Raw genomic sequence first — 144,179 nt, 5'->3', positions numbered from 1 at the left:
TGGAGAAAACAGAATTCACAAGCTCTGGGGAAAGTAGTCAGTGTTCCCCTGAGGAGGGCCCAGCTTGAAGGATAATGTATTAGGTACTTTTCTGATTGCTGTGACAAGAACCCCCACAAAAGCAACTTACTGAAGAGAAAGGTTTATTTGGTTCCTAGGTCAAGGGTTCAATCTCCAGCGACTGGGTAGGCATGGTGGCAGGAATATGATGTGACTGGTCACATTACATCCACAATCAGGAAGCAGAGAGAGAGACGGGGATCCCAGTGGGCCCACGGGATAGTGCTGCCTACATTTGGAGTGGCTCTTCCCACTGCAGTTAACCCAGAGGTGTGTGTTCTACGTAACGCTAGATAAGTGGTTCTCAAACTGTGGGTCGTGACCCACTCAGACACACATCAGACATTTACATTATAATTCATGGCAGTAGGAAAATTACAGTCATAAAGTAGAAAAAAATAATTTCATGATTGAGATCATCGCAACATGTGAAACTGTATTAAACGGTGGTATCATTAAAGAGGTTGAGAAGCACTTCTCTAAATCCTGTCACGCTGATAGTATTGACCAGCACAAGAGGCCTTGGATAAAGAGACCAAGCAGCCATAAGTAACCACATAGTCTTAGGAGCAAAGGCAGGAAAGTGGGAGGAGCCACCTAGAAAGTGCTTCATAGCTGGTGTTGGCTGGAGAGTCTGATCATGCGTGAGGGACCATCTGAAAGCCTTGCTTTGTGCCCTGGACTGTGCTAACCTCAGACTGCATTTCACACGCTGGCAGCCCTTCGCTTATCATTTGCTTGGAAGCACACAACGACAGAATTAGGTTCCAGTCTACAGAGCTGACCAGGACCAAAGAAATGAGTGTCCTGGGCCACCCCTGCATTTGGTGGCACGCTATTAGCCCTGCACTTAGGGCTGACAGCAAGAGCATATGGATTGTGTGCACAGAGATGGCTGTGGGGAGCTAGGGAATCTGTCACCAGCAGCATTCCACCAGAGTCCTGGAACAGCAGCAGCACACCACCCCAGACTAAACAGAGCATGGGGAAACGCTGCTTCCAAAGAATTGTTATTTTTACATCCTCTTTTCCAGAATTGTATACAATATACCAAGATATGAATTCCAATCAAAAGAAGGGGTCAAAAGGAAACAGAGGGCAGGGAAGCCACCCACGAGTGAAAAGGATTCTTTCCTTCCTTCCTCCCATTGGCAGGGTGTTCTTTCACCTGGGTGGCTGTGCCTTAAAAGAAGGCAGGTTTTAGGACCCCCCCCCCCATCCTACACTGACATATTCCAGAAGCGGGGATGATCGAGGACTGTGTGTCTCCTGTCAAAAGTTCCCATGATTCTCCGCACCACTGCTCAGAGTCTGGGACCCAGAGAGATATTCAGACGCTTAAACGCAAAACAATCAACGGCATTATAAAAACACTCAAAAGTGGCTGGAGAAATGTCACAGGCAATCACACAAAAGTGTTAGGGCTTCCTGTCATCATTATCCTACCTAAGAGTGCCCAATGTAGCAGTAGTGGAAGGAGGGGCCAAACAGGAGGTTTTCTGTAGTGCTTCACCCCATGGATGGATTGATGCTAGCAATTAAAAGGCCAATCATAAAAACAGATAGATAGATAGATAGATAGATGATAGATAGATAGATAGATAGATAGATAGATAGATAGATAGATAGTTGCACTTTAAATTTGATTTTCTTATTTTGTGTACATGGATTACCTACAAGCATGTCTGTGCACCATGTGTATGTAGAGCCCCTGGAAGCCAGAAGAAAGTATTACAAACTCTGGGACTGGAGGTTGTAAGCCATTATGTGGATGCTGGAAATTGAGCCCAGGCCCTCTGCAAGTGCTCTTAACCACTGAGCATCACTGAGACATTTTTAAAAGCACTTTTTTAAAAAATGAAAGCTGTTGGTCTAAGTTACAAACTTGCTCATCAGCAGGGAAGGGTGGAGGTGCCCAAACAAAGCCACCTAGAGTTATTGTATTGTTGGCTTGTTATGGTTGTTGCGAGGAATGGGCAGAGTGTGTCTCTGGAGCGCTGTTCTGCTCTGAATATTTTTTTTTCCTTTACCAAAATTCAGTCACATTCCCACCGCTATTTCCAACCCCTTCAACTTAACCTCTGGGGCAAAATTTCTGGTCTATAACTGATGCCATCTCCAACCACCATCCTCCAACACAGACTCCAAAGGAAGGCTTTTCTCAGCTCACAAACCAGGAGTGCACTTCCCTCCTATTCCCTAAGAAATACCCTGGGACAGGATGATGTTGCCCTGATAGAACAGAGTTAGCCGTAGACAAAGGTAGGAATTGAGATGGCAAGTGACTTACCTAAGGTCACACAGGCAAGGAAAAGGCCAAACCAACAGGTGTCAGAAGCTGGAGGTGCTACAAAACAGAAACTCAATCTTGACATATTTCCTACAGAACTGAAATGTGAAATAAAGGCTCGGCAGTTCAGCGAGCATGCTGCTCTTTCAGAGGACCTGAGTTAGGGTTCCAGCACTCATATCAGACAACTCAGAAGCACCTGTAACTTCAGCTCCAGGGAATCCGATGCTTCTGTCCTCCGCTTGTGCCTGCAGTCCCATGCTCATGCCTACACACAGACACACATATGTAAGTTATGCATACAAAGATCAGCTTTTTTTAATCTGGCCATATTAACACACATGTATGATTCCAACACTGGAAAGGCAGAGACAGAAAGATTCCTGGGGCTCACTGGCCAGACAGCCTATCCCAATTGGAGAACTTCGGAATCCGTGAGAGACGCTGTATCAAAAACTAAGTTAGATGAGCTGGAGAGATGGCTCAGAGGTTAAGAGCACTTGCTCTTCTTCAGAGAACCCAGATTCAATTCCCACTGCCCACACAGCAGCTCACAACCTCTGTAACTCCAGTTCCAAGGGATCTAATGCCATTTCTGACCTCCTCAGGCTTCTGCACATACATGGTGCACATATATACACACAAACACACACATATGCATAAAATTAAATTAAAACCATAAAGAGTGATCAAGGAACAACACTTGAGGCTGAACTTTTTTTTGCCTCTGCATGTGTTCAAACGTGCATGTGCATGCACACATGCACACACACATATACATTCGCACACACACACACATGCACATACTGAATTAGCCAAAGTGTGAAAGAGTTCCATTACACTGGAACAACAAGTCAAAGTGCTAACACACAACCTAGCAAACTCTAGCTGACAATCCTGTATTGTGCACTTAAAGTTGTCTGAGTTTGCCTGAACGGTTCCCACTACACAGAGAAACCATACCAGACACAGTAACTACTTTGACTGTGGTGATCATTTCACAATAGACACATATCACAATACTACATTGTTCCCCTTAAGCTTACATAGTTAAAGCTGTAAGGGATTACATTCTACAAAGCTGGGGAGAAAACTCAAAATTTCAATTTCAATTTAAAAAAATGAAAAAAAAAAAACCTAAGGACAGAAAGTTTCCTTAGGATTGAGTCTTGTCCAAACCCTGAGCGTTACAAGTAAATAGTCTGAGGACCACGGAGGTAACATTCATCTCAAAGAGATTAACTCATTTGTGACGTGTGAGGTATCAGTCCAGCTTCAACTCCTAGGACTGAATTGCATTCGGTGGCCCCAGAGTCACAGAGGTTACTAAATACTGGAAAGCAGTGAGCGGTCTTCTCAAGGACACCCTTTCAGGCCCAAGCCTCTGCAGCTTGGAGAACGCAGCTAGCCTTCCCCATCAGTTAACACAGACAGGCGGGAAAGCGCTTGACAGCTCCAGGCTGGTGCTTTGGTGCCCCCATGTGGCCAAACGTCAGGACAGAAAACTGGCTACAAATTAGCCTGCCCTTCAGAGCATGGCCAAAGCTATTAAGAAAATCTGTGCATATTGACAACTCAACGCCATAAATTTATGCTTAACTCTTGGCTGACAATATTGTAGGATGATTCCTTGGCTCACCCGTACCACAGCCAACTCTGTCCCTTTTCCAGATGCACACTTCTGGTTTGATTTTGTGACCCATTTAGTTTAGCCATCTTGTGACTATTATATTGGGACTGTCTACTAGAGCCTGGTGGGATACTATCGGGTACATAACTAAAGGCAATGACTCCCAGTTCCCTGAATCTATGATAGGGAGACGTTCAACACCTCCTTCCTCGTGTCTGGCTACGGATGGGCACATTCTTTCGCAAACCCAGCACAATCACACGTGGTTGTTGAGAGACACAGTTATGAGCCCTCTTTTTTCTTTTTTCTTTTTTTCTTATCATTTCTTTGGTAGACGCTGAACCATGAGGAGCCATGGGAAGAAACCTGCACAGGCACAAAGCAAGCAGGTGAAGATCTGCAGAAGAAACAAGGGAGCGAGGTGGCCAGATTCTGTTCTAAATGTTGCTCTCTCTGTTTCTAGCTTTGCTGACCCTGGGTTGAGATGGGAAGATATTAACCTGTATGACCCTGTCCTACAGTTATGCTAGGCTCATAAAGGCCAGGGCTCTCTGCCAGACATCCTTATTACCCTGGGTTTCAACCAACTCAAAACAGTTTCTTATTCACCCCTCAACTCCATAATGTGGCTAAAATTTAGAGACTTCAAATACTGCTGAAACCTTTACCCATTGACCCAAAAAACCCTCTCTGTGTAGGACCCACCAGCCACCCATATCAAAGCTAGATCTACCTGGAGGATAAGAGCAAAGGGCAGCTGAGATGCTGAGGGCCCTTTGCTGTATGGAGAGCACGTGCAGGATCCAGGAAAGGCAGAGGTCTGGTGGGGATAAGCAGATTCCCTCCCACAGGGCAAGAGGTAGCTAAGGACCCAGAGGACCACTGTTCTGCTGTTCTCCTCCCCAGTAGAGCTCATTCTCTGAGCCGGGCCATGGATAGGATTCAGGGATGATGGTACCCAGAACCTGGTTCCTATCCTCAAAGTACTTTGTGTGTGAATACATATTAAGGCTCATTGGGAAATTGTTAGAATCATGTATAATTGTGACTGCTGTCAAACTCAAGACCAGGTGTTTGGGTCCGGTTACAAGCTGTGCCCATGGAGACCCAGAAAGGGAATCATTCTTCGGTGCTGTGGAGTAACCCTTCTATACACTGGGAAAATGTGTTGCTCTCATCGTTAATAAAAAGCTGATTGGCTGATAGCTAGACAGGGTTTTCAGGGCAGAGAGAATGCTGGGAAGAGGCAGATGCAGAAAAAGCAACATGGAAAGTTCACAGATGAGGTAAACTAGCCTCGGAACAACACATAGATGAACAGAAATGGGTTAATTTAAGTCGTAAGAACTGAGTGGAGACAAGCCTGAGCTACCGGTCAAGCATGTATAATTAATAACAAGTCTCTGAATGGTTATTTGGGAGCAGCTGCCAAGACACAGAAACTCCACCTGTACTTCAGGGATCCTCGAAGGAGGAGCACCAGGGCTGTCAATCAGCTGAGCCATGAAAAAGGAAAGGGATTGCCCTATCACTAAGAAGATTTTCGCGCCCACTGAAAACCTTTCAGGGTGAGATGCAGGCTAGGGGGCCTGTTGTTTTCTTATGCCTATATACCTCTTGCTTCTGTCAGTTTCTTTGTGTCACTGCAACCTGAAAGGAAGAGTTATTTTGGCTCACAGTCTGAGGGGATCAAGCCATCGTAGCGGAAAAGGCATGGCGCAGGAATTTGAGGGAGTAGGTCACGAAGCAAGAAGCTCAGCTCAGCCTGCTTCAGCCTGGGACCCCAGGCTATGGGCTGGCGCCATCTACATAAAGGGAGAGTGTTTCTCCTGGATCACGCTACATCCACTCAAGTTGGCAACCAAAATTACCCCCCTCACTATGTTCTCATGACTATCTGAGGATAGTGTTCAGATTACATCAGCATTTGCAAATATTAGCAATTACGAAATTTACAAATTAGAGTCTCGATATCTGGACCCTACATTTAAACCCACTCTTTTCAGGACTTCTGGATTATCAGCTTCATCCATTAAAAGTACCATAAATTGAACATAGACGTTTGTTTTCTTGCAGTTCTGAGAGCTAAGAGTCCCAAAATCAAGGGCATAGTGGAAGTCCACTTCCTGCCTGTGTATGACTGTCTTCTTGCTGTATCATCACGTGGATCTGGCACTAAGGAACAGATCCTCTTCTTGTATGGAGTAGTCCTATCAGACCAGAGTCCACTGTTGGGACTGCATTTAAGCTCAGTCTTCTCCTTCTAGGTTTCTCCTACAACATCTGAGAAGGAAGTGCTTCCAAGTACGAGTTTTGGAGAGAGACAAAGTTCAATCCACACCAGGCCTGCCAAGCAAGGGATCACAAAAACATGCAGAGCTGGGACAGGCATGATGGTGCCAGCACTTGGGAGGTTAAGATAGAAGGATCTCAAGTTCAAGGTCAGCCTGGGCTACATAGTAAGACCCTATCTATAATAATAATAATAATAATAATAATAATAATAATAATAATAAATAAAAATATAAAAGTATAAAAGAATAAATAAATCACACAAGATTGAAGAGACAAGGTCAGAGGGGTACTGGAAAGGAAGAGACCGTGACCAATTTGGGTGTCAGAGAGAGCTACTGAATTTGTGTAATAACTGGGAATATTCACCCAAGTCACAGGGGAAAGCTTGAGGGGACTACCCTGTCCTTTTTTGTCAGCTCTATTTGACTCAGTGCTGACTTAGGCATTTTTTTCTCATCCTATCCTGTTTTCACTAAAGAGACGCATTCTGGGAAATTGGGAAGGAGTGAGGAGAAAGAGCAAATCTAGAGAAGCTGTTAGATTGGAGGACCCTGAGTCTGAAAGGTGACGACGAGCTTTCCCACTACACCAGGTGGCCTAAAAGATTGATAGAGGGCTGGGTGTGTAGCTCAGTGGTTGAGTGCTTGCTTAGCATGCACAAGGCCCTGGGTTCAATGCCCAACACGGGGACGGGGAGGGAGTCATGGTCTCTTCTCATCTGTGTTGGAAAGACAGTGGAAAATGTTCTAATGCCTGGGTTTTGAGCAGAAGCCCTGTCTTTGCATAACATGCTTTGGCATAGCATTGGAGTCAGTGATCAGGTGTTGTGAAGCCTCTGAACGAGCAGGGCAGGTCATTCCTGGTACCCATTACACACCATCAATCACAGCCTGTGGTGCTCTGAGCGCACCTCTCCAGTCTCCTAAAGCTGCTAACCATTACTGCAGCCTGAGCAACACTTAATGTTCCCTTTCCTGCCTTGCCTGCCTCTTCCGGGCTTTTGTTCTCCACCTGAAACTCCAAGACACATGAAAGGGGTTGCTGAAGAGGCTGGAGTGGTTTGCGCTTTTTTTCAACAAGGCTTGGAAATTTTTAAGTCGCCTTTTTGTAAATTGGATGGGGAGGTTGTCCTTTTTTCTCTGACAGCTGAATAATGGAGTGAAGTTAGGTAAGACCAGAGACAAGAAGCTAAGGAGTCTTTAGCGACTGAGCAAAGACTTTTACAGAGTACTGTTCTAAGACTGGGAAGATTTGAAAGAGGGAGGGCGCTGTGCTGGCAGCTGCTGGGGCTTTGATCTGCTTGCCTTCTTGTCTTTCCTAATGAGAGAACCTTATGTTTTGTGAATGTCAATGTACCAAACAAGCAAACAACAATAAAGCAATGCTGTAAATAAGTTCTCCCCAACAGGCAAACACCCCTTTAGTCCAGCTTTCCCTTGCTCTTCCTGTCTAGAACATGGGTGATGCTGACTGGTGCCATAGCAACCATTAGACGCTAGGAAAGAAAAGTTAAGAAAATAATAAAAATGTTTTCCTTGGTATCTTTAAGCTTATATGCCAAGGATTGTCCGACTATGTCCATGAACTAAATCTAGATTCACCACTGTTTTTGTAAATAAAGTTTTATTGAAACACAGCCTCATGCATTCTTGTCTAAGACTGATTTTGTCTCAAATGATAGAGAGAGATTATGTGGACTACAGTGCTAAAAATATTTACTGTCTGAGCCGTGACAGAAAAAAAGTTGCCAGCCTCTGTAGTAAGCAACATGTGCATGGCCTGCTACCATGGGGGGAAAAAATCTTTTGACTTAAGGTGGGAGATTCCTTGTGATTAGCATCTGTTGTTACCCTTAGTCAGATTAGTATAATATTTACTCTTTTGTTTGTTTGTTTTTTCTGACAGGGTTTCTCTGTAGCTTTGGAGCCTATCCTGGAAGTAGCTCTTCTAGACTAGGCTGGCCTCGAACTCATGGAGATCCACCTGCCTCTGCTACCTGAGTGCTGGGATTGAAGGCTTGTGCCAGCACCGCCCAACTAATATTTACTCTTCATAGTTTACACAGCAGCTGTAGGAGAGGAAGGAAATGAGAAAAACACAAAGGCCAAATTCCCTCCATTATGACGAGGATCACAGCCAACTACATAACCCGGAAGGCTCTGTTCACACCACAGTCCTTTCTTCTTTTCTTTGCCCTCCCTTTTTCTCCTCTCGTTCTTCCCCCTTCCCTCTCCTCCTCGCCCTCTTTGACCTTGACAGAGTGGTAAGTAGTCCAAGTTGACAAGGACCTCAATGAGATGACTTGGAGCTTCTGATCCTCCTCCCTTCACCTCCTGAATGCTGGGGTAAAAGATGTGAGTTTCCACACCTGGTTTATTGGGGATTGAGTGTATGCGAGGAAAAAAAAATCTTTACTTCTTTTTCTGTAGCCTTCCTCAGAGTCGCCAGAAGGTCTGCTAAAATGCAGGTAGATTCCGAGCTGGGCAGTGGTAGCACAAGCACTTAACCCCAGCACTTGGGAGGCAGAGGCAGGCAGATCTCTGAGTTCAAGGACAACCTGGTCTACTGGTCAAGTTCCAGGACAGTTAGGGCTACACAGAGAAACCACACCTCAAAAAAATTTAAAAGATGCTTGGGATATAGGAAGGGTGGATATGAGAGCAGGGAAGCATATATCTGAATTTAAGGAGCTACCTGAGGGTTGTCAAGAGACTTGACCCTAGAGGGGTTCCCAGGTTTCCAGGGAGACGCCCCCAGTTAGTTCCTTGGGCAGCTGAGGAGAGGGAGCCTGAAAAGGCCAGTTCCTATAGCCATACTGATGAATTTCTTGCATATCACCATAGAACCTCCACCTGACGATAGATGAAGAAAATGACAGAGCCCCACCTTGGAGCACCGGACTGAGCTCCCAAGGTCCTGATGAGGAGCAGAAGGAGAGAGAACATGAGAAAGAAAGTCAGGACCGTGAGGGAACCTCCAGCTGGCGACAGATGGGGAAGGTGACTGAGCCCCACATTGGAGCACTGGACTGAGCTCCCAAGGTCCCGATGAGGAGCAGAAGGAGCGAGAACATGAGGGAGAAAGTCAGGAACGAGAGGGGTGCGTTCACTCATGGAGACGGTGGGACAGAACTAATGGGAGATCACCAACTCCAGTTGGAATGGGACTGATGGATCATGCGACCAAACCCGTCTCTCTGAGTGTGGCCAACAGCGGGGGCTGACTGAGAAGCAAAGGACAATGGCTCTGGGCTCTGATTGTTCTTCATGGACGGGCTCTGTGGGAGCCTTCTCAGCTTGGTCGATCACCTTCCTGGACCTGGGGGAGTTGGGAGGACCTTGGTCTTAGCATAGAGTGGGGAACCCTGATGGCTCCTTGGCCTTGAGAGGGAGGGAGGGGAGGTATGGGTGGAGGGGAGGGGAGGGAAGGGGGAGAAGGAGGGGAGAGAAAGGGGAGAAGGAGGGGAGGGAGGGGGGAGGAGGAGGGAAGGAGATGGAAATTTTTAAATATAAAAAAAAATAAACCATGAGAAAAAAAAAAGAATAAAATTAAAGCATAAAAAATTATTTTCAATCTGAAAAAAAAAAATTTAAAAGAAAAACCAAAAGCAAAAAAACCTTCAAAATCCAGATTCCAGGACACACCATTTGAGTTTCAAGTAAGTCTCGGATGGGCCCAGGAGTTAGCTTTGAGCTAGTTTCCAGAGTACTGATGGGGTGTGTACGTGGGGGAGCTACCCCTTGAGAAGCGCTGTTCTGACCATTTGCGTTCTCCTCCATTCCATCCTCCTTCACTGTAGCGCCTAGCTTCAATTTAACTGGCGGTCTGCACAGCCTGGTGCTTTGGAGCTCCTGCTGCTCCAACCTGATGGGCTTAGATTACTAGGGCACAGCCAAGGGCCCTTTTTAACTGTGATCTCTACTTTCTGCTGCCTGGAGAAATATCCCCTAACTAGGAAAGACGCTTTGCGGACCTTAAATCTGTGTTTCTCTTTGCCATCTGCTGCCCTTGGTTAGATTTCCGTTAGATTTCCAGAGTCAGGCAGGCATTTGAGATTGAATAAGTGAACACAGTAACTGTATGCACTTTGTGCCCGTGAACAACTGAGGGTTGCCTCAGACCAGGTGTGACTCATTACTTTCTTCCTCGTGTTCTGAACGTTGTAGTAAATGATTGATGAATGGAAGAGATCCAAAAGTGTTCACAAAATCTCTACCATGTGGATGAATAAGGACAAGCAACCTTGAACTGGACTTCTTTTGTGTATTGTATTTTTCCAAGTGGATCAAAGCCCTCTGTAAAGTTTTCCCTTTGAGCAGCCTCATGAGGAGGGAGCTACTTCTATTTTCCACATGGAAACAGTAACTCAAAGCAAGTGTCCTACCCAGCAGATGGTCACCTGCAGACAGAGCCTCACATGTCACTGCTAACCCCACAATGGAATGGCTCTGTGTGTCAGGAAGCCACTGCTTCCAGACAAGTGACAGAGTGGGGACAGTTTCTTTCTTCATTAAAACAAACAAAAAAACCCACCACTCTGGGTAAGCTTTTGGCTGCAAACTATTTTCTTAGGAATTTTTTTTTTTTTACAGAAACTGGAACCTCTGAACCTCCAGGGAAATGAGGATGTCTGTAGTCTAGTGGCATGTTCCCAGGGGAATACACTGAGGAAAGTATCTAGTGTCAGGTGTTTTCTCAACATGCTCAGAAGGGTATAGGAAGAGGATGAACCCAGGAATTCACCTCTTTCTACCTCCCCATTACTGAGATTACAAGCACACACTATCACATATAGCTCTTCTTCTTCTTCTTCTTCTTCTTCTTCTTCTTCTTCTTCTTCTTCTTCTTCTTCTTCTCCTTCTCCTTCTCCTCCTCCTCCTCCTCCTCTTCCTCCTCCTCCTCCTTCCTCTTCCTCTTCCTCATCTTCCCCCTCCTCCTCTTCCTTTTCCTTCTCCTCTTCTTCCTCCTTCTCTTCCTCCTCCTCTCCTTCCTCCTCCTCTTCCTCCTCCTCCTCCTCCTTCTTCTTAGTGGATTCTAGGGATTAAACTTATGTCCTTGTGTTTACAGACATTTTATTAACCAAGCTATCTCCTTAACATAAGAAACGTCTTTATTTGGAAAAAATTCAAGATACAATCCATATCAGGTGAACTCGTCTCAGAAATACTTTCAAAAATTAGATAAAACTTTCTCCTCTCTTCTTCACACTTGTCTTTCAAACTGTACTTTGTATGGTCACGTTAGGTTTCTAGTGTTTGTTCACTCTTTCAGTCTTTCAGACACATCATAATCCCTTGCCGCAACGAGACACACTCCCATGATGTCTTCCCCACAGCCTGGGCAGGACAGCGCCTTTAGTGACTTGGCAGTTCTCCTTCATTACCTGGACAGGATGTGGCCAAATCTAAGCTCTGTCATAGTCAGTCAATGATATTCATTAATTGTTAACTGAATGTGAAAACATGCATTGTTATGGGCTGACTGAGGAGACAGGAATCACTTAATAGCTGCTAAAGACACAGTAAAGAACTGTGTCCTGGTTCGTGTGTGGCACTTCTCACTGCATCCTCATGTGATAGGAAGGGACAAAGCAACTCTCCAGGGACTCTCTTCATAAGGCCACTACTATAGCTTGGATGCAAAAATGCCCCCCAACCCAAACAGGCTCATTTGCTTGAATTCCTGGTGCCCAGCTACTGGCACTGCTTTTGGGAAGTTGTGAAACTTTAGGAGACTGGGCCTCACTGGAGGAAATGCATCACCAGGGAATGGCCAGCCTTGAGAACTGTGATCCAGTCCAGCTTCTGATCTGCGCTCTCTGCTTTCTGATGGCCCCAGATATGGAGCCATATCACAAGCTTCACTCCAGCCTCTCTTCCATGAATGGACTGGATTCCCACAAACTGAGAGCCAAAATAAACACCCTCACTTCTGTCAGGTGTTTTGCAACAGGAAGGAAGTGGCTTTCTCATGAAGGCCCTAATCATAAAGGCTCCACCCTCCAACCTCATTCCTCCTGGCGGCTTCATATCCTAACACCACCCCACTGGGAGAGAAGATCCAGCCTGTGAAACTAGACCATTGCCGGCCACATGCTGCTCACTCCTGTGTCTCTTCCCTGGAAAAAAGGACTCTGAAATCTAGGATGAGATCTGTTTCTAGGTTTCTTCCCGCATCATTGGTGCTCAGTGGAGAATGTGAAACAAAACCTGGTAACGGGGAATAAAAGGAAAACTAAAGGGAGAAGGATGGAAAAGGGGGAGGGGCAAGCGATGAACGAATGTTCCTTCCTGTCCTGCCTCATTGCTCTTCCCTCGTGGAGCACGATGAGCCTCAGGACTCAGGTTAATACCAAAAGGCAGGGGGAGTTGCCTTTGCTGAGCCCTTGGCATGCAGACTCATAAACAAGGGAAATGTCCTGGCTTGGAGCTCAGGAGCAAATTCTCCCCAGCTTCAAAGGCTGTGATCCCAAGAAGCGCACACCTGGAGACCAGCTGCAAGGGAGTAAAATCTTCTTTAAACAAATAAATGAGAGCAAGAGTGAATATGAATCTCTCCATTTATTCATCGTTTGGAAACTTTAGGCTTTTCAGAGACACTGTTTAGACTGGACCAACGGAAAACACGATTTCTTTCAAATTGCCAGAATAAGATGACTTCCCTGATGGTGTAACTGAAGCCTAGCTCTCAAGGCCATGTGCTACCAGTGTAGGAAAAAGAAAGAAAGCAAAGACTCTAGGGACTGGGGATAGTTTCTAGGCCCTTCCACAAAGCATGAGGCTGTGCAAATGGCAGACACAGTCCACAGCTTGCCAACGCTTTTGTGTTACAGCCCTAGCCTGTGGGCAGCTCAGCTGCTTGCAATATGAGTGAGCTGGAGGGCTTTGTTCTCAGACCAATTTTTATGTCCTCTTTGGTGAATAAGGAACGTCACTGCTCAGAAGGGAAGAGTGTCTCCCCGAAGAAAGGCTGCTTTCTAATCAAGCAACTTGGGGAAGAACCAAGCGTGCCGAGGTGTTCTTTTTGTCACATATGATTTCTCAACTCTCTGAAGACTTACCTACAAGTTGGGCGGATTATTGTAGGTAGTATTTCAGGAGCACGGGAAAAGATAAGGCTCAATTCCTTACCTGGAAGACTATAAGTCACCCAGATAGAAATATAAATAAATAAATATAAAGTTTCTTGGATTCATCAGCACCCCTTCTTCTTTAATGCCTTAACCCTACGGAGGCCAGGAGGCACTCAGGAATGGGGTTGTCCAGCCCCCTGCACAGCACAAGCTGGGGTAACTGATGCAACTACAGAATGATCCCTTAGGCAGGGCTTGAAGCTGGGGACTTTGTCCATGGCACCTCTAAAATAGAAGGCTTGTACTCATCTAAGGGGTGAGTCAGTGTAGGATCAGTAGGACTGAACCCTGAATGGTGTTTTATCCAGCATTTTCCTTTAGAGGAGATGAGAGCAAATCTGTAAGCCAAGCAGCATAGCCAGGGCCGTCAGACTTAGTTTATCTAATAATAGGTCCAAAATAAGTCAATGCCTATAGAGGAATGGAGAGCACATAACTCAAACCTCTGTTTCATAACACAGAGTCCAGTTTATAATAATCATGCAGTTCTCTTTATCCCCTTTGTATTTCTTTTTTAAAAAGGTATTTTGAATGTTGATGATGCTTCTCTATGCATTAGCTTTTTCTAAAGAGCTAGAGATTTTGGCTCAGCAGTTAAAAGCACTGGATGCTGTTTCAGAGGACCTGAGTTTGATTCCCAGCATCCATATGGTTACTCAAAATGATCTGTAACTACAGTTCCAAGACATTTGATACCCTCTTCTAGCCTCCACTGGCACAAGGCACACATGCAATACACAGATATATATGCAGGCAAAGCATTCATACATGTACAATAAAAATAAAAATTAAAAATAAATAAAAAACACTGGGACTCCTTGGTAACCTCTCTCCCCATTGTCTCTCTCTTTCTCCCTCTCTCCCTCCCCCCTCTCGTGTGTGCGTGTGCCAAGACAAGATATATATATATATATATATATATATATATATATATATATATATATCCTTGGCTGTCCTGGAACTTGCTATGTAGGCTAGCTTCAAACTTAGGGAGTTCCTCCTGCTTATGAGTGTTGGGATTAAAAGTGTGTACCACTGTTGTGGAATATTAGTTTAAAATGAGTTACATTCATTTATGCTATGGAATATTTGTTTAATGATGCAAAGGTGTGTTGCATTCTTTTATGTTGCATTTATTTAATTCTGTAAAGCTTTGTTACTTTGCCTGCCTAAAACATCTGATTGGTCTAATAAAGAGCTAAACAGCCAATAGCTATGCAGGAGAAAGAATAGGCAGGGCTGGCAGGCAGAGAGAATAAACAGGAGGTGAAATCTAGAGAAGAGCAGGGGAGGAGTGAGAAAAGGAGGAGGGAGCCAGGGGCCTGCCACCCAGCCACACAGCCAGCCACAGAGTAAAATGGAAAGAAAGATATATAGAATAAAAATAAAAGCCCAGAGGCAAAATGTAGTTAAAGAGAAACAGGATAATTTAAGTTAGAAAAGCTGGCTAGAAACAAGCCAAGCTAAGGCCGGGCATTCATAAGTAAGAATAAATCTCTGTGTATTTATTTGGGAGCTGGGTGGTTGGCCCCCAAAGAGTTAAGAAAAATTTAAAAAGCCAACTACAGACCACCATACCCAGCTAGTTTTATATTTTTTACTATGTTGCTTATTTTATATATTGTAAATACCTTCTTCAAACTTTCTACTGCACATAGAGTTTCAAGATGTCAATAGTACCCCCTGAAATTATGGCACCTCCCAAAGGCACAAGAGAATGACTTAGACAGGTGTAGGATCTACAAACATCAACAAAACCAGAGATCAATCATAACCATATACCTTTGACACTCGAGGAGAACTTCAGGTTTATTTAAGCACCCTTTAGTCACCTAGGTTCAGCCCCACAAAAACCAACAAAAATAAAGGGTCTCCTTCCCTCACTTGTAGGGTAAAAAGATCAGTCGGTGGTTAATCAAGATCATCTTTGTGATCAGAGCTTGAACTGTTACCCCAGCTTTATAGCTGACACAATTCGGGCCCACCCACAGAAGCAAAGAAACTTTTTATCATCACAGCCCTGCTTAATAGTGAACAAGGAGCCAGGTGTAGTGACACATGCCTTTGACCCCAGCACGTGGGAGGCAGAGGCAGGTCAATCTCTGTGAGTTTGAGGCCAGCCTGGTCTATATATTGAGTTCCAGGACAGCGAGAGCTACATAGTGAGGCATGAATTCTAATTGGTTTTAATAATAAAAACTCACAGTCAGCTATTGGGGTGAAAGCTGAAGGATCAGAGCAGCAGAGTAGCCAGCCACTAGGGCTCTTACCTCTACCAATGCTCAGACCGAAGGGGCAATCCTGTCCTCAGACTGCCGTTCAGACGGCATCCTCAGTCTGCTCCTCAACATGCACTGAGTTCCTGTCTTTTCCTGCCTTATATTCCTCTCTCTACCCAGCCGTATCCCTCCTGTCTCCACCTTTCTGGTGCTGGAATTAAAGAAGTGTGATCCGAAATGCTAGGATCACCTTTGCGTGAGCTCTGTCTCGTAGAGAAAAATTTTAGATCAATTTTGTGTAGCCCAGGATGGCCTTGAACCAACAGAGATCCCTCTGCTTCTGTCTCCCAAGTGCTGGGATTAAATGTGTGTGCCACCACTGCCTGGCCTCTATGGCTAACTAGTGTGGCTAGCTCTGCACGCTGATCCTCAGGAGAGCTTTATTTGTTAGATCATAAACAAAATGTCACCACAGCCCTGTCTTGAAAAAAGAAAGTGAACAAGGAGCCAAAATGCTAGTCGTCAGGTCTCCACGACAGGGAGTGACCCTACTCTGCTTTCACAGGATGAAGCCCATCTTGGCATGTGTCCTTGAAAATAAGACACAAGGACAAACTTCATTCAACCACTTTTATTGGGCAATAATGGTGAAGGAATCTATTCTATACTAAAAGATAAACTGGATGCAGCTGCTATTGGGCTTTATTGCTAGAGGCAAGACTCTTACAAAAAGGAAAGAGGCAGAATCCAATGCCCTTTTTAAGTAATTGTTATTAGTATTACATGCAGAAACATGGATTTGTTTAGAACTTGTATATAACTGAAAGAAGGTGGCCTTTCTTGGTATAGAATGACTAGTGGAAAATTCTCTAGTTTTGCCTGTTGTATGTGGGGTTTTATCAGTATTATTAAGATACAGAATGTTGCCAGGTGGTGGTGGCGCACGCCTTTAATCCTAGCACTTCGGAAGGCAGAGGCAGGCAGATCTCTGTGAGTTCGAGGTCAGCCTGGTCTAAAGAGCAAGTCTCAGACAGGCTCCAAAGCAACACAAAAAAAGAAACCCTGTCTTGAAACCGCCCCCCCCCCAAAAAAAAGATATAGAATGTTAATCAGGAAAATTCAGTCCAAATGCAAGACTTGATGTTTCATCCACAATGTAGGGCTCATTCTTATTACTATAGGAAGGGATTGTGCCCACTTTTTCCTGCCTTGGCTGATGAATCTCATTCCCATATGACTCGAGTCTTGCACTAATATCTTATGCATGACAGACATTCCAGAAGCAAGAAAAATGAACTCATGGGCGCTGGGGTGCTGCAACTCAGTTTTACTAGTTTTGCAGCTTCAAGGAATTATCTTTAAAGGGTGGGTGAAGACTCCGTCTGGCAAATAGAGAAACAAATGAACAACAATCCTGAAAGTCTTCAAACAGCGGTGGTACACACCTTTAATCACAGCACTCAAGGGGCAGAGGCAGGTGGATTTCTATGAGTTCAAGGCCAGCCTGATCTATATAGCAAGTTTCAGGGCAGGCGGAGTCACATGGTGAGACCCTGTCTCAAAAAGTCTTCTAACAGCCCTTTACATTGGAAATGACTACCCAAGGGAATACACGCTTTCAAATTACCTATTGTTTATATTGTTTACATGGCTCATTATAAATCTTGTTATAGCATACATATATGCATAGAGACATATATATACATATATGTGTTTATAGATATTCTAAAGGCTTTCCAACATAAACTTTTAAATCTTTTAAAAAGATTTTACTACTATTTATGTATACTTCTCTATCTGTGTGTGTCTGTGTGTGTGCGTGTGTATGTGTATATACATATATATGTGTGAATATTTGAGGAGGCCAGAAGAGGGTGTCGGATCCCCTGGAGCTGAAGTAATAGACCATTGTAAGCTGCCTGGTGTGGGTGCTGGGAACTGAACTCTGGTCCTGAGCTATCTCTCTAGACCCAACATAAACTTTTTAAAAATAATTGAGTCCTATGAAACACTGCTAGATGTCAGGGTACAATGGCTGAGCCATCTCCACTCTGATCTGTAAGCCCCTGAGAGATATACCTGGGTGCAGGGAGACCTTGGAAAGTGCCAGCTGCTACCCCAGAAAGACCGTCTGAGTGGCAAAATGCCAGCAGAATGGTCTCCCAGGTTACTGGGTCAGGTGCTTAGAACCTGATGCTTCTTCTGTGGCATGGCACCCAGATATAGGAAAATCAACATCAGTGTCCTGAGTTCCCAGCATTCCCTGTGCACCTTGAACTATCTGGCTTGAGTGCCTTAGAGGGAGGCCAGTGACAAGAGGAAAGCTGGAAAACTGAGCCCAGCCTAGAGTGACAGCATTAGTTCCAGAAGACTAGCAACTGTGACGTCAGACACAGGCCACCTGGTGCTTCAGAGATCTTCTCGAGGGTTCAGAGGAAGACATCAAAAGGACAGCCAAAGAGAACACAGCGCAGCGTCAATCTATCTATAGCAACGACAGTGTTTCAGAGAAACAGGCAGAACTCCTTAGGGCCCAAGGCTAGGCACAGCAAGTCACCAGCCTATCCAGCCCCTGCTTGCAGCTCAGTTATAGGAAAGGTAGTCGATGAGCCGTGGAGGGATGTTTAACTTGGCGACTTTCTCTAGCCCTCGAACACCAGTGGCCTTCCTCAAGCTCACCCTGCAGAGCTGGGAGAGCGTAAGAGGTGTCTCTGGAGAAAAAAAAAAAAAAAGACAAGGAAATGTAAGAGGATAATTTCTAGAAGAAGTACATCCTGTGACTTAACAAGTGCTAAGGCAGAACTGGAAGAGCCTCCCTTCCCCCTAGAATTTGGACGGATCACATGTCATCCCTGGAAAGTGGGATAGCCAGGGACCAGAGAATGAAGTCAGGCAACAAGGTTCAGGTGGTGTCCACAGGGATTCATCCTGTGGGGTTGGGTCCTTCGAGACAGGGGTCTTTTGTTTTGATGGAGGGGATGGGATTGTTGCTTTGTTTTTGACAGTATTTGGCAAATAGATTTATCAGCAAAGAACTAATTTGTGGCTAAGAGGCTCATTTGTCATACATCCAGCCAAATGAGACATGAGTGAAGGGTTTACGCAAGGAAAGGTGCTAGCAGCCTGCTCATGTTACTGTAGGCTTCTTTCCTCAGTGGGGCCACAGGCCAAGGACTACAGCAAGAGCTGGTGTTTCAGTACAAAACCGTCCCCAGAGACAGAAGTATTCCCAGTACGTCCTAGTGGGCAAGGACAGGTGCGCAGGACTCAACTCAAAGTGGTCAGCATAAATTCAAGGAGAGATAGCAAACTGGGGACCCAAGGTGATTGGTGGGGGTTCCTGGCAACCGGGGTGTACTGACTGGTTTTGGGTCAACTTGTCTCAAGTTAGAGTCAACAGAGAGGAAGGAGCCTCAGTTGAGGGAATGCCTTCACGAGATCCAGCTGTAAGGCATTTTCTCAATTACTAGGCAGTGAGGGAAGGCTAAGCCTATGGTAGGTGGGACCATCACTAAGCTGGTGGATGAGCAAACCCGGGGAAGCAAACCAGTAAGCAGCTCCGCTCCATGACCTTTGCATCAGCTCCTGCCTCTGGGATCCTGCCCTGTCGGAGTTCCTGTCCTGACTTCCATTGATGATGAACAATATGGAAATGTAAGCCAAATAAAGCTTTTTCTCCCCAACTTGCTATTTGGTCATGATGTTCCGTCACAGCAACAGAAACCCTAACTAAGACACTGGGATATGGGGACATTTGCACAACAGAGCCTGGCTCACTTTCGTAGTACTCAAAGCACTTGGCCGGGGCGCTGCTGCTCCACGTGTAGTCCGAGGGCTTCTTTCCCCGGTTGTCCCGGGCGTAGATGTTGCCTCCAAACTCTATGAGCATCTCAATGAGGTCGACATTCTTTACTTTGGCCGCATGATGAAGGGCGGTCTCGTGCAGTTTCGCTGCGTTCACATTGGCCCCTAGGGGGGATGGACAGAGCAGAAAATATCTGTCACCAAAGGGAGGATGCGGAACCAAGAAGAAAACTGACCTACAAATCATCCTTTGGCAGAGCACAAAAGCAATCCCCGTCCAGAAAACAAAATCAAAACGCACCCTTCTGTGCCTTCTCAAAATCCAAGAGGAATAACTATTTTTTCCTTATGAAAGTGAGGGCGGCAATAAGTATATATAAAGCAAAATAAAAGGCTTCTTATGTGTCAAATGTCTGTTCTGATGTGCCCAGGAGTCTGTCCTCATAGGTCCCTAGATTTCTAGAGGATCATCCCCAGTCGCCCAAATGTTGCAGCCTTATAAAGACACACCACGTGACATAGCGGCTCTACCACAGGAAACAGACTTTGTGTTGGAGGTTAGCTGTGAACTCAGCTCCACCCTCCTTATCTTTCTGGGGGCATACAGAAAGAGCCAAAGAATTAGTAACTAAATACACCATTTTAAAATGCATTAAAAAAAAATAAAGACTTAGCCTGGCAAGATGGCTCAGCACAAGCCTGGTGAACTGAACCCAATCCCCAGAACCCACAAAAAGAGGGAAGGAAAGAACCAACTCCACAAAACTGTCCTCTGATAACACAAATGCACCAAGGCATGCACACCTGAGCTCACATGCTTACAATCACGATGAATAAAAGTTTAAGATAAATGTCTGAAAGTTCAAAATTATGATTACAAAGTGGTCTCTGTGAAATGACCTTCTTGACCCACTGGTTCTATATAATGGATTTTTCTAAGGCCTCAGAATTTGTTTGGTAGAAGAAGTTAACTTCTTTGAAGTTTCCTGAACCAGTAAAGAAAAATAGCTAACAATTAATTGGAAAAGATTAAAGTATTTTAGAGAAACTAAGCAAATTTCTTAGCGTTGATAAATTCCCTAAATTATAGTTTCAAACCAATATTTAAATTCATAGCTTTGTCAGCAACATGCCACTGGTTAGTGCTGTTTCTACTTGAAACACTGTTGGAAAAGCCCTTCTTTCTGCTTTAAAATCTGTTTAATCCTCTGGAATTAAGGGCTGTATTTATCACAATGGCCACAGTGTAATCCTGAGAGTACTCTTTCCATTCCTCCTTACAAAATCCAGAAAGCTCGGGTCAGGAGGACTGCTGACTCCTCAAAGGAGAGGGTTGAGTCACACATATAAATTACAAAACGGCATGAAATTGTAATTGCCCCACAAACCAATCACTCTCTTACCTCAGATGGTTTTCTTTCAATATTTCCTTATAGGAGTAAATAATTTTTAGACTGTTGTAACCATTGTGCAAAAATAAATTTTAATGCTAGATACACAATTTGTAATGATCTAAATTGTAAAGAACACAGAGTCTAAAGTCCAAGTGGCTTTCTCTTATTGATTCTTGCAATAGTCTTGCCAACCAGGAAGGAATGTGATTATCTCGATTTTAACAATGCAGAAAAAGACGTCAGGAAGCAAAATACCCTCAAGGTCGGAGAGAAAAGGGAAGCAGGAAAGATCTGGAACAGACACCCCTCCTTCCTTGCTGTTAGCTACCTTGGCTCCTGAGATAAGGCCTTGGACCCTGAGTGACTCTTTCAAAGTGGCCTTCCCAAAGTAAACAATGAGATTTTTCCATAATGTGTATTATTTGATTGGGTAGAAAGGAAGGAGGGTAAACGAAGGAAGCCGACTGGAAACACCAGACCAAGCGTGTGCACAGCAATCTGTATGGGCTCAAGTCAGTGCTCAGTGAAAGCAGAAACACTGAGAGATTATGAACACCGGCAGATTTTTGTTAGAAAGCTGGAGCAGGAACAAAAGGAGAGGGGGGAAGAATGTCAGAAGGGAGAGACTTGGTGGCACAATGAGCCTGTCATGTCTTGGCCATGTGGGGGAGGTGGTAAAGCACCTTCTAGGCCCTAAGAACTGTCAATTTCAGGCTTTGGAGAAAGGGGTCAAAGCTGGCTCCCTAGCAAAATCCTAACTTCAAAACAACAAAGGACTAATGTGATTTGGAGCAAAACAGAGAGCGGTGAGGTGAGGGCTGCCCAACATCCTGGCGCACAGCTGCGATCAGCCCCAGCCCTGGACAGCGGCACAAATGACAGCACACAGTAACACGGACTCTGCCAAGGAGATGGAAGCGCAAATAATCCTTAACTACCCACTTCTGGGCGTTTCCATTAGAGTTAAATATTTACTGTTAATGATCAGATGAAACGTTACTTAACCGTAGTAACTGGACTCTGACCCTCACCAGTTCTCGTCCTCTGCAAACAGAACCTAGTTCCTTAACTCAGCCTCTCTCCCTACAAGAGAAAAGGCGCAAATGTCTCTTGGTTCACGGTGGAGTGCAGTATGAGCACTCCGTCCGTGGCTCAGCTCCTCCACCGGAGTCAGGACCTTTGCTGTCACTGCAGAAGCACCTCCTGCACATTTTCTGGAGATGTGGCATGTGGCTCTCCTTAGGTCCACAACAGGCCTGTGACTCGGCCTCCGCAGTACAGAAATGCATTGCTTTTGTAAGACTCCATGTGTGAGTACCTAGGGCTATGCCACCTCACTCTGCTCCCATGAGGGTTGGGAAGACTTCATGAGGAAAAAGCAGCTCAAAGGAAAATAAAGTGGAAAAAACAATCCTGTTGAGGGAGCCCATGAGAAATTGAAGTGGTATCTGGTCTGCCTCTTCCTGGCTCCTCCCGTCTTCAGTTCCTGTTTGGATCAAGGCTCGGGACCCTCTTTTCTGCTTTCCTGGTACAATCTGCCCCAGACTGCATCTGCCCTTAAGGCTTAATTGCCTCCATGGAGAAAGGAGATGCCCCCTACCCCAAATTCTACTCATCCTCGATGTATAGAAATTTCCCTTTAAAAACGTGTTGGGACTTGGGGTGGAGTGAGCAGACAGACCTCCCCTCAACTCCAGGGTGTGCTCTAACTGCTCCAATGCCTTTTCCTGTGTCATAATAATTGGTTCAAGTCACCCAATCCGAAGCTGACAAAGCTGGACTCCAGGGATCAGGTTTGGACACAAGACCTCGTTTAAGCCAATGAAGCATTGGGGGAGGTAAGCTAGTGACACCAGGAAAGGAGAAGCTCCACTCTTCTGAAAAAGCTACAAGAGAACCTTAGGATATAAAGTGCTGAAGGGCTGAGAGATGCTGTTCTCACGACTGCCTGGAACTCCAGCTCCAGGGATACCTCTCTCTCTCTTTCTCTCTCTCTCTCTCTCGCTCTCGCTCTCGCTCTCTCCCTCTCGCTCTCGCTCTCTCTCGCTCTCTGGCTCGCTCGCTCTCACTCTCTCTTTCTCATACATACACACACATGCATGCGCACACTCACACACACGCACACACACACACACACACACACACACAGAGCTTGTATCAGCTGCATCCATTTATCCGCTATCACAGTAGCCAGCTAACCCTAAGAAAAGCAGATTTTGAAATTCAAAGGCAAAGCGACAGTCTGGAACCATGACCTTAGAATGACTATACTTCTGCTATACTTCTCAAGTTTTGTCACATGAATCAAGAAATGACTTCATTGTTAACCCAGTAGTAATTGGTTTCTTCATTCCAGCGGCCATCCAGGGACTGTTGGGTTCTGTATTCATGGAGTCAATTAGCCAAAGACTTAAGTATTCCGAAAGGCAAAAAAGATTTCACCTATCCCAAACATGTGCAGATTTTCTGTTCACTTCGGGAGTCTCTCTGCAGAGAGCCTTTTTCACACACCCGCTGTGAGCCAGATTACACGTGCTCCCTTTTCCTATTTGCTGCCAACACCATTTCCCAGTACACCTCTGACTCAGATTCAGATAGCAAACCTCATCAGGCAGACATGATAGACTGCTGCCTATATTTGCTAAAAATAACCATCCATGGATCTGAGATGGCTCATCAAGTTGGGCCACTTGCTGTACAAACAAGAGGACCTGAGTTCAGACCTCCAGGACCCACATAGAAACCATGGCTCTGTGGACCGTAACCATATTCTGTGAGGGGCAGAGAGAGGATGATCACTGAGGTTTGCTGGTTGCCAGCCTAGCTCACAGTTCAGTGAGAGAGCCTGCCTGAAGGGAATAAGGCAGAACAGAGAGTGGTAAAGCAGGACATCTAACACGTCCCTCTGATATGTGTACAACACACACACACACACACACACACACACATGCACGCATGCACGCACACACACACAAATGTTGACTTTATACCAGGCATTATAGAAACATTATTGAGAATATTTCCAACACCTGGGAAAATAGGTGTTATTTTTCTAGTCCTATAAATGCAGAGGCTAAGGCACAAGTTCTCTCTGAGTGATGGGAGAACCGATTTCAAACCGTTTTCTGTCTGTTTCCACTACCCAGACCTCTGCTAGCGCAGCGCAGGTAACTCATCCACTCAGGTAAGTACTAGCTTGGATAAGCAGCAGCATACCTGCATTGAGCAACACTTTGACACAGTCCAAATGCTCTCGTGCACAGGCAACATGTAGGGGGGTCCCGAAATGGCAATCGTGAGCTTCCAGATTGGCCCCAACATCAATAAGAAGTCGCACACATTCAGAACTCCCTTAAAACAAATGGGGAAAGATGGAGATGTTCGTGAACACGTAACCGGAAACGGTAACCATAATAAGCAGCAGCTGAAAAGGTGGCACTGCCACGAACAGAGGGTAAGCAGCCTATATCTCAGCATACAAAGCAGCTGGTACCTCGGCAAGGCCCTGGAAGAATACAAAGACTCCCCCTCAGGAGTTCTTAGCACACTTGGTAGTAAAAGGAGAGGGTCAGGGCCACCTTCCTGCTGAGGACAGAAGTTGTGGGAAACCACTTGGACACAGGGATCAGAAACCATCCTGATCCTCATCTCCCAAGTTTCTCCGCACCGAGTCTGGAGAGCATCCAAGTTACAGAAAGCACACGTAGCTGCTGTCACCCCGCCAGTCTCTGGGAAGAAAGAACCTTTCTTTGACTTTCTCACTAAGCAAGTTGCCCTCCGGCGCCTCCTTGTCTTCAGGGCAGATTTGGATTGGGATCCCCACTTCCCTCCTTTCCAGGAAGATTCTGCTACAGACTCCATCTTCTCTTTCTTTTCTTTCTTTCCTTCTTTCTTTTTTTCTTTTGTTTTGTTTTTTGGTGTTGTTGTTGTTTGTGTTTTGGGTTTTTGTTGTGGTTCTTTTGAGGCAGGGTTTCTCTGTGTAACAGCTCTGACTGTCTTGGAACTCACTCTGTAGACCAGGCTGACCTTGAACTCAGAGATCCGCCTGCCTCTGCCTTGGAGTGCAGGGATTAAAGGCATGCGCCACCGCGGCCAATCACCCTTCTTCTCACATCACTTAATTACCACCTCATTGTTGATAGCTACCTAGTAATCATCCCCATCCCTAAAACTTAACCCCACATCCACTGCTGGCGAACCTCATTAACATTACAACTACCAACATAGTCTCCCCCCACCCCAAAGGTCCCTGCTCCTAGATAAATTCTTTTCAGGCAGTTCCATTGCTCCCAGCAGACTCTTGAGTCACTTTTACCTCAGTTTCATACCTTTCCCTCAGACCAAATCCTCCTTGATGCTGGGTGGGCAAGGAGTTAGATGTAAAGAAACCAAGGAAACCTGTAGCTATATCTTAGCAACCATGTCTCCTGATGGTCAAATAGCCATTATGGATGGACATCATTGAAGCTTCAATTAGGTTGTTCCCAGTGTATCAGAGACCAAGGCACCAAGGCCTTTCCCAACACATGCATGTTGCTGAAGGCTCCACATCCCCAAACAACCTGACTTCATTATAATATCACTGGCATTGAGGGTTTTGACACACATCTCCTTTGATGGGTTTTGTTTTCTTAGAAGAAATACCTTAAAATGGAAAGTCTGGTCCACCATAATTTAGGAGAAGAATATGCATCCTACCTCACAAATATTCATAAAAACTTCTTTATGATCCACAACGCAGAATTCTCTGGGCTGTACACACCATGGGATGGCCAACATTCCAATCTTTCTGTGGAGTCTTTGTTTTAGAAAAACTTCTGCTTAAACCATGTCTCCTGACTGAATTCTTTTCTTCAAGAAGAATTGGGTCCCTCCCCCATGTACACAGGCCACTATCCTCCTCTGGGCTCTAAGTGCTTTATACTGGGCCATTCCAGTGGTCCCTGACACACAGACTCACCACTCATGCAGGCCTCGTGTAGCGGGGATGCTGTGTACAGAGGAGGGTTGACCTTCGCCCCATAGGATAGCAAGAGCTTCACACACTCGATGCTGCCTGAGGCACAAGCGTCACAAAGAGGGGTGCTGCCATCAATGTTGCGCGCATCCACCTCCAACAACAGAAGAAACAAACGTCAAAGGGTGAGGTAAATGAATGGGATGACGCTTGTAATCTTTATGCAGATCCATCTTTGGAAAGACCGCGTCTTAAAATTACCAGTTTGCTGCTGTGCACCAAGCCAGGCGAGGGAGTTCAAAGAGAAAAGACGTGTGGTTTTGAGGTAGGAATGCACGCGAGTCTCGTAAGTATAGACGTCCGTCCCTCAGCCTCCCTTCCCTCCCAGGGCAGGCTGAAACTCGGCCTCACCCCTACTACCACCCTGGGCAAATAATAAACATAGGGCAGAAAGGGAGAGTCTGAGGTTGCAAGCTGAGGAAATGGGAATCAAGATGACTTTTAACTCAGCTTTGACTTTAAAAAAAAAAAAAAGTGCTCCATACTGTTTAGCATGCCTCATCTTGTATGGAAAAATCACCATCCAGGAAGAGGGCAACTCCCTAGACAGGGAAAACAAACTCAGAGTTGACCGAAATTTAGCTTCTCCACACTGAAAACCGCGGGACTTGTTCCATTCCACGCTTTGGGGAAGAGTAAATGGTGCATTGCCTTCGCTCTGCTCTCACCTGGTGAGCTCCGAGACCAGAGCGTGGTATTCGTTATAAGCACCAGCGTAGGGGCTGGCGCAGATCCTGACAGCTCTGCTAAGCAGGCCGATAGTCTGCAGAAACCACTGGCCGCTGAAACTAACCGTGCCGTGAATATGCACGCTAGCGAAGGCAACCAGGTCAGAAGTTTGTTCTGTTACTTTCATTCCCCCACCCCAGGCCACCCCAGTTGTTTTGCCAGCACCTCACTTGTATGACCTGGAACCAAGAACTCTGTTGGATAAACCTACACAGCAACTGTTCAGCCCAAGACCAACTGCACCCTGAGAGGCTGCGTCTAGTCCATAGCTGCCCTGCTCTGCCCTGACCAGCAGAGTTACGCTAAACCACTTCGCTAAAGTGCCCCATCCAAAAACACTTCCCTGCTCTGATCCACAGCAACCACCCCACCTGACCCATGGCTTCCAGCACCCTAAGCAGTTTCACTGGAACACCCTGTCTAGTCACGTGTTTGCATGACCTTACAGTCATACTTCTCTCGAGTATGCTCCCGAGCCCGTCCCATCCACTGCTACAGCCGCAGCTAGGTAGCCATCAGCCCCACAAGGTCACCCACCTGGGCACCAGCTGCCAGCAGCAGCTGCACGCACTGGGCCTGGCCCTGCAGACTGGCAGCATGAAGGGGCGTGATGGAGTCCACGGTGACCTGATTAACACATGCTCCACTCTCAATCAGCTGCTGAAGTTGAAGGCTTTCGCCCCGCTGAGCTGCCTCATGCACAGGGGTGCGCTCCACCCAGAAACCTGCAGAGGAAGCAGAGCCCTTACTAAAACAACCCTCCTACTGCCATCAGGACAAATGAAGACATGTGAGACTCCAGGACCCAGTGGCAGCCAATACACCATATGTGGCTATGCAATTGATCCCTATGGTCCGATTAAAATCCATAAGCAGGGCTGGAGAGATAGCTCAGCGGTTAAAAGCACATACTGCACCTGGCCACCGGTGATGGCCCACGCCTTTAATCCCGGCACTCAGGAGACAGAGAGGCAGGCATACCTTTGTGAGTTCGAGGCCAGCCTGATCTACAGAGCAAGTTCCAGGACAGCCAGGGCTACACAGAGAACTCCTGTCTCAAAAAACAAAACGAAACAAAAAAAACCACATACTGCTCTTCCAGAGGAACCAAGTTCAATTTCCAGCACCCATATGGCAGCTCACAGCTGTCTGTAACTCTAGTTCCAGGGGATCCAACACCCTCACACAGATAGATAGATATAGATATAGGTATAGGTATAGAGATAGAGATATACACACATTCAGGCAAAACACCAATGCACATGAAATAAAATAATAAATTTTTTTTAAAAAAGAAGCCCAACTAGGTAGGGGGTAGAGTTCAAAGTCCTCGCCAGGGCATATAAGGATGTCTGTGCTATGTATCTGGTTCACACTATGATCCCCTCTCCCACCCCTGGCCCTTATAGACACAGCTATAGCTCACCACTGTGCTTAGGAGTTGCACAGTTTTACCTCTGTATACTGTGCCTTACCAAGAAGGAAGTAACACTTAAGTAGCAATATACAGTTTGAGGGGATAGTGTTCTATAGTGTAGCTAACAATTTAAAGTCAATGTGGGAGAGGAAAACCCCAAAGAGAAGTTCCATGCAACTTTAAAAGGAAAAGAACAACAAAGTAAGCCTTACGTTTGTGTTGGGGTGACAGATATCAGAAAGCAGAAGCAGCAAATGTGATAAGCAAAAGTGGAGGTGGACGGAGCAGAGGAAGAGCAGGAGGAGGAGGAAAGGGAAGAGAGATTTCAGATCATCAAAGGGCACAATCAATAGAGTTAAAGACAATGCATAGAATGGAAAAAATATTTGCAAATTATACATCTGATAAGAGATTAATATTAAGAATATATAAATGACTTCCACAATTCAACAACTTAAAAACCAAATAATTCAAGTTTAAAATGGGCAAAGGGTTTTAACAGATATTTATCCAAAGAAGACATACAAATGGCCAATAAACATATGAAAAGATTGTCAACATCACTAATCATAAAGAAATGCAAGCCCAAATTACAATGAGATGCTACTTCTTTTTTAAAAATATTTATTTATTATGTGTACAATATTCTGTCTGTATGTCTGCAGGCCAGAAGAGGACACCAGACCTCATTACAGATGGTTGTGAGCCACCATGTGGTTGCTGGGAATTGAACTCAGGACATTTGGGAGAGCAGGCAGTGCTCTTAACCACTGAGCCATCTCTCCAGCCCCGAGATGCTACTTCTTACTCATTTGTTGCATAACAGTTTTTTTTTCTGAGACAAAACATTCAACCCTGGAGGAAAACTCATTAAGATTCTTGATATTCTGGATGTTCTAAGGAGAGGTGAAATAATCCATTCTACAAGAAAACATCTTAAAACCCAGGAAGCAAACAACTCAGTAGCATCAGGAAGTTATTGAAAATGACCAAATTCACAAAGTCTCTCACTCTCCAGATATGCATAAATAGTAAGAACTGAAAAGAGACCCTCTCAAATACGTGAAGCCTAGAAGACACTAAGACCAACTGAGCTGCCTGGAAAGGGCACTCTCCAATGTGGAGCTGCTTACAAGTGAACTCCAGGTTTCCAGCTTTCATGCACTGTCATCCATGATGCATTCAGTGGTGCAATTGTCTTTGAGTTATCCCTGATCTTGTACATAACCCCTCATCCATACTCCTGTAAGTAAACCCAACAAACACTCACCGGTACTCTTGTAAGTAAACACAACAAAGATAGAAACAATTCAAGTGTTGATCAAGAGATGAGTGCACAAGTAAAATGTGGTATACACAACATTCATTAGCTCTACATAGGAAGAAAATATGAACACGTGTATAGGCCTTAAAAATGCTACACTAAGTGCAAAAGTGACTCACAAAAGGACATATGCTATATGATTCCACTCACATGGGGTACCTAAAGTAAACACAATTGCAGGGACAGAAAGCAGCCTAATGAGACTAGGGACGGTAGAGAGTTATTGTCTAAAAGGAGTATGAAGTCAATTTTTCAGGATAAAAAAAGTTCTGTGGGTGAAGGATGGTGATTGTTGTGCTTAATGTGCAACGTAATTAACGCCACTGAACTCTGCATCTTTTGTTATATGCTCTTTACCGCAATTCAAATGTTTAGAAGGGGGCTGAAGGGATGGATCAGCTGTTAAGAGCTCTGACTGTTCTTTCAGGGGACCAGAGCTCATTCCCTAGCACCTATATGATGGTTCATAACCATTTATAACTCCAGTCCTGGAGGATCCAACACCCTCTTCTGGCCTCTGAGGGCACTGAATACATGTGTTACATCAACACATATGAGGGCCAAACATCCACAGTCATAAAATAAAAATAAAAATTTTCTGCATTGCTGGTGGGAATGCAAGCTGGTATAACCCCTTTGGATGTCAGTGTGGCGATTTCTCAGAAAATTAGGAAACAACCTTCCTCAAGACCCAGTAATCCCACTTTGGGATATATATCCAAAGGATGCTCAATCATGTCACAAGGACATGTGCTCACCTATGTTCATAGCAGCTTTGTTTGTCATAGCCAGAACCTGGAAACCACCTAAATGTCCCTCAACGGAAGAACGGATAAGGAAAATGTGGTACATTTACACAATGGAGTACTACACGGCAGAAAAAAAAAATGATAGCTTGAATTTTGCAGGCAAATGGATGGAACTAGAAAAACATCATTTTGAGTGAGGTAACCCAGACACAGAAAGACAATTTCACATGTACTCACTCATAGGTGGTTTTTAAACATAAAACAAAGAAAGCCAGCCTACAAACCATAATCCCAGAGAATATAGACAACAATGAGGACACTAAGAGAGACTTACATAGATCTAATCTACATGGGAAGTAGAAAGTAGAAAAAGATAAGATCTCCTGAGTAAATTGGGAGCATGGGGACCTTGGGGAAGGGCTGAAGGGGGGGGAAGAGGCAGGGAGGGGAGCAGAGAAAAATGAGAGCTCAATAAACAGCAATTAAAAAATAAAATAAAAAATTTAAGTGTAACTATATTAGTTACTTTTCTCATTACTATTGGAAAACACCTTGACAAATGCAACTTAAGGCAGGAAGAGTTTATTTTGGCTCAGGGTAAGAGATAAAACCCATCACAGCGGGCAGGATATAGGTGCAGGGGCATCAGGCAGCTCACATTGTGTGCACAGTCAGGAAGCCGGAAGAGACGAAAGCTAGTGCTCAGCTCACGTTCTTCTTTTCTCTGTTTTAGTCCATCTAGAACCCCGGTCCATGGATTGGAGACAGCCACATTCCTCTGGGTCGTAGCTGTACCTCTCTGGAAAGGCTCTCATAGAAATATACCCAGAGGTTTATCTCCCAGGTTATTCCATGCCCAATTAAGCGGCCAAGAAACATTAGCCGTTACAGAAACAAAAAGCTAGAGCATGGAATCTGAGCATGGAAAGAGCTGCCACCTGCTCACTGACATCAGCTTTAGAGCAGGGAGGGGCATTAGTCATCTAGGGTGCATCCGACACTCCTGGCCACTCGATGGCTCCTCTAGGGTTACAAATTAGGGAGGAAAAAAGGCATTCTCTTCATAAAGATCAGTAGTGAGCACCAGGAAGGACAACAAAAAAGTAAGGGGAAGGATAGCTTGTGTGTGAGAACTTAATTATATTCTAAGAGGAAGTGCAGAAAATACAGCCAGTCAGGGCACTGGCTCGTCAGGCTTCATCACCTGCTGGTCCAACCCAGTGCCAAGACCCCAGTTCTGATGGAGTGCCCCATTCCTGAATCTCAGAATTCTCTCCTGGGGGAAGTGTTACATTGGAAATCTGAGACCCTGCACTGTTTTGGTAAGCTCCCTCTGGGGCTGGAGCCCGATCTTCAATCCTTGCTATGTAACTGGTCTCCCATTACCATCTTGCTCCCATCTCCCTTCCTCCTCATCTAGCCAAATAGTAAGTTGGTCATGTGGGACCTGATCACAGTCTCCCAGTGGCTATTTCCTATTGGAAGTCAAGGTGCCTGTCTCTTTACGTGTAGAAATCTTTACTTTAACATTTGATCTGCAGGGCTGTGGAGATAACTCAGTGTTAAAAGCACTGGCTGCTCTTCCAGAGAATCCTGGTTCAATTCCCAGGACCCACATGGCAGCACACAACTGTCTTTAACTCCCATTCCAGCTGATCTGGCACCCTCACACAGACATACATAAAATAACACATAAAATAAAATAAATAATATTTTTTTAAAAAAAAATTAGAGCTGTTTTTGTGTTTAAAGTATTTCTCAACCAAGTTTTTTTAAATGTTTTAATTATGAATCTCCAAAATATTCTTTGACAAAAAATATATAAATGACATGCTATGTGACTTTAAAATGCACTCAGTGTTTTTTAAAAAAGAAAAGAATCCCAATCTATACATTTTTTTAAAACACACAACGAGGTTAAAGAAAAAGTTTGCCTAGGTGGAGGGACTAGGGAGGAGCAGCTCTAAAGACAGAGGAAAAGAAAGAGAAAGAAAGAAAGCGAAAGTGAAAACATTGCCTGGGAGGAGAAAGAACCAGGAAGTTGCTGCACCATGAGCGTCAGGAGTCCCCTTCCACAGCCCTGCTGAACACACTTGCCTAGAATGATTGATCTTCATCTTTTCCTTCCCCTCCACATCACTCACCCAGTAATTTGCTGCCTGCCTTCCCTGTTGTTAGCCACCCTAAGCTACTTACACATGAGAGTGCTCTCCCTTCTCTCACAAGCCTCAGTCACAAAACACAGCAAGCTGGGGCTTCATTTCACACAGCCCTGCACTCTCGTTTGGTCTTTTCTTGCTCTTATTTTTTTTTTTTTTTTTTTTTTTTTGGAAGTAGTCTGAGCTGGCCTTGAACTCATCATCATCCTCCTGTCTGAGCAGCTGAGATGACAAGTGCATACCTCCACACCTGGCTTATCCTCTTCATTTCTGTTGAACTTTAGGAAAGGTTTTCATTTGAAGTGGCAGCCTTAGTTTTCTTGTGAAGGACCTAGCTTTTCGCGGGGCCACATTACGGAGAAAAGATAAGCATGTGTACTGTTTTGCTCATCAAAAGTGGGTTTACTAGTTATTATTTTCTTTGAGATCTTTTTTAGCCTCAGGTATGCTTGTCTTGCTTGTTTGTCAACAACTTCTCTTTGAATTCCTATTTCAGGGTAAGTTTTCCATTCTGACCCTTCAAAGTATGAATCTAAACTTTGGAAAGCATCCTGGATTCTTGCTAAGAGTAGGTGGTCACATTAAAAAAAAGAATAATGAAGCTGAGGGTTCCCAATGACACATGAACAATCTTTTCTGGCCCTTCTCCAAAGGCCTCATTAAATTGAGAGGGAAATATAGCTACATAAGCAAACAAAAACGATCTAAAAAGTGGTATGCATAAATATTTTGTTTACAATACAACAGGAATGCAGAATTACATGTCAGAATGTCACACAGGTAAAATCCCTATGACGGGCTCCACTTTTGCTGGAACAGTGATGCTGTTTTGGCTCTAACACATTCAGCTTATTCACTTAGGCCAGAAATACAGATACCCCCAAGACAGATTTTTGGAGAAACATACTATTTTTTAAATGACAATGCCAAAAAAAAAAATCCAGTGTAGTGGCACAAGCCAGGTACTCGGGAAGCAGGGGCAGGTGGCCAGTTCAAGGCCAGCCTAGGCTACAAAGTGAGTTCTACGACAACCAGGGCCACACAGAAAAGCTGTCTCAAAAACAAATAAATAAATAAATAAAAATAAAAAAATCCAAGAACCTCAACATGTGTTCATCCACTAATTGAGAATGTGATTTTCTTCTCTACAAGCTGTGCAGAAAATATACTTGGGAGTGATGTTTTTAAAATATTTATTTAGAGACAAGATCTTGCCATATAGCCTAGGTTGGCCAGGAACTCTACTTTCCAAGGGCTAGGGTTTCAGGTGACTTCCACCAGGCCTGGCTCTGGTGCTGTGCTATCCTCTACCTGAGCAAAATAAAACGTGTGCTTTACAGGCTTCCGTAGTTAGCCACCCACTGCATATTCACTTATCAAATACCACGCTATGAGGGTCAAAGTCTTGGGCCAGCCGGGGTGCCAAGAAAAACAGATACTCATTAAACGGTCTTTGATCATTCTGAAGGTGTTTGTTTTGCAAAAGTCAATTTAAAAAATTATCTGCCGTGTTATGACTGCAATTTTATACTTGGCTAAATGAACTTTTAGGGTTTTTTATTTTCCTTACATTACTGTTTTTAATTTATGTAAAAATGCTGCGGCAGGGAGGGCATTTTGGTTTGTTTAACTTTGTTTTTGCTTTGTTTGTTTTCTTTCCAATCTTTCAAAATATATTTTCATTTATTTATCATGCTATTACTTTGTAAGCAATAAAAAAAAATTTACTTCTCCAAAGAATGCCCCTTCGCCTTCGAATCCATTTCATCCTAAGGCTGCCCTAAAGGTTCAGAGAACACTTTTTTAGCGCCAGAAATGCCACAGGTTTGGGCCGTGTCCTCATTCTGGGGCCTATTCCCTAGTAGGGCCTGGCCATGGCAAGCTCAAGAGAGGTCTGGGTTTCAGTTTACCCTAAGGCAATACCTGGTTCCAAGAAAGACCACCCAGGCACCACCCAGGAACCGGTTCAACCATTGCAGATAGGATCACCTGCCAGCACACACCCATCGCTTTTCACCAGGACACCCCTAGACAAATGTCAGTCAATCAGGGGTCCTGAACCTTCGAAATCCCTCAGCCCAACCTCTGGTTTTATAAAAATCCCCACCCTAACTGAGCCTGCGGCTCTCCTATCATGCCAATGCGCTGGACACAGGGAGAATCCGAATTTGAACTTGAATAAGAATAAAGGTTCTTTGCTTTTACAGACAGGACTAGGTCTCCTAGTTCGTTTTGAGGGGGACAAAGTGATCTGGACATAACAGTAGCAGCTGAAGTATGGGTAGGATGCTGGGAACCACCACCCGATACACTGCACCAAACGCCCGGAAAGTGGTGCAGAAGCCGCAGTGGGCTCCTGCTGAGCCTGCCAACCAGTGTGCCCAGTGCACAGAAGCTTCCCAGGATCTGTCACTGAACCAGGCAACGACCCCGCATGATCCCCAAAGTGTGCGGTTCTCAGGTGAACTGGCGGTTCTGAATCCCACACCTGGTGCAACACAGGGATGACCAGCCCCGCAGTGCACCGGTCTGGAACAAGGTGACAAAATTAAACGCCGATCCGAGATGCTCAGAATCACTCGGATCCTGCTCGAATCTCTACATCCCACTCCACCAACTGGGCGCGCTGCCCATCTCCGGGATAAAGGCCACCCATAAGCTTACTCTATCCCTAAGAGCTGATATCCTGGTCTTGGCTCCAGCCCCTGTGTGGTGCCCTTGGCCTCTGCGGCGCGAAGCACGTACCCACGTCTCCCAAAAAGCTGCCGTCCCCGGCGCGCGGCTCCATGGGGCTCGCCGGCTCTGGGGCCCTACCTACCGGCCTTGTGACTCCGGGCACTGGGACCTGAGCCCGGACCCAAGCCGGGACGTGAGCCGGCATCTACCCGGGAGCACAGGCCGCTGGGCGGGGCCTGACTGCTTCCGTGGCCACCTCTGGGAGTTGTAGTTTCTGTTGATTCGCAGCTTGCAGCTTGTCACCTACACCCGTGTCACCACCAAAAGGTGTGCGTGCTTGCGCATGCAAACTGAAGTGTGCAAAATGTGCTCCCGTGTGACACGTTGCACGTGTGAATACGTGTCCGTAAACAAGTCCTGTGTTTAGACGAAAAGCCTGGATACCTGTGTCCGTATGTAAAAGATGTGTCCGCATGCAAAATGTTTGGTTCCTAAAATGCGAGTCCATGTGCAAAATGTACCTAGCTGCCGAAACTGGCCTCCTGTAGTTTACACTGTTCCAGCTGAGCAAAGTATTCAGGCCCTTCATGCCTTAAAGAGGAGCTTTCCAGTGAAAATGGTGATCAAAAGGCCTGACTCTTCCACTTTTTAAAATAAATAACTTTCAAATAGTTGAAATTCATTGACAAAAATTACGTTTCTTAGTGGACAGTTTTAATTTGGCGTCTTGATAACCGTTTTAGCAGAAGGAAGCTGGAGTGCCATGAGCAGCCTGGCAGAAATGAGAAACCAGTCAGTCTTCCCCGGGAATTCAGACAACCAGACAACCAGTATTTCTTCTTTTCTCTTCTCTTCTCTTCTCTTCTCTTCTCTTCTCTTCTCTTCTCTTCTCTTCTCTTCTCTTCTCTTCTCTTCTCTTCTCTTCTCTTCTCTTCTCTTCTCCTGCTCTCTCTTCTCCGTCTCCTCCTCCTCTCCTCTCCTCTCCTCTTCCTCTCTCTCCAGTCTCGTCTTCTCTCCTCTCTACTCCGCCCTCTACGTCTCTCAGCCCGTCTCTCGCTCTTCTCTTCTCTCGCTACTGACTCTTGCGTCTTCTCCTTCTCTCTTCTCTCGGCCTTCTTCTGCTTCTCTTACCTTCTTCTCTTCTCTTTCTTCCGTGTGACATCTGTCATCTTCTGCCTCCTCTCTCCGTCTCTCCTCCTCCATCTCACCCATCCTCTCTTCTACTCCTAAAACGACGTTTCTACCGCCTCTTCCCAGTGTTTCCGTTCTCCATCATCCATCTTTGCCTACAAATCACTCTCCATCCTCCTCAATTCCTCTCCGTCTCCCCTCTCCCGGAGTGCCCCTTCCCCGTCTCCCTCCCCAGCCCCTCTGGTACCTCTCTTCACCTGTGCTCCTTCTCACCGCTCCCCTCGCCACTCCGACCCTTCGGCCCCTCTTCCTCTAGCACCTCTCTTCCCCCCTTCCCTTCCCCACTCACCCCTCCCCTCCACACTCCCCTCTAAGGGCGCGGACCCGATCCACAATCCGTCCCCTCCGCCTCGCACCTCCCCTCCCTTCTCTTCTCTTCTCTTCTCTTCTCACGTTTGGTGTTTGGGGGGATTATTGCTCTATTTTATTCTGCTTTGATGCAGTATATCACTATGTTGTGCCAGGCCAAAATCAAACACACATTTCTCTTTCCTTGCCTCACAAGGATCAAGGACTACACAGGTATGTCCTGGCCTGCCCAGATTTGAGGTATCTTGGAAGGATAGTTTACCTATTAAAGCACAAAACTGTCCATGAAATGCAGAAACTGAAACAGTATGACAATATGAAATATTAGAGATAGGGTCCAAGAAGCAGGTTAACTTACATGGAAGAACTTTTTGTTTAACAGAAAACATTTAACAAGTAAATAGGAAAGGAGGACTCAGTCAGTAAACTCTAATGAACTTGTGCTGTTCTATATGAAAAAAGATAAAAAATATTTTACATCACAAAATTAGTTCCAGATGAGTGAAACCAAGTGTGAAAAAAAAGAGGAGCTTGGGAAATGGCTCAGTGGTTAAGAGCACTGAATGATCTTTCAGAGGTCCTGGGTTCAAATCCCTGTGCCCATTTGGTGGCCCACAACCATCTATAACTGCACCGCCATGGGATCTGATGCCCTCTTCTTATATACAAATGTGCATGTAGACAAAACACCTATCTACAGAAAGAACATAAATAAATCAATCTTTAAAATAAAAGAAAAATGTGACTATAAGAAAATTGCTTTGGCATTATAATAATTTCTTACACAAGGCACAAACGCAGAAAGGCAGAAAGGGAATTATTGGTAAATTTGACGACACTAAAATCAAAAGGTCTTGAAGGACAAAAGACACCTGTAAATGAAATAAGAGCATAAACCACAGAAAGAAGGCAGCTGCAGTCTTGAAGGCAGCAGCAGATGGATCCCTGGTACAACCTAAGTTCTCCAGAACAGCGAGAAAAAGACAAAACCACAGGGGAAAGCTGCTCATCAAAGCATATACATGGGAAATTCACAGAGAAAGAAATGAGGTTTGGTTTGCCAATGAAACGCCTTTTTATGCCTATTTATTTGGCACAAATGTTAAAGTTTGACAATAAGAAGATATAACAAAGACATTAAGAATTAATTGTTTTTCTTTTTTGTTCTTGTTCTGTTTGGCTTTGCTTTTTTGTTTTGTTTGGTTTGCTTTGGTTTTCTGAGACAGGGTTTCTCTGCGAAACAGCCCTGGCAGTCCTGGGCTTTGTAGACCACGCTGGCCTCAAACTCACAGACATCCACCTGCCTCTGCCTTCCAAGTGCTGAGTTTAAAGGTGTGTGCCAATATACTCATCGAAGAACCAATCCTTACATATGACCAGTGGAAGGTAACATTGGCATAACCGCTTTGACAAAGCTGAGTCAGATTGGTTCCCAGAGTGGTCACCAGGATGCCATTCTGGAAAAGCTCCCAGGATCCAGTTTCTCTTTCAGTCCATAGCTTCAAGTCCTTTCTTTATCAGCATTATGGCTGACTTCCTGCTGTCAGAAAGGAAAATCTAATTGATCATTGACTCAACAAGTTCTTTCAGAAGGGCCACTTAGAATGGGAGAGTTCTCAAGTCTAATGTACCGGTAAATCCCTGTCAGTCACCGCCATGGACAGGAACATTTCTCAGAGGTACAGGTAAGAAATGTGGTTTTAAAAGAAGTATCTCATCCCACCTCCCTTGAAGGGAAGTGTTAGCAGGTTTTAGGCAAATGAGAGTGTATTGTATCTTTTTAATGATCTGAGAATTATCACTTTGAACTTTCCTCTATAAAATGGAAATACTAATCACTCAGGCATTAATGTAAGATTATTAAGTCTCTGAAATCTGTAAAATGTTCAAAATTGCTATACTAAGTTCAGGGGCTTCTTTTTGCATTCAACAATATCAAGGTCAAAAAGTTGTATAAACCCGAACCATCCCCACCCCTTGTAAACTAATATAGAATCATATCTTTCTCCTCACTGGTCGCACCTTTATGAAACTCTGAAAATCTTTTATGGAATTCCATGTTTGAACTTTAGACTTTAACAATGCAACAATCCTTGCTCTAGTTCCCTCTCTGCTTCACTCATTTTCTATCTTCCCTCTCTCTACCCCTCCATCCCTTCTTCTGTCTTTCCTTTCTTAATTCTTTCTCTACAAAACTTTGTAATAAATTCAGAAATCAGAAAATGTGAGTCAACTTTGTCCTTGCGTAATGTTTTTACAGCTGTATTAGAAGTGTTGTGTTCACCTGAACTATATGATCAGATTGCTTATTTCTGCCAGCAGGAAAATCAGTTGGGATTTTGATTGAGGAATGTATTTTACCTATAAGTCAGTAGGGAGGCACTGTCTTCTTAACAGTGTTCAATGTTTTGACTCAAAATATGAAGTAACTGCCCATTTATTTCTATCTTACTTTGTTTCAAAATTGTTTCTCTAGCTTTCATTATACATGGCTTCCAATTCTTTTGTGAGATCTATTTCTAAATATCTTATTGGGATTTGTAGTATTGGAAGTTACTTTCTTAATAGTCTTTATTATAAATGTAGAAAACATGATTGATAATGGATTTGTTTTCTATTGATATTTATTGAGCTCTACATTTTTCTCTGCTCCCCTCTCTGCCTCTCCCCTCTCCCCTTCAATCCTCCCCCAAGGTCCCCATGCTCCCAATTTACTCAGGAGATCTTGTCTTTTTTTACTTTCTACTTCCCATGCAGATTAGATCTATGTAAGTCTCTCTTAATGTCTTCATTGTTGTCTTAAGTTCTCTGAAATTGTGGTTTGTAGGCTGGCTTTCTTTGCTTATGTTTAAAAACCACCTATGAGTGAGTACATGTGATAATTGTCTTTCTGGGACTGGGTTACCTCACTCGAAGTGATGATTTCTAGCTCCATCCATTTGCCTGCAAACTTCAAGCTGTATTATTTATTATTATTATTATTATTATTATTATTATTATTATTGCTGTGTAGTACTCCATTGTGTAAATGTACCACATTTTCCTTATCCATTCTTCGATCAAGGGGCATTTAGGTGGTTTCCAGGTTCTGGCTATGACAAACAAAGCTGCTATGAACATAGTTGAGCACATGTCCTTGTGGCATGATTGAGCATCCTTTGGATATATACCCAAAAGTGGGATTACTGGGTCTTGAGGAAGGTTGTTTCCTAATTTTCTGAGAAATCACCACACTGACATCCAAAGGGGTTGTACCAGCTTGCATTCCCACTAGCAAGACAGAAGTGTTCCCTTTTCCCCACAGCCTCTCCAGCATAAGATGTCATCAGTGTGTTTGATTTTGGCCAGTCTTACAGGTGTAAGATGGAATCTCAGAGTTGTTTGGATTTGCATTTCTCTGATGACTAAGGATGTTGAACCTTTCCTTATGTGTCTTTCAGCCATTTTAGATTCCTCTGTTGAGAGTTCTCTGTTTAGGTCTGTACTCCATTTTTTTATTGGATTATGTGATTTTTTTTGGTGTCCAATTTCTTGAGTTCTTTGTATATTCTGGAGATCAGACCTCTGTCTGATGTGGGGTTAGTGAAGATCTTTTCCCATTCTGTAGGTTGTCGTTTTGTCTTGTTGACCGTGTCCTTTGCTTTACAGAAGCTTTTCAGTTTCAGGAGGTCCCATTTAATAATTGTTTCTCTCAGTGTCTGTGCTGCTGGAGTTATATTTAGGAAGTGGTTCCCTGTGCCAATGCATTCAAGTGTACTTCCCACTTTCTCTTCTATGAGGTTCAGTGTGGCTGGCTTTATGTTGAGGTCTTTGATCCAGTTGGACTTGAGTTTTGTGCATGGTGATAGATATGGGTCTATTTTCATTCTTATACATGTTGATATCCAGTTATGCCAGCACGACTTGTTAAATATGCCTTCTCTTTTCCATTTGATATTTTTTGCTTCTTTATCAAAGATCAGGTGTTTGAAGATGTGTGGATTGATATCCGGGTCTTCTGTTCAGTTCCATTGGTCCTCCTGTCTGTTCTTATGCCAATACCGTGTGTAAACTTTTAAATTACTAACTTAAACCTACTTCAAATAGGTTTGTTCACATTTTCTATTGCTTTTTCAATTATTTTAAATTACATTTCTCTATTTGTCATAAGCATGTGTGTAGACATCAGAGGGCAGCTTGCAAGAGTCAATTCTCACCTTCCATAATATGGACTCTGAGGTGTGAACTCGGGTTCTTAGATTTAGAGGCAAGTGCCTTAGCTCACTGAGTCATCTTGCTAGCCTAGATTTCTATTCCTTCTTGGCTCAGTTTTATCAATCTGTTCCTTTCTCAAAATGTGTCTATACAATTTACCTAATTTGTTGCCTTGAGTTGTTTATAGTAGTTCCTTAGAATAATTTTTATTCCTGTGTTTCCATCACTGTTCTGTTGTGAAGAAACACCATGACCAAGGCAATTTTTTTTGTTGGTTTTTTTTGGTTTGGTTTGGTTTGGTTTGGTTTTTTGAGACAGGGTTTCTTTGTAGACTGTCCTGGAAGTCACTTTGTAGACCAGACTGGTCTAGAACTCAGAGAGATCTACCTGCCTCTGCCTCTCAAGTGCTAGGATTAAAGGCATGTGCCACCACCACCCAGGTCCAAGGCAATTCCTACAAGAGAAACTATTTAGTTCAGGCTTGCTTATAGTTTCAGAGGTTTAGTCCATCATCATTATGTCAGGAAGCATGGTGGCATGGAGGCAGGTGTTGGAGCAGTAGCTGAGATCTATATCAAAAGCATTAGGCAAAAAGTTCCAGTCCCTAGTAACTAAACACTCAAATATATAAACCTCTGGGGCCATTATTATTCAAACCTCCACATTCTACTTCCTGGCCTCAATAGGCTGCAAGCCTTATCAAAATGCAAAAACACATTCGGTCTGACTTCAAAAGTTCCCAAGTCTACCACAATCTCAAGTGTTTAAAAGTTCAAAGTCTCTTCTGAAACTCATGGCAATTGGTTAACTGTAACCCCCTGTAAAATCTAAACCAAAAAGCAGATCACAAACTTCCAACATACAATGACACAAAATATACATTACTATTCAAAAATGAAGGTAAGGAAATATAGTGAGGAAATACTAGACCAAAGCAACTCTAAAACTCATCAGGGTAAACTCCAAATGCTGTATTTCCATGTCTGATGTCAAAGGACACTTCAGATCTCCAACCCCTTTCAGCTTTGTTGACTGCAACATATTTCTTTCTCTTATGCCTGGAGGAGATGCCAGAGTCATGGGACACCCGTCAAGCAAAACTGCAGACAGGCTATGTGCAATTTTCCTTGACAGGTGTCCCATGACTCTGGCATCTCTACCATCTTGGGATCTCCAACATTATCCAGAATTCACCTTGACAGTTTTATATGATAGCCTCTCTAAGCCTCCTTGCAGGGACTTCCCTGACCTGTCCTGGCCTGAGCAGCTTTCCTTAGCTACAAAGGGAAACTCCACGACCAATTTCTTTTGTCCTTGACTATAAAGTCAGAACCACCTAACTGCTCCCCCATTCCAGTCTCTCCCGGAAGCTCCCAAGTTCTACTGCTTGCCAGCACTGGAACTTGGACCCCTCCTTCAGTCACATTTGCATGAGCTTTCTGTTTTTAATGATGTCCTTCACCACTTAAGCTTTCCTTTAATTACTTTCACAAGTTGGAAGATTAGCCGGGTGGGGTCTCGCCCTGAGGTCAACACTCCTTTTAGTCCCTCTAGAATCAGGCTTTTCTTTAAACCTTTTCCCTACAGGACTTGACTCCAACTAAACACTGCCAGGTGCTTTTTCTCCTCCAACTGCACTTTAAACTTTGCTTTGTCCATCTCGCTCCTTTTCATTATAGATCTGCATAAAAGTGATTACTAATAACCCCATGACTAAGTCAATACTCCACTGTTTTTATGAGAAAAATGAGCAACCCATTCCCAAGCTGGAAAAACCGAGTCTTACACTGTAGTTTGTCTGTCTACTTTACCAATAATGTGATAATCACACACCAGCCACCTTTTTGCACTGAGCTAATTTTTTGTGGTTATGCTTTATTTTATTGTAGGCACTTCTTGGGATTATGCCATGTGTAATAATAGGAGGCCTTAATTTTTTTTAACTTCATGTGTATGTTTTGTCAGCACATATGGCCGTGCATCTCTTGCCTGTCTGGTGCCCTTGGAAACCAGAAGAGAATGTCAGAACTGGGATTACAAAAGGCTGTGATTTACCATGAAGATGCTTGAAATAGAACCTGAGTCCTCCAGACCCCCCCCAGGAGGCCTTCTTTTTAAAAACTGTTTCTTTTATATTTTGGAGATTAATGATTAGATAATCCTTCCCTTTCCTCTTTCAAAACCCTTCTCTATACTTCTCCTTGCTCTTTTTCAGATTCATTGCCTATCTTCAGTGTTGCTACATACATATATAAACACATATAAACTCACTCTTAAATGCATAAATACAACCTTCCCAGTTTGTATAATGTTACTTGTATGTTTTCAAGGATGGCCATTTTTAGTATTGGGTAACAAATTAGTGTGCTCTTTCCAGGGGAAAAAGAGTTTCTCCAGGTTACAGTCTTATTTAGCTGTCTATAGTTCTTTCTCTAGGGCTGAGACCTCCTGGGATTCCCTCGCTTTTATGTTAGTTTTACAATCTTTCCACCCACTCTTCCACAGTGTTTTCTGAGTTTTAGGTGATGGAGTTGTATTGTAGATGTATCCATTGAGATTGGACCTTCTGCATTTTGATTGGTTGTAGTTTTCTGTAATTGTCTCCATTAGTTGCAAAAAGAAGTTTCCCTGATGTGGTACAAGGACTACAATTATATGTGAGTTTAAGAATAAATGTTTAGCATATAATTAGGGACTGGACTGGTAAAGTGGTGGTTATAGTTCTCCAAGATCCATGACATCACCGCCCTGAGTAACTGGCCTAGGTTCCAGTACCAAGGCATGATGTCTCTCTTATTGAGTATGATGTCTTAAATCAAATTAGAGAGATGTTAGCTGTAATGGTTAAAAAATAAAATGGTGCCGTTCCCCAAGGGGTAGCAGCAGGAAGCGAGCAGTGAGCAGCAGGCCATGAGGGGCAATGGGTCCCAGGCAGGTGAGAGACCTCAGGGGATCAGCAGGTCCCAGGAGGAGCAAGGAGTGGGTAAGAGACAGAGAGGATAGGCACACCATGCAGAGAAAGTGGCTATTTATTTAGTGGGTTCTAGAAGGGAAAGGGGGAAAGGGAGAGGGAGGGAGAAGGGAGGAGAGAGAGAGAGAGAAAGAGAGAGAGAGAGAGAGAGAGAGAGAGAGAGAGAGAGAGAGAGAGAGAGAGGAGAGAGAGGAGAAGCTACCTTTTCAGGAGAGAGACAGAAAAGAGAGAGTGTGTGCAGGTTGGAAGCAGAGGGACAGAGGAGGGAGTGGGGAGGAGTTTGTTTTGTAAAGGGACAAGACAGATCAGTACATTAGCTACTATCAAGGTATGTGTGCCATATTGTACTCTAAGGATTATGGTGTCATGTAAGTCATTGTTGTGGTTCATTGGTGTCAGAGCTATGTAGGACTGTTGGTTGACTCATTTGGAAGCCTACATGGTGCCTTCTGGTAGCTTTCAGGTTAGTTCCAGTTCAGGGGCCTTTGGGTCCTGTGTCTGAAGGGCATGGTGTCTTCAGTAATAGGGACTTACTTTCCACCCCCAGGAGGTCTTCTTAAACTAAGAAGTCATTCTCTTTCTAATTTCCCCCTTTTTTATGAATTGTTTACCTATTTTATAAAATAATGGGTATATGTGGTTTGAGTAAGAATGGCCCCATAAGGTCATATATTTGAATGTTTAGTCTCTAGGGAGTGGCATTATTTGAAAGGATTAAAAGGAATAGGAGCTGTGACATTGTTGGAGGAAGTATGTCTTTAGAAGTAGGTTTTGAGGTTTCAACAAGCCCACACTCTCTCTAATGATTATCATATGATGTAGCTCTCAACTACTGCTCTAGAACCTGCCTGCATGCCACCATGCTCCCTGCCATAACGATAATGAATTAAACCTCTGAAACTCTAATGAAGCCCCAACTAAATGATTTCTCTTATAAGAGTTGCCTTGGCGATGGATGGAGATAGAGATAGAGAGCCACATTGGAGCACTGGACTGAGCTTCCAAGGTCCAAATGAGGAGCAGAAGGAGGAAGTCAGGACCGCGAGGGGTGCGCCCACCCACTGAGACGGTGGGGCTGATCTAATGGGAGCTCACCATGGCCAGCTGGACTGGGACTGATGGAGCATGTGATCAAACTGGACTCTCTGAACATGGCTGACAAGGAGGGCTGACTGAGAAGCCAAAGACAATGGCACTGGGTTTTGAATCTACTGCATGTACTGGCTTTGTGGGAGCCTAGTCTGTTTGGATACTCACCTTCCTAGACCTGGATGGAGAGGGGAGGACTTTGGACTTCCCACAGGGCAGAGAACCTTGACTGCTCTTTGGACTGGAGAGGGAGGAGGAGGGGAAATGGGGGGGAAGGGGAGGGAAATGGGAGGAGGTGGAAATTTTTAATATTAATAATAAAAAAAAGAATTGCCTTGGTCATGGTGTCTCTTCACAGCAATAGAACAGTGACTAAGACAAGGTTTATGATGTATGTGTTTATGCATATATATTCCTTGTACTTTGCACATATTCACATCTGAGATTGATGCTATTATTCAAATGAGAAAGTAAAATTGGCAGCTAACTTAAGAGCAAATTTGGAACAAGAAGATTTCAAATAACAAATTATTGGACCAATTTTACAGGGCTTTTCCCCCAAAGCAGTGGAATCAACAAACTCAGTATGCTGTGGCTCTTTGAATGCATTGTTCTTTGTCTTCTCCCAACACTAGTTCTTTCTTCTTTCTCCTTTAATGGAACATACTTTGTCAGTATTTAACTACTGAGATTGTGTTTAAGTAAAATTTTGTACAAGGTACTGTGGGGGATGGAAAAGAAAAGGAAACTATGATGCTCAAACTAAATCTCCTCTACTTTCTTCCTCTGCTCCACACTTTCAAACACAGTATTTTATGTGACCATTAGAGTATTTCCAAAACCGTTCTCATCAGACCCCAGCATACCTCTGACACACTAGAAACCTGGCAATGGGATATTTCTTGACCTGGCTGGTTTAAGACAAACCATTAAGGTGTAGTCTGTGTAGTTTTTGATAGGTTCTCTTGTGGTTCAGCCTAGATTCAAATGTGCTATGCAGCTGGATGACTTTGAATCCCTGATCTTCTTACTTACTCCTTCTGAGATTATGCACCTGCTTTACCATACCCAATCTGTGCATTTCTGGGGATCAAACCCTGGTGTAGGAGGTCCTTCTGTCGATGTGTTGCTTTCATTGGTTGAATAAAGAAACTGCCTTGGACTTTTGATAGGGCAGAACTTAGGTAGGTGGCATAGACAGAACAGAATGCTAGGAAGAAGGGCAGTGTGGCAGACGGCATGAAACTCCTGCTTGAGACTGATGCTGGTTAGAATCTTTCCCAGTAACCCACAACCTTGTGGTGTTACACAGATTGGTAGAAATGGGTTAGATCAGGATGTGAGAAAGAAATTGAAGAAGACATCAGAAAGTGAAAAGACCTCCCATACTCTTGGGTAGGAAGAATTAACATAGTAAAAATGTCAGTCTTACCAAAAGCAATGTACAGATTCAACACAATGCCCAGCAAAATCCCAGCAAAATTCTTCAAAGACCTCGAAAGAACAGTACTCAACTTCATTTGGAAAAGCAAAAAACCCAGGATAGCCAAAAACAATCCTGTACAATAAAAGAACTTCTGGAGGCATCACAATCCCTGACTTCAAACTCTACTACAGAGCTACAGTACTGAAAACAGCCTGGTATTGGCATAAAAACAGACAGGAGGACCAATAGAACCGAATAGAAGACCCAGATATCAATCCACACATCTTCAAACACCTGATCTTTGATAAAGAAGCAAAAAATATCAAATGGAAAAAAGAAAGCATATTAACAAATGTTGCTGGCATAACTGGATATCAACATGTAGAAGAATGAAAATAGACCCATATCTATCACCATGCACAAAACTCAAGTCCAACTGGATCAAAGACCTCAACATAAAGCCAGCCACACTGAACCTCATAGAAAAGAAAGTGGGAAGTACACTTGAATGCATTGGCACAGGGAACCACTATCTAAATATAACTCTAGCAGCACAGACACTGAGAGAAACTGAAACTCTTAAAACTGAAAATCTTGAAACTGAAAATCTTCTGTAAAGCAAAGGACAAGATCAACAAGATAAAACAACAGCCTACAGAATGGGAAAAGATCTTCACTAACCCCACATCAGACAGAGGTCTGATCTCCAGAATATACAAAGAACTCAAGAAATTGGACACCAAAAAAAAATATCACATAATCCAATAAAAAAATGGAGTACAGACCTAAACAGAGAACTCTCAACAGAGGAATCTAAAATGGCTGAGAGACACTTAAGGAAATGTTCAACATCCTTAGTCATCAGAGAAATGCAAATCCAAACAACTCTGAGATTCCATCTTACACCTGTAAGACTGGCCAAAATCAAACACACTGATGACATCTTATGCTGGAGAGGCTGTGGGGAAAAGGGAACACTTCTGTCTTGCTAGTGGGAATGCAAGCTGGTACAACCCCTTTGGATGTCAGTGTGGTGATTTCTCAGAAAATTAGGAAACAACCTTCCTCAAGACCCAGTAATCCCACTTTTGGGTATATATCCAAAGGATGCTCAATCATGCCACAAGGACATGTGCTCAACTATGTTCATAGCAGCTTTGTTTGTCATAGCCAGAACCTGGAAACCACCTAAATGCCCCTTGATCGAAGAATGGATAAGGAAAATGTGGTACATTTACACAATGGAGTACTGCACAGCAGAAAAAAAAAGACAGCTTGAATTTTGCAGGCAAATGGATAGAACTAGAACATTAATTTGAGTGAGGTAACCCAGTCCCAGAAAGACAATTATCACATGTACTCACTCATAGGTGGTTTTTAAACATGAAGCAAAGAAAGCCAGCCTACAAACCACAATCCCAGAGAACTTAGACAACAATGAGAACACTAAGAGAGACTTACGTAGATCTTATCTACAAGGGAAATAGAAAGTAGAAAAAAGACAAGATCTCCTGAGTAAATTGGGAGCATGGGGACCTTGGAGGAGGATTGAAGGGGGGAGGTGGTGGGCAGAGAAAAATATAGAGCTCAATAAATATCAATAAAAAATATACCAAAAAAGTAACAACCAGGCCAAGAAGATGGCTCAGGGAGAAAAAAAAAGACTTAAAAGCTTTAACTATGGCAAATTAAAAAAAAAAAGTAAAACTACATCCCAGTATCTCACTCAGCAGCTGAAGGGGATTGGTTTGGACTAACAAGCAGTTAAATAGAAGTTAAGTCAGCTGGGGCTTCTTGGCCCACGGTCTTGGAACAGAATTGGGTCATTTTTTACAGGATCCTCCATTAAGGAGATCAGATTCTAATTAAACCTGAAATGACCTCAGCAAGAATACAAGACGGAAGTCTCTGTGCCATCTAGTCCTGTCACAACAGCACCTGGTACACGAAGCACAGGAAGTCGCGCAAAAGCGACCCACGAGACACTAGAGGAGGCCCTGACTGAGGAACTTCACTTCCTGTGCACGACTCCATATCCGGCTGCCTACATCCGGTGAGAAGCAGCGGAACTGGGTTGGCCGTCCAATCCGAAGCAAGCTCTGTCCGCCCTGCGCCTGCGCAGAGAGAAAAAGCAAGCGCAACGTGGACGCCGCTGGCGGTCGCGCCTGCGCCTTGGCGTCCTCCTTGTGATTGGCTCCCGTCTGTTACGCGACCAGGGCGCTTCAGTTTTCACTTTCTGTCTTTCTAGCCCCCTCCCTATTTCCTAGGGCCACGAGGTTTCACTTCCGGTTGCGGGTGCCCGGGGCCACAAACGGGACCCGTTCCCAGCGCCGGGGTTGAGCCGAGGCTGCTACCCGCCTGTGTGCCTGAGCGACTGGAGCGCACGCGGCCCGCGTCTGAGGAGAGGTCGGGAGTCGCCTCAGGGCGAGGGGCCCGGAGGAGACAGGGACGGGCAGGAAAAGCATGGGAAGGACGCTGAGCGGTGAGCTCGACTCCTCAGGGAAGGCGGCCGCGCCGGGGACAGGTAACGTTCCCTTGAGTGTTGGGGCGTCTCGGGCGAGGATTTCCACAGACACCCGTAGGGAAGGCTGAGCGCTGCTTCCGCTCGCGCGTCGGGGGCACCCGCGGTGGTTGAGGGTTGGCGGGCGGGGTGGGCGTCCCTCGGTGAGGGGGGGCCACTGGACAGATGGCTGGGTCGCCCCGGACGGGCAGCCACGGTCATTGGCTCCAACTTGGAGAAGGTAGTCATGGTGCGAGCCCGTGGACGGCTTCGGAATTCGTCTCTGCACTTAGAGGGGCAGAAAGACTCTTGAGAGCGTTTTGTTTGTGTCGCCTGTCACAGGTCAGCTCCATTCCCAAGGGATGCGATCCGTTCTGCACTGAAGTTTTCCCTTTATTCGGGTCAGACTGGCTCATTCCCTGAGGTTTCTTAGGGAAACCCTCAACTCAAGTTTGAATGCTGTAGGCGCCGAGGCAACACGTGGCATTACTTACTTATTACGTACAAATGGGCCTACCCATATGGCAGTCAGCAGCCGGCTGGAGTGACGTTGAAGGAATATTGCAGTAGGTAGGGTCCCGCAGTTGGTCAGAAGACAGTTCCAACCAGCACTTGGTAGGAAAAGGGGCTTAGCGTCAGAATCGGAAGCTTTTGAGTTTCTCTTCATCGCGATTTAGCAATTCGAAACGCCCAACTTTTAAGCAGCTTGAACCTGTATTCTCTCTCGGAAGGTCAAATTAGGCTGGGGAAGTTAATGAAAAATCTTTCTCACACTTGTACAATGACCCGAGGACTCACAGTGTTTCCTCCCCCCTAAGAAAGCAGAAAGAAGACGGGAGCGCATATGTGGTAGTATAGAATGTGAGATTGTTGGAAATCCTACCTAAGAGGTTTAGTACGGAGCACATATACTTGGTAGTGTAAGAGGGTGCTTTTCTGCTGGAAAATTGTCTTGTAGTACAGGAGCGCTCTATTATCACTAGTATACTAATACTCAGTGAGCCCATGTTAGAAGAAAATAATACAAGATAGCCAATTTATTTCTCTGCAATTATTATTTTAAGGAAGATGATGTTTGAAATGTGTTGCCAGTGTCTTTTCTAACTATCACATTCTTTTACATTATTCTTTTAAGTAAGAAAGATAAATTGGCAGGCATCTCTTGTAGCCCAAACATTTGTTTAAATAAATTGAAATTAGAAAATTGCCAGAAAACTTGCCTGGTACTTGTTTCCCATAGCATATGTATTTAATACAAGTATCTTAGACATGTTTATTCTTTGTGTCTCATCGGTGGATTTTAAGATTTTTCTCACAGCAATACTGTAGAGCTGAGTTTTGTTTTGTTTTGCACTGCAGATATTATAAACAGGTTTGGGTGCTGCTGATAATGTTTCTGTAGACTCAAATTCTTAGGAGAACGCTAGGCAGTCTGTTAAATGCCCTGGGGTGATTGTATTTTTACATTTTCATTTCCTCTTAGGTATGGTTTTCATTACTGCTAGGCAGCACTGAAGGGCAACAATGTTTTCTAAACATCTAAATCCATCTAATAGTTGAAAAAGATCTTGTTTTAATTTTTAATCGTCCCTAGTGAGTAAGAAAGTCAAACATTTGGGACAGTCTGTTAGCCCTTGTTTATGACCTTGGATCTGAACACTGACCTATTTAGCAGCTACCATACTGTTTTACTTGTGGTAGCTTTATAATATATATTGGTACTTTCTTTTAGGAAACCAGAGAAAACTGTGGATTCTTTTTCTTCTTCTTTTTTTTTTTCCAGACGAATCATTTCAATTTCTGTAGAAACTCTCACTGGAATACAGTGAGTAGCTTATTCATTGCATTTATAAATTTATAGATTTGCTGGGAAGTGGTGGCGCACGCCTTTAATCCCAGCACTTGAGAGGCAGAGGCATGCAGATCTCTGTGAGTTTGAGGCCAGCCTGGTCTACAAGAGCTAGTTCCAGGACAGGCTCCAAAGCTACAGAGAAACCCTGCCTCAAAATAAATAAATAAATACATAAATTTATAGATTTAAGGAAAGACATTGTTTTGAATTTTTTTCCTTTCTAAAAGAAAAGATTTTATTGTATTGAAAATGTATTTACAAAGAAAAAGAAAGCAGGGTATCTGCACCTTGCTTAGTGGAGCACTGCAGGTACAATAGAAATGGATCTATTCTAGAGGGAAAGTATTCCTTGAACTGTCATCATGCATGGTCTTTAAAGAACTTAAAGAGAATCATACTTACATTTTATGTTCCAAGATCTATGTTACAGCAGTATCCATGCTCTTCTTTCACATTTTTTTAAACTAGCCCAGGCTAGCCTTGAACGTGATCTGTAGCAAAGGCTGGATTCGGACACTTGATTTTCTTGCTGCCTTCTCTTAAATGCTGGGATTATAGACACACTGCCATACTGGGTTTGTGCAGTGCTAGGGATTGAGGGGGGACTTTGTGTGTTCCAGACAGCACGCTTCTACATTCCCAGCCAACTCCTTTACAATTCAAAAATTATTGCATACTTCGGGTGTATCTGTGATAGATGTTAAGCTGTTTGCTTTCAAACATATTTATTGCTATCTTTAAAAAACAAACCAATTACATCTTGACTAAGTAGCATTTTAAGTGAAAAAGAGCTATTTCTCTTCCAGAAAATATTAGTGATAAGAGTGGCATTGTAATATGTTTTTGCAAATAGCCTGCCTGTCACTTTTATTGTTCAAGTATTGCTTCTGTGCTTAGTCTGTTGAAATAGATTGTTCTAGTTGAAGTATATGGCACAATAGTCTGGCATTGGCTAGCTAAGTATTTGGAAAAAGAGAGACATTTTAATAACATTTTCAGATGTGTTTTCTTTGGTATTCATCAATTTTGATAATAGTTTCTTAAAAGTTGCCTACAGCGTAAATTTGAGCCACCATGTGGTTGCCGGGAATTGAACTCAGGACCTTTGGAAGAGCAGGCAGTGCTCTTAACAGCTGAGCCATTTCTCCAGCCCCTACAGTGTAAATTTGAAATCTTATGAATGAACTTATTAAAATCAGTTCATCTAGTTTGCACTTCGGCTTTCATTCTTTCATTAGTCATTTGGGAAAATATTGGTCTTCCAAATGATGACGAGTGTTACTGTGTGTGTGCCTATGAGATCACATTAAGTAGCATAGTCAGCACCTCTTAGAGAGCCTTTGTTTATCATTCATTTCCTTCGAGATACAATTTATTGTAAGAATATATTCTGCTCCTCACCATATCTGTCATTGGACTGCTCCTAATCACTTGAGCCTACAGTTTTGTTTGTGGCAGTTGTTAGGTTAGTGGTTAGTGGTTTAATCTCTTTAGTGGTTAAAAGCTACCTTTTTTTTTTTTTTTTTTTTTTTTTTGGTTTTTCGAGACAGTTTCTCTGTGACTTTGGAGCCTGTCCTGGAACTAGTTCTTGTAGACCAGGCTGACCTCGAACTCACAGAGATCCACCTGCATCTGCCTCCCAAGTGCGGATTAAAGGTGTGCGCCACCACTGCCCAGCCTTAAGATTTTTTAAAATTAATTTAGGGTGCCACATGTGGTACCTAGGATTTGTTTTAATATTTGTCATTGGTTATTACAGGTATCCTCTTACTTTTGAAATGTCTATTTTACATACATCTTTTTAAATTTTAATTTTGATTATCTCTTCTTACTGCCCAACTTGCTTTGATTCATCTTACCTCTAAGCTTCTCATTTATATTACTCTTAACAATGAAAAATATGCTTATTTTAAATTTCTCACTAAACTATTTTGATATAACTAGATGGTATAGACACTTGTATGTTTTATTTATTCATTTATTTTGTCGTGCTAAGAATTGAATCTAAAGTTTAATACAAACTAAACTACAACTGAGCAATATCCCCAGCCCTATACTTTTATATTTCAAGTAAATACTAATGGAAGGGTCTAAATGTTGACATATGCCTAGCATGTGTGCCACCCTGGATTCAATTCCTAGTACCACTACTAAGTAAAAGAGTATCTGTTAGAATTTTCTTTTTTTCTTTCTTTGTTTTCCTGACATTATGTAGTTTAGGTTGCCCTTGTACCTATGATTTCCCTGCCAAGTCTCCCAAGTTCTGGGATTACAGGTATGTTCCATCATGCCTGGCTGGGATTTTTTTTTTAAGACTTCATTTTTATTTTAAGTTTTACATGTGTCTTTGTGAGGGTATGGACACTGGAGGGCAGGTATCTGTTAAGGCCACAAGAGGGTGTTGGATCCTGGATCTGGAACTACAGGATGCTAAGAACTTAATTTGGGGCCTCTTCAAGAGCAATATGTGCTCTTAACCACGTAACCATCACCTCTGTTGCCTGGAAATTTTTAAAAGCAATTTTAAATATCTTTAGGGGCAGAGCATTACAATTTATTTGCATTTAGTGTAATTCTTTTTTTGTTTGTTTGCCTTGTCCTATGTTTCTAGTCTTTTCATTTTTATATTGGTTTAAGATCTACTTGTTTGGAAATTACATATTTCCCTAGAATTCTGTGTTCTTGATTATTCAAAATTAAGTTTACAAGCATCTTTATCTTAGAATTGCTAACTTCAATCACCCTCCTCATGATTTATGCTATTTTTGTCATGTAATAGAACTCATTTTAAAATTGTTATCACATAGCTGGCTGGCAGCCTGTTGAGAGTTGTTGGGATTTAGAAAGCCAGTACTTAATATTTCTCAGATGTCTTCCGTGCTCTTATCCATCTGGAGCTATCTTCCTTGTGATTAAAGTAGAGGCTTTTATTAAAAGGTTTTTTTTTTGGATTTTTTTTGTTTTAGTTTTGATGATAAACTTTTTTGGTTCGCTTTCTTTCTTGGAAAATGTTTTTGCTGAATGTAAACATTGTACTTTGATGATTGTCTTTTAGCATGTTGGTTTTAAATACTCCTTACATGTCCTCAGATAGCCTCATTTCTGTCTTTGGCTTCCATTCTTGCTACCAATTCACCTGTTAAAATCTTTGGGTTTCTTTTTCTCTGACTGCAATTATATAAGTTTGTAAACTGAAAGTGTTTTTTAATGCTTATTGGCTATTAAATGGCTCTTGAAATGCGAATTTTCATTTTTTAAAATTCTGTCTTAATGTATTAGTATAAATCTTTTATTATTTGCATAGTGAATATTCTCTTCTAGTCTTTTTCTTTTTGTCTTTTTTAAATTGGTTTCTGTTTTAATTACTGCCTTTGTCATAAGAAATGTGCCTAGGGCATACTTTCTGTTTTTCCTTAATAAGATATAATAACATTTAATTGGAGAACTAAACCCCTTGCTAATAGTCAGTACACTGTTGCTTGATGAAATACGTCCTTTAATGTACAGCTGCTCTCTCATTAGGAGAAGAGATATTTGACCCCAGCTCATTTGGTATAGGACCTGTTTCGTTTCACCTCAGTGGAAATCCTCTGCTTTGTGCTCAGAGCATTTGGGGTGGAATATATCTAGTGGTGAAAGCAATTTTAAAAATTACTTTATTTTTGCCTCTTTCTAAGATATAATGATGGAGAGAATCAAAGATGGATTTTAAAATGTAATTGTCACAGAAAAATTAATTCAGCTTTTTCTTTTAGATTTTCTTTTAAGAGAAAAACTACTTAATATCTTTTTGGAAGGTACACAGCATACCAGTGAGTTTGGTGCAACCATTTCATTGAGAATTAATAGTTTAAATGCCATAGCACAAATTCATAAACCCAATTTGATGAGTCAGAACATTGTCACTGAGATTATATGGATATCATCATAAAGGACAGGGAGGGTGTGCCTAAGAGCATTGAGCATGTGGGATCCCCAGTATCACAAGAGAGAGATGCACATACCACAAACATGTTAAAATAATTTTAATAATAACAAAATGATATGATATCAAACAGTTTATTTACTTTTGTACATCATGCCAAAACAAAAAATAATACTTTCAAAATTGTAAGTATCAGCCTGGTGATCAGAAACTTTGTATATCAAATTTTAAGAATATTAAAAACAGTCTTCAGAAATTGAATGTTGCACTGAGGAGACTGAGACAGAAAGATTGTTACAAGTTCAAAGCCACTTTGGGCTACAGGATGAGAGGGACCCTGTATCAAAAATCATGGAGGAAGGGGCAAGGTAGCTCAATGGATGAAGGCACTTGCTGTCAAACCTGGTGGTCTGAGTTTGACCTCAAATCCACTTGGTAGACAGAGAACCAACTCCTTCCAGTTGCCCTCTGACCTCCACACATATACATGTTTAAAAAAATGTAACTTACATTTATTTTAAAGTTGAATATTGAATCCAAGTAAGCAATTTGCAGTCAGATGAAAACGTCATCATTTGTAAATATAACTTGTTTATTGTACATGAGCTTGTTTTGAGCTGTGAATATACAGTGATCAGATTGTATATTGCTTTATGGATTATATAAATTATATTTTAAGATTTATAATTTTCATCTTAACATTTGTAATAAGCAAAATAGTTCCATTGTTAAAAGGCAAAATTGGCATGTCAGTGTGCACTCTATGTGGGCCAAGTGCTGTTACCACTCTTAGCGGTCCAGCCAGATATAGGGCTGAGGAAAGTGAATTTCGTCTTCTACAAAATGAAGTGAGGCTTAGTTATTTCCCTGAGATGGCTATAATAAAAGCTAGATTCATTAGTGTTAAGCAGGTCATAATCTTCAATTAGAAGTTTAGACATAATTGAGTTTTGAATCTAAAACGATATTTTTCAGTGCCAAGAGATTGGTACTTTGGTAAGACTCCTATGCCATTGTAATGATAAAAGAATAGAGAACAAATAGATCTGAGCAAACTTGACAACTGTGGAATGTTAGGGGTGAGCGAGACTGTAATGCTGTCAACACACTGCAGTGGTGCCCTGAGTAGAAAGAAAGAAGAAAAGATTGACAGGGATGCTGATGAATTCAGGGCGATAAGTAGGTATTAGTTAAAAACATAATTAGCATGAAAGTTTTATGCTTTGTTTTCTCATTTGGAAAAATAGTTAACTTTGTAGGATTACTGTGAGGATTAAATGACATTTAAAGTCCTTTACCAAGGAAAAAGAACTTAATAATTTCTCAGTAAGTGGACAGGTACTATTTTTATGAATTAAAGACATACTCAGCCTTTCAAGATGTTTCTGAAACAGCCTTGTAGTAATAAAAGTAGTGTAGGAAGGATCCAGGGTTGGGGGTATTAGTTGAAGCCAAGACAGCAGTAGGTGGCTTGTATAGGAGTAGTAGAGAAGATGAATCTAGATAATGGGGAAGTGGAGGAACATATGCACCCCACAGCAGCAGGAACTCAAAAAGAGGGTGTTTAGAAGTGTTGGTAAAGCAAAATATAACTGAGGACTGAAAAAGATCATTATGCACACTGGCTGATTGCTGATGATTGTGGTTTTTAAGGTACTTCGCAGTATTTCTTGTGCAGTAGTATTCACCCATTTAAACTGTGTGGTCTATCATGTGTGTTCTCATGTATTCAGATTTGTGAAACCATCACTGTAATCAATCTGCGACCCTCTTGTCACCAACCCAGGCAACTAGTCTATTTCCCACCTTTTTAGATCTATTTTAGATATGTATGTAAATGGGACCATACAGTATACAGATTTGTTTTTATTTTGTATATGAATGTTTTGCTTAAACATCTGTCTGTATACAGTGTACATGCCTGGTGCCCGAGGAGGCCAGAAGAGGGTTTCAGATCCCCTGGAACTAGAAGTAACACTTAGTTAATAGTCATCATTTGGGTGCTGGGAATTAAACCCAAGTCCTCTAGAAGAGTAGCCAGTGTTTTTAATCATTTGAGCCAGCCTCTGGTCTTTTATTTACTGTAGTAGTTTTGTTAATTATTTGAGGGTTTCATATAATGTGTTTTGATATTTACTTCTTGTAACTTCTCAGATTCATCTCCCCCTTCCCTAACCCTTCTCAACTTCCTGTTCTTTTTTTCCCTAAGTAAACTATCTAGTCCCATTTGTGCTGCCCATATAACCATGAGTATGGTGTCACTCACTTGGGAGTGTGGAGGACATATTGGGACTATACCCTTAAAGAGAACTCTCCCTCCCCCAGAAGCCATCAACTGTCAGTAACTCCTCAGCTACTAGTAGAGGCTTATGAGCCCCTCCCCCCTTAGCACTTACTCATTCTATGCCGTTTCATCCTATGTTAAGACTTGACTTTTTTTTTTTCTATTGCTAGAAATCAAAACTAAGGCCTTTCCCCTCTTTGCCCACATTAGGCGAGCACTCTACTACTTAGTTATACTCCTAGCTTCAGGAAACCTGACTTTTAATCCTTCATCTAATCTATCACAGGAAATACTGTTGATCATTCAGTGGTCAGACATCTGCCTGTGATTCACTTTATTACATGTTCTCCCTTTGAGGACTTTCTGGGCACTGGCATAATTTACAATTCATCAATTCTTTGCTTTGGAAACTTACCTTGTTTTGTCTTTTGAGACAGGGTTTCTTTGTGTAACAGCTCTAGCTGTCCTGGAACTAGCTCTGCAGACCAAGCTGTCCTCGACCTCACAGAGATCCACCTGCCTCTGCCTCCCAAGTGCTGGGATTAAGGGTGTGTACCACCAGTGTCCGGAGGAAATTCATCTTTTGATAATGTAGGTTTTATTTGTTATATTTCTTATTACAACTTCTACATAGCCATTCAGTGAAGTTTCATTAAAGGTAATTGGTGTGATCAGGTATTCCTTTGATACTGTGATGGAAACTTTTGAGAGATACCCAAGTACAGCTATTTTTTCAAGTTTTAAAGTGCTTATGGGTGATTAAAAACATCAGTGACCATAAGATGATTATTTTTCTAAGAAGCATAACGTTTATTTTGGTTACCAGTGAAAAAAATACATCTATATCCCTATTTTAAAATGAGCCCTACTGGTAAGGCTATTGCTATTTGAAGACATCTGATGAGTCTTAATGTTTTAATTCTAGGGAAAAATCAAGTTTGTGTCTGAGAATTGTACAGGTAACTACACAGGCCATCTTGTGACAGTTGTCTGACATGTGGCTGCAGATACCTACATGTTTTACAAAAGAAGTCATTTTTGTGCCTTCCAACTAAGTCAGGTATAGTCACTATAAATAAATTATGCCTAAAAAAATATTTCTTAGCCTAATGTCCTAAATTTCAGGTTTGACTAGGGTTGGGATAAATTTAATCCATGGGTAATTCCATAGTACTAATAATACATTTTTTCTTCTTTCAGAATTACCTCTATGAACTTTCAGGCAACGCTGTTATTAAATGACCCAGACAGACCTTTCCTCTTATAATTGTAGCTTTTCAATCCTGGGAACCTAAAAGATGGCAATGCCCACTTACAAAAACATGTGAGTACTTTGCCTATGTACTTTGTTTGTTTGGTTTGTTTTTCTTCCTCTAATAAAAATATTTTTTGTTTCTTTCTAGACTTGAACACAATAAAAATGGTAAGGAATTAAATAATTCTTATAAAATTTGTTGTTTTAGTAAATGTTTCACAAAGTAATCAGCTTCTTTCTGTCCTCATTTCTTCAAGCTCTCACTTCTCCATGGAAAGGGCAGTTAATTATTCAGGGCTGTTTCCTGTGTGATATAACTCTTTGTTCTACTTATGGCACAGTAATTCCAGTACAACTGTAAGTATTATATTTGATGTTATCCTTAATGCATATTTTGTTTTTCCAGCCCTAGGTACTTGGTACTCATTTCAAGGTCTTAATGGTGTGAAATATGTTTTATATATTCTTGGTTTTGGGTTAGAATACATTTGATTAAGTGTGTAGAGTACAAGTACACAAGTGACCTGAATTTTAATCCTTAAGGAAAAATAGTATTTCTCTTGTTGTAGTTGAGATGGGATCTTGCTATATTGGCCAGGCTGGTTTGGAATTTATAGGTTCAAGTGATCCTCTCACTTCAGCTTCCTGAATAACTGGGACTCCATGAATCTGTTGCCATGCCTGACTGAATTACTTTATATTAAAAGCTTGCCTTTCCTCTAAAACAAATGAAATTTGTCCAGTGAGCAATACAGCTAATGATAGTCCCTATTGATTCTTCATTAAGATTTATGTTATCTGATGTTCTAATACTCAAATCACTCCCTTGCAAAAAATACTAAAAGTAACTCTTAAATTTGTTTGTAGTATGATGAATTATGATAATGAAGTTATTTCCTTTTTTTTTCTTTAATTTCTCTCTCTCCTGGGGAACTGTGAAGGATGTCTTAAGAAACCATTTTGCTTGTTCATACTTTGTACTCCATATCACTAAAGGATAGATATAGTTTAGTTGACTTGAGAACTTAATTCTGTCAGAATTCATTTTCTGTTGGCCATTTGTAAGAACAGAGAACAAGGATAGTATAGTCCATAAATAGTAAAGTAAGAATTTTGTGAAATATAATTTTAAAAGAAAGAAAAGCTCTTTCTTGCTATAGAATGTAGTTACTAAATGTAGGGAAAATGGTAGCACATAGTATTCAATTAGATGATAAAAAAGTGAAAATTTGGTTATTTGTGTATCTTTTAATATTTTCCTACAACCTGCATATTAATCACAAATGAAAAAAAAAAAGCAGACTCTCCACTGGAGACAACTGAAAATCTTTTTGGTTTTTCAAGACAGGGTTTCTTTGTGTAGTCCATTCTGGCCTCGAACTCAGAGATCCACCTCTCTCTGCCTCCCGAGTGCTGGGATTAAAGGTGCGCTATCTGTCTAGCAAAATCTATTTTTTTAAGTTTTTTGTTTTGTTTTTGAGACAGTTTCTCTGTGTAACTCTGGCTATCCTGGAACTTGCTTTGTAGACCAGGCTGGCCTCTGCCTCTCAGAGTGCTGGGATTAAAGACTTGAGCCACCACTGCCCAGCTTTTTAAAAGTTTTCAAATGTGCTTTTAACTGAAATAGATTTACATCACTTTATGCCTTCCCTTTCCTTTAGCCCCTTCCAGCTCCCTCCCCTCAAGCTTCTCTTATGTCCCCTCCTTAAATAGATAGCGCATAAATATATATATATATATATACAACTTTTTCAGTCTGTTTTTCTTAGTGATAGTTGGTTTTTGAAGAATAAGCAAATATAGTCCAGTCTAGAAAATTTTTGTGCTGTTTTTACAGCTTTTATATAGGTCTGATACCATTTCAAAATAAATTGTGAAGAAAGAAAAATTTGGGGGAGACAGTAGAATAAAGATCTGCACACGACTCATTCTGTAGTATAACCCAGTATTTCAGAGACTTCAATTTAGTAAGTTTTGAAAAGTCTCAGTTTTAGAACACAATTTTTAACATACCTGAGTAATTGGGCCCTGCCAGAAATACATGTATTCAGAAGATATAAACATGTTTATACATAATATCTGTGGGTCATTTGTGTGAGAATTTATATTGTTTATAGATATGTGAATTACCTAGCCTGGAATTTAAGGGCTTTAAAACATTGTATATGTATGCATGCTTTGTGTGGGGGTATGTATGTGTAGGTGCCAGTAAAGGCCAAAAGGAGGAGTCAAGCTGCCCATTGTGGGTGCTAGGAACCAAACTCAGCAAGAGTAGGACTTTTTAACAACTAGGCCATTTCTCCAGCCCTGAAGGACTGTTTTATGGTTATACTTTTGCTTGCTTTTGAATTATAAAGTGATAAGGTTATGTCAGTATTTTTTTACACTGATTGATAACATTTTTGTTTTTTAGGCCACGGGAACTAGATTTTAAGTATGTAATGAAAGTATCTTCTCTGAAAGAAAGCCTACCAGAAGCTGCCTTTAGAAGACAGAATTATTTGGAGCAGAAAGGTCTGTCAAAATGTAATAGCACAGTACATACCCTGGGCTTACTATAGTTACTGTCCACTCTGTCATCATTTGCACACATGTCTAAATTTCATCTTAAATGATTCATAAAATGGTCTCTTGAGAAAGCTGTAGAGTTACCTTGTTGTCTACTTCTTGTATGCCTGTTAGAAACTGACTGATTCATCTGAGATGACAAAGATTTTATCTTTAATTCAGAATGCTCAGAGAATTGAGCAAATGTACTTAAAAAAAAGCTGAAAACTCAGACCCATTCCTCTTATGCACAAAGTTTTTATTGTTTTTAATTTATGCACTGTTAAATTCAAAATAAATATGAAATCAGCATTTGGGAGGCAGAGGCAGATGGCTGGAGCTCTAGGAGTTCGAGGCCAGCCTGCTCTACAGAGCTAGTTCTAGGGCAGTTCTACAAAGAAACCCTGTTTCAACAAACAAACAAATGTTCTGAAGCATGGTATGGTGGCTCATGCCTTTAATCCCAATTCTAAGGAGGCAGAGGCAGATAGGTCTCTGGGTTCAAGGTCACCCTGGTTCATAAAGCAAGTTTCAGATCATCCAGGAAAACATAGTGACACACTATTGTGTCTGTGTGTACGTAATACGTACATACGTGTATGTCTTAAAGAGAGGGCATTGGGAGTTTATGTGATCAAAACACTTTATACACCTATATGGAATTGTCAAAGAATACTTTTAAATTAAAATTTAAAATGTTGTTGTGTATTTCTGATTTCCTCTACAGTGTGTTGCCAGGATTTATGCTTTGATTTATATGAAGTGGAACTATCAAACAAACAAGGGGAAAACATAGATAAGCTAATCGAGTACATTAAAAATCAGCAATTGGTAAGAATCACTAATGTCAAGTATAATTTTTTTTCCTTAAACTGGGAAATTAGCTGAATTACTTAGCTTGTTGGTAGGTGTTTCATTGTTGTGTGTACTGATATATTATAATTGGCATTTTCATTTTTCTTACATCTCAGCTTACCTTTTGTCTCATTCAGTTTATATTTCTGACTAAAAGAACAAGGTTTTTTTCTCTTAAGTCTTTGTTCTTTGATACATTGATAGTTATCTAGGTTTGCATTAGTCGCAGTGCCACTTCCGAGATGCTTCTTTGAAAGCTACGTTTACCATTATCCAGGGGTTTATGAAAGCTTTTCTGTGTTTTCATAGTAGAGGCAATAAGACTGAGGAATAGCTGCTGGTTTAAAGGGCTCTGTTATGTTAGCCAAAGTTGCTCAGTGTAAAGATAGAAATAGATGCTTGACCCACAGTTTGAACTAGCTTTTATGATAGGTTATTTCTAAATATTACAAAGGAAATGATGCAAATGTTGAACTACAGTAATGAAGCAAGCCAGGACTTGTCTGTCCCCATAATAGACATTAAGAAATCAATGAAGTAGGCTGGAGAGGTGGCTCAGCGGTCAAGTCCCAGCAACCACATGATGGCCCACAACCATCTATAATGAGATCTGGTGCCCTCTTCTGGCATACAGATGTATATGTAGGCAGAATACATTTCATAATACATTAATCTTAAAAGAAAGAAATCAAAGTAAAACAGACCGTGCATGCATGCACATGTGTTGTGGGACAGTGACTTGTCTTAATGATAGCGTTGGTTTAAACACTTTGACTTGCAAATAACATTTAGTTTCTGTGTGATAGTTTTGTCCTGTGACTGCCAGTCAGGGTTTCATGCTTCCTTTCCTCATGGGTGGGAAGAGACAGGTCCTTCTGACCACCACTGTAGTTTCATTAGAAAGGTTAGTATGATCTGCACACCTTTCAATAGCTCAAAATGGCATGAGTTACACTGATAAGTGGAAACTTTTATGGAGCCCACCTTTCAAAAATGTCAGTCCTGCTCAGTCTGTAGTAGTTCTTCCAGAAGTAGAGAGATTGAATAGACCTCTTTTATTTTGTTTTTTTTTTTTTTTTTAATTAGGCAATCATCAAATGCTTAGAAGATAGGGAGTTTTTCATATTACTTACGTCATCAGCCTTAACACCAGAACCAGGTAAGAGCAAGTTTTTGGGGGAAAATTTTTTTTAATGTTTTTACTTTTGTTTCATAAGATTAACAACCTACATTTTCTTCTCCTGATTCTTCCTCTTACAGGTTTTGGAGATGAGCAGATGGGTCTACACGGTTTACATTTATTCCACTCGCCTCAATCAACAGGTGAGATTACAGTGGTACCCAGTTTACTTAGCCTGTTGCATACTTTCCAGACCGTATCTTACTGGACTTTTCAGTAGCACAGAGCACTTGTTAACTGTGTTTTTTCTCCAAGTATCTGCTTGTCTTTTGTCTTCCTAGTTGACCTTTACAAGTAGATCTAAGCTTCAGACCTGTGTCTCCACCCACTGACAACATGAATTGAATTCATTTGTTGTTCAGTGGTAGCTAGGATATGCTTTTTCCTTGCCTGTCTAAAAACTGTGACTTGGAGTTTTCATGGCTATCGTTTATATCTAGACGGTGGGACTTTGTATTTGGACCATGCATTCCCAAGGTGATATTGACCCCAACGACAAATACTTGACTGTTAGAGACAAAAAATTTTTTTTCTCTTTTTGGTTTTGTGAGACAGGGTTTCTCTGTATAGATTTAGCTATCCTGGAACTTGCTCTGTAGACCAGGCTTACCTTGAACTCAAAGATATAGCTCCTGCTTTTGCTTCCCAAGAGCTGGGATTAAAGGCATGTGCTGCTATCACCTGACCTCAAAAGGTAATATTAATCATGTATTAGTGACTTTTCTATCGCAGTGATAAAACAGCGTGACTAAGACAGCATAAAGAAAGAAGCGTCTGTTTGGGCCCATGGTTCCAGAGGACTAGGATCTGTGATGGTGGATCGGAGACAGCAGACATGAGGGCTGGAGCAACAAGCCGAGAGAACATGCTAGCAATGGCAAGAGGCTCTGAAACCTCAAAGCTTGCCCCAGTGACATGCTTCTTTCAGGAAGGCCACACCTTCAGACCTCCCAAACAACTGCCATCCATTGGGAACATCTGAGCCCATGGGGGACATTCTCATTCAGACTCTCACAAGTCAAGTCATATAGTACCTGAACAGTTGCACAATATGTCACATGTATCATATTGCAGTTAAAACATTTCCGGGATGGGGGAGTAGCTCGGTTGGTAGAGTGTTAGTCTCATAGGCATAAAGCTCTGGATTTGATCTTCCAGAACTGCATCACCTGGGATTTTAGCTATTTGCCATCATACATGGCTGTGCTTATCATACAAATATATTAATGCGCTTTGTTTGGTTTTTGGTTCACGAAGCTGGGGTTCTGAGCATGCAGTTTACCACTGGGCTACCTTGGTTTTATTCTGTATTTTCAGAGCATAGGTGTGTCAGGCATCTAAAGAAATAAGTGTTTTAAAGAAATGTAACAGGATAATGCTAGATTTAATATTTCTAAATTTAAAGCCAATATAAAAATGTTCTTAAAAAATTATTAGACCAATGGTGGTGGTGTAGGCCTTTAATCCCAGCACTTGGGAGGCAGAGGCAGGTGGATCTCTGAGTTCAAGGCCAGCCTGTGAGTTCCAAGATAGCCAGGACCCTGTCTTGGAAAAAATTAAAATGATTGTACTTTATGTTTATGAGTATTTTGACTACATGTGTATGTGTACCACATGTGTGCAGTGACCTTGAAGGCTAGAAGAGGGTATTGGGTCCCCAGAAACTGGAGTTTGGAGTGGTTTTGAGCCTCTGTGTTTACTTGAACTGAATTTAGGTCCTGTGGAAGAGTGACCACTGCCATCTCTACAGCCCCTTAAAGTTGATTTTTAAGTATATATACACAGGTGGTCAAAGAAGAAAGAGCACAGTACTTTTTGATATTTTGGAACAAATAAAACAACCAGTTATACAAACAGATTGCCAAAGAATATTCACATTTATTGTGTTATGTATTTTTTCTAAGTATAATTAATTTTGCAATCCTTAAAGTATTTTTATAACCGTTTTAAAGATGAAGAAACAGACAGATTTTCCCTAAATCAACCTGATTCCAGGGCTGCCTCTCAGCTACCATACTGTGTTACTTTTTTTCTGTTAGGTTTTTTTGTTTTGGAGCTGTAGAGATGGTTCTTTGGTTAAGAACACTTGCTGTTCTTTTAGAGGATCCAGGTTTGGTTCCCAGCCCTACCTTAGCTCTATTCAACCTATAGCTCTATCTTCAAGGGGTTCGGTACCAGCATTTACAGATACATGTGTAGTCACATACACAAAAAGTACAATAACCTTAAAAAATAAAAGATTTATGGTTAAATTATTCACTTTTTGTCTCTCACTTCCCTTTCCCCTACTTCCTTTCCTTTCTGCTGGAGATTTGAATTCAAGGCCTCATCATGCTTCTTGATCCCTGTGCTACTGAACCACACATACCAGCCCTCATTTTTCCTCTTTAATTATAAACCGCCAGTTTGATAACTATAAACCGCTAGTCTGATAACTCTTATTTGAACCTAGGAAAAGCACAGGAATGCTATGTGAATGAATAAAACAGTGCTGGATTACTTTTTCATATCTTCCTCATTGAGACAGTTCTTAGGCTTATTCGGAGCTTTAGCTACTTTTCTTAAGTTGAAATTTTGCTTAACCAACTTAATCTTCATAGGTTTTGTGGTAAGTCTACTACAAAGCGTATTAACTCTTACTTTGCTTTTTGAGACAGGGTTTCTCTGTGTACCAGTTCTGGCTGTCCTAGAACTCACTTTGTAGACCGGTTTGGCCTTGAACTCATAGAGATTCTCCTGCCCCTGCTCCCAAGTGCTGGGATTAAAGACTGCATTACCACTTCTGTCTTTCTAAGTCGATTCTGGAAATAGTGAAGTTGCCTAGGGAATGTTCCTTATTCATGAAACTGTCTTTAGTAATACATACAGATCTTTTCTATATTTTCTTTTTCTTCCTTTTGGTACTCTGAATAATGAGCTTTGAAGAAAGAAATATTATTTTAATACTTAACTACATTTTCTTTTATTTGCCCTTTTTGCCTTTTCTAATATTTGCTACAGTGTTAGTGTATTTAAGATGATTTTGGTATTTCATAATTCTACAGATACTTTTTTTAATTCATAATTCCTGTTTCCATTTAGTAGGCACTGGAGTTGTTTCTGTAGATTTATATATAGTACTGGTAACAGATGTTTTTAGGATTTTGCTAAGTACATAGAAATCTGACATTCTCCTTTTTTCTCATTTTTGAGGTTATTGATTTGCTTTAAAAATAAAAAAGCAAAATTAATCGGAGAGTGGACCAGGAAGATGAGGCGCAATACAGATTAGACAGTACAGTTAATTATTAAAATATGTGTAAAATATAATTTCATAGAGAAGGCAAATAGCAGCTGTTAGTTCAGTTACATTTGAAGCTTAAGGCCTCCGTTCTGTCTGCACTGTAACTTCTTAGAAGAGTGTAAGTGGAGCTAGAAGCCAGCTGCTTGTCCGTAGGGCAGTAGTACTGCTGCTGTGAGGTCCCCTGGGCTCTCTAAATACCCTGTAGGTGAGGTGGAATTGGAGGCAGAGTTTTTACTCATTGCAACATAATATTCACATATCAAATCATTCTTTTTCAGTGTGTGTGTGTGTGTGAGAGAGAGAGAGAGAGAGAGAGGTATATGGAGATACATTTTTGTTATATTTACTCATTAAACTTTTACTAGTTGCCACTTTGGTTTTTATTTGCAGTATTGTAGCATATTTAACCTGGTAATAATTTTGAAATCTAATATTTTTCCTGTTTGTCTGAAACAGTGTCAAATTCTTAATGTATGTATATATGTGTTTTAGGGGCAAAGGACTTAAAAGTTGAAGATGACATCTCTCTGAAAGTGATACCTATTATACCTGCCCTTAGTTGTGCACTTCTAGAAGCAAAGAAATCACTTCCTGAAAAAGGAATCCCTCCAAACGCCTTAGTAAAGCATAGTTTCCAAGACCTGTATAAGGTAGACAAAAGCCTGTCATTGATGGCTCCTCAAGATGGAATGAGAAATACTGCATTCATTAGGAAACTGTCCTATAGTTTTGACTTGGGACCCCCAGATGAAAAGTGCCCTTCAGAGTCTCTGATTCAGTTGAAGAGTTATTTTTCAGACCCTAGTGGCTACACTCTGGATCTGTCTACTGCTGTAGACTTGTTAGCAGAGCATCCTCAGTGTCCTCGTATTTCAGATGGGATTTGTGATGCTGGATTTTCTTTAGTTATGGCTTCAGATCCTGAATTTCTTGACTCAGAGATGGAAGTAAGAAAAGAAACTGAAACAACAAAAAAATCTGGGAAGATGCTTAGAGTGAAGAAGAAAGCTGCGGCTCCAGTGACTCCACCTTCAAATCTGAGAGTTCAGCCAAAGAGAAAGGCCAGCACATCAGCTGTTACGCTTCCAAATAAACGAGTGAGCCTGGGCCGCCCCCTTTCCAAAAGAACTACTCCCAGGGCAGACAGCGGATCATGCATCCCAACTCTTAAGTTAGTTAAAGGGCAGTTTCCTCAGAAGATAAAAAGAGGTAAGAATTATATATGTGATTATTGTAGTTATGCTTCACCTCAAACCCTATTATTTGACTGGGTTCATGTGACCTAGAGCTTAACAGTTCGTTAGAAAAGCCATTTTTTTTTTCTGAGTGAGAAGACAGTGATTTATGTAAGGTATATACTTTCTGGTCAGGTGGGAGGCCAAGGTCAAGTTTGAGGAAGGATACAAGACAGGGAAGAACAAATGGTTTTTTCAGAAGCTTCACTTTTAAGTAAATATTTTTCCCATCATTAAAAGAAAAGATTTGCAGACATTTCCCACGAAGAACCAGAAAGCATATACTTTCAGCTTTGAAGGCTATATGATCTCTGTCTTAATTTTCCAACTCTACGTATATAAAGTGACAGAGCCAGAGATGATTGATGTATGAATGAATAGAAGAAACCTTGGTTATATAGTGTGTTGACCCCTTTGCTTATGGGCTGACCTTATGTTTCAGGGCTGGATCTCTAAAGACATCCTTGTTGACAACAGTTTTGTCCAAGGGGATGTCCACAGAGGACCTGTAGGTATGAGGCGATAGTACTTACAAACCTTCACAAAGGACGTGATCTTTGATCTCTTGGAGATTTTCTTCTTGCTTGTGGCAGCTGTCACTTTTTAGGGATAAGGTCAATTCTAGCCACCAGGGCATGGCTATAAGGGTGGTCTGAGGTGCCTTTATCAATATTCATCACAATGATGGCTTTATATCCAGAGTAGCATCCAGTCAGGACCAGCACCACGTTCCTGGGTTTCATAAACTTACCCATTTTGACAAGCAGCTGATCTTGTTTTTGTTTTTAACTTGGAAATGTTGGTGTCTAAGAAGCATAAAATATGCCAATTGCCAAGATCTGAATGTTAAGTTTGACTCTTGTAATTTAACCACTAGTTATTTTCCTACATTTTGCTTTAATTTTGCAATCTTTTACTGATACCCAGAACTTTCTAATGTATTTCCTATTATTAGTTAGCTCCCACTCCCCTGAAATAAAATACAAGAACTGGTTATGCTGCTTAATTTCTGGGTAACACACACACGTCCTTAAAACAGTCTTGTTTTTTTCTGCATAAGGTGCAGAAGTGCTGACTGCACAATTTGTACAGAAAACCAGACTGGATAGGAAAAAGCGTGAAGTTTCTGTGTCTAAAGATGCTCCAGTAGCTACAAATGCTAAAAGAGCAAAGAAACAAGAGAAATCTCCAGGTAGAGTTGTTTCCCGGCCTAAACCACCTGTGAAAAAGTGTCCCCCAAAACAAAAGGTAAATGTAACAAGAGGTCGTCGGAATTCCAAAACCAAAAAGCAGCTGCATCCTGGTAAGAAACCCTCTTCCTGTAACTATGAACACTAAAATAAATGTCTATATTGTAAATTTCTTACATATATTGTAAGAAAATATATTGCAATATATAACAGCAATTGAAACATACCAATAACACTATAGCCTTTAGTTCAGACATGAATGAAAATGATATGATTTCTTCTTTCTTAAGTTTAGATGTTTTATGTGTAAAGTGTGTTGTGTGCATTTATGTCTGTACACCATGTGCATCCAGTGCTCACGGAGGCCAGAAGAAGGGGTCTGGTCCCCTGGAACTGGAGTTAGAAATGTATGGGGGCTTCATTTGGGTACTAGGAACTGAACCCAGATCCTCTGCCAGAGCAAGAGTGCTCTGGATCCCTGAGCCATGCATAGCCCCTGGTTTCTTAATTGTGCTATATACTTCAAAGATAGAGAAGTAAAATAACTTAAATTGCTTCTTTTTAAACCTAATACATTATTTTAGATTATTGGCAGTTTTGAGCAAACTACATATGATTTTCTTTAAATAACTTAGAAAACCTGTAAGGTTAAAACAGTAGTTTCTACTTTAATTTTAAAGCCTGAACAAAGATTTTATTAGCATTAAAGGATAAACAATCCTTTTTTATGATTATTCTTGCAGGTAGTATCTGCTAGTGTTTGTCTGAACTGTAATCATTTAGAAAAGGCTGTAAAAGTTTTTAAAAATAATTACAAGCAGTAACCAAAAGTGTGTTTGCTTTAAAAGGTGATGTAATTTTAAGATACCTTACTTTTGATAAAACTTATATGCATAAACTAAAAGCTGTCTGTTATTAGTCTTATATTTCCACCTCTTGGACATTAATTCTTGATCAGAATTATAAGTCACCTCAGTCTTAACCTCAATACAACCAAACATACAATACCCTACCCTTAGGCCTATTTTTCTTCTTAATTTTAATCTTATTTATATGATGTGATTTTTCTTCCAAATGGGAAAGTCTTGATTGTTTTTACATTTTATTTATCTACCACCCCCATTATTATATTTTAATTGATTAAGAATCAGTAAGAACTCAGTAATTTTTTAATTAAATTATAATTAACACTACTTTTCTTGTCATTAGTAGTGATTATCATAGTAGCCATAACTTACAAGTGGTACTCGATATAAGAAATAGATGAGTATATGTAAACTAATGTTAACAAAAGTAGAGAAAAATCAGTGTCACTTACAGGGCATCGGGTCATAAAATAAATTCAATGTTTCCAGTGTGTCTAAGGCCAACAAGATAATTCTCTACTTTGGACCCTTTTCTGTCTGGCTCTCTTTAGGTTTTGCTATGTTAAACAGCTAAGCTGTGTTTCATTAATTTTTCCTTCCAGTACCCTTCTCTTTCCAAATGATATATCTTAGGCCTCTCCTTAAATATATTAGTGAATTAAATTTATGAACTGGCCTTTTACAGGCAGGTTATCGATTCATTTCAGACATCCTGTGATTGATCCAGCATCCATCTGGCTCTTCTCTGTATCCATTTATCTGCAAAGGGAATTGTTATATAGTACAGTTGTGAATTTTATTTTTTATAATAACAGCATTTAAGAAAGATTAGTGAGAATGCCTTGCAAACCACTAGAAAATGTAATTTTCCTGATAAGGGAAAATGGTTACATTCCATTATTACAGAAAGAAATTGCTAGGAGATTGCCTTTTTTTGCAGGAGGTAGTACTTTTATTGCTGAAAGTAAAATTTTTACTATAAAATTAAATTTAAAATTAATTGATGATAGTTGAACATTCGCCACTTTTATATAATGTTTTATGTGCCTGGTGGTGGCGGCGGCACACGTCTTTTAATCCCAGCACTTGGGAGGCAGAGATAGGTAGATCTCTGTGAGTTCAAGGCCAGCCTGGTCTAAAAGAGCTAGTTCCAGGACAGCTAGAGCTGTTAAACAGAGAAACTCTTGTCTCAAAAACAACAACAAAATAATGTTTTATGCATATCATTATAAAGCTAAACATCTTTATTTTGAACTTAATTGCTTCTTGGAAAATAGGTTCTTAGAAGTGTGTTAGCAAACTGCATAATACTTATTTCACATTTCTATATTACATTTTAACTAGAATGTAAGCACACTAAAGGCAGGACTCTGGATTTTTGTTTTCCCTACCCTCTTTTTGTAAATCTTTTGTATTGACTGTTAATTTTCAGTTAAGTATAGGAATATGTAAAATATTCTAAGAAAAGCAAATATTATATCTGGGTTTTTTTGTTTTTTATTATGAAGCTGAAAAAGACATTACTTTACATCTTCAATCAGAAATTTCATCAAATGGTCAGAAAGATGGAATTAACTTAAAACCTGCTCAACAAGAAAGTATTGCAATGATTCCTAAAGGTTTTCCTGAAAACTCGATTATCAGCTGTGACTCCCAGGCCTTAAATATGTTAGCTGATCTGGCATTAAGCTCTGCTGCTTCTTCCATACCACCTTGTGAGCTTAGGAACCTTCCCAGTGTCTCTGAATTGCCACAAAATAATGTTTTACTCTCTAAAGAAAATTCATTGCACAGTACCTCTGACCATGAATATCATAAGGGAGTTAAAAGTCAAAAAGGTGTTCTACTAACTAAACCATCTTCTGATGAGAAGCTTAATTCAGAGTCAGACTTACCTGTTAGCCAAGAAAACTTGGTACCTTCTGCTCAGTTTCTTACTATTGCCCAGTCAATACCCCCTGAGGAAGCCCAAGAATCCTCAGATGCAAGTCAAAACTCTGTTGCTGTGGAACATTCCTATGCCTTGCTTCTTGCTGAGCAGTCAAAGAAACATCTGCATCAAAGAAAGTTACCAAGCCCTGCTTTTGCAAAGAATGGGGCAAAAGGCCCCGAAGCTGGAACTCCTATAGGAAAGGTCATGCCATTTCGGCATCTTCAGAACACCTCTCCTCTACAAAAGCTTTCTGAAGATTCATTGACTAAGCGCAAAAGTCTATTTGTGTCTTCCAGTCTCAAAGATTTTTTTTGCTCTCATACGGTTCTTAGTTGTGATGGCTCCTTTAAGATCACTTTCAAATGTGAAGGAGACTATGCATTCAGCTTAGATAGCAAATACACCAGCAACCCTCTGGAAAAAACTGTTGTGAGAGCATTACATGGGTAAGTAAGAAGGGTACATCTGTTTGTCAAGATCTCTGTGGTAAGATGGAAGACTTGGGGAAGAAGAAAAAGTTATAAAGCCATAATATATATAATAATAGTAATAGTAATAATAATAATAATAATAATCCCGTGTTTATTGAGAGTTGAAAATGACAGATTTTGCCATTTTTGATGATCACATGGAGAACTTGTAAAGATAAATGAGTTTTATGAATGGATTTTCATTTGTTCATCAGATTGATGGGAGTGGCCAATGAGTGATTTTGTAAGTCTTCCTTAAGAATTGATGGAGCTTGGTGGTGGTGGTGCACACCTTTATTTCTAGCACTCAGGAGGCAGAGACAGGTGAATCTCTGTGAGTTTGAAGCCAGCCTAGTTCACAGATAAGAGTTTCAGGACAGCCAGGGCTACAAAGAGAAACCCTGTCTCAAAAAAACAAAACAAGGGGCCTGGAGAGATGGCTCAGCCATTAAGAGCACTCACTGACTGTTCTTCCAGAGGACTTGGAGCAGAGCACCCACATGGCAGGTAACTGTCTCTAACTTCAAGATTTTGACACCCTCACACAGACATACATGCAGGCAAAGTATCAATGCAAATGAAATGAAAGTAAATTAGTAAAGAAAAAACAATAACAAAAAGGAATCCCGGCAATAACAACAGAGTTATTAGTACTACAGGGTTTTGGAGCGTAAACTAATAACTTTCCTAGTTAAGCCTCTTGTGACCTGGAATAAGTATGTATTTCTAGGCAGTGATTTTCAAGTTTGTTGTGTAGATACAATTCACTTAGGAATCTTGTCGAGCTGCAGACTCTGGTACATTCTGGAGTCTACATCTCTTAAAAAAATTTCAGGTGTCAGTGGCAGATTACAGTCGTCTGGAGAGTAGTGTTTTTAAGTACAGGCTTAACAAAAGCAATATTCTGAGGGTCATTTATTTTTTGCACAATGACTGGCCCAATGTAATAAATGGTAGCCATTATTGTTTACAAGAAGAATTAACACCATGGAATGACATTCAACTATCTGTGGACCATTTCATATTTACTAAATGGCATTCCACATTACCAGATTTCTTTCCTTGCATGGGTTCACATACATAGAGATAGTTAACGTCCTAATTAGTCTGACTCCAGTGTGACAACTGTAGCCTAACTCTAGTTTATCCCATGTCAGCTGTCTGTCGTCTTTTTGCCTAAGTACAGAACTGTTTTGTGTCTGTCTAGAACTGTAACCTGAAAATAGTATAGTTTTTGCAATATTGCCAAGAATATTTTTTTCTTTTTTAATTTTCTATTTAATTTTTTTTAAAAAAATTTTTGAGCTATATATTTTTCGCCTCTACCTTCCCTCCTCCTTCCCTCCCTCTCCCAAGGTCCCCATGTTCCCAATTTACTCTGGAGATTTTTCTTTTCCCACTTCCCATGTAGATTATATCCATGTATGTCTCTCTTAGGGTCCTCTTTGTTGTCTAGGTTCTCTGAGGTTGTGAATTGTAGGCTGGTATTTTTTGTTTGTTTTTTTCGGGTTTTTTTGTTTGTTTGTTTTTGCTTTATGTCTAAAAGCCACTTATGAGTGAGTACATATATTTGTCTTTCTGAGTTACCTCACTCAATGTGATGTTTTCTAGATTCACCCCTTTGCCCACAAATTTCAATATGTCATTTTTTTTTCTTCTGTGTAGTACTCTATCATGTAAATGTACCACATTTTCCTTATCTATTCTTCAGTCAAGGGGCATTAAGGTTGTTTCCAGGTTGTGGCTGTGACAAACAATGCTGCTTTGAACATAGTTGAGCACATGTCCTTGTGGTTTGATTGGTATATACCCAGAGTGGTTTTGCTGGTTCTTGAGGTAGGTTGTTTCCTAATTTTCTGAGAAATAGCCACACTGATAACCAAAGTGGCTGTATCAGTTTGCACTCCCATCAGCAAGCCCAGAGAATATTCTTTTTTTTAAACAAGATTTTTTTTGAAAGTTTATTTGTTTATTAGGTATACAATATTCTGTCTGTGTGTATGCCTGAAGACCAGAAGAGGGCACCAGACCCCATTACAGATGGTTGTGAGCCACCATGTGGTTGCTGGGAATTGAACTCAGGACCTTTGGAAGAGCAGGCAATGCTCTTAACCTCTGAGCCATTTCTCCAGCCCCCCCCCCCCCGAGAATATTCTAATTATCATACTTTCCCAACTATTAAAAAGGATAAAAATGAAAGCTTATTACAAAGCTACTTCCAATATAGCCAGGACTGTTGCACAGAGAAATCCTGTCTTAAAAAAGAAAAAAAAAAAACTAAACTAATTAACAATCCTCAGCCAAACTAAAGTGATAAGAATTTGAGTAGTTGAAAAAACATTAATCTCACAATAAAAAGACTCTCCAGAGTGAGTGTGTGTGGTAGGAAAGATAAGTGCTGGGCCAGAAATCAGTAGACCCAGCTGTTCTTCCATCTAAATTTTGTGATTTGAAATAAGTCACTTAATGTTCTGATTGTTGGTTTACTTCTCTTTAAAACACTTTATAATCATTTGTTAAATTAACTCATACTGTACCACATTTGTAATATTTATAAGTAAACACAATTTATTATTGATAGAACTTGTTTATGATAATTAAGTAAAAATATTTCAATTATTTTTTGTGTTCCCTTTAACATCATAGACCCTGGAACACTGATTGGCCTGAAAATATGGAAGATGTGAAGCTTTTACTTCATATGTGGGTAGCTCTATTCTACAGCAAGCAGAACAAAGTGATGGGGTCACCTCGAAAGGTGGTAGAACACAGAAACCCAGCAAAATATGTATGCATAAATAGGTCTATAGAATCTTTTGACCAAAGTGAAATTGAGGAGTTTCCCAGTGTGGAACGATATTCTGAAGACCCTCTGTTGGAGAACAAGGAAGCGTGTGAAGGTCATGCCACCAATACAACCTTTCCTGGACCTAACTGCATGCTTCCTTTTGTTAATCCACCAACCACCAGAGACTTGGAACTCTGTGTACAGAATGAACAGAAAGAAATATTTACAGGAGAGTGTCACCTGGATACTTCAGGAAGCCAGAATTTCATCCATTCTTGTAATAATGAGGTGAGGTACTATTATAAATGCTGGGTTGTTTTTCTTTTTTTTTTTTTTATAGTACCTTTTCATTTTATTTGTGGACATATTCAAGAGGAAAAAAATGGATCTTCCAGCTATGTAAAGGATTTTAATTTTCCAAACAAAATTTTCATAAAGTGTTCCTCTGTATTGTCCATAGGTAGGTTTGTCTACCATCTTCATTGAACAAGATACAGGAATCAGTTATGTGGGACCCCAGCTTGATAATCATTTATTAATATTATAATTTGGGACAAAGTGTTTGTTCTAAACTTGTTTTAAAATAACTAGCTATACAGACTAGGGAGATACCTTCATGGATAAATTGCTTGCTGTGCAACCATATGGACCTAAGTCCGAATCTGGAGCATTCGTGTATAAGGTAGGTATGGGGGTGCACATCTCTAACCCTGCCACTAAGGGAATGGGCAGGACTAGACACAGATTAATCCCTGGAGCTTGGTTGACCCTAGCATAGTGCGCTCCAAGCCAACGAGAGAAAATACAAGGTGAGTGATACCAGAAGAACAACAACCAAAGTCAAAGCACACTCAAATAACTAAGTTCTGAGTTACATACACACCACAGGAGCACACACAAATAACTAACTGGGTATGGCTTACCTAGATACTAAGGATCTGTGAGTATCTACGTTTGGAAAGCATACTTTGTTTTACTCTTTCAACCAGGCCAAGTAATCCATATTTTATATAGAGTAAATGCTAAAGTGGTAACAAAAAAAACCTTCTAAAGCTCATGGCCCAGATTTAGTCTAGAAACTTGTGACAAAATGTGAATATCATCTGGTACTTTTCCCTACATTGGGTAGACTGTGTTGCTGCACATGAGGTATGAATAAGGATGCTTAAAAGAAATCCCACACTAGCTCAGAATTGAGAAATAGGCGGTTATTTATTTAGGGGTAGACTCACAAATCAGAATCCTCTGCTGGAACGGAGATCAGAAACCGAATCCTGCAGCTGGAAAAGAGGCTGGATGCATGCTCCACATCAGCATAAATAGTATAAAAGGCCACGCCCCAGTGGGGCAGGTAACTACTGGCTTGTAGGACTTCCTACAGCAGAAGTCAGTGGGGACTTGCAGGCCAAGAATGAGCCAAGGAAGGTGAGTATCTTCAAGTAAACCATTATTAGCAAATTTAACATATCTATCATTAGCACTACATACCAAATAGTGTTCCAAGTGCTTCCCTCATAACAACTCAGTTAATTCTGAAACAAAGCAAGCAAAGTAAGAACAATTAGCTTACTAAACTTTGATGAGGAAACTGAGACCAAGTCAGTTGTCTGAAGTCACATTGTAAATTGCAAAGCCAAGATTCATTTCCAAATAGTCTACTTGTTTCTGCATTATATTCTGTGGATGTAATTGTGTACACAAATCCAGATGAGTATTTTGTGCATAGTGATATTTTTTTTTCTAAAAATGAGGTTCAGAAATTTTCACCTATTCTCAAGGATATAAATAAAATTCAGTTAAGAGCAACTATACATTAGACTAAGAAAAATACTTAGCAAGGCAGACTTCAGTTACTACCTAAGTCCATACTAGTTTCTTTCTCTCATTCATTCGTTCATTCATATTTTTTTTTTTTCCTGAAAGAGGGTTTCTCTGTGCAGCCTTGGCTGTCCTGGAACTAGCTCTTGTAGACCAAACTGGCCTCGAACTCACATAGATCCACTTGCCTCTGCCTCCAAGTGCTGGGATTAAAGGCATGTGCCACCATACACAGTGAGGCATGGTTTCTAACAAACGTGAAATAGGATATAAAGAAGACTGAACCTGGCTTGGTAAGATGGCTCACCAAGTAAAAAGTCATGCAAGCCTAATGACCTAAGTTTGATTCTGGAACTCTCAGTGGAAGGAGAACCAGCTTGTAAACTTATCTTCTGACCTCCATACATGAGCTTTGGCATACTCTGCATGAATGTGAACACACACATGGAATAGTAATAAATACTTTTTTTTATTTATTTAAAAAGAAAAGGTAATCCAGGCATGGCACAAGCCTGTAATCCCTGCACTTGAGATGTGAAGACAATAGAATCAGGAGTTCAAGGCCAGCCTCAGCTACATAAGATCCTGTCTCAAAAAGGGGGGGGGGGGGCCTTATACATAGAAAATTAAAGAATAAAAATCGTACATATTTTTTAAAGGTTAAGCATTGAGTAAAATTGTACTAAATGTTTATGTGAAACATTCAGAATCTATTCATATTCATTAAATTTGCTAGTTGGAGAAAAAGATAATTACAATGAATGACTTTCAATTGATCTTTATAGTATATACTGGTTAAATATTTCTCGTTCAAAAATTTTAGGACCAGAAATTGAGATATGAGAAAACTTCCGAATTTAGAATTTTGCTTCTGGAACATCACTGTCTCAAAACTCATTAAAGTAGTCTATTCAAAGCTTAAGTATCATGTCACCAAGCAAAGGCTTTAGATATCAAAAAATGTGGGTTTCAGATTTTCAGATGTTCTAGCTTATGGTCCTAAGAGTATTTGAGGGTTTGGGGCGGGGGCTGGGGATTGAGTAGTGTGCCTGCACCTAAAAGCATGTGACCGCTATAACATCCTCTTGTTCCACAAGTGACACATGGAGTGTGAACAATATTTTAGCACAAAAGACTAGAGGCCAAACCATGTTGCTTGTGGTCACAGGTGTATTTGACCAATTCTTAAATAGACAATTTTTAAAATATCCCATTGTACCTTTAATTAAATATATATCTTAAGTATAAATATACCAAGATTGTCACAACTAGCATTTCACTAATCGTCATAGTGTGTTTTAGGAGTTTGGTTGGATGTTTGCAGACATGGTGTTGCTAGGAAGACTGCAGGAAAATTCTCAGGTTTCTTCTCATCGAGACTTTTCTTTAGCCGGATGGTGGTGGCATACATCTTTAATCCCAGCACACAGGAGGCAGAGGCACACGGATTTCTGTTGAGTTCCAGGCCAGCCTGGTCTACAGGAGAGCCAGGGCTTTTAACAGAAAAACTCTGTGGTCTAAGTGAAGAAAGAAAGAAAAGAAAGAATTTTCTTTCTCATTGTCCTTTTAAAACTGACATCTTGGTGTTCCCTGCCCTGACTACTAAAGTTAATATCTCTTTGGTTGGGACAGAAAGTTTTTAATGAGTTAAATCTTCACTTAGACCATATGCCTGTAGACATAGCACTGTGAGCATAGTGCTCCAAACATTGCCACATGTGGTAAATTGTATCCATTTGTTTTTCAACAAATTTAGACAAGATTATGTGGAGACTTAACAAAACAACCGTCTTATGAATTCATCAAAATTATCCTGTTGATAGTTTATCTAAATTCTATTTAATACTGTTTAACTCAGTCCTTTTATTATATGAATGGATGAAAAGTCATTGACGAATTTTCTATTGCTTTGTAGAATAAGAGGCAATAAAATGAATAGTTGTCTCCAGCTTTACACAAAGAAGTAGTTAAGGATTGAGGAAAGGACTCTTACTAACAGAATCAGTTATTTAGAGTTCATGGGATGTAATTATTACTGGTCTCATGGGAAAATTCCAGATGTCAGTGTTTGTATAGTGTAATTGGAAATTGCTGTTTAAGAATAAAAGATTATTTTTGTCCTTAAAAGTTATTTAATTTCATTAACAGCAAAGTTAAGTGCTGTTATTTCTCCAGCACTCCATTTCTGTATTGATAAATGACACATTTAAATTTGGGAGTAGCGTGTGTGTGTGGGTGGGTGGGTGGGTGGGTGGTGGTGGTGGTGTCTCTGAGTACAGGTCTATGCAGCCCTGGCTGGCCTCCAACTCAGAGATGTGCCTGCCTCTGCCTATCAACACCTCACATATTTAATATCTAGTAAACTGGTCAATTAATAAAGTATGGAACTCTGTGATACTTGTTTTTATTTTTTCTTTCTTTTTGAATGTTTGTTTGTTTGAGACAGGTCTTAACTTTATAGCCAGGGGCCTTGAACTCTTTATTTTCATGATTCAACCTTCTGAATACTGGAATTAACAGGGGTGTGCCACCACGTGCACCTCATCTGTGATTTTTTTGTTTAGGGTTTTTTTTGTTGTTGTTTTCTGTTTTTGTTTTGGGACAGGGTTTCTCTGTGTAACAGCCCTAGCTGTCCCAGAACTTGCTCTGTAGACCAAGCTGGACTTAAACTCACAGAGATCTGCCTGTCTCTGCCTCCTGAGTACTGGGATTAAAGGTGTGTGTCACCACCGCCCGATATCTGTGAATATTTTTAAAGGAGAAAAAACAGTGAGCTGGGGGTATAACTAAGAAGAATGCTCACTTAATGTAAACAAGGGCCTAAGTTCAATACTTTGCACCACAAAAAAGGAAAATGTTTGATGGGTTTGCTTATCTCTACTGTATAATAATTGCTTATAGATTAAGAGAATTCAAAAAACAAAGTACAATTATCCCATGCCTTTTTTCATAACTAATTTTTCTTAATCTGTTTATCTTTTATTGAAATTGCTTTTTTTAACCTTTTGTCATTTCAGGTAACTGGAGGTAAAGACAAACAAGAATTATCAGATATACCCGAGACTTCTAATTTTGGGCTCTCTGATGTCACACATGCCCAAAGTAATGGATCTTGTATTCCCAGTGAAGAGAAGACCTTCCTGAACACAAAGATGGCTTCTTGTAATGACTCTGTCACACAAGCCACCTTGACAACAGCTTATGATGGGGCCGGCAGTGAAGCAATGATGTGTCACAAGTCTGTGTTGAGCACCCTTGAGAACAAAGTTGATACTTTTCATCCATCGCTGCTGATAAAGACAGGTGCAGTACAGGATGCTATCCAGTATAGCAGCCCCATCAATAACAAATGTCCTCCTTCTGCAGAAAGGACAGATGATAACGTGGAATATATGATGATTAATCTGGAGCCGGTTACTCTTGCTCTCGAGAAAGCTGCCTGTGTACCAATACATACAGAAGTAAATACAGCTGACAAACCTTCAGGCTTTAATACTGAGCTGGTTAAACAAGTGTCTCCTGCCTTGAATATTCAGTATCCTGTGTCTCAATTGGAAGAGGCACAAACACAGTGCCCTAGGGACATTCCTTCTCTTGCCATTTCAGAGTATAGAGAGAGTAAGTGTCTTTCTGCCTCCTCTGTAGAAATGGAAACAGCTCCTGAAAGCCTGTGTCCAGTACAGAAAGAGATTCCTCCTCCAACATCAGCTAATGGATTGATAACTGAGGCACTGCCATTAGTTAAAAGTTCTAGCTATTCATTAGCCAGTAACAAAACAAAATGCCCACAAGATGCCTCTCTACAGACTCAGAATGGCTTCAGCATGTCTATAAATGAGGTTCTAGAACCATCACAAGTTAAAGTAGTATCATCATCAACCTCTGCTACCCTGGGAAACAAACCGTCCCTTAACTGTATTCCAGCAATAAGTAATATATCAGAAGTACGGTTTAATGACAAGAGTAGTCTAAACCAAGAAAAGACTTTGCAAATACTTAATTCAGTATTTTCCAAACAAGCTGATCTATCTATGAATAGGGAGGAGGTTAGCATGGAGTTGTCAGGGGAATATTCTGATACTAACCCAACTTTAATGGTATTACCACCAACAAGCCCCAGGGAGGAAATGTCAGCTGGTGAAATTGAACAATTGCAGAAGACCCCAGTGTCAAATTTAGGACTGCAGAGTAGAACTGAAGATGAGGTTGAACCAAAAGTACAGGTGAGCCTCATAAAAAACAAAACAATAAATTCAGCTAGCTATATCTCGGTGTATGCTGTGGACCCCAGAGAACCATTAAAAGAGACACAAAGCAATGATTTAAAGCCAGGTCCATTAATACTTTCTAAAGAAAATTGTGCCCCTAAGGTGGCAGAAGAAGTTAACTTTCCCTCAGACTTTCCCTTTGGTACTCTAATAGAAGAAGTATCACCAGCTTCTAGTCCTGATCCCATAGTACAAACTGAAGAAACACAACCCACTCCATGCTTAAAACTTCATGGTACACAGTCTGAGAAAAGTAGTGAGTTCTCCCAGATTAAGTCAGGAGATTTAACTGTAGCAGAAAAAGAAAATTCTTTTGTTGGTCCTAAGACTTCAGTGGGACAAGATAAGTTAATTCAAGTACAAGTGCAGCTCTCTGCAGAAATGCCACAGGTACTAACCAGTGCAGGAATAGAAGACAGAGTAACTGTACCAAGTGAGATAGCTGAGTTCAATGTCCCAAGTGAGCAGAATGAGAGTTTATCTTTTTCAGAAAAGGTACAATGCCATGATATAGAATTAAACAAGCCCACCTCACCCCCTAAATATGGAGGTAACTTCAAGCCTCTTGAAAAACTCTTAAAATCAGGGAACTCATTGCAGGCAATTTGTATAGAGAACAGAAATCTGGGCATAAAACGTTTTGCCTTGGAGTCCAGTGTACCCTTATGTAGTACTAGAAAAATTGTTGAAAATAAGTCTTTGGCAGACACATTGGTTTCTATCCCCAGTGTAAGTGAAATAGTGAATATGTCATTAAAACAGACTAGCTCTAAAAACAGTAAGAAAAATAGCTCTGACAGTGATTTAAGAACAGAGGCTGATATTCATATGCAGCCTGGGTCTGTGAACTCTGCCTCCATTGACAAAAATGAAGAGTTTGTTTCTTCCTGTGACAGTGCTCAGTGCGCCTATTACACAAAACCAGTAAGTGTAGAGCCGGGGTTTCAAACACAGGAAATACCAGTAGTTAGAATGGCCAGTTTACTTCAGATATTGGAACTGATTACATGAAGAAAGAATGGATCTCAGTGCTGTTGGCCTTCACTCATCACTCCACATCTACAAAAGGTGAACAAAAAACAATCCATGTGCTGCAGGACACATCAAAATGTGAAGAAAAAAAGCCCTTGAATGATGGAGTTTTCTCCCAAAATGTTCGTTCTTACCAAAATACAGCAGACATAAGTAAAAGTATCAATGAAGAGCCTTCTGCTTCCTTTGTCCCAGAATCCATTGACTCTGTTTGTGACATCTACAAGGAACATATTGTCAGTGAAAGCCCTAATATGGGACATAAACCCAAGGCAGATTCTAAGCACTGAGCAGGAGTACAGAGATAAGTGTGAATGCTTCCACATGCTATGGACCACTTTCTGGAGATACTGACCCGGATTCTCTAGATTGTAGAAACTGCAAATTAGATGTAGAGAATTTGTGTACTTTGGGAGGTGGTCATGCAAGCCACAAAGAGCTGTAAAAGATAGCAGTGAGTCTTTCACAGGCTTAAACAACATTGACACTTGGGTCAACTCCAGCAAAATTTCAGAGCTGGAGACACATGTTCTACCCAGAAGCTGGGACACAGAATCATGTCCTATCTCAACAAATGACAAGTGTATGCCACGCTACATCCAGATCCCAGATTCCAGTGGTATCTCCAGGACTTATGCTAACTTTACTATAACAAAAGAGTCCAAAGATACTACAAGAACATTGCATAGCCTGAAGAGGCATCGGAATTTCACTGCAAATTGCAATAGCCTTAGCTCCTGGACTAGCTCTTGGCATGTGACAGATGACCTCACGCAGAATACTTTAGACCTGGAGTACTTGCGTTTTGATTATAAGCTAAAAGAAATACTAAAAAAGGGGGATTCTCAGCCATCTTCCCTTTCCACCAACATCTTCCCTAAGGAGTCACTTATCCGAATCTCGGTTGAAACATGCCCTTCAACACAAACATCTGATGCCTCGCTTCTGCATCTACCACCTAAGAGCAGAAGCCCCATCCTAGTAACAGTTGTACATTCAGATACCAGGCCACAAAGTCATTGTAAAAGAGACCACTCGCCCAGCGATCTAGACAGTTCCTCTTGGAAGGAGAAACATAGCCAAAGTAGAAATCCTGAAAGAAATCAGACTATTCCAGTCCATCTCAATAAACTGAAATACAATAGTACTTTGAAAGAAGCTAGAAGTGATATTTCACTTATTCTAAATGAATATGCTGAATTTAATAAAGTTATGATGAATAGCAACCAAACTGTTTCCCAAGATAAAGAGTTAAATGTAGCTTCTTCAGAAGCTTGTCCACAGGAGACATGTCAGCCAAGACAGTCGGCATCCTACAAAGATGTGATCACAGACTTGTGTGCCACTCTGCATATCAAACTAAAAGGAGTTATGAGGGAGGCTTGTAAGAGCCCTTTCAGGTTCTACCTCGTTGAAACAGAAGATAAGTCATTCTTCTTAAGAACAAAGGTAAAGTACCAGCTTAATCTATACTTTGTTATATTCTAATTTTTAGTTTAATAGTAATAAAATTTTATGCTTAAAAAGATGGTACGGGATGTGATATTTAGGTTTTAATTTTCAGTTTTTGTATACTACATGCAGGTGTTGTTCAATAACTCAGATGGAACATAAATTCTAAGAGGACAGAAATGAAAAGCTAATGGTGAATCAAGACTAATGCTGCTCTTTCCCCCAAGTTAGGCTTTACTACGATTTCATCTAGTTTTCAATGACCACATTTCTATACATTCTTTTTTTTAAAAAAAAGAAAAATTATATTCCAGGTTTGGGGAGATGGCTAAGTTGTAAAGTACTGACCATACAAGCATTAAAGCCTAAACACAGCACTCATACAAAAAGCTGTGCACATGTCCGGAAATCTAAACAGTGGGGAGACAAAGACTGGCAGGTCCCTGGGGCTTGCTGTTCATCATTCTAAGCCGAATAGGTTAGCTCTAGCTTGATATAGGGTGAGAGACCCTATATCAAAGTGGTGGAGATCAATAGTAGACACTTGATGTCAGTTCTGGCCCCCATGTTCATAACATAAAAATCACACACCATAATGTCTTTTTCATTGGTGTATAGAATAGAGGAAGATGGGTAATGATAACTTCTAAATGAAGGCATGTCTACCTATAACATTTTGTGAAAAGTAATCTTTGTACTAATTCAGACACATAATACAAAGGGCTTAATGTTGCAAGAGATAAAGCATGAGGGATGGCAAAAAGACAAGGTATGTATGGGACACAGGGATCAGAAGGGACAAGAGCTAAGCAGGGGGGAAGACCTGATTAATACTACTGAGCATAGAGTATACTGCCAAGAGATGAATTGGGAGACATTATGAGCCATCCTAGGAAGGGGCCTCACTAAGATAACATATTTAGACTTCATCCTGAGGTTACTGGAAGAACTCATAATCTTAAAAATAAGTAGCAGGGATTGGAGAAGTGGCCCCAGCAGTTAATACCTCCCGTTCTTACAGAGGACCTGGAATGGGTTCCCAGCACTTACACAGTGTCTCATGACTATTCATGGGCAGCATTTTGTTTCTTTATTGAGTGTATTAAAAATATTGACAGTATTTACAATGTGGCCATTGTTTTAATGCAAAGTGCATGTTTGTACAAAGGTTACAACTTCTAATTGAACATTACTAAAATAAAACATGTAGCCGGGCGGTGGTGGCGCACGCCTTTAATCCCAGCACTCGGGAGGCAGAGGCAGGTGGATCTCTGAGTTCGAGGCCAGCCTGGTCTACAAGAGCTAGTTCCAGGACAGGCTCTAGAAACTACAGGGAAACCCTGTCTCAAAAAACCAAAAATAAATAAATAAATAATAAAATAAGTATGCATTCAAGAGCACAATGTTTGTTGGGTGTGGTGTCTGGCACCTGTAATCCCAGCACTTGGATGGCTGAGATAGGTGAATCCCAAAAGGTTTGAAGCCAGTGAAGTTACAGAGTGAGATCCTGTCTTAAAAAAAAAAAAAAAGTACATGTTTTTTAAGCCTTGGAAACATCCTGAATAATTCTGGCAAGCCCTGATCTATTCTTTAGTGATGGGATATAGACTTGTTTGTAAGATGAGAAGGATCTGCAAACAGTGACAGCTCAATCTTCAGTATTTCAGTTGATTCTTTCCTAAAAGAATTTCTTCAAAAATTATGCCGTCCTTTTGAGTGCTGGTGAGATAGTCAGAAGTTTATCTGTTTGGGTATTCAAGGCAGACAATGTAATACATTATAAAGACAATAAATGTTCTGAGTGGAGTATAATTGGGTGTGCAATGGCAAGCCATAATCCTTCATGAAGAAGGATCATATATGTGTGTCACAGGGACCAGTGGTAGTGCACACACACCTTTAGTCCCACACTTGGGGAGCAGAGGACAGGCAGATATCTGAGCCCCAGACCAACCTTGTCTACAGAGAGTTTCAGGAACAACCAGGGCAACACAGAGAAAACCTTTGGGGTGGGGGACAACAAAACCAAAGAGTCAAAGGGAGATTGGATTTTAGGAAAATCTTGTTGCACATTCACCTTCCCAATGAAGCTGCACAAGGAGGTGCTCTGAGGAAGGTCAGAACATGCAGTCCCTTATCAACATGCCGTTTATGTTATATAGGGGATAGCCAAGGAACAAATTCTTCAGATTGGTTCCGATTAGTGATAAAGAAATGCACTGGTATGTTGCTAAAGGTTCTAGCTACATATTACAAGTAATGACCATTATAGAAACACAGCCAGCAACCCTGTCCTGTCTCCCTTGAAAGTGAAACTTAATTTATGCGAATTAGTTTAGACTTTTTAAAACCAGCCTTTGATATTTTGTAGTCATAAACTGCTTCATCTTCAAATTAAAAACTTCTTGGGCTGTAGAGATGGCCTTAGTAAGAGAAGGCACCTGCCACCAAGCTCTGACAATCCTGATTTGATCCTCCCAGGACCACATGATAGGAAAAAAAACCAAATTCCTGAAAGTTATCCCCTGGCACGGCATGTGTGTGTACCTACTTACATATATATACACTAGTTTTATAGCTAAAAATAAAGCTTAAATCCAGTTTATAGTAATATGTGCATGTGTTTATTTTAGTAGTAAGACCAGTAGCTATGTTGCCTCATAAATAGGGCTCGCTGTTTTTGATGTAGTGTTAAATATTTTTGTTTGCTTCATTTGAGATGTGCTGCTAAGTAGCAGTTAAGTACAATGATCCTCAATCTCCCAAGGTGCTGAGATTGTATGCACTACCAGGCCTAGCTGGTGGCTTCTTGGGGCTGGAGAGATGGTTCAGTGGTTGAAGAGCATCGCCTGCTCTTCCAAAGGTCCTGAGTTTCAATTCCTGGCAACCACATAGTGGCCTCACAACCATCTGTAATGAGGTCTGGTGCCCTCTTCTGGCCTGCAGATGTTACACACAGACAGACTATTGTATACATAATAAATAAATAAATAAATATTTTTAAAACAAAATAGTTGTACCTTGGTAGGGCGTGGTGGCACATGCCTTAATCCCAGTACTTGAGAAGCATAGGCAGCCGGATCTTGTGAATTGAAGCCAACCTGGTCTATGTAGTGCATTCCAGGACATTCCAGCCAGGGGTTTACAGAGACCTTGTGTCAAAAAGTAATAGCTGTTTGTAAATCTTTCAGAGCATTCTCAAGAAAGGAGGCCATACAGAAGCGGAACTTCTAGATTTCTGTCAAGCTTTTCAAAGAGAGACTGAGACACTATTAGTTATCATCAAAAATGAAGACATAATATCACATTTGCATCAGGTAAGTTTGGAATCTCACAGTAAAAAAATAAATTCTAGGCACTGAAATTGTTCTGTATTGTGATTCATTGCTGCTATTCTGTACGTTCTGTGTAGGGGAGTAGCTGACATATACTTCCATTTGCTGGGAAGATAGTGGGGGAAGGTTCAGTGTGGCATACTCATTTAGAATCACCCAGGTGTCTGTAGGGCAGGTTGATGCCATGTTAACTGAGGGAGAACTATGAAAAAAATGTGAGCCAGTGCTAAGTTTTCTCACTTGAAGAAATCTTTGTTACTTGATGTCTGACTATTAAGAAATCATGCTTTAAAAGGACTTAGGATTGGCTAGTTGATAAGAAATAATTACTTGTCACAAGAAGCGACTTGTGGACACAGGATAGTGACAGGAGCTTGGTGGTATTGGCACCACCAGGTGAGCTGGAAACAGAATGAGTTTGTGTGACTTAACCCTTTATAGGTCCCCTAAACTTCAGACATGTTCTTTCATGAGCTATCTATAGCGCTCTTTTTAATTAATTTTGATGAGCTAATGGCTACTCAAATGGTGAGAACTGCTCTACGTGTGTGGCAGCATTGTCAGTGGTTCTGGCTGAAGTATTTACAGCTGCTCATTGTCCTTGAAATCTATGAGAATGTTAAATGTGCCTATATGTGTCTTTCTTCATGGAAATCCTTTATGTCTAACAGATTCCTTCTTTGCTGAAGCTGAAGCATTTCCCCAGTGTCATTTTTGCCGGGGTGGACACCCCTGAAGACATTCTGAATGATACCTACCAAGAGCTGTTTCGCTCAGGCGGCTTTGTGGTATCGGATGATGATATACTAGAAAATTTAACATTAGGTTGGTCTTTAATTTTGAAATCTAGGCATCTCAATTTCTCCTTACCCAGTGACATGAATACCGTTTCATCAAGAAATTATCAACTCTAAAGAAATCATTTACCATATAATTGAAGGCTTACTTTGTGTCAATTGCTGCACCAAATCCTTTTAATGTAGTTATTCTTAACACAGATCAGCACTATTTTAGGGCTTTGTGGGGTTTTTTGTTTGTTTTTTGATTATTTTTTAAAAATCAGTTCTCCATTTCTAATGGCACAAGGCCTCATATCTTAATATTAACAAAAATCTTTTTTTTTTTAAAAAAAAAAAATGGCTTCCTGACCAGGCAGTGGTGGTGCACACCTTTAATCCTAGCACTCAGGAGTCAGAGGCAGGTGGATCTCTGAGTTTGAGGCCAGCCTGATCTACAAAGCAAGTTCTAGGACAGGCTCCAAAGCTACACAGAAAAACCCTGTCTCGAAAAACCAGAAAAAAAAAATGCCTTCCAAAAGTCATCCTGGTTAATACCTTGAACAGTCTAATGTAGAATTTACTTTTTAAACGTGCCTTAACTCTGATTACATCAGAATAATTTGAATACCATTTCTCAATCAGTTTACCTTCATCAGCATAAATTCTTCATGGAAACTAGGTTAATAAAAATAACTTTTCTACTGCACTGGACTACTGCTTCTGTCTGTCATGTGGCTGGTTCAGAGCTTTAGCACGTGCCCCTTCACAGTTGTTTCCCATTATAGTGTGACTGGGTAGAACTGGTTTGAGGAGTCTCAGGTTATGTGTTTCTGAGGCTGGACATGGAAGAGGTGGAGACATGGGTCTGATTGTTCCTAAGTGACAACTAATGGACCTTGTAGAAATAAAAACTAAGACATACCTTCTTTTTGCTGAACTTATTCTACAGTTCAACTGAAGGAAATTGTCAAAATCCTGGAGAAGCTAAATGAAAATGGAAGATGGAAGTGGCTGCTTCACTACAGAGAGAATAAAAAGCTCAAGGAAGATGTCAGGTATGTACATGTGGAGAAAGGTGCACGTACCCTAGTCCCAGTTTTCTGTGTGCCTTAGATTAGTGTAACTCCAGCACCACAGCTACAAGAACGGTGTCATAGTGAATATTAAAGCTTGGCTTCCTAAGATTTAGGTCTGGATAGCTTTGGAATTTGTTTTTTGTAATAGGGCATCCAATGAGAGTTGTATTTACAGCAACGTCAGTAGCTAAGTCAGGCTCTGCTGCCATATGCAGAAATATGGTGAAATGTGAGCTTGGTGCTGGTGCTTTTTTGGATATTGATTCTTATTTTGAGTTGTCAGGGTATTGATTTAAACAGTAGGCAGGTTGCCGTAAAATCTAAAGCACTGATTTATTTTGATTGCTTTTAGAAAGTTTTTTGCAGCCCAATCAGTGCTCCTTCCTCTCCTCAGTCCCTCCCAACCCCCACCCCAAACACATACATCTCTTCAGAAAAGTGCAAGCCTTCCAGCCAGGGGATTTCGAGTTAAAGCAGTGATTTGTGTGTGTGGTTTGTGTGTGTTTGTGTGGGTTACACACTCTTGCACGAGCCTGGCAGTCTGTCAGGTATCTTCTATCACTGCCCATCTTATTTTTAAGAGAGGGTCTCACGAATCTGGAACTCATGGATTGAACTTGGCTGGTTGGCGGCCAGTGAGCCTGCGCCCTCACCTCCCATTGTTGGAGTTACAGATATGTGCCACCACACCTGGCTTTTTACATGGATGCTAGGGGTCTAACTCAAGTCCCTATTGCATGTCCAGCAGGTACTTTACTGACCACACCACATCCCCAGCATCAAAGCAGGGATTTTTTTAAAAAAGAAAATTAGTTGATTTGGCTCAAGAGACTTGGAGTCTATAAGAGTTTTTTCACGTTCAAAGTGTGACTCCAAGTTCTCTGGGAACAGTAGGAAACAAACTGAAGTAGATTGAGAAAGGATAAAAGGCACCAGGTACTAGATACTTAACATGGAACAGTCTCATTCACACTTGACCTGGTAATACCAAGAAAACAAACCTGAACACAAGCAAATTACTAGTTTGAAACTGAACATCCATTCCAAACTTTGAACGCTAAATTATTGAATACTTTTAACACTGCTTTCTTCAGACACTAGGAGCAAGTATATTGTGTGAGTATATGAGACCATTAAAGACAGTACAGGCTGTAGAAATAGCAGTTAGCAGCACTTGCTGCTCCATCAAGAGCTTGGATATTAGCACCTGTATTCGGTGACTCACAACCATCTGTAACTCTAGCCCCAAAGGATCCAGTACCCTGTTCTGGCCTCTATGGGCACCTGCACATCCATGTCACTTACTTTGACATACAGGTGCATACAGACACATAGATTATAAACAGAATAAAATTTGAGGTTTTTCTTTGGGGCAGAAGCTAGCCAAGAGAAGGCTTGCTAACAAGGTAGGGATAGTGAACCAAGCAAACCTGTCTGGAGGGTTTGGCCAGGAACTCATAGAAGATCTTGCTAACCAGCTTTTTAAAAGATGGTGTATTGATGTTTTGACTGTATGTATGTACCGTATGCATGCAGTGCCCCGGAAGCCAGAAGAGGGCATCAGATTCCCTCAAAGGTGGGAACCACCATATGGGTGCTGGATCAGACTAGTGCTCTTAATAGTGAAGCTCTTCATTCCCTGCTAACCAGCATTTTAGAGGAAAGGCTTAACAGCAATACTAATCATGTATTAAAGCTATCAGGTACAAACCTATAGGTAAATAATTTTTTTTTTCTCTAGGAGAAAAAAAAAGGAAAAGTAAGATTATATAGAGGTAAAAAATTAAAAGTCTGGCTACTGCTTAGTTTCACTGAGATTGGTAATCTGACCACAAAATTTAAGTATGAAACATAAATTAGATTAGACCAGTTGCTGTCAAGTATGGCAGCAGAGTCTAATCCCAGCACTAAAGGCAGAAATAGAGGGAAATCTCTGGATGACAGTAATAAGCCAATCTGAATTATGGAGCAAGACCTTTAGGTCACCCCTAAGAAAGATTTGTTGTTTTACATATAATTGGTGCAAATGTCCACTAAGATCAGTGAGAAAGCATAGTTGTAATTGTATAACTGCCTGAGAACTTTGAAGGACCTTTAGTTACCGGTTGAAGTAGCAGTAACTACGTGGGTTGTGTTTGTCTTGGGCCTGAGATTTTATATATATATATATATAGTTACAGTCTATATTTTCAAAGGAGTTCATTATTGTTGTAAAGTTTAGAGGCAACTAATCAGGACAGTGCATACATATTGGCCTTTATGCCATAAAAAAGAACATCAAGAAAAAAGGGGCAGGCTCTTTGAGCAAGTGTTGTTTTAATACAAGTAGCTAAAACTGAAAGCAAAGAGCTAGAGAGATGAAGTTCAATTCCCAGCACCCACACTGGGTGGCTCACAACTGCCCATAACTCCAGATTCAGAGTCTCAGACACTCTTTTGGACTCTTAGGGTGCACATTCTTTCACAGATACACAATTTAATAACTTTTTCTTTTCAATGAAAGCAAGAAAGCTACTAACATTTCTTTCTCTTTTCCAGGGTAGATTCAGTCGCGCATAAAAAGAACTTAATTCTGAAATCATACCAGAGTGTAAATATCATTGAATTGCTTCATTATCACAACTGTGACTCTCCATCACCAACAAAAGCTGAAATTTTGAAATGCTTGCTAAACCTGCAAATTCAGCATATCAGTGCCAGGTTTGCTGTCTTCCTAACAGGTAAATTTAATCTGAGTTCTAATCATCATTTCTCAGTTAATGCTAAAACAGGACAGCTCTAGAAATATCCTTCCTAAGTAGTTATTGAATGCCTTAGATACAAGTGGGATTACCCACTGCTATTAGTGCAGTGTGTTTTGACAGATTCCCAGACCAGATGATGCTTGCCAAGGAGTTCTAGTTAATAGTCCTCTAATATTATCAGGTCCTACAAAGTACATGTTTCTTTTTCACATTTTCTGTGAGCCTTAGCTGCCACCTGGTTTACTGAGAACAGTAGTGTCCACTATGCCCCTTTCCTCCTCGTTCTACTACCGTATCTCTTAGTGCTTCTCATTCTAGTGAATTCTGCTACTCGAAAAAAAAAATGGCAATACTGGCTTTTTGTCACAGTTTTTCTTCTTTACAGACAAGCCCACGGCATCCTCGGAAGTCTTTGAAAATAGTGGAATCCTTGTTACAGATGTAAACTACTTCACTGAAAATATACAAAATATAGCAGCTCCATTTAAGAGTAGCTATTGGTAAGGACTTTTTGTAAAATTCCCAGAGTAAGCTGGAATTACTGGCAGCAGACATTGCCATTGAGGGAAACAATGTTTAAAATGGCTCTTGAAATTCAAAAGGTTTTTTTTGTTTGTTTGGTTTTGTTTTGTCTTTTTTGTTTTTTCGAGACAGGGTCTCTCTCTAGCTCTGGAGCCTGTCCTGGAACTACTAGCTCTTGTAGATCAGGCTGGCTTCGATCTCAGATTCACCTGTCTCTGCCTCCTGCTGGGATTAAAGGCGCACATCACCACCGCCTGGCCTGTTTTCTATTTCAATGTACTTAGCCAGCCTGGGTTGACAAAGGAGATAGTAAAATGAATGTATAGTTGTCCCAGTTATGAGTATTTCTTAGTCATTTATCATATCGATTTTGTGTTTCTACAGGTGATTAAACTACATTTTGGAGTTGAGGCTAAGCATGGAAGACACCAACAATAAATTAGTATTTTCCTGTGTCTGAAAAACTTCAAATACATACAAACAATCCTCATTTGAAAAAATCCATGTTTCGTTTTTATACTTTGCTAGACTGTCTCATTCATCAGACCATAGTTGCCATAGCTTTGGGTTACAACGTTGAGTACTGTTGTAAAATTTTCATTCTAAATATAATGCCTTCAAAACTATTGAGCTTAATAGTAAAATTGAGACCTTCATGTTTACCTAAAGTCTATTTTAACAAATAGCCATTTTCACGTGTGGTTAGAGGCTTATGAAATGCATGTTTCAGAGGTTTTACAACATTGTAAAAAAGTATAACCTGTAATGGTTTTGTTTGCTATTGCCTAAGAAACACTACAAAGAGAAAAACCATTTTTTTCGTAAATGACAAATTTATACACTTTTCCACTTACTCGGGTTTTTTTTTTAAATGTTGCACTACAAAAAAAAATCAATCTGAGGACGAAATTATTTATATTAGAACTTTCTTAAGTCTTTAAAATATACACAAGAAGAAACCATTTGTATACTATCTATTTGGAATAGAGGATTTTATACATAGTTTGGGGTTGGGTTTTTTTTTTTTAATTTTTTTTTTAAATAAAGAATTAAAATGCAGTTGTTTGTGCTGTGATTCAATCTGTGTATAGTCTTTAGCAGGGCTTAGGCCACTCACCACATGCTTTTATAAGAAGAATCCCACTACAATGAGCCTGGTACTACATTAAGGAAAAGGGCTCCATCCAACCATATAAGATAATAGCAGTAATACCCTCAGCTCTCCTGAAGGCAGTGCACAACACTGTGTTGTTTACAAGCAGGACACCAGACAATATGGAGGACAGTGGTTTCCAGAGTTTGGCTTTATTTTGCAGTACAGAAATCATTTGGAGCCATTTTGAGACAGACATCATTGAAATCAAGGCTCTGTCAAATCAATACTGCATTGCAGCTTGGTCCATTGAAGAAGCCATACCTGGGATAAAAGGTGCTTCTATATTTTACCTGCTTACCGTAAGATTCCTTTCCCCTTCTCAGCAATTGTAGTAGGTTAAAATACCACATACTAGCTTCCTCCAAAACAACTCGCTAAGTCTGAAGTTTGGTTAGAAGTTTATGCCCACATAAAACATGTGGGTCAACTATTTGGGTCCTGACTTTAATACAAAGTAGAGAAAACAAGTTTTCCCAAACAAAGAGGATATTCAATTAGACTTCCAATATCAGGATGGCACAAAATGTATAGATCCAGCTCTTGAGCAGAGGCACACAATTGCAAAGGCTACACTGATTAAAAGATATAAGTACTGTATCAAGTTCTCTATCAGTATCAATATTTGTTTAGATCAGCTCCTTCACTAGAAAAAAGCCAGTCTGGTTAAACTGAACAGAACCAACCAATTTGACTAGCCATTCCATGAAAACAAGTTAATACATGATATAGAAAAGTGAAGGGAGAAGTATTTCACTGGCTATAGCACTCTTCAATCTCCATTTTTGATCATAAAAGCACGGCTTACAATATTGATTTCATACAATATACATTATTTTGCCAAATTTTGTTTGTCCTAATTACATAATATGTACATGCTGTTAGTCTTCTCCATAAATGTCATTCTTCTTGCGCTTCATTTCTTCAAAGTCAAACTCAGATCCTGGTCATTCTCTTATAGATATCTTTAATATCATCACAGGTTGTCTCAAGTGAGTGGTAGCATCATATGCACGGGAAATAACGATCTGGAATTAAAGAACTATAGAAGACTTCAGGACTATTTAGGGATGCTCCCCAATAAAACTGCTAACATCTTTTAAGATCATCCACACTCACCCTGGCTCTCTGATCCCAAATCTTTAGGTACAAAGAGGTCACTGATGTGACAAATCTATATGGGGAGAAACAAACCATATCACTGCTTTGCTTTGAAAGCATAAGACTGACAGGGCAGGGCATTCTAGGGATTCATAGCAGCCAATGGCTGGCCTGTTTTGTTCCCAGAATTACTTAACCATGAAGCAGCACCAACACCCCAGTTTTAGTTGACAATGAACACAATACTCACTTCTGTTCAATTGGTTCCAAGAGCTCCAAAGCTGGTCTGATTTCTTTCTCTGGTTCCTTGGTCTCCACAGTTGTACTTACAATGGCAATGTATTTGCCCTGTGCTGCCACATTGTGTGCAAAGGAGATCATACAAACATAGATATCTAAAAGCAAAAAAATAACACACCCTGTTGTAAACTTGGACACAAGTACACTCAAGAATCACATGGTTTCACGTTATAAAGTCTTGGTACAAATATTTACTAACTGAAATTTCTCTTAACCACATACTCTGGATCTAAAATCGATTCATTACTCTGAAGGATTAGTCCTCTGCTGATGGTATTTTTGACAGATGAATGGGTCAGTGAAGTGCCAGTTTCATCAATCCACTGATGAGTTCAGAGACTGAATAATGGGCGTTAGGAAATAGGATCTAGCACAGTGGTTTTCAACTTTTCCCTAATGCTTGCAACCCCTTTAATACAGTTCCTAATATTGTGACCCCTAGCATAAATTATTATTCGTATTTTTTGGGGTTTTTCTTATCTGTTGTTGGTTTATTTTGGGTTCTGAGACGGTTTTTTTTTTTTTTTTTTTTTTTTTGTAACAGTCCTGGCTGTCCTGAAACTTGTTTTGTAGACAAGGCTGGCCATGAACTCAGATCTGAATGCCTCTGCCTACAGAACTCTGGGACTAAAGGCATGCAATGACTAAAGGCCCAGCCATAAATTATTTTCATTGCTACTCATAGTTGTGATTTTTGCTAGTTAGGAATCATAATGTAAATATATAATATGCAGGATATCTGATATGATCCCTCTGAGAGGTTGCCTCAACCCCCCACAAGCCCTAAATTGAGAACCTCTCTAGCCATGTCTAAGAAAGGGTATAAACTTGTGCTTTTTACTTGCTGTCTTGCTGCCCTAGTTTGCATAACCTAAGCGATTTCGCTGCCACATACTCCCATTGTCATAATACTCTGCCTTCAACACAACTGAGTGAACTGACTACACTGACAACGTGAGCCACAATCTTTCCTATGACGGCGGTTTCCTGTGGGAAAGCTCGCTGAAACATGTAAAGAGGACTGAGGATCCATGTGACTGTGAACTACTAAACCTGGAGATATAACTCTGCACTAGACCAAATTTTAGATTGGCCAAGACCAAATCTAAAAATCTTATTAGCTGGATGTGGAAGTCTATATGGTGAGTTCACGGCCAGACAGACTGTCTCAAAAAAAACATAACATGAAAAACTTAAGGGATTATTCTGCTGCTCTACACTCTGTATTTGGAAAGGTTTTGAATCGTTATGAGGCTTTTAAGTACTAATTTCCTCATTTACTATTGGAAGAATTAATACTTACAGCTTACCCACATCTAACCTATGTTCTAAGTATAATTTCAAATGTAGAAATAAGTTTTGAAATTTTTAAGATCTTCACAGGTCTAAGTATCTGCTTCTTTCAGAATCACTTTAACAAACTGTGTATCTTTTTCTAGTGAAAATATTCTGTGTGTGGTCTTCTTACGTGAAAGGGGAAAAAATAATACTGAAAACTCAGTTGAAATCTAAAATGTGGGGCTTCTAGCTAAAAATAAAATACAGTTGAAAAATCACTGGTTATATCAAAATTTGAATTGCAATTTTAGACCAAGTCCTGACTTGAATCACAGAAATAAACAGTTTCTAGCACATTGCTAAAACAAACACAACCACGACACAGAATCAGCTCAAACACAGTGATGTCAGTTGAACTAATAAATGAGGGCTGGAAGCTTGCAAGAGTCCCTCTATGTAGTATGTTTACTCTAGCTCTGAAGCCAAGATTCAAGGCAATAGGTATCAGGCTGACATTTCAGTGCACTGCTGCTAGAAGGACCACATTCGCTTCCCAGGTCTGCTTCCAATATCAAACTAAAGTCTCTACTAAAGTAAGGAGTAAAGCCAGGAATATCGATGATGAAACACTAAGAAATCTCACAATTCTACCCTCACTGCTGTTTTCCCAAAACTCACCTGACTTTGCGGTTGACTTGGTTCTGTGGAATGATGATCTGGCAGGAATTGGCATCATTGGTGTTCTTGATAGGGTGGCTAAGGATACAAATCACTCTGATTACCTGGCCCACTTTTTCAACCCGATCTTTTACATAGCTGGGGTCGCAGATGAGCTGCTTACAGCGAGCAATCTGTAACAAACCATTTAAAGGAATATTTTTTAAAAGATTTATTATGTAAACAGAGTTTTGCCTGCATGTGCAGAAGAGGGCACTAGATCTCATTACAGATGGTTGTGAGCCACCATGTGGTTGCTGGGAATTGAACTCAGGACCTTTGGAAGAACAGTCAGTGCTCTTAACCTCTGAGCCATCTCTCCAGCCCTTAAAAAAGGAATATTATAAAGAAATCAAAATATGGCATATGTCCCACATTCATGTATTAGAAGGTTAAGCTCTCTAAATCAATCCTAAAGTGGATATTGAATTTTTTAAAAAAACAATTTATTTAACATTTTTTATGTGCATTGGTGTGAAGGTACAAGATCCCCTGGAATTGGGAGTTACAGACAGTTTTGAGCTGCCATGTGGTGCTAGGAATTGAACTTGGGTCCTCTGGAAGAACAGCCAGTGTTAAGCCATCTCTCCAGCCCCATGGATATTAAATCTTAAAGACTGAATTCATTAGTAACTAAAAACAATTGAAAAAAGAACACAGAGGAGGATTCTACTAAAAAACTACAGCAGTCACTATGGTATGGTACCTGGGACTAGCACAAAGACGATGCAGAGGCCAAAGGAACAGAGACAAGAAGCCAGAAGTAAATCTCCATACTTTAAGTGATTTTTGGAAAAAAAATTATGGGATAAGGAAAATCTTAAAAACTTGTGCAGCATACCTATAATCTGAGCACTGAGGTACAGAGGTAGGATATACATATAGTTTAGGTGAGTGAGGGCTAAAACTTTTTTTTAACACAGACTCACAAACTGAACTTCATGAAAAGTTAAAATTTCTGTGTATCAGCAAGTATTAAACTCGTAATACAGTTAAAAACAAAAGGAAACGCAGCAGCACTTTAATCCCAGCACTCGGGAGGCAGAGGCAGGCGGATCTCTGTGAGTTCAAGGCCAGCCTGGTCTACAAGAGCTAGTTCTATGACAGGTACCAAAGCTACAGAAACCTTGTCTCAAAAGAAAAAAAAAAAAAAGAAAAAAGAAAAAAAGAAAAAAGAAACAATGACATAATGAGAAGAAATATTTGCAAGTACTATATCTGTTAAGGGATTAATAGCCAAAATATATCAAGAATTAGAAGAACTCAGCAACTCATCCTGGTCTACAGAGTGAGTTCCAGGTCAGCCATAAACAAACAAACAAACAAACAAATGAACGAACAAACAAACAAACAAACAAACAAATAAATAAATGGGGGTCTATAAAGAATTTGAAAAACCATTTATGTGTGTGTGTCCCCAGGATATACTATCAATGTTCACACCACATTAAGTATGAGTAGGTGTAACATTTTATTCACAGAAAGAACAGTTACTTACCTCTCCTTCAGATTTTACACCAACCACTTTTCCATTCTGCACAATGATTTCTTCAATTGGTTTATTCAACATGTAGGTACCTCCATATATAGCACTTAACCTAAAAAAAAAAATTATCAGTTATAATTCACAATTATTTGAATTGTTAAAATCTTCCTTCTTAAATCTAAATGAATTATAGCACCTATGAATTAAAGGTACCAGGCCATAAACAAAGACATGACAGTATGAGGGAAAGCTACCAGAAAGAAAGGTTAGAGAGCGGCAGAGAAGAACACAGATAGGGGCCAAATAAAGAGAAAAGTATAGATGAGTGTAGACAAAAATGAAATTATGTCATTTATAAAAAAAAAAATAGATGAATCTGGAAATCATGTTACACAAAATAGAGACTTAAAAAAACAAATCACATTTTTTTCTCACAGGGCTTAGATCTGAATAAATTTTCTCCACATATTTACAATATATAAAGTAATACATTAATAAATACACATATACACATAAATGTATGGCATAAAGTTGAAGGGGGTTCTATGTGGAAGAAGAGGATTGAAAAAGCAAGTAAATTAATGGAAGACTAAAGACTAAAATAACCTCTTTTTCATATGAAAAATAAAGATATAACTATATACATAATAGTAGAAATCTTGGCTAACATACAGGAAAGCCCTGGGATCAATCCCCAGTGCTACATAGAAAAAGCAGGCAGAAAAAGTGATAGAATTTATGACAAATATACAGCACCCAAAATAAGAAGAAAAAAGAACATTCCAAAAGAAAGCCAAATGAGCAGAGCCTCATTATCTCAGGGAGTGGTGAAATGCCAAGGACTCAACACACAAGAGACTTGTGCTCTGCATCCAAAGAAAAGAAAAAAATGACCAAATAGCAGAATAAATAATGACCTAAAGCTCTGAAATGGGTTCTTTAAAAAGTAATCTAAACATTCAAACAGGAAGAAAGTAAAGAAAATCCTGAAAGCCAGATCTCTGACAGAAGAGAATAAAGAAAGAACTCCTGGGATCAAGGACAGCCACTTTCTCATTCAAGCCAAAATCAGCCATGGATAAAGCTATTTCCAATGTGCTAAATGAAAACAGGATACAACCAACAAAGTCCTTCAAAAAGAAGGCAAAATATTTTCAAATAAACAAAAGCTAGGCTGAGGCTGTAGCAGTCGTACAAGGCTAACCACATCTAGCTCTAAAATTCAATTTTATGTAATTCAGTATATTAACAGCATACAAAGAAAACCTGCACCATTAACACAATGTCAATCCACTCACAATTAAAAATTGTCCAAGCTATGAAAAGAGAATTTAAACTCACAAAACGATCTAACAAAAAACTACTAAAAAATATTTAATAGAAAATATTAATATTTTTTCTAAGACTAGAACCAAGGCAAGAATGTTTGTTCTTGCCAGTTTAACATTTTTTTAGTCCTAACCAGTGCAATAAAGGCAAGAGTGGGAAGGGGACACAATGCATACATATTTTAAAGGAAAAATATCTCTCTACTCATAGCGGACATAGCTATGTACATGGAAAATTCTAATAAGTCTATTAGAATAACCAAACTAGTAAAACTTATAAGCATAGCAAGGTTAACAGACAAAAATTCATTGTTTGTTATATACACTAGCAGCAAACAACTTCAAAATAAGAATTAAGAATAATATCAAGATAAAATACTTCTAAATAAATTTGAACAAAACAGCAGAGACAAAACCTAAACCCAAGTGTGGATCAGAAGACTCAGCATTAGTACGATGGAGATTTGTCACAAGTTGATGTACAGACAATTCAGTACCAATAAAAACCTAGCAAGTTTGCTCAGCGGTGGTAGCACATACCTTTAATCCCAGCACTCTGTGAGTTCGAGGCCAGCCTGGTCTACAGACTAAATTCCAAGACAGCTAAGGCTGTTAAACAGAGAAATCTTGTCTCAAACGAAAAACAAAAGTTTTTTTTAGAAATAGCCTGATTCTAAGAAACAGTGAAGAACCTACAATACCCAAGAAAAATTTAAGATAGATAATGGGAAGAGTTACATCACTTGACTTTTAAGATTTAACTACAAAATTATAATAAGCAGTAGAACAATGTGGTAAAAGCACAGGAAAAACTCATAACTCTGAACAATAAGAGCCTCCAAACTAGACCTAAACACATGGGAAATGAAATGAAACACACACACACACACACACACACACACACACACACACACACCTTGCAAATGCAGCTGGAACAAAATACCAGGGATTAGAGGGATTAGTGGGTAGAGGCTCAAACCATACCTTACTTAGTCATCAACATCCTTTCAAGGTAAATTATAGCAGTTACATAAAAAGGCAAAACTATAAGTTTGACATATTAGACTTTATCAAAGTGCAAAACTTCTTATAAAAGACAAGCCACCCACCTGCCTTTAATCCCAGCACTTGGGAGGCAGAGGCAGGCGGATCTTTGTGAGTTCGAGACCGGCCTGGTCTACAACAGCTAGTTACAAGATGGGCTCCAAAGCTACAGGGAAACCCAGCCTCGAAAAACAAAAACAACAACAAAAAAAAAAGAAAAGAAAAAAGAAAACGAAAGACAAGCCATCCTCAGGCACATGCCTTTAATTCCTGAACTTAGGAGGCAGAGGCAGGCAGATCTCTTGAGTTCGAGGCCAGCCTGGTCTACAGAGCAAATTCTAGAACAGTCAAAGCTACACTATCTTAGGAAAAAAAAAAAAAGACAAGCCACCAACTGGAAAGTTGGAATTAAATATATTTGTAATATATTAGGTCTAACAAAAGACTGGCACCAGAAAAAAACAACCCAAATCTTTAAAACTGCAAAAGACTTGGGTAATCATAGCACAAAATTACAAATAACTCATGATTGCCCAAGTCTTTTGCACAGTGTAGCATTGACTGTCTAGTTTTCCAGACAGGCAAACTGAAGCTACAATGAAAGTGAGACGGCTCAGCTCGCTCCGCACGGAAAACTGGTTGCAGGCAAGGCTAGTACTGAGTTTGACCCCATGAGCCCACATGGTGGAAGGAGAGAACTGACTAGCAAGTTGTCCTCTGCTCCACAGGGAAGATGTTTGACACCCATGTTTCGGTATTGATTTTGGTTTTTTTTTTTTTTGTTGTTGTTGTTTTGTTTTAAAGACAGGGTTTCTTTGTTTAGCTCTGGCTATCCTGGAATTTGCTCTGTAGACCAAGGTGGCCTTGAACTCACCTGTCTCTGCCTCTGCCTCACCAGTGCTGGGCTTAAAAGCATACACCACCACCACTTAAAACGTTTTAAAAGACAAAATTATGATGTGGCATAGCTTACCCACTTAGGTGTTAAAAACAGATTCAATTCAATCTCCACTGCTGGGGGAAAAAGTATATTAAAAATAAAGATGGAGCCAGGTGGTGGTGGCACATACTTTTAATCTCAGTACTGGGGAGGCAGAGGCAGGTGGATCTCTGTGAGCTCAAGGCCAGCCTGGTCTACAAGAACTAGTTCCAGGACAGGCTCCAGAGCTACAGAGAGACCCTGTCTCGAAAAACATACATACATACATACATACATACATAAAGCAGGTGGTAGGCGGAGGCAAGCATATCTCCTAAAAGCTCAAATCCACATAACAAGCTCCAGGATGGCAAGAGCTACAGAGAGAGAGACAGCGTCTCAAACACCAAAAACCGAAACAAAACAAAAGCCAATAAACAGGTCAGAGAGATGGCTCATCTGGTAAAGACGCCTGCTATAAGGGACATCTGAATTCAGGCCACAGGATCCACTAAGTAGGAAAGAGCAGACATCTATAGATGTACATACACTCAATTAATAAATATAATAGTGTCAATAAACAGTACCAAATATGACATAAAACTCTCACTGCTGAGTATATAAAAATGGCACAAGTGGCCGGGCGGTGGTGGTGCACGCCTTTAATCCCAGCACTCGGGAGGCAGAGGCAGGCAGATCTCTGTGAGTTCGAGACCAGCCTGGTCTACAAGAGCTAGTTCCAGGACAGGCTCCAAAGCTACAGAGAAACCCTGTCTCGAAAAAAACCAAAAAAAAAAAAAAAAAAAAAAAAAGGCACAAGTGTACAGAAAAAACAGCAGTTCACCACTTCTAAAACCATACTTTTGCCATCAGTCAGCAATATTAGATGTACACAAAACTCTGAGAGTAGCTTCATTTGTAGTAGCCCCAAACTGGAAATCTAGACATTCACCAAGAAGTGAGGGATGAATGATACTCATATAACACTGTGACTTTAGAAAAAGAAGGTGAGTGGCGCACACCTTTTATCCCAGCACTCGGGAGGCAAAGGCAGTGGATCTCTGTTAGTTTGGGGTCGGTCTGGTTACAAGGTCTTCAAAGTGAGTTCCAGGACAACCAGGGCTACACAGAGAAACACTCTCAAAAAACAAAAACAAACAAACAAAAAACCAAAACAAACCCGGAAGTCAGAAATGGATGAGCATAGACCATACTTTTTTATGGGGAAGGGACTAGTTTGTGGGGGAAAAGAAACCATTTTTATCTTGGTTGGAATTGTGATAAAACAGGTCTTCTCAAACTGCATTTCATTTTATTGAAGCTGTGTTTCACTGTGTGTAAATCTTATTTTAATTAAAAAAAAAAAAATCTCAGCCAGGTAGTTTTGGTGCACACATTTAATCCCAGCACTCGGGAGGCAGAGGCAGGAGAATTTCTGAGTCTGAGGTCAAACTGATCTCTAGAGAGAGTTCCAGGACAGCCAGTGCTACACAGAGAAACACTATCTCAAAATAATAATAATAATAATAATAATAATAATAATATTAATAGCCAAGCGGTGGGGGCATACACCAGCACTCGGGAGGCAAAGGCAGGCGGGTCTATGTGAGTTCAATGCCAGCCAGGTCTACAAGAGCTAGTTCCAGGACAGGCTCTAAAACTACAGTGAAACCCTGTCTCGAAAATCCAAATAATAATAATAATAATAATAACAACATAAAACAAATAGCATCTCATTATTCAGAGACATTTTTCACTTTCAGTAGGCAGGATGAAGTCTAGGATCAGCAGGGCTATAGCTAACGGGTTAAACAGATGCTCACCTTGCAAATCCTTGCGGCAATTCTCCAAGGCCATAGAGTGGATAAAGGTATGGGCTTTTACCATATCTTGCCAAAGACTCACTGTAAAGTTTAATTCTATTAATGGTATCGTAACACGGCTGATCCAAGTAGCTGGGAAAAAGTAAAAGAATATTAGAAAAAGAGTACTTCTTTATTTTAAACTCTTTCTGAAGCAATTCCACTACCCTCTTATTTCTCTAAAATGCCTAACACTAATTTGCAACTAGAACTTCTTTCACAAGGCCACACAAGAGCATACAAGTCCTAAGCCTCCCATCTGGAAAACTGAAGATTCAGTTGAGAATTTCAAGAAAAATATAAATCTGAAAACCAAGAGTTTCTCACTGGAATCTTCATTCTCACTCTGTTGTTGATGTTCTCTAAGAAATGTAAGCTGACTAGAAATTGAAGCGCTTGCAATTGTCTATGATATAGACTAGGAACTGCAACATTGCCTGAATCCACTCATGGTAAAACAGACCTAACTGTTAGCAAGTATTTCACAGCCACCAATGAGATTCATTAGCCTACTTACTCATCTGTTCGGTACAGTGCAAGAGAATGGCCAGTAAAGTCTATAACATCTTGGCCCAAATCAAACTTCTTATACAAATCTCTCATTGAGGTCTTCTTAGGATCAACACCCTCAAAAGTTCTAGGATCTTTTTCATCAAAGTTGGCAACATAAACTAGGAATTTCCTGAAGCGGCGTTTTTCAAATAGTCCCATTAAGCCTGAAAAATATTTTTTCAAATGACACATACAACAGGACACTGAGAAGAAAAAGTATGAGCAGACATACTTTAAACATCAATGTCATGACAGGACAAATATAATTTATGTAAAATGGAATCTAGTCAACATGATTTTCAGGGGCAGAACACTTTAAAACAGATCATTCATAAAGTCTTCAATTTACCACACAAATTCAGGTAACTAATACATATTTGGAGAAGTTGAAACTTGGAGGAAAAATTGTTTCAAAAGCATCTATATCAGCGTTCCTCCTCTAATAATGCCAATCTGTAACTAAGCCAGTTCCCAAAATTATGAGAGCTGTTCCTTTCCCCTCTTCTGAATGCTATGACATCTTAGACCTAACGGGGAAAAGACGCAGAAGACACCAAGGAAGAATTATCAGCAGCTACCTTTAGGAGCCGACTACACTGTAGGTCATTTACTTTGATGAAATCTTAAACAACCAGTGCACTGCTCTACACACTTTTTAAAAACGGCTATAAGCAGGGCCAAAGACATGGTGCAGCAGTTAGGAGCACTGGCTGCTCTTGCAGAGGATTCAGGTTCAGTTCCAAGCACCCCCATGGTGGCTCAGCAACCATCTTGTAACTCCCGCCCCTTCTGGCCTCCATGGGCACTAGGTAAGCATGTGGTACACACATATATACAAATTCATACAAAATAAGAATGAAATATCTTTAGAAGAAATTCACTGGCAGTGGTAGGACATATCTTGTCTAAAAAAATAGTAAATTAATATTTTAAAAAACGTGTGTGCAGAGAGAGACAGAGAGACAAAGAGAGAGAGAAACAGAAAGGAGCAGAGAGAGAGAGGGAGACAGAAAGAGAGAGAAAGCAGTATGTAAACTCCAAGCTCTTTCTTAGTCAGTACTCCTATAATTGCATACAGCTGGTAGTAAGATAAAGCTGAGTTCCCCTCCTCTCCTAAACAGAATAGAACATTAAAGGTAAAGGTAACTAATGCATGCCTAAGTGCCTAAATAGTGCCTGGAAATTTCCAGTGCACATAACTGGAAATCAATAACTATTTCTTGACCAGATAAATGGGTTTCTGAGACTCCTTTTCACAATAAAAACCTCATCATTCTGATAAATAAAATGAGAATTACTTACTAGATGCCAGGGCTTCTGCTTCAGTGGAAGGAACCTTGTAGATTTTCCCCCCCTTATACACAAAGCTCCCTTCAATCACTTTGAAATCCATATAGCGAGTGACCTCTGTGTAAAGCAGCATCTTCACCAACTGACCTAGAAAGTCACATAATACAAGCTGTCACCCAAACCCTACTACCAATAAAAATTAGCAGAAACTGCTATCAAAGGTGCCCATTTTTTCCCCTAACATTGTATAACAACTCTTACCAAGAAGCCCCCAAAGCCACACTTTTATTGGTGCGACTAGAACACATGCCTCAAGCACATGTTTAAGCTTAATGTTACAACTCCTGAGCTAATGAAGCTCACCAGCTTGGGTCTGCAAAGGCCATGAAATGTGTGCTAGCGGTGAGAAGCAGCCTGTTTTCCTGCACATAGATTTAGGCTACTTTACAGTTCTATATCATAGACAATTACAAATATTCCAATTTCTAAGTCAACTTATATTTGAGAATATCAACATCAGATAAAGTAAGGACTACAATTAGGAATATCACTGCGTAAAAGCCAAAGGAGAAGTATGGGCCCAAATCAACCAAATTTCTTGTGAGGCCAAAATCATTTTAAAGCTGGTAGTTACATCTTTTTTCAAGTTAGGGCTTGGGAACATAATTCATTTGTCTAGAATGTATGCAATCCTGTATTCAAACTCCAGAACTAAAAAAAAAAAAAATATATGAAATAAAGTATGAAGAGATACTTATGTAGCAAAGATTAAAGTACATTGAACAATTCTATTAACTGGCCCCAATATTAAGACTCATGACTAAGAATTTCATACAGCTAGACATGGCACACCAATCTAACTCAGAAAGCTGAAGAAGAATTGATTCAGTATTCCATGCCATCTGGGCTACACTGAAGACCATGTTTCAAAACACCAACAAAGTGCAAGAGTTCAATAGAATAAAAATTCAAATCAAAATGAAAACAATGAAAGCCCTCTTTGAAAGGGTACAAGTTTTTTGTTGTCATTTTGTTGTTATTGTTTTTTGAGACAGGATTTCTCTGTGTAGCTTTGGAGACTGTTTTAGAACTCACTCTGTAGACCACGCCAGCCTCAAACTCACAACGACCTGCCTGCCTCTGCTTCGAAACAAAAAAAAAAAAAAAATCACTAAAAGCAAATGCTGATATTCTTACAATCTGTGGTAAAAAGAAAATAATAAGCATATTAACCATAGTAAGATCCCAATAAAAACTAAACCGAAAAGACCAATGAATGTTTTGTATAAAAAAAACACATGCTACAGAGTCATGCAGCAAAGTCACAGATTACCAAGGCTGCTCCTGTGTCTTTGGAGGGGTGATATTATAAGGAGTTCACTGCAAGGAGAACACAACTTCACAGAAAATATACCAATTCACCAATAAACATAACATTTAAAAGATCTTTCAGTCCTCTAAAAAAATTAGTGATTAGGTATTCTCAAAAGCTTGCACACTAGAAAATCTTTAAAAGACCATTTAAGACTCAGGGTCACAGGTGGTGGTGACACACACCTTTAATCGGGAGGCAGAGGCAGGTGGATCTCTGTGAGTTCGAGGCAAGCCTAGTCTACAGAGCAAGTTCCAGGAGAGTCAGATGTTACATAGAGAAAAAACAAAGCAAAACAAAAATGACTCAGGTTCATCTAGCTCACTGCCTATACATTAAGAAGAAAGTCTCTCACAGGTACTTACAATGGTATTATATTTAGAATTTTGGTTTGTACAATACCACACCAGAATTGTAACTAATGTTTTTGTGTGAAATTCATATAATATTTTACAAAATTTATACATATATTACAAACTCTTTAATTTTGGTTCACACTGTGCCACATCATAACTTTCTTTCCAGAGCAATCTATATAACCACTTTCCTCCATTCTTAATTTGACACCAGACCTTTTAATGGAACATATTACTAAACATACTGTTAACATTAACAAATTGCCCAGGGCCTTAGACCTGGGGTAATATTCTCTATTTCCAAACCAGATTCTAGACACTGCCATAAATGATGTTACAATTCTTTACCATTGGCCATAAGGAACTTGGGAATTAAGTCAACATTCCAGTCTCGTCCTCTCCCCATTGATGCTGGTGGTTGTCCTGGTAACTTAAATCTTTTGTATAACTAAAAGTAGAAAAAAATATCAATTATATAACAAGATGAAATTTTCACTAAAACATCAATAATTCTTGGATTGATAGGCTGAGGTATAGCACAACTACAAGAGACAAAGTACAGAGCATTTTAATTTTAGTCAGCTAAAACGTTTATCTGTCATATAAGACTTTTAGGTCTCAATATATTATGTAGTTAAATACAGTATTTAACTCATGAATGCTAAGATAAAGAAGAATAAATTGGAAAAGTCTTTCCCATTTATCACAGAATCATTTAAACTCATTTCCCCCTAATGTTGCTTCTCTAGTTACACAAGTTAAATACTTCAAATCTAGAAAAGATAGCTAAAACTGGTTCTTGTTAACTTGAAGTTTTTAGGCTTTACTGAAATATAACTGATGTATAAAAAATTGTACATAATGTAAACACTTTGATAAGTGTGAACATAAGCACACAATGTACCAATGTACCAATGGCTACCATCATCAAGAATACTAAGCACATATTCACTTCCAACGAGTGCCTCCCAGCACAATACAGTATGAAGTAATCAACAATTTATTTCAAACTAGTAGCCTGTACTTCTCCAAAGACAAAACAGAGAGGAGAAAGGCAGTGAGACTTGTAGATTAAGAGGAAAAACAGAGAAGAAACACATACACTACTTAAGCCTTTAGTTAACCCTGGTTTTAAAAACAAGAACTAAATATCACTCTGAGTTATTGGAAATCTGAATATAGTCTAAATATTGCTCATCTTCATATATTACATACATAATACAGTAGTATTATGACACTGTAGAAAATGTCATCTTAGGTTAAGTGCCACAATGTCTTTTTCTACTTTCAGCTTTCCAAAGCCATAAGTCTAGGCTTATTATAGGTCTAGTGGTGCAGACCTATAATCTAGCACCCTGGAAGCTGAAGCAGGGAATCTTGCGTTCAAAGCCAACTAGGGCTACATAACAAAACCTTCTCAAATTTAAAAATAAAAAGCATAGTGACGATAACAAAAATCCAATCAAATGCAACAAGATGCTAACTGCTGGATTCAAATGGGATGTTTTGTCACACTGTAGTAAAACATTCTTTCACCTCTTCTATGTTCCTAAAGACAAGAATAAATTTCTTGGTTTAGGTAGTAAATATAATCGGGCAGCGATTTCAATACTCGTGGCAGAAGTGTACATTATTTCACAAAGTGTTGATCCTCATGTATGTAAATACTTGAAAGCTTCAGGTGTAGAAATAATTAGAAAAACTCACTTATAAAATGAATCATGTATCATGTGCCGCTCCTCGTCCTCTCTCCCCTCCCCCCCAATAAAGGGAAAAAGGATAGTGGAGCAAGCATCATTAAGCTTGAAATTACAACTATGATTTTTTAATATTTTTTTTCATTTGCATTCCTTTTTGGTTTGTTTGCTTTTTGAGACAGGATTTTTCGATGTAGCCATGGCTGTTCTGCAACTCACTCTGTAGACCAAGCTGGCCTCAAACTCACAGAGATCTGCCTGTCTCTGCCTCCCGAGTGCTGGGATTAAAGGCATGTGTCACCTTTTGCCTGCATATATGTCTGTATGAGGACATCAAAACCTCTGGAACTGGAGTTACAGACAGCTGTGAACTGCCATGTGGGTACTGGGAATTGACCTTCTGTCCTTTGAAAAAGCAGTTAGTGCTCTTAACCACCAAGCCATCTCTCTAGCCCACAGCTATGATTTTTTTAACCCCACAAACACAATTTTGTGATCTGGAAAACAAGGATAAAGAATACGTGACTTTAAGAGACTAAGGAGGCCAGCCTGATCTACAAAGTGAGTTCCAGGACAGCCAGGACTGTACAAAGAAACCCTATCTCAAAACAAACAAACAAACAAAAAGACTGAGGCAATAAATAAGGCCAGGTGGCGAGAGATGGCATTCTGCTGGCACAGTGGGAACCCTCCCATTCTTTCCACAACCCCCAAACTAGAAGCTCCTAAAAATAAGAGTTGAAGACTTATTAATTTAATAAACCAAAACTGCCAGGCATGGTGAGGCAAGCCCTTAATCCCAGCACTCCAAAGTGGAAGCAGGTGGAGCTCTGGGAGCTTGAAGCCAGACTGGTTGTGTATAGTGAGCTCAAGGAGAGCCAGGACTAGGTAGAGAATAATAATAACAAGCCAAAATTGATACCATCTCCAAGAACTAAAGTGGAGACTCACAAGGAATTCTGACATGTAAAGAAACATTGACCACAGAGACTTACATCTTCCAGTGGTGTTATTGATGCACTTTCTCCTCCATAGTACGGGTTCTGGTCCATATGAAGAACCTTCTTTCCATTCACTGACATTATCCCTGACAGGATACATTCCTAAGGGCAAACATGTATTTTTAAAAGAAAAGACATATACACAACATGTTTAAAATGTATTCTTTGTTAAAAAGAAAACCCTTAGTAATTAAAACACCCAGTCACCATGACAACCAGTAGGCCTAAAGCCTCTCTCGAACTCTTGTGAGTTCTGAGCTGAAAATTCATTTCACAATAACAGGGATATATCAGTCACTGCTTTTTCCTGGACTGTCATTTATATTAAGGCCAAATCACAGGCAGACAGAACAAAGGCAGAGGCTTTCAACTACACCCTGCCATTCTATTCTTTTCTGCCAGGCATTCACTAAGGTCTTTAATGAGGCATTGAAATTTAACTTAACAAAAACGCATCTGAAATATGTACCTTTTTTACACTGCATGTGACAGACAGCACTTCCAGCTCAAGGAAAATCTTTGGTGCCATTCAATCACAAGCTGTACAAAGACACTTTGTTCCATGAGTAATCACTTTTATTTGAAAGAACTATGATTATTCAGCTTTGGTAAACATTTTTCGAAAACGAACCTCTTAAAAGTTGATACATGTTGGGTATGGGAAAGGAGGAAGCCCTGAGTGAGTCCTGAGTCAGTGTGTATTGTTGACATGGCCATGCTCCTGGAAAATGGCAGACTTCCTTTCAGACAGATACGGGGAAATGGCAAAGCTTTCCCTACTTGTCCAAGTGTAAACATTGACAGTATATGCAGAAAATGCCCACCACAGCTTTCAGCACCACCACCCACAGCTTGCCAACAAAGACTGCTCCTACCAAGCTTTCCTAAACCTGCTTCCTTGGTCTGGCCATATACTGTAAATCTGCATCCTTGTTTACCTGAAAACCAAGCCTCTTTGTTCAGTTGTATGTAATAACCCCATCTCTGTTCAACTCTATGTAACATACACACTGAACTTCCAGAATACTGAAGGCTTCTCCAGCAGAAAGCCTAGTCCACCTCGTGTGTCCGTCTTTTCTTCATTCTTTGGCCACCCACTCAGATCCATCCCTGCAGTCCTGCAAGGATGCAGCAGTTGGGGACTGGAGAGGTGGTTCAGAGGTTAAAAACACTAGCTGCTTTGCCAGTGGACCAGGATTTGATCCCCTACACCCACAAGGCAGCTCACAGTCATCTATAACTTTTAATTCCAACGGATATGACTGCATTTTTCTAGCCTCCATGGATACTAGGCATGCACACAGTGCACAAACATACAAAGAAGCAAAAGACCATAAACACAAAAAAGGAGGAGGAAGACATACATTCATTCAAACTCTTATGCTAGGGTTATGGTCATGAATGCTTTACAGTTAAGATAAAGGGAATTCCACAATTCTGTACTGTTAGTTTCCATCAAATTTGTCCACAAGTCCTTAATGACCTGAACATCACAATCAAATCCCCCTCATAGTTTAACTTTGACTTATTTCCTTTTTTTCAATTCAATACCATCTCTGTAATTTGTCTAGCCACTTACTTTTAAATGACTTAAATTACTTGCCATAAGATACAAATTGTACTAAACAATGGACTGTATTTTATTAGGTCAAGAAACAAAACACAATGTTCTAGAAGACCTGTCGAGCCTATCCCTGTCATCATGAGCACCTTTCCTCATCACTCTCAATCTAACAGTAAAGATTGGTTCTGTTTGTGAACTTTGTAAATAGTCATTCTGTATTTACTTTATAATCTGGTATATTTTACTCAACATTATCATGTTGGTTATTCTTGAGGGTCGACTTGACTGAATTAAAAATTACCTATAGGGCCAGGTGGTGGTGGTGCACACCTTCAATCCCAGCACTCCAGAGGCAGAGGCAGGCAGATCTCTGTGAGTTCAAGGCCAGCCTGGTCTCTATGAAACAAGTTCCAGGACAGCCAGAGCTGTTATACAAAGAAACCCTTTCTCAAAAAAATAAAAAATAAAAAAATCACCTATAGGGCCTGGAGAGATGGCTCAATGGTTAAGAACACTGGCTGCTCTAGGACCCAGGGTTCAATTCCCAGCATCCACATGCAGCTCACAACTGTCTGTAACTCCAGTTCTAGGGAACCCAAGACGACCACACAGACATATATGCAGACAAAACACCAATGCATACTTAAAAAAAAAATCACCCAGAGGCAGGCAGTGGTAGCGCATGCCTTTAATCCCAGCATCCAAGTGGCAGAGGCAGGATCTCCTGTGAGTTTGAGGTCAGCCTGGTCTACAGAGAAATAAAGTTCTAGGATAGCCAGGGCTACACAGAGGAACTCTGTCTCAGAAAACAAAACATAACAAAGAGGACTCACCTAGAATACTGACAAAGCACACCTCAAGGTGTGTCTGTGAGGGTGAATAACTATGGAGGTAAGGACTGCCCCAAATGTGGCAGCTTCACATGGAAGGATGGTGCAGGCATAGGAAATAAAAGGAGGATGTAGTAAGGAGACCACTTTGATGTAGGTGTGTCTTCTATCTATCTGATGATTTCATTGGTTAATTAATAAAGAAACTGCTTGGCCTGATAGGTTAGAACATAGGTGGGTGGAGTAGACAGAACAGAATGCTGGGAAGTTAGGCAGATGCCTCGGGCAATTGCCCTGCCTCTCCTCTCTGAGCCAGTCGCCATGAAGCCAGCCACCAGGTCAGACATGCTGAATCTTTCCCAGTAAGACACCACTCGTGGTGTTACATAGATTATTAGATATGGGTTAAAGCAAGAGATGTGAGAATTAGCTAATAAGAGGCTGGAACTAATGGGCCAGGCAGTGTTTAAATGAATACAATTTGTGTGTTGTTATTTCGGGGCATAAGCTAGCCAGGCGGCCAGGAGCTGGGCGGACGAAAAGCAGGCCTGCCTGCAGCTCATCACTACACCGCTTGTTTGTCCCGGCAGCCCAGAATCAAAATAACCACACAGAAACTATATTATTTAAAACACTGCTTGGTCCATTAGCCCTAACTTTTGATTGGCTAACTCTTTGTTTGTTTGTTTTTGGGTTTTTTTTTTGGGACAGGGTTTCTCTGCAGTTTTTTAGAGCCTGTCCTGGAACTAGCTCTTGTAGACCAGGCTGGTCTCGAACTCACAGAGATCCGCCTGCCTTGATTGGCTAACTCTTACATCTTAATTGAACCCATTTCTAGTAATCTGTATAGCGCCACATGGCTGTGGCTTACCAGCAACTTGGCTTCTGACTCCGCCCTTCTTTCTCCCAGCATTCGGTTTAGTTCCCCCCCAGCTCTGTTCCTCTATAAAGCTGCTATAGGCCCAAAGCAGTTCTTTTATTAACCAATGATATTCATAACATACAGAGGGGAAATCCCAATCAGGAGGAAAAGGAGAAAGCCAACCAGTACAAGCATTCTTTCCCTCGGCTTCCTGTCTTTGACTATGTGGGCTGCTCTGCTCATTAGAGCCTCTCGGCCTCTAAAAGGAAGAGCCCAAAATAAATTACCCTTGGGTTGTTTGTCAGCTGCTGAAGTCTAACACAAATGTGTTGAAAAGATGGGCTGGGAAGAAAATGTGGTCCATAATCCTTCCAAGCACAGGGATGCAAGTCAGAGCCCTTAATGCCATATGAAAAGAAGTCAGGCATAATGGCACACATTTGTAATCCCAGTGCAAGTAAGTCAGAATCAGGCAGATCCTGATTGGGCCTCAATGGTTACCCAGGCTAATACACTCAATTAGTTCCAGGCCAATGAGAGACCCTACTTCAAAATAGGTGGATAGTGCTTAAGGACTATTAATAGTTGGCTTTTCCTCGTCTTCCTCACACACATAACACATACCTGTACCAAATAAATGAGTGCATACACATATGCCCCCCCAAAAAGATTTGTTCATGTTTTCTGTTGTTCTGTCTCTTGACACAGTGTCTCAATGTATATCTGTATCCCTAGTTGGCCTGAACTCAGTATGCAGACCAGGTTGCCCTGGAACTCAAAGAGATCAAACTCTGCTTCCCAAGTGCTCGCGTCAAAAGTAGAGATGCTTATCTGTAGTCTTCTGAAGGCATCACTCATCTACTCTCCTGCTACAGAGCAGGGGCTCCTAAGGTCCATGGCCAAATCTAGCTTACAGACTCATTTTATAAATCATCTTACAGGTATAGCATGATGCTTGCTTGTACACAGACTGCCTGTAGCTATTTTCCCAGAACAGAATAGTTGTGACAGAGCCCACATGGTCTGCATAGCCTAAAATATTACTTCCTACCTGAAAATCTGACTAATCCTGCAAGCAGGAGATCTCAAGTTATGTTTACTGATTTGCCACAATCTGCCACCTTGCTGCATAATGTTCATTCTAAGCAAACTCCAGAGGTCTTGAGTTTAATTCCGAACAAACACAAGGTGGTACATCAGTAATGAGATCTGGTGCACTCTCTGGAGAACAGGCATACATGCAGGCAGAACACTGTATACATAATAAATAAATACATATTTTAAGAAAAGGAGATAATGGCAGCTTATCATGTGAGTTAAAATAGTAACCTAGAGTAGCCTTTCAAATCTAATGTGACATGAAATGAGACAAAAATCAGACATCAAATGAGAAAAATACCTGACTTTACCTGTAAACATGCTTAAAAGCAAATCTGAAACACAAAGTGTTTGCATCTTCTAAGGCTAATACGAGCTGCAAATCCCTGATTGAAATGCCTCGGAACAGATGTTTCAAATCTTTACTTTTTTCACAATTTAGAATATTTGCATACATACGTTTTTTTTTTATTGTTTTTATTTGGCTGGTCTGGTACACTCTAGATAGACCAAGCTGGCCTCAAACCCAAAGATCTGTCTCACCCAGCCTCCTCAGCCACCCAAATGCTGGGATTAAAAGCAAGCAAGCCACAGCAAGGTTTCTTGGGAATGGCATCCAAACCCGAACATAAATTGTACTTATGCTAAGAATATACACAGCCTGAAAATATCTTAATACAGTAATTTTAGTGAATCTGCATCTTGACAACCACCCAGCTAGCTGATGTCAAGGGTGGAATTTTCCATTTGTGGTATTACATTGAAGCTTCAAAAGATTTATCTGGAACCCTGTTTTTTTTTTTTTTTTTTTTGGTTTGTCAAGACACAATTTCTCTATGTAGCCCTGGTTGTTCTGGAACTCACTTTGTAGACCAGGCTGGTCTTTAAATCACAGAAATCTGCTTGCCTCTGCCTCCCGAGAGCTGAGTTTAAAGGCACGCACCATCACAGCCCAGCTAAATTAATCAGTTTTAGGCTAGGAATAATAGGAATTAAGGAACAAAAAAAGCACTTGAAACATTGGTCCTATGACCACTACTGCAGGGAACACAACTCTCACAGCTATAGCAGAGTTTTTCAAAACCAAATCTAATGTGAGCAAATTTAAATTACAGTTTAGGATTTTCAAATCAAGTGCAAAACCTCAGATTGATAATCATGTTTTAATAAAGAGAAATGGTAGGGGAAATATTCTGCAATATAAAATAATTTTTAAACATGCTTAGAAAGAGTTATTTAAATATTAAAATACATATTTCTATTCATAATTTCTAGACTTACTGTGAAGAAAACAAAAAAGCCTTTGGGAAGCACAAATGGCTGCAGAGTTGGCTCCTCTTTTCAAATAAACTAATTCTAGCACAATTCATTGATTTATTACCAAGCCCATATGAGTTGTATGCCAATTATGTGATAAAAGTTTGCTTACACACTCAAAGCACAGAAATGCAGAAACTGCCAGCAAACCAACAAAGAAGGGGTGGGAGGCAAAAATGAGATGGAATAACTCAAAAGGCAAAGCAGCCTGAGACTAGTCAAAGAGGGCTGGAATCCCTATAAAGCTTGCTAGATCATAATGCCTTTGTTACGTTCCAGCACAAAAATTAGTCCTTTAAAAATACTAGTTATCAAGAAAAATTTTCTTACATTGTCATCATTAGAAAGGCTTTTTTTATGAACTATAGGTTTCTTTTGTTATATGTCCCCCTTCCTCACCCCCAAGATAAGGATTTTCTGTGTAGCCCTGGCTGTCCTGAAACTCTGTAGACCAGGTTGGCCTCAAACTCAGAGGTGGCCTGCAAATACAACACATATACACACACCATGCTGGGATTAATGGTGTGAACCACCACCACAGCGCAACCAAACTAGAGTTCTTTAAAATGACAACTCTCAATGATAGAAAATTACACAGAATCTGCCATTTCTAACAGAGAAAGAAGTAAAGGTCTTTACTAAAGTTATTTTTAATACTTGTGGATTAATATGAGTTTAACTGATAGAAAGCAATGCCAATACCAAGGGACATTGAAAACACAACACTATTTAAAAGTAACACGTTCCCTGCACTCAAAGTCCTTGACATACCAATATTATACAGCATTTGGTACCTTTTTATAGGTTCTTAAATCTTCAGCACTAAATATAAGTCAAAGATGAAGAACATCAAATGTTTTGTGTACACAGATAGTCAAAGTTACTTCTAATTTGAATTTTTTAGTTTTGACTTCAAGTGTCTTCAAGATTTAACCTAAACCAAGATTTCACCTGCTATTATTGCTTCTATCAATAATGGTTCTAAAGTCACCACCCTGCACTGATATAATTCTCAAAGACCACCTCCCAGTATACATCTTTAAGGCCTACAGAGAAGGAAAGTTAGCATAGCTATAAGACACAGAAACTCTTAGAATTCTAGCTACTTGGGGTGGAGAGATGGCTCAGCGGTTAAGAGCATTGCCTGCTCTTCCAAAGGTCCTGAGTTCAATTCCCAGCAACCACATGGTGGCTCACAACCATCTGTAATGAGGTCTGGTGCCCTCTTCTGGCCTTCAGGCATACATGCAGAAAGAATATTGTATACATAATAAATAAATATTTTTTAAAAAAAGAATTCTAGCTACTTATGTATCCACTACTCAAGAAATTCACAATTCCAGTGGAAATGTAAATAAAGGGTGCTACTTTGTTAAACAGACTGTGCTATCTTTGATAATAGTGATGCTTCTGAACTAGGCGTGTAGGAACTTGCAGGATAGCTCTGCACTCACTTATCTATATTCAACTGACATTATTAATGGGCAAATATGAAATATTAGTAATGACAATACAAAATGGAAATAACTGACTCTCAAAATATGCTGGCAGCCACAGGACCACTGAGAGGGCAAAATCCACCACAAACTACTTGGAACTCCAATTAGACATTTAAGTCAGAACCTGCGGCCTCTCCTGGGTAGAGTGATTCATTTTGGCACCCGTCTTCCCAATTCACACTCAAAAAACTTCAGTCACTGGGCGTGAGGGTGCATGCCTTCTAATCCCAGCACTGGAAAGGCAGAGAGAAAGATCTCTTTGAGTTATGGCCAGCCTTATCTACATAAGGAGTTCTAGGACAGCCAAGGCTACACAGAAGTACCTTGTCTCAAAAAAGGAAATTAGGAAAAAGAGAAGGGGAGAAGGAGGGGAAGCAGAGAAATAAAATCAAATCATTGAAAATAAGTAAATGACTTTCGAGATAAGCAATGGAGCCTATTTGATAGTCTACCCCTGGGCAGGTACATGTCTCCTGAGCCTTAAGCAGGACTTTTTTGTTTGGTTGGTTGTTCTTTTTTTTTTTTTTTTTTTTTTTTTTTGAGACAGGGTTTCTCAGTAGCTATGGAGCCTGTCTTGTAATTGGCTCTGTAGACCAGACTGGCCTCAAACTTACAAAGATCTGCCTGCCTCTGACTCCTGAGTGCTGGGATTAAAGGCATGCACCACCACTGCCCCATGAGCAGGACATTTTGGCCTTGCCTTTAATACCAATACCCAGGAGGCTGGGATAGACAGAGCTCTGAGTTCCAGTCATTCAAGGCTACATAGTGAGGCCTTGTCCATAATCTTTAGCAAACTTCACTAATCACTATGAAGAGAAAAATAAGCTTTTCCTAAAGGTAAAAAAAGTGATATAAAAATCTTGAAGGTTTTCTCTAAAACAGTTATTTCAGAGTATTTTATCTAAAAAAATTTTTGATCAAAGGATTTCAATGCATTTCAACAAATTCGAAAGCCGTGGCTTTTATTAAATGACTCAGGCATTTGAAGTGATACTGTATGGGATGCATGAAATAACCCAGTCATAATTTCACACACATCCAAATTGATAGTCAAAATGATTGGTTCTCTCTCAAATCTCTTTTGGCAAATGGTCCGCTCTTTTCTTAAACAAGTCAAGAAAAAAAAAAAAAACAAGATACAGAAATTTGTCTACGTTTTTTGCAGATCATCTAAATATCTCAAAGTAGGCAGATACCCACGAACATAAATATACTACAGCACTAGGTACTGACATATTTATATATTGTCACATTCACGCTTCATAGTTACCTTCTAACCTGCCTGCAGTGTAGTACAGAGAAATTAGCCTCCCCTCCTCAATCCATTTCTTAAAGGAAAACACTAAGAAACTGGTAGCACGCAATAAGCCACACAAAAGGGAAACACGGTAAGGGCCCGGGGTGAAAGTACTTAATAGACAATTCATTTCCCATTCTACTGAGAGGATGAGAGGACGGCAAAGGAAAACGTAAGTTGTTTTTTTTTTAATTAAAGAAACTCGTTTCATTATTTTCTCCAGAAACTTCAGTTGGCCAGACTCTAGGACAATTACCGACCCGAAATCCTTCTGCCTGGCCTTCCCAGCCAACTGACTAGCTAAGCAGCCACTTCTGCTGGCCACTTAGGAAATGCAAGCGCCAGCTGCGACTCCCTCCCGCTCTGTGCAGGGCTTGCCTGCTTCCAATCGGGAGAGGTCATCCACCCAAAAGGGAAGTGGAAGGAGCACAGGCTGTTTTCCCTTTCCTCTTCCTTCCTGCAGAAGGACGAAGCTGTTTCTCTCCAGTTGTCCGGCGATTCTGTCCTCAACTTCCCAATGGGCTAGCTTCCCAGACACCCGTCCCAAGCTCCACATCCTGGTTTTTCCTAACACTCGGGCGCCTTCAAATCAGTGCATCCCAACAAGCCATGACCTCCCTCCCCAGACACAAAACGGATGGGGGGGGAGGGGGATGGACGGTCCCCAAGGGAGTGCAGACACCGGCTGTTAGGGCGCGGGCGGGGCTCTAGCCCAGTGTCCACCGAAGGGACCCGCCCTCTGCCCCGGGCCCGATAGAGGCCGGACGGACACGTCTCCCCGCCGTCCACCGCAGCTCACCGTCAGGCCGGTGCCCAGCACGATCACATCGTATTCCTCATTCATGGCGGGGGAAGGAGCGCACGCAGGGGCTCTGGGCCACCGTAGAGAAAGAAATGAGAAGTCTGGCCGCTCTGGGCCCCGGGGAAAAGGGAAGACTCGAGGAGAGGAAAAGCGAAGCTGACTAGGAGGCGAGGCCGGCCGCCACCTCAACGGGAAGAGAAGAGCCGGGCGGGGAGGGAGGGGAGGCGGGGAGAGCGCGGGGAGCGCAGAGCGAGCGCCGCAGTCAGGGAGGGGCGTGCGAGAGGCCGGCGGAGCCGTCAGTCACGCACGGCCTGCCCTCTCATTGGTGCATTTCCTGGTCGCCCCACCTTCCCCTCCCCGCTCCTCTCGCGAGAGAAGGGCGGGAAGCTGCCATCTTGGCTTCCGGTGTTTCCACCCGTCTTGTGGCACAGTGGTTTGGGCGGCGGCACGCGAGGCCTCGGCTGTAGTTGAATGGGAGGAACGGGGCGGAAACTGCGGCTGGGCGACCACGTGCCTGACTCCCGCGGTGTGGCTCTCTAGTCCTCAGTCCCAGGAGCCCGAACTCCGCCCTTGGGACCTGAGTGGGATGTGCACCGGCTGATGCGTTGAGGGGCCGAGTCGTGAGAGCATCATCCTCTTGGAAGGTTGGCAGCCGTGTTGCCTCTGCAGCTTGGCTCCTGCCCCTGCCCGCGGGGCAGGGAAGAGCTTAGGATTCCTGCGTACCCTGTTTTAAACTTGTGTGGCTCTGTTCGAACAAATCTCTTCTAAATTGGTATCCATACTTTATAGGTAAAACTGGGTCCAGATTGACCTTCCGATATAACGGTCTGCATTCTAGCTTGAGAATGCAAAGCAGGTTATAAAGTATATACCATGATAACTAAGCAACTGGACTCAGCCCAGGCTGAAGGCTGCCAAAGTGTGCCCATAAAAGGCAAATGCCGAATTGCATTGCTGAGGTAATTTTGTATGTTTATTCTGTTTCTATCCTTACATACAGTTCACCACACTTGGAGGTGGGCGTGCTGAACCATCTTAGGGATGCTACTTGGTTCTAGATCCTATTCTTCGTTAAACTTTGTTAAATTTATAATTTGAGGGTTTTTGACAGGCAGAGCTGTCAGAATCCAAAGTAGACCTTCCACTAATCCCCAGTAAAACAATCCCCTGGATCTCAAGCTCCACTGGCTTTGAAACCACCATACTTATTCTCAGCCAACATTTTACTTATTTGGTTGGTTGGTTGGTTGGTTGGTTTTTCAAGACAGGGTTTCTCTATGTAACAACTCTGGCTGTCCTGGAACTAGCTCTGTAGGTCAGGCTGGCCTCGAACTCATGAGATCCATCTGCCTCTGCCTCCTGATTGCTGAGATTAAAGGCATGTGCTGCCACCACCAGGCTTCAGCCAACTTTTATCGTCCTTCCCTTACCCTCACATTTTACTAAATGAGTCAGTTAAGTAGTCTCATCTGTTGGCTGGGTTAGTATCAGAACTATGTTAAGAGTCATACTGGGGATTGGGGATTTAGCTCAGTGGTAGAGGGCTTGCCTAGCAAGCCCAAGGCCCTGGGTTCAGTCTTCAGCTCTGGGAAAGAAAAAAAAAAGTCATATTGGAATGTACAGTTAAGAGGATTGAATCGACTTGATGGTCTTGAGCAAATACTTGAGCAAAGACATGGTTTCTCTGTAGCTTTGGAGCCTGTCCTGAACTAGCTCTTATAGATCAGGCTGGCCTCAAACTCACAGAGATCCACCTGCCTCTGCCTCCTGAGGGCTGAGATTAAAAGCATATGCCACCACCGCCTGACCAAGCAGATACTTTTTAAAACTTTTTATTTGAGACAAGGTAATTCTTTTACAAAAGCGCTTTCCAATTCAAGAAGTCCAGGACTCTACTTTCTTGGGCTTCAACTAAAGTTCCTATATCAAAATCATGAGCCCAAACTATGTATAATTTGGAAGGATAATAGGTTAATCTAAACAAACATCGTGGAAAAGCAATAACCACAATAGAAAAGGTTTTGGGTTGGAGAGAACTGTTTTCAAGGCATACTTGGGGGAAAAGAAACAAAAAAGGTCAACAACCCTGAAAAATGGGAGGGATGTAGCTCAGTAGAGCAGTTGCCTAGCATGCTCAAAGCCCTAGCCTGGTTGGTTGGAATGCCGTTTTCATGCCTACCACCACAAAAAAGAATTTTTTAAAAGTTCCCTGCCTAAGTTAGGTAAAAAGTTAGTATGTAGAAGGATCTAATAAATAAATCAGAAGCTGTGAGCTGATAAGGTGTGTAAAAACACTTCCTGCAAAAGCGCAACAATCTGACTTCATTCCCCAGAAGCCACCAAGGTGGAAGGAAAGAACTCCCCGGTGTTGCCGGGTCTCCCTCCACTCACCCACATGTGCAGGGTCACACGCATGTGCTTACCATAGTAACAAGTACAAGTGGAAAGGAGAGTCAGAAGTTGCCTCCTTAAAGGTTTCTTTGGAAAGAAAAAGTCCGAGCAGCAAACTCAGGACTGTACTTTAAACCTTGGCCATTCCCTTTATCTAAATACTCTGATTCTACTAACCCTTTTGCACAGTTGTCTCTTCCCCTTGAAGACAGGCAGAGATGCCTTATAAGATAAAACTGACCAACCAGGCCTGCATGCATAGCAGCTTTCCATAGCTGTACAGACAGAGTCCCCTTCCCCTAATCTTCCCTGGTCTTTATTCTCTAGTCCCTCCCTTAAGCCATGTGCAATAGGGCGGAATTACATACAGTAGGTGACTGGGGGTGGCTGGATACTCAGGCAAGGGTTCAGTGACCCCTCTATGATATATGTAAACAGTCAACAAATCCAGCTGGGATGATCTTTGGCAAGTGGGCACAGCTAAACTCCAGAAGTTAGTGTCTATTTGGCTCAGGATAATCCTGCACAATTGTAGTATTTAAAGGCATAATTCTGGAACTATAGACTATTGGATTGCCTGCTTTAGTTACATAATCTGGCTTTTTTAAAAGCCTTCGGGAAGGCAGAAATTTCACTGGCAACAGAAAAAAGGAAAATTGTATCACCTAAGAATTGTCTGAAATAGTACCACACTGCTACATATGTCCTCCTTTAGGCCTAGCTGGAGACTATCTGCATCTGCTCAATCAACCCTTCCTAGAAGACTAGGAGTTTGTATTCCATAAAGTTGTCTAATACACGACAGCTGGTTGAGCCAACATACAGGATAAATGGCAACAAATTGGCACAATCCTTAAGATAGGATCTTCTAGTTGATGTCACAAATGTCTTAAATATCTTAAGGACTTGTTTTGTGTTGCTTATTGTTGTAATGAATCAACTGCAACCCCAAACAATGTATCACATTCAAATGAGGAATGATACAACTTGAATGGGGATAGAACCCCAGTCTACCTCCTGCATTTTGTGGAAGTGGAGGATAAATGTGATACTGTTCTCAGATATGGTGCATGCAGATCACTTTTTGGTTTGGGGAGTTTTGGGGGGTTTTTTTGTTTTGTGTTTTGGGGTTTTTTGTTTGTTTTTGTTTTTCGAGACTGGATTTCTCAGTAGCTATGGAGCCAGCCCTGGAACTAGCTCTGTATACCAGACTGGCCTCGAACTCACAGAGATCTGCCTGCCTCTGCCTTCCGAGTGCTGGAATTAAGAGCATGTGCCACCACTGTCTGATGCAGATCAATTTTTAATGAGAAAGGGTTACTTGTAGCATAAGTAAACTAGAAAGCCAGATTCAGTTTAGAAGCAGATCTTTACCTACTGAGTGATATAACTGATCAGGTAAAAAAATGACAACTGATCAGTATATGAAAAGGTTTAAGCCTTGAGCAAAGAAGAGATTCTTCCCTGGTGCTCACCTCTTTTTCCCTCCCAAGTCCCTTTTCCTTCAGCTGTTACTGGAATCCAGGCTGGCCTAGAAATCACAGAGATCCACCTGCCACTGACTCCTGAGTGCTGAGATTAAAGGTGTGTGCAACCATGCCTGGCAAATAGTAGCCCTTCTTTAACCTGATAAATTTTTATGTAATTCTAGGTATACAAATTAATGTGGAATTCCCCTCTGTATGCCATGAATGTGTTTTGTTAATGAATAAAGCTGTTTTGGTCCTGTAGCAGGGCAGAATAGAGTTAGGTGGGAAAACTAAGCTGAATGCTGGGAGAAAGTAGGCAGAGTCAGACACCATGTAGCCACTGGAGGGGACAGACACTGGAACTTTGCCCCTTAAACCATGACCTTGTGGCAATACACAGATTAATAGAAATGGGTTAATTTAAGATATAAGAGCTAGCTAGCAATATGCTTAAGTGATTGGCCAAGCAGTAACTTAATTAATGGGTGGTTAATTTAATTAATGAGCAGCCTCTAACTACAACAAATAAAATAGGTATAAAAATCATTTCCAGATACTATATAATTTTATTTTAGAACAATTCTTTGGTATCCAAAAATGGCCGTCAGACTCACAGAGAGTGGCACTATTAGGAGGTGTCTTGTTGGAGTAAATATGACCTTCTTGGAGGAAGTGCATGGGCTCTGAGGTTTCAGAAGCTCAAGCCAGGTGCAGTGGCCATTTTTCCTGCCTTTGAGTCCAGATTTAAGAACTACTTCTCCAGTACCATGTCTGTATGTATGCCACCATGCTTCCCACTCTGATGAGCATAGACTAAATTTATGAACTGTAAGCCAGTCCCCAATTAATTGTTCCCTTTATAAGATTTGTTATGTCTTAGTGTCCCTTCACAGCAATAGAAACCCTAAGGCACCATTTATTAAAAGATTAAAGTGGTGGTGGCGCACGCCTTTAATCAGTGCTTGGGAGGCAGAAACAGGTGGATCTCTGTGAGTTCAAGACCAGCCTGGTCTACAGAGCAAGTTCCAGGAAAGCTTCCAAAAGCTACAGAGAAATCCTGTCTTAAAGCACTCAGGAGGCAGAGGCAGGCAGATCTCTGTGAGTTCAAGTCTAGCCTGGTCTACAGAATGAGTTCTAGGACAGGCTCCAAAGCTACACAGAGAAACCCTGTCTCAGAAAAGAAAGATTAAAGCAAATCTGCACACTAATGATATTGATGTGCTTGATATTGATATTATAGTATGTAGAACATCTTCAATGTTTTTCAATGGGCTTTCCTGGCTTATCACAGCATCAAGCCTTAGTTATTGTCCGTGACCCTGTCATGCCTTCAAAACTAGTACCGTTACCGTGTCCAACTGCCTGAACAAGGTACAACTTTGACCACCTCTAGAACACAGCTTTTTTTGTTCTCAGGAAACACTTCCCAGAAGATTTCACCTTAGTGATGTTGGTGTCTTCTTAATCACCACTAATTTCTTAACTCCAGCTGATTAGCATCAAGTATTCCAGCAAAGCAGTTTTGCTTTAGTAATTCTGGTATCTTGTCAACCACAGCTGATTCTTCAGCCCCAGCTAACCAGACCCACAGATTCTTAATTCAGAATAACAGATGACCCCCAATACAGACTTGAAACTTCCCTCTAAAACTGCACAAGCCAAGCATCCATCCTCTGTACCTCTGTACTGTTCTCAACATTCTTCCAAACTCCTAAAGAACATGCCACTGAGCCTTTAACACTCAGTAGCTCTTCTAATCCATAGTTCCATCCCACAGCCTCCCCAAAAATAATGGTCAGGTCTGTCACAACAATACCCCACTATACTAGTACCAACTTGTCTTAGGGTTTCTATTGCTGTGACAAAGCACCATGACCAAAAAACAAGTTAAGGAGGAGAGGGTTTATTTGGCTTACACTTCCACATTGCTGTTCATCACTGAAGGAAATCAGGACAGGCACTCAAATAGGGCAGGATCCTAGAGGGAGGAGCTGATGCAGAGGCCATTGAGTGCTGCTTACTGGATTCCTTCCCCTGGCTTGCTCAGCCTGTGTTCTCATAGAATGCAGGACCACCAGCCCAGGGATAGTACCACCTAACATGGCCTGGCCCTCCCCCATTGATCACTAATTGAGAAATGCCTTAGAGCTGGATCTTATGGAGGCATTTCTCACTAAAACTCCTTCTTTCCTGATGACTAGCTTGTGTCAAGTTGATACAAAACCATCCAATACAGATATTAGAGAGGCTTTTAAGTGTATCAGCTGAATTATACCATGTTGTTTTGGATGAACAGTATTTCTTTAATGATACAGTTATCAAGAAATATAAAGGCACTGGGATACAAGAACCGAATTTAAAGCTACCAAAGATCCTTTAAACTGAAATTTAATGTTGGCAGTACAGGTCCAATAGCCCTGCAGGGAGAACAATAAGCAAAATCAAACACCTGAGGTGAACTAACCTTCCCAGACTGAACCCAACCACAACTCTGCAGCCATTCTTAGTTCTTGCATCACTACCTATCCCAGTTGATAAACAGCTAGTTAAGCAACAAAAACTACCATGGCGAAGTGACTTTAAAGCCACTAATTGGTTCAGTAAGTTACAAGGCCACAGCTGTTCTTAGTTCCTGCTGGAGTGAAACCGAAATAAGAGGAAGTAGGTTGGGTGGTGGTAGGAAGTACACCAATCTTAAATGTATTAAATCTTGACACAGTATAGCAGCACATTGGAGTCTCACACCTCTCAGGGCCTGGGAATAGCAGTTTGCTGAACTGTTTTTACTAAGCTTCTATTCTCACTCTACAAAGGAAGTAACTGAGTTTAAGGAAAGAATGAACAAGCCTTAATCTAGGCGGGTTTCCTCTCTTCTGGGCCACTGATCACATTGATCACATGATGGTTTCTCAATGGGCTTTCTCAATACTCTTACTGTCTATATTCTATCCATTGTCTTCTAAAAAACGAATCTGGCCATGTCCATGCCTCTGCATATATTTTGTATCTAGAAAAAAATGCCAGGCTGGTAATACAACTCACAGGGAATTGCTTCATCTAGCCTCTGCAGGCCCTTCAGTTTGTCTTGTGCTGGGCCTCTGCTTCTTGATTGGCACAGTCCAAACACATTCGTTTTTCAAATCCTAGACTCTGGCCTTTAACCAGATAACACTTTTGTACTCTTCTTGGTTCCACAACAATCATCCTCCACTTCCTCCCTGAGCATTTTCACACAGCTAGCCCTTCCCACTTCCCCTCAACCAATATTCTGTCAGTTTTCTGCTTATTTGTTTTCCACTGCTTTATTAGATTGCAAATTATTTTCCTTGCTTGCTCTTTGCCTGCCAACTAAAATGTCAAAGTCCATGAAGGTAGGGATATTATCTGCCTTGTCTACAAGTATGCTTCCAACACTGTGAAAAGTGCTGAGCACATAAGAAGTGATCAAATACTTGAATAAACAGGATACTTGGGCATGCTGCCATGATCATCTAGGATTAAATGCAATGGAATAAGGTGGTGAGGATACAGTTCAGTAGTAAATGTTTACCTAGCATTCACTGGGCCCTGCATTCAATCCCTAGTACTAAAAAAAGAAAGAAAAAGAGAAGGAATGGTGGTATGCACCCCTAATCCCAGCTCACAGGATGCAAAGGACAGGGGATCTCTATGAATATGAGACCAGCCTAGGCTATATATAGTGAGACCATCTTAAAAACAAAAACAAACTGGTCGGTGGTGGTGCCTGACTTTAATCCCAGCACACAGGAGGCCAGGAAGCAGAGACAGGTGGATCCCTGTGTGCTTGGGGTCAGCCTAGTCTACAAAGCAAGTTCCGGGACAGCCAGAGCTACACAGAGAAACCCTGTCAGAGAGAGAGGGAGAGAAGGAGAGAGGGGGGAAGAAGAAGAAGGAGAGGGGAGGGGAGAGGAGGAGGAAGATTTAGCATCAGCTCTGCTGGGTGTTTTGAAAAGTAGGTGTTTTGTTTTCTAAATGGATTCCTAAAACCTCACACTGAGGATGTAGTTCAGTGATCCAGTACTTGTGTGCACAAGCAAGGAGAAGACCCTGTGTTCAGTAATGTGTCTTTCTCTTCTGCAGGTCTCGACTACTTTTAAGATAAAGTCCAAACAACTTATCATTTCCTAACATAGCTTGAAGCACCTGCTGTTGAATTATCTATTGAACCAAATCTCTCTCCACAGCCCTCCTCCACCCCATCTTATTTTCTGACTCAGTTGCTATTTTAGGGTCCAGTCAGAAGGTATTTTAAACATAGGCAGTGTGATAAATGGAAGTGTTAAAAAGAATTAGAAGAGTAAAAAGGTCTGTTTCCCCAGAGATTTATAACCGCATGGACCTAAGCTGGAGAAGTGTGAAAATGATGCTGCCTAGCCTCAGCAGAGGATGCTGTCACCACCAGCACAGCATGTATCCACCACTGTTCCCACCACTGCTACTGAGGCTGATGTAGTGACCCTGCCATGGCTGCTAGTGGACCCAGAAGGATTCATTCACTGGCTGCTGTTGCTGCCAGTAGTGGAGATGCTAGTGATGTGGAAGAACATGGCACACACATACACAAAAACACCTATCACCATCTTCCTCCACTGCTTTCCACTGGCAAAACCTGGCCAATAGCCAGTTGGCAAAGAAATCCGGGAAATGTAACTTGCTGGCTTTTTGTCTCCTGCAATGCAGAGAAAAGCAGAACTGGAGTTAAGAGCCAACAGACAGACCACTGGCACTGCCACACCAAACATTTTTGCATCCCAGACGCTTGCCATGCTGTTTCCCTTATAGACATTTGGTCCTCTGTTGAATGTGCACTCACACACTCATCTTCCTACGTGGCTGTGCTTTCCTCCTGCTTGCCTGAGTTATCAGTGTAGTTGTAGGGCTCTTTCCTTACCTCTCCCAGCTCAGTGAAATTCCACTGTTCTGGAGTCTTAAAATACCCTGTATCATTCTTCTCTTAGCACTCATCACCCTGGCTTGGTTTGGCTTATTGTCTTGCTTTGTTTTTTAGATAGGGTTTCTCATGCATCCCAAGTTTGCCTCAAACTTTCTCTGTAGCTGAGTCTGGCCTTGAACTCTTGATCCTCCTCTCTCTACCTTCCAGGTGTGCCATGACTGGTATACCCTGGCTCTAACTGGGTGTTTTCTACTCTGTATTCCTGGTGGTTAGAAAGAAAATGGCCCCAAAGGAGTGGCACTTTAGGAGGTATGGCTTTGTTGGAGGAAGTCTGTCACAGTGAGGGTGGGCTTTGAGGTCTCTTTTGCTCAAGCTTCCCTCAGTGTGACAGTCAGTTGACTTCCTGTTGACTGTAAGACACAGCACTCTCACTTCAGCACATCTGCCTGTACACTGACATGTTTGTTCCCCTTCGTGATCAAAATGTACTGAATCTCTCTGAAACTGTAAGCAAGCCACCCTCAATTAAATGTTGGGTTTTTTTTTTTTATAAGAGTTGCCATGGTCATGGTATCTCTTCACAGCAATAGTAAACCCTAATTAACTAAGACAGTATTGTTTCTAGGTTGTGTACCTTTCAGGGGTAGAATGCTGCATTGTTTATAATTGAAAGGAAAAAAAACAACATGCAGAAAGACTTGAAGCTGGGACTTAGAAAACTTGCTGGGGCAGCAACTCAATAGTACAGTGTTCCCCTCATATGCTTGAGGCTCTATGTTGAATCCCTTGATAGAAGAAAAGGAGGCAGAATCAGAAAACTGTCTCTTAAGTTTAGCTCCTCTCCCCACAGCTTCTCTGTGGTTGACCTTGGCCACTCCCCCTGCAAGTGTGGTGAGAGCCAGGAGTTCCCATCAACTGGATTTACATTATCAAAACCTAGTGATACGTTAGGTAAGCTCATTCTTTGCTGCTGGAGCTATGCTGGGTATTATAGGATGTTTAACAATATCCTTAACTTATAGCCACTGGTTGTCTGTACCAGCCACCCCCTGACTCTATTGACTTAACAATATTTCTACAGATGCTTGGCATGGTGGCACATGCCTTTAATCCCAGCACTCTGGAGACAGAGACAGGCTCTTCTTGTTTGTAGGGAAGGAAACCCAAGGCTAAGAAAGTTTAAATAACTTTTGCCATTAACTGTCTTCTCTCAGTAAATTATATTTAAATTGCTCTTTTGGTGGAATCATATCAAATTGTATGGTTTGGGAAAGCCTAACTTTACACCATTTTTTAACTTTAAAATAGTCTCCAAAAAGTAATAAAGAATTTTTTAAAAATAAAATTCTTATTAGTATAATTTTTTTGTTTATTTGTCTGTTATTTGTTGAGATAATGTCTCTCTATGTAATCCTGGAACTTGATATGTAGACCATGCTGACCTCAAACTCACAGAGGTCTTCCTGCCTCTCCCTCCCCAGTGCTGGCATAAAAGGCATGTGCCATTGTCACTGCTCTAGAGGAAGTGGGACATGGGAGAATGGAGCCTAGACGTGAGGTGAACTAAAGTCTCATGCAAAAGCCAACTTTATTCAGAGCATCAGGCAATTTATACTCTGAGGGTTGAGAGGAATCATATGAGTAAAGTGTTTAATTACAAGGGCAAGCTGAACATGGCAGACAAGCTGATCACAGCAGAATCATGTTTTTCTATAGAGGCATATTAACAAATAATAATAGCCAGTCATAAAGAAGAAAGAAAGAAAGAAAGAAAGAAAGAAAGAAAGAAAGAAAGAAAGAAAGAAAGAAAACATTTTCTATGAAGCTGGGCATGGTGGCATCATGTTGGAACACGGTCCAAGAATGGAGCTGTGCTGTGCAAGGAGACTTCTGAGTGCTTGTGAGAAAACTCCAAGAAACCAAGGTAAGAGTCTTACGACCTTAGTCTCTTCAAACACAGGGAACTGTTCTGCGATTATGCTCTTGTGCCCTCCAGGTGTAACAGATAGGAGTGAGTTTACTTCAGACTATTCTTTATGACTGGCTCACAGAGATCCGCCTGCCTCTGCCTCCTGAGTGCTGGGATTAAAGGCATGTGCCACCACCGCCTGGCTCATAGAAATGTTCTTACATGTTCTAAAAAGAATGATTAAAACATAGTAAGGGAAAAGAAGGATTTAAGATATTTTTTGTTGTCATGGTTTCTCTGACAAGATCTGATGTAGTTTAGTCTGTCCCTGAACTTGAACTTCTGACATTTTTGCCTCTACCTCCTCAGAACTGATTATAGATGTGCACCACCATGTCCCATTTATGTAGTACTGGGGTTGGAACCCAGGGCCTCTTGCATGTCAAACAAGCACTCTACCAACTGAGCTACATCCCAGTCCCTGGACTTGAGATGCATCTCAGGTATGAAAATGAAGAATATTTTAGGCTTTTGTTAAGTCCTTGTATTTATTTTAAGGGGTGCCGGAGACTGAATTTCTAACCCCCTCCCCTGACACAGTACAGAGACTAACTGTAGATAGACATGAATTACAGGAGAGCTTTGGGCAGTTCAAACCAGGACAGTAGTTGTGTGATGTACAGAAAGTCAACTGGACTCACAAAACGCAATGAAAGGAGGGTGGCTCTATAGGTTTGAGGTTGAGTGAGTGTAAAATCCGTAATTAGTCAAAAATGTCTGACATTTTTTTGACCCAAAGAATTTGATGACTGACCAGGAGAGCTCTCTAGGGGTGTCATTCTGTCATTTAGGGGAGGGTGTAGCAGGACACAGCAGATCCTGTTAAGGCCAGCTAGGAGACAGAGTAAGCTAGCTTTGCTTTGAAGGCTGTAACTTCAGGCAAGAGAATTCTTCACTTTTCTGTCCTATTACTTCAAAGAAAGTATTGACACTGAAAAGCTATTCTTTATCTATGCAAGGGTGGCTAGGTTGACAGGTGTGGCCTGACTCACTGCTTTCTTGATTGTCTTATTGGCTGGCACAGTAAGAAAGCAGCCAATACAGAAGTTAAATATGCGCATTAAAGTTTCAGCTTTATGCTGGGTGTGGTGGTGCATACCTACAATTCTAGTATTAGCAGGAGGATTACTGTGAATGTTTGGCCAACCTGGGCTACTTAGGGTATGGAGACTTTATCTTAAAAACAACAACAAAAACTGAACAAGAATGTACTTCAATGCAATAGCTTTTGTTTGGTTAGTTTTGGTGCTGGGACTCAAACCCAGGAGCTCAAGTATGCTGTACTAGAGCTACTTGGCTACACATTGAACCTGTAACTCTCTCCTTTTAGGCCAATCTTCACTTCTCACATAAGTGTTAAAACAGCAGTAACTGGAAAGAAAGAGAGAAATGGCCTATGGGCCAAAGGTCAGTATTTGTTTTGGTTGATTTTATATTAAAACTAAAATAGATGGAAATTGCATATGCTTTGGTTCTCTCTTTTTTTTTTTGAAAATCTTTGTAATCTTTAATTAATCTTTGTTCAATATCCATTGAACGTGACACAGTATTTTTGTTAAAGGTTTTGTTGTTGTTGTTTTTTTATCAGGGTCTCTCTATGTAGCCCTGACTGTCCCAGAGTTTTTTTTATGTAGACCAGGCTGGGTTCAGATTCACAGAGAGCCACCTGCCTCTGCCTCTGAAGTGCTGAGTCTAAAGGCTTGTGCCTCCATACTCAGCTTGATCCTGTAGTACAGGGACATTTCACACACACCTCTGCACTCTCCCCTTTCTCATCTGCCCCTTCCATTCGCCCCTTTGTTTCCCTAGAAAGCTTTCCTTTTACTTTTAAAAATAGATTTCATTTAAATTTTATTATAAAAACACATTTTTATAATAAAATTTAAAAGTCACATTACTTGTACATTCATATATACATACATGATTTTATGTGTCTACATAAAATCTAGGATCCACATGAGAGAAAACATGCACTATTCCTCATTTTGAGATGGCTTAGTTCATACATGAGATAATCTGTATTTGCAGCCCCTTTCCTGCAGATTTCCCTGGATTATTAAAGTAGCCCCACTTACTCTCTTCACTTTTTGCTACACTTCCTATTCTTGCCTTTCCTTTTGTTTTTTGTTTTCTTTTTCCCCCTTTCCTCCCTCTTTCTCTTAGGTCTTCTTCCCATGGGCCCTGCCAACTGTACTTGTACTTGTATCTTTAGTGCTTCCTAAGCCACTGGCATGAGAAGGCATTTGTTTGGAAGATGAATAGCTGACCTTCCACTTGCTTGGTGTGTCCTGAGCTGCCTGACCCTCCAGCTGATAGAACTTTATGTTCCCACCCAGTTCATCAAGTGGTGAGTTTCTCATGGCTCTAATTCCAATTGTTTTGCACACTCTGATGCTAACAGATCTGACCAGTGTATGGAAAAAAAAAGAAAAAACCCAGGGATGTGCTTTGAGAGGCTTCTCTCTGTATAGAAGTCAAGCATTCATTCACCTCAGTATCTGAGTGCTACCTGGGAACATTGCAGGGAAGATCAGAATCTTGCCTGACCAGTTCGATTTGCATATTTGGGTCACTTAGCATTGTTGTTCTGTAGGAAGTAGGATCCCACAATATAGGAGAACTTTCTCACCCTGCATGTGATGCCCGAAACTGCCCTGAGTGAACTGAAGCTTAGCCTGCTTGACAGGAGAGGTCTCCTCGGACTTATGCCCCAGCACTCCCACAGTGTTAAACAGTTTACATCATGAATTTAGACTTATGATGTCAATATTATGTGTTTTTATTACATGTGTGTGTCTGTGTGTTTCTTGCACATGCAGGCATGAGAGGGCTAGAGGACAAACCTTAGGTATTATCAGATCATCTACCTACTTTAACACATGATTCACTCATTAGCCCGAAGCCTGCTGATTTGATTCTTTTGGCAAGCCAGGGAGGGGTCCCCAGGGATCCTCATGTCTCTGTCTCCCCTTTGCTGAGATTACAAACTTATGCCATGAGCAGGCCGGCCTCAAACGCACAGAGATCTGCCTGCCGCTGCCTCTCAATTGCTGGGATTAAAGGCGTGCACAGGGTTCTGGGGATAGAGTTCAGGTCTTCATGCTTCAAGGCAAGCACTTTATTGACTGAATTATTTCTCCAACCCCTTTTTGCTTTACTTTGGACTTTAAAATTAGACGTGGTATTTTGCAAGTCAAACAACACTTAAGACAATGTGTTGGTTAATTTTTTTGTTGCCCTGGAAAAACATTTAACAGATATGAGAGGAAGGGTTTGTTCTGACTCATAGTTCAGGGATACAGTGCGTCAGGTAGGAAGGCACAGGTCAAGGGCAGTTCACGGTGGTGGCAGAGCAAATATGAGGGAATTAGTGAGACCATCTGAGCAGTCAGGAAGAACTCAGGCCTAACCAAGTGTAAAGCACTTGGCCTTACATCGGCTAGCTAGTCCTCAGAGCCCAAAGATTCCACAACCGCCCCAAACAACACAACCACCTGGAGATAAAGTGCTGAAACAGACAAGTCTGAGATGGGGTGTCATTTTATGTTCAAATTATAGCAGACACAAAGAGAGAAGCAGGATGTGTTTATTTCATATAATGAGGCCTCTAGTCCCTCTCCTTGCTATTAATTTTATAGCATCTTGTGCCATTTAAGAAACATACTATATATACACTAGCAAAGTTTATGTGTGTATATGTATATATGTATGTGTGTATATTATATATGCACATATAGGTTAACACAATGGGCAGAATAACATTATTCCTTTTTCACTTAATATATTTGATGATCATTTCATTTATCCACATACATATCTCACTCTTTCTATATTTTTGGTAGTAAACTTTACCTTTAAGATCTCACTCAGCCATTAAAGAATAGGCTCACAAAGCTATAAGAGCTTACTTATCAACAGTTGTATAGCAACTACGACTATAGTACATATTAAAAACATTTGGGGCTATAGTATATATATATATGTATATATATATATATATATATATAAATTATAATGTGGTTATGAACACTGACTACTCTTGACTACTCTTGTAGAAGACCAAGGTTCAATTTCCTGCACCCACATAGTGGCCCAGTTCCAGGGGATAAGATGCCCTGGTTTGAACTACTGCATGTGCCTAGTATATACACATACATGCAGGCAAAATACTCATGCACATAAAAATAAGCAAATAAATAAATAAATAACATCAAAAAGATAAGGTGGCAAAAAACTTGGAATAATTTAAAAAACCCAGATCAAATTACAACTTGCATTTTGTTGGCAAAGCATTGCATTCACGGAGGGATAGGGTGAGGTTTTCTTCAGGGAACACATATTGAGTGGTGACCCCCTAGGAAGTCCTGTCTCTGACCCTAGAAATCTGCAATGTGACAATATTTACAAAAGAAGAAAAAGGGGTGATGTCGCTCTTTCCAAAATACGCTTGAGACCACCAAAAGCTGGAAGAGACAAGGAAGGACCTGAATCTACAGCCTTACAGTGGGGACATGGCCTTGCTACACCTTGACTTCAGATTTCTCATCTTTAGAACTGAGAGAATATATTTCTCATAGCTACTGTAATTCGTTACAACAACCCTAGAAAATTGATACAGGTCACTGATTTATGTACAAGAAGTACTAGCCAAATCCTTTCAAAGTATAGCATTAAATGTATGGCCTAGACAAGCTGTCAAACTCATTTAGCTTTCTTCATCTTAAAAGATGAGAAGGGCAGCCGGGCGGTGGTGGCGCACGCCTTTAATCCCAGCACTCGGGAGGCAGAGGCAGGCGGATCTCTGTGAGTTCGAGACCAGCCTGGTCTACAAGAGCTAGTTCCAGGACAGGCTCCAAAGCCACAGAGAAACCCTGTCTCGAAAAACCAAAAAAAAAAAAAAAAAAAAAAAAAAAGATGAGAAGGGCAGCAAAATAGTCTTTAAGTGCTTTTCCTTTCCAAATGCACCTTTAGGAACCTGAGGACATGCACCCTTGGAAAGTTAAAGTAACAATCAGGTTTATGTACTGTGGGATTGGAAAGTGATCAACCCACAAACAGGACAAACTCCTTTTATGAATCCAGATAAATGAGCATTCTCTTTAGGTGTAGGGTTAATAATGAATGCTCAGAAAAAGCAAGTTAGAAGAGAGAAGAGAGTTCTGTTGGATGTTGAAAAATGGAGAGACGTGTAAGGGATATGCTATGCCGATGGGGCTACAGAAGACTAGACTCAGAAGAAAACAAGCTGGAGTGAAAATTCACAACACAAATCATCGTTTCCCTGAGGATTCTTGTTTGTTTCACAGTCTCCCACTGTGTAGCCCTTACTGTTGATAGATTTTAATAAGAACTCTGTCATGAAGAAATGAGCTTTGACTTTAGTGGGAACACAAAACCTTTATCAAGAAGAATGGAAAACTATCTGGAGATTTAATGTTTAGTTTGCAAGATAGTAGCAACTAAGAATGATATACATAAGGATGAGAACACTTTCAAAATTATACAATAGTTTGGGCAGTGGTGCTGCACACCTTTAATCGTAGCACTTAAGAGGCAAAGACTGGTGAATCTTTGAGAGTTTGAGGCCAGCCTGGTCTACAGAGTGAGTTCCAGGACAGCCAGGGCTATACAATGACACCTTGTCTCGAAAAAAAAAATCATACACTAGGTTCATGCCTTTAATCCCATCATGCCTTTAATCCCACAATGTGGGAATCAGAGGCAGGTGGATTTCTGAGTTTGAAGCCAGCCTGGTCTACATAATGAATTCCAGGATAGCTAGGACTACCTAGTGAGATGCTTTCTCCACACAAAAACCAAATAAAATAAAAATACGAATCTCACCCCTATCTTGATTATTGGGAACGATGTAAAAGGAACTGGTGAGCTGACTCTACAGGTATATGCACTTGCTATGCAAATCTGGAGATCTGAATTCCATCTCCAGAACCCACATAAAGTTAGAAGGACAAAACTAACTCCGCAGAATTGTCCTCTGCCCTTTACATGTTCACCGTGGCATGTGTGCCCCCACACATTGTATGTATGTATACACAGGAGTAACAGAGAGGAGCCAAGGAAGGAAGGGCTGTGGCGGCACCTCAGTAGTAGAGTACTTGCCTACTAGCATGCACAAGACCCAAGCTCAGTCTCCACCAGAGAGAAAGAGATAGGGAGGAGTTAATAACAAATCATCAAGTAGACAAAATTAATAAACTTTTTCAAAATGGAGAACTAAATTGAACATTGGATATATGAAGTGATTCAAAAAGGGCTAGCACCCTTTTGTTACCACTCTGCCAAACAGAGTAGCTTGAGAAGATGTACACCACCCAGATCTCCCCCTGGTAATAAGAAACTTTTTACCTAAATGCTTGCAGTTACACAGCTATAGAGAGTCATTTGCCCAAGGCCATGTCCTCCCCAGTGGCTGATAGCCACAGAGCCCAGGGCCGATGTTCTTGCCCCCGCTACTCAGGACTTTTGTGCTCCTGTAAAACTCCTTTGGGGCTAGCCAGGCTAACATTGCTGTCTGTCTTAATTAGGGTTACTAATGCTGCGATGAAATGCCATGGCCAAAAGCAACTTGAGGAGGAAAGAGTTTATTTGGCTTACATATCCTGAGTCAGTTCACTGTCAGAGACAGGAACTCAAACCATGTGGGAACCTGGAGGCGGAAGCTGCTGCAGAGGCCATGGAGGAGTCCACCACAGTCCAATAGAAGGTAGTGTCATCCTCAATGGACTGAAGCCTCCCACATCAGCCACCAATTGAGAAAATGCCCTGAAGCCTGATCTTATGGAGGCAATTTCCCATTTGAGGTTTCCTCTTTCAGATGACTCCAGCCTGTGTCAAAATGACATAAAAACTAGCCAGCAGCTGGGCATGATGGTACATGCCTTTAATTACAGCACTCAGGAGGCAAAGGCAGATAGGTCTCTTTGAGGAGGCCAGCCTGGACTACAGAGCTAGTTTCAAGACAGCCAAGGCTACCCAGAGAAACACTGTCTCAGAAAAAAACAACAACAAAAAACTAGCCAGCATAGCCCCTCTAGCCTGCTAGACTCAATGGCTATTCCTATCCTCGGGCAGGACCCATTGGTTTCTGTAACCAAGAAAGTGACACAGTTAGTCTCAGAAGCTCTGAGCCAGAGTGCCTACCCTGAGCGGTCTTATGCTGCAGGCTATGGACCACACACACCTGGTGAAGGGAAGATCAGGAGTCAAGGTCATCCTCAGTAACAAGAGTTTGAGGTCAGCTTTTGGATGTATGAGACTCCCACACACACACACACACAAAATCTAACCCATCCTCCCAGTTCAGACTGAAGCAAATAACAAACTGTAACATTAAAAGACGACTCATGTCATCTGGGCAGGGCATGGTGGCACAGGTCTTCAATTCCCTGCACTTGGGAGGCAGAGGCAAGTAGCTCTTTATGGGTTAGAAGCTAGCCTGGTCTACATAGCATGTTCCAGGCCAGCTAAGGCTACACAGTGGGAGCCTGTCTCAAAAACAAAACAAATAAATAAAAGACAAAAACAAGAGAATCAAATCAAATTGTAATGCCAAAAGACTATAGAAGTAGATCTGGATGTTGCTTCCTCCTGTCCCCTGACCAGTGTCAGGTCAGGAAGCCATATAGGAGCTGACAGGGCAGATGCCTTCTGAGCTTCTGGCTGGCTTTCCACTGCCCGCATTGTTTGACTACCCTGTATCATGAGTCAGGATCGAGAGCTTGATCCACAGAAAGCAAGCAGATTTGGAGTCAAGTCTCCATGGTGGTCTGTGGCCCAGCAGGTACTCAACTGGGTGAGTAGCAGTGTCATGGCTGGGTTTGACTGGAAGTCCAGGGGCTAAGAGCACAAGAGAGATAGAGATGAGATAGATAGATAGATAGATAGATAGATAGATAGATAGATAGATAGATAGATAGATAGATAGAGATACACAGAGAGAGAGACAGAGAGAGAGAGAGAGAGAGAGAGAGAGAGAGAGAGAGAGAGAGAGAGAGAGAGCTGGCAAGGCAGCATGGGCCTTGGGGACTGATTTCCCACCTGGGTGTGCAGAGCCTGATTTTCCTGAGCTATGTGTCCCCATATTTTTGTCTGCCTGGCATCATATGAAAGTTAAAAGTGCCCTCCAGCCAGTATCCAAATGAATCCTCCTTTAGTCTTTGAACATACATGACTGACAGAAAGGGAAAAACATTTCCTTGGGCATTGGCATCTTGAGATCAATGCCTTAAATCAAAGCGATTAAATGCTAAGGAAAGAATTTCAGACTTCTGCTGGGACTGCACTTGGCAAATACTCTAGAAACCTGAGGGGACCTGCCTTTATCCTAGAGGCAGCCTCCACTGAAGACTAAAGGGTGAGAATTCGCAAAATGTATGGCTGGAGCTCTGAGTTTGGAGGTCACTCACATCTGCAGATGTTTATTATAGCCTTGCTGTCCTGCCCCTGTGCTGGTCCCACTGTGGACACTTAGCTAGCATAGGTGGTGAGTAGGTAATCGGCCAGCAACCCTAGAGGGACTCTTTAAGGAATATCTCTGGGCAATGCTGTAGAGAAGAAAAGCTAGAAATTATGCAAATCTAAAATAAAACTGACATTTTTGTTTTCTTCATTTTTCCAGGAAAAATTTGGGGAACTCATGACTATTCCAGGACTATTGGCTGGTAAGTTTTCATAGGGAAATGATGGAGGAGGGTCATCTGTCATGTGTTACTTTCATTGGTTAATAAAGAAACTGCCTTGGCCCTTTGATAGGACAGAAAATTAGGTAGGCGGAGTAGTCAGAACAGAATTGTGGGAGAAAGAAAGCAGAGTCAGGCAGACACCTCAGTTAGTCGCCATGCCTCTCCTTTCTGAGACAGACGCAGGTTAAAATCTCTCCTGGTAAGACACCACCTCATGGTGCTACACAGATTACTAAATATGGGTTAAAGCAAGATGTAAGAGTTAGCCAATAAGAGGCTAGAGCTAATGGGCCAAGCAGTGTTTAAATGAATACAGTTTCCGTGTAATTATTTCCAGTAAAGCTAGCCGGGTGGCAGGAAGCAGCCCGCCGCTCCCATCACAACAGGGAAAGATACAGAAAAAAAAACAACAAAACATATCAACTACATTTTAGACACTCTTAGATACCCCTTATAGGTATATGGTATCATAGAGGATTTGTTTCAAGTGGAAGAAAGTAATTTGCTTCTTCAATCAATTAGTGAAAAAAAAAATCAATCATTCAGCAAATACTACAAGGTAACAGCATACCAGATGCTATGATGAGGGTAGGAACACAGCCATTGTATGTAGCTTCTTCTCCTTCTTCTTCTTCTTCTTCTTCTTCTTCTTCTTCTTCTTCTTCTTCTTCTTCTTCTTCTTCCTCCTCCTCCTCCTCCTCCTCCTCCTCTTCCTCCTCCTCCTCTTCCTCCTCCTCCTCTTCTCCTTCTCCTTCTCATTTTATTTGTTTGGATAGGAATGTGGTATACATTTTTTCTGTAGTTCCTATTTTTATGAGAGTCTGGCATTAAAGATAAGCATTGCTCCTTTGAGCAGGAATGGGACACTTGTTCCACAGGACAGGAGTAGGGTGTGAAAAAGCAGAAGAGGAGAGGGGAAGGGAGAAGATGGAAGAGGGAAAGAAGGGTGGGGAAGGGAGGAGACTGGGAGAAGGAGATGGGAGGGGGAAGAAAGGAGAGGAAGGGAGAAGGGAGGATAGGATGAAAGGACAGGAAAGAAGAGAAGAGAGGAGAGGAGAGGGGAGGGAGGGAGGAGGGAAGGGGGAAGGAGAGGAGTCACACTAATGGCCTCAAGACTTCACCTCCATTCTATAGATGAAGAAACTGGAGCCTTGGGTGTTAGCTACCTCACCAAGGCCATATCACACTAATAAGTGGCAGAGCTGGGATGCAAGGGTCTGTTTGACACCAAAATATGAGTTATTTTCTCTTTTTGTCAAAATTTACTTTTAAAAAATGTCCTAGGTGTTGTGGTACATACCTATAATCTCAGCATTTGGGATGCAGAGGCAGGAGAATCAGAGGTGAAAGGCTAGCCTACATACACAGCCAATTCAAGGCCAGTCACACCTGTATGGTAGGGCTCTGTCTCAAAGTCAGTGTTTTCTTTACAGAAATCCAACTCAAATGATCTTAACAGAAAGGTAAGTTCAGGGTCTCAGAACTTCAGGTGTTTAGTTTCTATGCATGGCTAAATCCAACAACTGAAATAACAGTTGGGACTCTTGGTCCCCTTCAGATATCGGACTGCCTTTCACAGTGACATTCTTCATGATCATCACAGCTTCTGAGCAGGCTGCTCCCTCCTGTACAAAGTTAAGTCGTCCATGAGAACCTGGTAAAGGCTTTCATTGTTCTCATTTGGATTATATTGTCATAGAGTTACTATGCCTTCTCCTTGAGAAGTCACTCTACACACTTGAGAGATTAATAATTAATAAATGAAAAATCTCTTTAATATAGCACAGATATGGCTCTGGCTAATGCCCAAAGGATAGTTGGCCTCTAATAGAAGATTTTACTAGTTTACATAAACCTTAGCTTATGCATTCCACATACACTGTCATCCTTGAATCTCTTTCAGGTCCTGGCTCAAGGTTCCTGTTAGTATTTGGGCATTTGTACTGGCCTGCCCATGGGGTCCTGACAGGATATGTCCTCAGCTGCAGCCAAAAAAAGCACCCCTTGTGCACATTTGCTATGTTCCCTTTTAAGAGGTGGTCCTTGCCCACCTTCTGTCTCTTTTTTCTCTCTTTCTCTCCTTCCCTCCCTCCTTTCCTCCTTTCCTCCCTCCCTCTTTTCTTCCACTGCTCCTGTCCCCAGAAGCCAGTCTCTCCAATTCCCCTTCCCCCTTTTCTCATTCCCTTTCCCCTAATAAAAAACCCTTCCATGACATGATGTCTTTCTCTCACGCACTGCTTTTTAAATTATAACATTAGTTCCCTGACTGTGAAAGACTCTCCTGGCATTTCCTCCTGCAGCCAGCAGTCCGAGGCGTGCTGAGAACCCGGAACCTGGAATATGGCAGCCTTGCTTCTCCAGAATCACTGGGTCCCTCCATCTAATAATGGCAGGATTGGTGAGCCCCCTCTTCTCCACCTCTGGTCATTTCCCACTCATATCTCTAGTGTCGTTTCTCACCTTTTGTTTTCGTCAAGTCCGGGTACCAGGCAACCATGTCTCTCTCATGCTCCTAGCCCTGGGCCCCTACTCTGTATTTGATGAATCACTAAGTAGCTTGTGCCTTCACGAAATCAACCTTCTCTGAGTTCCTGGGATGCTAACAATTACAGACCCTTGGGTCTCACTTATCTGCCTCACTCATGGGATCTTTGGCACCATCTATACCTCCAACTTTTGCACTCAGTGTCCAGTTTAAGGGCTTCTAAACTCATTCACCTTTGCAGTCAGATCTGACTCAAATATTCCTTAGATACTGTTTTCTGATTGGCTCTCTTCTGCAACAAATCTGCTTTCTTTTTTATCCTTTTCTTTTTTGTTTTTGTTTTTGCTTTTCAAGACAAAGTGTTTCTCTGTGTAGGCTTGGCCAACCTCGAACTTACTCTGTAGAGCAAGCTAGCCTTGAACTCACAGAGATCCACCTGTCTCTGTCTCTCAAGTGCTGGGATTAAAGGCATGGACCACCATACCCAGCTATTCTACTTATCTACTTAAGTCATATTGGAAGCAGTGCTCTTTTATCTAAATTCTACTTCATGTAACTTAGTATTTCTTAAGCAAGTGTGAGTTAGTAAATTCTTTATGGCATCAATTTTACTACTTCAAATTTCTCCTTTAATATGCTCATCATTTGTCAGTGCAAAACACAATTCTTATTCCAAAAGGGGAAAGAGATAGTTCATCTGAATTAAATATGAGTGACTGTGACTGGGAGCATTAATTTATGAAATGTTCTGCGGAAGAAGCTACATGAATTTTTATAGTTGTAGAATCTAAGAAAGTCTTAAATTGATGGAGAAACAAAACATATTGGTGAGACATCACCTAAGTGGGTCACAGCAGAGTTAGAAAATATCCTCTATAGGTCTCAGATATTGTAGCATTCCTAGCTTTAGGGCTGGTGGAAGGTAGTGGTCTGGTAAGATTAACAATGAATTCCAAAAGTTTTCCCTATAAGTCAGTCATGAGGTTCTTAGGCAGCAGTTTTTGGGTCTTATCTGTAATACTATATCTTCTCCCCAGAGTCATGAAGTTCTGGTCAGTCATCGGGATGCAGGATTGGCATAGAATGTCTCAGAAACGTCAGTTTACACAGGCCTAGCTGCGACTGGTGGGCAGCAGTAGTGCTCCCACCTACATCACAAAGAATTGGGTCTTCTCAAAGAAGAGGAATCCTGTCTCCAGAAGGAAAAGGGAAGTCAAACAGGCCAAATCCCTGTCTAATCCCTTGTGCATGCAGGAGAGAACAGCAGATGCTAAATAAGCGTGAGTCCCACCTGACAGCCGCTGTCTTCTCATTTCTCTTTGTTTCATGCAGGTTAACTAAGCTACCCCCATCCAGGCACTGTTCTGGGTCCTGGAACTGAAGCTCTTGTTTTTAATGCCTAGGCCCTGCTCATGAGGAGCAGTATATCTTGCAGGGAAGGAGGAAAATCTAAGAAATTGAAAGGTGGAGCTGGAGAGCTGGCTCAGTGGTTAAGAGCACTTGCTGCACAAGTGTGATGACTGGATTCCAGGACTTCAGCACCCGGGTGAAAAGCAAGGTGTGGCTTTCCATGCCCGTAACTCCAGCAATATGAGGGTGGAAAAAGGATTCATCCAGCTGATGACAGACTCTGTCTCTAAGGAATAAGGTGGAGCGTGGCAGAGCAGGACACCCATGCCATCTTCCTCTGACCTCCATGCATTAGCAGTGCACCTCCCTGTGTATACACACACCACACATAGTTATTTTCTCTCTCTCTTACACACACACTACTATTCAGAATAAAAAGAAATGGATCTTGATAAGGCTATGACATGTAATATTATATTAACAAGTGAATGAAGCTAGGATAAAGCTCACATATAATGTGATTCCATTTAAAGGAAATATCCAGAATAAGTAAATCCACAAAGAGTAGATTGGTTGTTCTGAGGGCTCACAAGGATGAGAGGGAGAAGGATAGCTAAGAGAATCAGAATTCTATGCTGGGGTAAGGATCCAACTGTGTGACTGTTTCCTGGAGAGACATGGACAAATGTCTGTTCATCCCAGACATGGGATCAACCATGGAGCAAAGAACAATCCCTCCCAAGTCTAGCTTGGTGAACTGATGATGAGTTTATTAGGTTTGCTTACAGGAGCATGGGTGACCCCCCCCCCCCCAGACAGCCGCATATCTGCAAACTCTCACCCCTGCATGAATGACAACTTCCCTTCATCCCTCTTCAGTCAGCTTTCCACCATGCCACTGAATGGTTCATTTAAATTATTATTTTTATGTTATGTGAATTGCACTCCAATAAAAACCAAAAAGGCTTCTGAAGTTGTTGAGTTATGTAAAGCATAGGCAAAGGCAGGCCAGAGAAGGCATTGGCTCACCACCATCTACAGGAGTTATGGAAAACCTTCTGAGTAGCCCAGATTTCTCCCGGCAATAGATTTTTGTCTGAGCTCCTCAGACAAGTACAGCTGTGCACAAGATTCAACAGTCCATTTCTTTGAATGCATCAAGATGGAACGTGCTTCTGCCCTGGAGGTGGGTCTTCATTTCAGGGTCAGGCCTCAAAGCACGGCTTGTGTTTGCTGAAGTCATCATCAGCATGTTTGTTACTTTGATTTAGATACTGGCATAAAGAGCCATTATCAAAGGACTGCATGTTCTCTGCCTGGTCACTGTGGGGCTGCATAGCATCCCTGGAGGCTATGAGTTTACTGATGGAAAACAAAGATACCATTGTTGGGCACACCAAGCAGTTAGAAGATTTTTCTTTGCTGGTACTATGAGGGAGGACAATCTATTTCCCGTCTTCAGAGTGCTTAAGCAGGGTCTATGGGCAACAGTGTTTACTCAAGTCCAAGGGTGCTTGCTACAGAAAGCAGGGAAATGGGGAGGCCCATAGGCTGATCCAATTAATACAAACCTTACCATGCACTCTCCTGGAAACTCATTGATGACTAAAGAGAGACTCAGACAAGGATGTGGCCTTCACAGAGGCAGTGCCATATGTCCCCAGGAAATCTTGTCCACAGCAGTTGGCTTGGCAAGAGCTTAGTACAGTGAGGGGTGAGCTAACGACTATCCCTAACAGGGAGCCACCCAGGCTTATTCCTGGCATTTGCTTCTTTCTGGACGCCCCATCCCATTCCGAAGTCCTTTAATAAACATCTGCTTCTCCAAAAAAAATTCTTCATTAATACAGTGTCACACGGCTCATTGCCCAGCATTGCTTTTGGATAAGGGTCTCTAGCACAAATTCCCACCAGTACTTCTATTTTGGGAAGGCCCTCGCTAAGTATCTGACACATATTGTTTTATTTCATTCTAGTAATGACCACCTAAGAGAAACTGACTCAGAGAGATTGGGGTATGGCCAGGATAAACAAACCTTAGGAGCTATGGAGATGGCGCTGCAGGTAAAGGGGCCTGGCGACCTGAAGCTCTGCAAGTGTGAGCAAAGGAACTATTTCCTCCCTTCAGTTGTTCCCAGCTTTGCAAAGGTAAGTAATATATTATCTTATCCAGGGTTCTTTAATTCAGGGAGCAAAGGGGCCAGGAAATGGCTCAATGGCTGCTCAGTGGTCTTATTTCTATCCAGATAACCCAGGTAAAAAGCTGGGTGCAATGGTCAGCACCTATAAGCCTTACATTCCTGTGGTGAGATCAAGGTAGAGCTAGGAGAATCCACTAGAAGCTCTCAGGCCAGCTAGCTTATAGTATATAGGGTTAGAGGCCACTCAGGAAAGTCATCTTCTGACCAGCACAAATGTGCTGTGGAGTGTGCACCTACACACACACATGCACACGCGCGCGCGCGCACGCACATACACACACACACACACACACACACACACACACACACAATAAAAATGTTAAGTAAGAAGCCGGGCGGTGGTGGCACACGCCTTTAATCCCAGCACTCGGGAGGCAGAGGCAGGCGGATCTCTGTGAGTTCGAGGCCAGCCTGGTCTACAAGAGCTAGTTCCAGGACAGGCTCTAAAAAAGCTGCAGAGAAACCCTGTCTCGAAAAACCAAAAAAAAAAAAAAAAAAAAGAAAAAGAAAAAAGAAAAAAAAAGGAAAAAAAATGTTAAGTAAGAGAGGAAAAGTGGCTGGGCAGTAGTAGCACACAACTTTAATTTCAGAATTCAGGAGGTACGGCAGGCGGATCTCTGAGTTTGAAGCCTATGTGGTCTATAAAGTGAGTTCTAGGGCAGCCAGAGCAACACAGAGAAACACTGTCTCAAGAAAACAAAAAAC

The 144,179-nt window shown here is 41.2% G+C and overlaps 3 protein-coding genes and 1 long non-coding RNA gene across 9 annotated transcripts; 2 read left to right on the top strand and 2 right to left on the bottom strand.

The window, feature by feature from the left end:
• Positions 1-18,026: 18,026 nt before the first annotated feature.
• Positions 18,027-35,138, bottom strand: Asb13 (ankyrin repeat and SOCS box containing 13). Of its 2 annotated transcripts, none has more exons than XM_038333158.1 (6): positions 34,965-35,138; positions 27,108-27,295; positions 25,785-25,938; positions 24,041-24,175; positions 19,404-19,595; positions 18,027-18,337 (listed from the first exon to the last, which is right to left on the bottom strand). In XM_038333158.1, the coding sequence occupies exons 1-6, from the start codon at positions 35,098-35,100 to the stop codon at positions 18,210-18,212; spliced, it is 933 nt and encodes a 310-aa protein (XP_038189086.1). In that variant the 5' UTR covers positions 35,101-35,138; the 3' UTR covers positions 18,027-18,209. The 2 variants fall into 2 exon arrangements, with proteins under 2 accessions (XP_038189086.1, XP_038189087.1); XM_038333159.1 differs by having other exon boundaries at positions 25,785-25,935; positions 34,965-35,132.
• A 13,154-nt stretch (positions 35,139-48,292) lies between these two features.
• Tasor2 (transcription activation suppressor family member 2) lies at positions 48,293-91,246 on the top strand. The gene is given in 22 exon segments (XM_038335530.1): positions 48,293-48,599; positions 57,562-57,696; positions 57,837-57,960; positions 58,040-58,059; positions 58,149-58,248; positions 60,305-60,405; positions 61,166-61,269; positions 62,380-62,452; positions 62,554-62,616; positions 66,249-66,965; positions 68,052-68,294; positions 70,556-71,426; positions 74,097-74,526; positions 79,074-81,321; positions 81,324-81,638; positions 81,641-81,796; positions 81,799-82,805; positions 86,000-86,125; positions 86,815-86,968; positions 87,872-87,977; positions 90,537-90,718; positions 91,128-91,246. Coding segments are annotated over 20 exon segments (7,161 nt in total). The 5' UTR covers positions 48,293-48,599; positions 57,562-57,696; positions 57,837-57,934.
• A 2,284-nt stretch (positions 91,247-93,530) lies between these two features.
• Gdi2 (GDP dissociation inhibitor 2) lies at positions 93,531-118,215 on the bottom strand. The gene is made up of 10 exons (XM_038335531.1): positions 117,990-118,215; positions 108,715-108,822; positions 106,371-106,470; positions 104,307-104,441; positions 102,970-103,168; positions 102,414-102,545; positions 97,312-97,411; positions 95,775-95,947; positions 93,769-93,913; positions 93,531-93,591 (listed from the first exon to the last, which is right to left on the bottom strand). The coding sequence occupies exons 1-9, from the start codon at positions 118,032-118,034 to the stop codon at positions 93,775-93,777; spliced, it is 1,131 nt and encodes a 376-aa protein (XP_038191459.1). The 5' UTR covers positions 118,035-118,215; the 3' UTR covers positions 93,531-93,591; positions 93,769-93,774.
• Positions 118,216-128,499: 10,284 nt separating this feature from the next.
• On the top strand, positions 128,500-143,756 carry LOC119816630. Of its 5 annotated transcripts, XR_005285799.1 has the most exons (8): positions 128,500-128,691; positions 130,067-130,143; positions 130,949-131,083; positions 137,375-137,417; positions 139,739-139,836; positions 140,961-141,203; positions 141,327-141,481; positions 143,250-143,756. It is a non-coding gene; the product is annotated as an uncharacterized LOC119816630 (long non-coding RNA). The 5 variants fall into 5 exon arrangements; XR_005285797.1 differs by having other exon boundaries at positions 140,961-141,469; XR_005285795.1 differs by having other exon boundaries at positions 140,961-141,481.
• The last annotated feature ends 423 nt before the right edge of the window (positions 143,757-144,179 follow it).

Source organism: Arvicola amphibius, chromosome 6 (assembly GCF_903992535.2).
Source record: "Arvicola amphibius chromosome 6, mArvAmp1.2, whole genome shotgun sequence".
Classification (NCBI taxonomy): domain Eukaryota; kingdom Metazoa; phylum Chordata; class Mammalia; order Rodentia; family Cricetidae; genus Arvicola; species Arvicola amphibius.
Note: the sequence above shows the minus strand (reverse complement) of the source record. Positions and strands in the feature narration are given on the sequence as shown.

Excerpts from the sequence above, each read along its gene's own strand:
- Asb13 (XM_038333158.1), bottom strand. The coding sequence starts at position 35,100 with ATGCCGGCTCACGTCCCGGCTTGGGTCCGGGCTCAGGTCCCAGTGCCC. Across the intron at positions 24,176-25,784 it reads ACACGAGGCCTGCATGAGTG|GGAGTTCTGAATGTGTGCGA; the intron begins GTGAGTCTGTGT and ends ATTTGTTTTAAG. Across the intron at positions 18,338-19,403 it reads GTGCTTTGAGTACTACGAAA|AGACACCTCTTACGCTCTCC; the intron begins GTGAGCCAGGCT and ends TTTTTTCTCCAG.
- Gdi2 (XM_038335531.1), bottom strand. The coding sequence starts at position 118,034 with ATGAATGAGGAATACGATGTGATCGTGCTGGGCACCGGCCTGACG. Across the intron at positions 106,471-108,714 it reads CAATAACACCACTGGAAGAT|TTATACAAAAGATTTAAGTT; the intron begins GTAAGTCTCTGT and ends TTCTACTTTTAG. Across the intron at positions 103,169-104,306 it reads AGCAGAAGCCCTGGCATCTA|GCTTAATGGGACTATTTGAA; the intron begins GTAAGTAATTCT and ends AATATTTTTCAG.